Genomic DNA, 142796 nt, shown 5'->3' on the forward strand with positions numbered 1-142796 from the left:
CTGTTTTTATTTTTTATTTTATTTTGCTGTTGCGTATGTAGAAACTCTTCATCTCGAAGCCAGGCACCAACACAAAGAAAAAAACATATCAGCAGCAGTGCAAAATATGAACCAATGCCACGGTGTTGGGAATTTCACCTGTCTGCCAGCATGCTAACTCCACATTTTTTCCAGCTGAGGAGAAGACCCGCAGTTCTAAAGCCATACAGGGAAATAAGAAAGTCGTACTTTTGATTCAGTCGTCTTTTAAACATGTGATGACAGACGGCTCTGATTGTGCCAGTTAAAAAAAAGTTTGACAAAAACATTTACCCTCCAGCAACGTTAATGTTGATCCTAATCATAATGTGCCATTACTAAAATAAAGTATGTTGCAATATATTGTGTTTTATTAGTTGGCTTCAGAGATTTATCAACTCACAAACATTAGCTTTGCTGCTCTCAGTAGTTTTTTTTTCTCCAAATATCATTACTGATACAAGCAGGTCCATAGTATAGTACAAGATGGCAATCACTCCAAAATTACATGACTGTAGTTGTGGAAAATATGCAAACTGTGTTTGAAGGGCTTCATGTTAATTGTAAGATAGCCAGTGTTGAAGACTTTGATAACCTGGCTGTTATATGTTTGGTAATGACCTTCTGTTGAACTTTTCCTGAGATTTGTTTCCACTTGGCTGTGTATTTTTTTTTTAATGCTCATATTACCCATTACAAACACATCTAAATGCATAAGGAAACACCTGTATATTATATATATAAATATAAGTATATATTGTATATCCTTTTTTGTAAAAGCTGTTTTGAGCTACAAACGTATGGATGCAATGCATCATGGGTTATTGAACAAGATGTAAGAAAATACAATTTGTACCCACAGAGATATGATTGCAGGAAATCAAATAAAACTTCCTTGTCTATGCATTGTGTGTTCCGTCATTATGCAGCAACGTCATTTTTTTTCAGTTGAATTATATCTATATAGAGACAACAACAATAAACAACTGTGAGCTCTACTTTTATAGAAGGAAGCTCAACTGTTACAACGAAAAGTCGCTAACTTGACAGAGAATGTATGAAATGTGTAATTTACTCATCAAATGTTGCTCAGTTCCGGATCTATCATATCAAATGAAAATGCAGAACAGAGACACGTTGAAGTAGGTGGTTGGTACAATGTAACCCTGAGAGCGAAAAAAAAAACTGCTGATGTACAGTTTACTTCATCTTACTAAAGGGACTGGACTACAATGATTGATTAAAATGTCTGAAATGAACTAAAATGTTTAGAAATATTGCATCTAACATAAACAAAGTTATTGCCATTCAAATGGCTGTAAATGAAGGGATGGCTGAGGATGGAGATTGAACCACAACACAACACCTCACATTGACACACAACCCAAGAAAAGTTTCTGGCTAAGACTATGACACCACACGGGAGCCCAGAGACCAGAAGGAACAACAGAACGACAGCAGTTCCAACAGAAGTGTGTATGACACCAACACACACACCTTCATCTAGTATGAATCTTTTTATTCCTGCTTGATTATGGTTTCATCCTACAGACCCTGGAAGACTGTAAATTTATTCACTTGAGGCAATGGGAGGCTACAGCTGATCCCAGCACTCACACTCCATCATAAGCCCAAATTAGAGTCACTGATAACCTCAAACACCCTCAGGGAGCATATGAAAACTGAACTCAGAAAGGCTGACAGACCCAGACTAAAACCAAAAATGATCTCCCTTTGAAGGCCAAAAAGTATTCAAAAAGATATAAATCAGAGAAGAAATTAAAGTATTTAAACATGCATTTAATTATTATATAAGTGCAATGTTTAGTGTTGGAAAAGGATCTGTCTGCCAGCTGTTTATGTTTATGACCTGCTTCAATTATTTACATTATCAGACCATGGGCAGTCTTTTAAATATCCTTCGTCATCAGACACAGATAACCAGTGTCTGCTCTTAATGACCGAGACTGTGGCTTCTCGCCATAATTAAATTCGTCCCACCACAGCTTGTTGATGAGCCTTTGTCCCACTGCATCAGCAAAACATGTCTGACTCCCGGTCACGTTGCACATGAAATGAACCTCAGATGAAGGTTTTTGTGGGTAGAAGGTAAAAACAGGAGTACCTGGAGGGAAATAAAAGGGATCTTGAAGAGGAGCTTAAATCTGACAGTTATGATTTATAGATGTGGATAATGTTCCTATCACCTGAAGGCTATCAAAAAGTTTATCCTCCTTTAAAAATTACACTCATTCATCTTATATGTTACTTCATAAAACTTAATGATGCAGGACATGTTTCACCGTTAGGTCAGCCGTCCATCACAGGTCGAACACAGAGGGAAAGACAGTTCACAACTCACACTCACAACGACTCGTGATTCAGAGAAACTAATCATCTCAAAAGCATGTTTTTGGACTGTGGTAAGAAGCCCGAGGAAACACTTTGAGACCCTTGTAGTGGTAGTAAAATGCATAATTGGGCTGTTCCACCGGCCTAATTGACATTGATATGGTGAAAATGCAGGACTTAAAAACACAAAAAGCTTCCTGATCCTTTCAACAATACCAGTAAAACAATGTTTCAGACCTTGAAATCTGAGCTGAACTCAGGAGAAATTGCAAATCAATGTTGATTACAAACCTGCTGTGCTGGTGTGTATTGACCTACTGCTGGAATGTGGGATATTCCTGGCCTCACCCAGGGGATCGCCTGACAGCCCTTCACTTCCCATCAAAGAAAAACCAGTTCAGGATATTTTATCTTCTAAACTGAGGCTAATTTATCTGACCTGGGGATTTGTTTTATATAGACATCTGGCGAGTGCACAGACTATCAGTCACACTCACTGAGTAATCACTTCCTGTTTATTTATTTATTTAAGGATCCCCATTAGTCTCACCAAAATAGAGACTAATCTTCCTGGGGTCCATTCTCAGTCAAACGAAGAGCTTTACATTCATGCAGACATACAATACATTACTCAGTGACAGAATTTAAGCATATGGGGTTTAAGGCACAAGAAGAAACACATTTACAGCACCACAGTTAGTAAAAATTAATATGATATATTTGAATAAATTTAGCTTGATTTAATTATTGATTATTGCATTATTTGGGCAAACCCATTTTATCCCGTGTGAGATGGCTATCACGCTGTACAGAGTTTTTTCAACATGAACAGGATCAAATATGGTTGAACTGAGATACATCCACAAACTTTAGTACAAAAACAAACATAAAGTAACCTGCAGATTGGGATACAGCTTCACTTCCACTTTCAACAGAAAACTAACGTGATGTGTTTTCACAGCGGACTAAACCCAAAGATAAAAACACACACAAAAGGAAACGTAAAATGGATAAAGTTGCAGAGCTGCTGTCTCTCTGTTGATTGTTATTTTACACCTGTGAATATTAATAAAGCTAATAATGGCCAAGAATTACTAAAGTAACCAACAAAAAAACAACAAGTATGATCAAATGGCTAAAATAGTCAGAGTTTTCGAATTTCATAATTGCAACATGTAAATCAGTTATATTCTAATGATATAATAATAATAATAATAATAATAATAATAATAATAATAATAATAATAATAATAATAATAATAATAAATCAAAACTTTACATGGAAGTATTGTAACAATGACTTTTTTGTTTATCTTTTTGTTTTTTTCAAAGTTATTTAAAATCATTTTTAAATTGCTGTAAAGCACTTTGGGTTGTTTTTATAGACTTTATTTTACTTTATTATAAATAAAGTTTGATTAAACATATTGCATCAGGTTAAATTTAGCTTGCAGAAAGTTTTCAAGTTGTTTTATCTCTTTTGGTAATATTTGCAGACAAAATTTCCTCCTCTTGAATTGCCATATAACTCCATAAGGAAATTGTTTTTTTATTAACTTACTGATTTACCACCAGCGTCAGAAGAGCCCTGACTTTAATTGATCACCATGATAATTATGATCAACTATGTTATTTCAGCCAGAAAAGAAGCTTCACAAAATTCACTTCTGGGTAAAATGTTTATTTTACCTGTACTTCCACAACTAAGCTCACCTTGACCGGGACCAGTGCTGTCAGATCTGACTGAAAGTTTGATGCCCAATATTAAACCTGTGCAAATCATAATTCCTCTCTGGAAACTCGCTAAATGGTAATAAGATCACATCCTTATAAAGGAAAGCATTACACACAAGCTTCATCAGTCCATCAACAGGATAGAGAAAGGTCACACAAACAGATTTTTATAAATCAGCCATCGCAGATTGCCTCTCCAGCCATCCACTGTCAAAAATAATTTCAAAATCCAGCAAACACTTCTTGCTCCATGAACTTAAAACAAGAGTTCTTCTATTAAGGTGAAACAGATTGTGTTATCATTCAATTCTTGGTAAATTTTATAATTCTGCTCAACAAAGTCTCTATACAGATACAGCAATCTTTAAATTCACTCCAGACATTGGCTTTTTTTCCCAGAATTTATAATCACAATATGAACTGAAAATCACAAGTTTCCACAGTAATTTCTAATTACTGCTAACTACTTATATTAGTTTTAAATATGGCATGATAATCTCTTGTCATACAGACAGATTTTATTCTTTTTCGTTTCTTTTGTGCATTCCTTATTTATGTGATTTAGTTTGTTGTGTTACATCAGTCAGTCATCGCCAGACATTCCCAGCGGACTCTAGGCGAGACCAGGACACACTCTGGACAGGTTACCAGTTCATCCCAGGACAGACAATCACACACACACATGTGTTGGAGCAATTTAATTAACCTCACATGCATGTTTTTGGACTGTTGGAGGAAACTGAACTACTGTATGCTGCTATAGCAGAAACCCAAGCACACATGGGGAGAACATGCAAACTTCGAACAGAAAGACCCCGGATGGCATTTGAACTCATGACCCTGCCTTGACCCATGATCACATTGAGCTAAGAAACCATAGCTCCACTGTGCAGACTCCTTGTTGTTTTGTGACCCTGAGGTATAGTTTTGTCAAGTTCTGGAAAATATATTTCTTGGATGTTTTGTAGATTGTTTAACAATGTGACTTAGAAAATGTGACCAATAACAATTGGTCACAGTCTATCATTCCTGGAAACTAACAACTATTTCTAAATATTATTGTCTGTTGAGCAAAATAAATGAGCCAATGATATAAGTAAAAGGACACATCAGTTTGTTGAATTTAGCTTTTTCAACTACTTTGTGATTTGTTTTATTCAGAATAATCTTTAAAATCAGTCTGATTTTGGTAAAAAAAAAAAAAAGTCCAACGGGTTCAAAACAAGCGCAAATCTTTCAAATCTGCCAACACTGATCTGCACTGTGGGCTGTAAACAACTGGACACGTGGTAGTGGCGCCCTCACGTGGGCGCATCACACATCCAGCTTCATAATGTCCGTAAAGGCATCACTCTGTCGGGTTTCCGACAGCACGTGAACCCGGCAGAGCCGCCCTTCTCTGCACTGCCTCTTTAAGTGCAGATAAAAGAGGGTTGTGTAATGAGGGGAAACTGAAGAGTGAATGAAGGCCAGCCCGCACTGACAGACTGAAGAGAGACGGCGTGCACCTCCAGAACAGCTCAATAATCCTGACATTCCTGAAGGTAACGATCATTCACCTTCACTCGCGGCTCGTCATTACGTAACAAGCCGCGGCCCTTTGATCTGTGATGCTTTCACATGCTGTAGGAAATGTTAGCGGCGGTCACTCAGTTATGTTGCGTTTTACCGTTAACTGTTTGTTTTAAAAAGGTAAATGTTGAGTGAAACGCAGGTGTCACCCAGAAACGTTAAAAGGCGCTGTCATTCAGGTTGACTGAGGGTCGAGTTTCGGTCGTCTCTTGATATGAACTCGGTTCACTCTCTTTCCGGTTTTTCCGACACTTTAACTACACGTAACTTTATTTACTTTCAACCTAAACATGCAAACTTGAATGAGCCAGCCAGTATTTGAACGCAGAGTTATGAAGCCTAGCTACTCTGCATTGAGTATATGCATGGTTGATGGCCCCTAGTCTTTGGCAGGACTATTTATTATTTTCATTTTAAGTCGGTGGCATTAAAAAAAATCCACAGAGCATTCATACATACATAAACAAATAAATATCCCATACAAGTCATTAAAAAAAAGTATGATAAAATATGAAAGGACTTTTCTTCTTGTGTCTGTTTCTGAAACTTTTCCGTGGGTATAGCAGGCACTGAAAGAAGAATACGGTAATTCTAAAAGAGGAACTAATTTTAAATGTCAACTTGAATGACGATTTCCAGGTTAAATTAACAGGACAGTGATTAAAAAAAGAGTGTAGATCTGTCTCTCTGTTTTTGTCCTCTCATAGACTGTCCAGAGATGTGCCTCAATGCCCCAAGAAACCAAGTTTTATACAGCCCAAAAGAAGATTGATGTATTTTGGTAGATTATCTTTTTGGGGCCCTCTTAGTTATCTGTGAATCGTTTTTGAATGCTGCATGTAAAAGCCTTGGTAACCATCTGATGGTCTCAGATGTTTTGCTGAGGCATTGGGGTTAAGGTTCATTAGATAACTGGTGAAAGGAATTAGACTGTGGTGGGCCGCCACAGTGTTGCCGATTAGCAGCAAACACTGGATATTTGTGTCTCCAAAGAGCTGGTGTGGCTGACAGTGAACCAGATACCACTGATGGCTAAGTATATTTAGAGTAACACATATTCATGTTGATGGTTTCACATTATAAAACAGATCAAAAACATGAACATCTGGCATTAACATCCCATTTTAAGAGAATAATGAAACATGTATTTACATTGAATAATTTTCAAACATCTGTTTCAGTCTTATTTTAAGTCTTGACTGCATCCTTTCATGACTCTGTGAAAGCTTCGGGGCCACAAAGTGGTTTGATGGTTTAATGGGTCGCTACATTGCAAGATTATCTCCGGTTTGAGGGCCTTCCTGCACAGCAAATTTTCCAGTGTTGAATTAACTCTGAAAGTGTTAAAGAGTGGTCTTTTATATACACTTTTGTAGTGTCAAAATCTCAACACTGACCAGTGTTAATTTTCTAATGCTGACACTCTGTGGAGTTATATTAATATTCCTCTCTGTTGACCAGTGTTCCTATTTAACTCTATACAGTGTTAATTCTTAGAATGAACACTTTAAAGTGTATATTTTAACACTTACATTTAACACTACAACAGTGTATATATAAGACCACTCTTAACACTTTCAGAGTTAATTCAACACTGGAAAATTTGCTGTGTGTGTCCTTCCTGTGTGGAGTGTTCCTTTTCTCCCTCAGGGTGTTTGAGGTGCATTAGTGGTTCTAATTTGTCCTTATGTGTGGATGTGTGTGCTGGGATCAGGTGAACTTGTACACTTTTTAATAAAAACATTCATATTAGATCTTAGTAAAGGTTTGGTTTCTTGGGCTGTTGTTTTGTAAAAGTGTTGTAATAAGCAGATTAATTTGCCTAATCTTCCTGAAGCTTCAGATTGAACATCAGTTAAGAAAAGGCTCAAAGGACCCTGTCCTTGATTGAATCACAAGTGTGGAGTTGCTAAAAACGGCCACATTTATACCAGCTTAGATTCTTTGCTGTATGTAAATTGGCTGTTTAGAAGTGGGCACTTGAAGAGTTGCTATAATAATATTTTTTATCATCCCCTGGGCCACTAGATGTTGTACCTTTGGAGGCTCACGAGAATAGTGTGGCAAAAGGGGTTGATAAGGCATGGTGAAGGGCTGGGGGGTATTAATCTCAAGGAGAATCACACACAAACATCAACCAATTCCGACCAATTTGCCTTTTCAACGTTGAAGGGAAAATCTTCCTCAGCGTGATAGCACAGAGACTGTCCACATACCTAGAGAAGAACAAATGTACGCACATCCATAGAGAAGGCAGGGATTCCTGGATACCAGCAAGATCTGACATCAAATCCAAGCGGCAAAGAAGGATAAAAGAGATCTCTATGTCATCTTTCTTGACCTAGCTAATGCTTTGTTGATCAGTTATCAAATAGCTGACTTTACAACATCTTGGCGCAGTGTGGAAATGGGCTTCATGGTAGGCAGAACAATCTCACCATCTGCAGGCGAGCAAACTGACCTGATCCTCCTTCCGAGCATTCACGGATGACATGGCTACTCTGACCACATCTGCACTGTGTACCAGGTGGTCGCTTGCAAAAACTACAGGAGAGCCTCAGTCATCCTAATGCCAGGATCAGGGACAAAGACCAAGCACAGCAAGACAGGACAACATCTAAAAGCTGGAGATCATCAATAAGGCCCTGTTCTGCACTCACGTTCACACTGAACTACAGTGGTTGATCTCTGCTTTTTAATTGTTTTTGCAGTGAGCAGCGATGGAGCTGAGTGTGACGAAAATGATCTGGCTGGCAGGAAGTGTTCTGGTTGTGCCGGCGCTCGCCGTCTTCACCTCCTTCCTCCTCTGGCCCGGGGTGGTCATCAAGGCTTACAACTGGTACGACACAGACACGCGCTCAGATAGGAAGATCAGTTTGATCAGGTCACCATTAAACCAACACATGAGTTGAAGTCAGAAGACTTTCCGTTTTTGGTGTATTATATTGAAAATGTTAAAAACTTCACTCAAACATATAAAATTCATCAGATTATCTTCACATTTTCTGCACACATTACCTTCCCCTGGTGTTTGTAACTGATAGTGATCAAATATTTACAGCCTGCTGTTGTTTCCAGCTCTCTTCAAGTGAAAGCTGCCACTGTGAACTTTTTCCAGCCTGGACTTTGTCTAAGCTGTAAAAAAAAAAAAAACAAAAAGAACATGTTGCATGTTGGGAGATTGGTGGAATTTTCTTGTGACGTGACCCTCACACACACACACTGGGTGCTGACTCACCCTCATGTAACTGTTTCTGCCTGCAGCCTCGTGGTTGAAACCAGAGGCTGAGTTAGAAAACACTGAAACATGAGGTCAGGCGACAACAAACGAGTAATCCATTATCTTCACATCATCAGAAAATCTTCCACCATGGATATCAGTCATTTTGTGCTGTACAGATAATGAGCTTGTAGTTCAACATGACCCTTCTTAGGCTAAAAAGTGGATTTTTTTAAATTAAAGTATGAAAGTTCTTCATGTTATTACTTTCAAGAGGATCAATTTTGTCATAGTACAATAAATCATCTTGTAAAGTCAGGCTTGTTAAATCATCAATTGCTGCTCTATTCGTTGCCCTTTTGAATCTTGAGAAGATGCTTACTGTGACTTAGTGGTTGAGTCTTTATATCATTATTAGTCAAACAGATTTATTTCACGTTTTTAGGTTTATTTCACTAATATAGAGGATTTATTTCCAGAATATGTTTTAATAAACTACAATGATTTTTAAACCAGTATTTTAGTAAGATGTTTTAAACATCTTTAGGTTCTGTTTGCTGCTGCAAAATCCTCTTTGTAATTAAAAGTTAATACACTTGGATCGTGTTTTGAAATTTCAGTTCAAACAAGTTGAAATTACTTTGGATTTATCGACTGAGCTCCGTGACATATTTCACATTACATAAAAACACGTGGAATTATATCATATGCTATAAAGAAAACAATAAAAGATGCTGTAGAAAATGAAAGGGTGTGTGTCAAAATGAAATAAATGAAAGGGGCATAAAAGTGTAAAGCCATAAGATATTGCATTAGGAGCAGACAGTAACATATGCAGAGATTAATTCTGAGGAAACTTTTTATGTGGAACACTTTAAAGTTCCTGAATATTGACATTAGTCAGAAAATGTAATCATACATTAAAAAGGTTTTGATTTGATAATCATGTGAATATGTAATCACCACAGTGTTCTTCACATGTTCAACTCTTAGCACCACCATTTACTAAAAATTACCTTTTTTTAAATTGTATTTTTATTTGGAATGATCAGGAGAACATATTCAATAAAAAATAAAAACAAAACAAAAACAAACAACCTTCCAGTTTTTTGCAATCATCTTTTATATTGGTGAACATTTTGAAATTTTAACTTTGCCGTCAAAATCAACCCTGTATCATACTTCCTGTTTTAAATCTTGCAGAAAGAAGAAAAAATTCTCCTTTAAGCGATATAAAGGTTAATTGTTTCTCTTTCTACATTTGGTCCTCTGTTGGTGTGTTGGTTAAAAAAATATGACGTATAAATCATCAGAAAGCAGCTGAACCAGACTTCTACTTGCAACATGGTGTCAAAGCTTCTGTTTTATCCTCTCATGTTAATTTCATTTAAATAACATGATGCACAAGTTGAATGTATCCCGACGTTCAGCACCGCTTTAAATAAGTTGTCAGTATGTTTTAAAGGAAATGGTGCAGATGTTTCCATAAGGAACGATAAAGGGTTAAACCTAATGAATCAGTCACGTTCCTCTGATTTGGTTTTATTGCTGAGGCGACGCCTGAAGTCACATTTCGACATGCGTGCTGCGAGCTGATAACGGGACGTGAACCGGCTCTCTCTCGCTCGCTGTTGGCACACAGGTATTGGCGTCAGAAGCTGGGGCTGGTGGTGCGCTACGCTCACAGTGGAAGCTATCGCTTCTGCTACTACAGCCGCGGGACGCCGTCCAGCACCTTCCCGTCACTGCTGCTGCTGCACGGCTTCTCCGCCACCAAGGACATGTGGCTGCCCATCATCAACGTAACGCCACTGCTCTTAACATCAAATATTTACTTGAATAGGAGGGACAGTCTGCACATGCACTTTGCAGAAACCGTACATTTAATTTAGATTTTCTTGCATGTCTTCTCTTTTACACTCATACATGTATATTATTGTGTTTGTATATCAAAGTTGTCGTGCAACTGGAGACGGCCAGCTTAAGTCCGTATGATGAAAATAAAGCATTGGAATAAAAGAGGACACAGATTTCATGCTGTCAGAAACTGGATATGAATCACACCTCGCCTCAGAGAGTGGGGGCATTGTAGTCCCTGACAGTGAGGACAAACTGAACTTATCCACCGTCAGAGGCAGCAGGTCGTTCATCTGGGTTGGTTTGATTTCTCCTCCAGTACCTCCCCAGAAACCAGCACCTGGTGTGTGTGGACATGCCGGGACACGAGGGCACGAGTCGCACCGGGGTGGAGGATTACAGCATCCAGGGTCAGGTGGCTCGAATCCGCCAGGTCGGTGTGCGTGCGTGCGTGCGTGCGTGCGTGCGTGTGTTGCAGACACAAAGCCTCCGATATCCACTCATAAATGTAAACCTCCCTTGTTTCTAATTGAAAAAAACAGATCTTGATAGACAGCAATTCGAAAAACCAAATCTGGATTATTACAAAAAAAAGGTTTGAAAATGAGTAGAAGGCATAATGCAAAGCCGTGTATGTAACAGCCAACAGATGAAGACTTTTCATATCTTTATCGTCACTTAATGAAAACACTGAAGTGTCTGAAAGTTTCTGCACTCCCTCTCCATTTTTTTTTAATCTGGCTGTTCTTGGTCTCTGGCAGCAACATTTTTCTCAGATTTTATAACTGAGCTTCAGGATATGTTCTAAAAATAGTGGCGAGAAAACATGTTTTGAAACTCTGATTATTCAAGTCAAAATCTTCATTTTCTAACCAACTCTTGTATGTATGTAAAACAAGATCGGATTCATGACCCCAGGGCCTTCTTCAAGCTTTCCTTTGTGTTGAAACTCATAAATAGCCAACAGTCAGTTTCATGTGTGGACCAGATGCACGATGTGTTTACAGCCTGCTGCTGATCAAATTACAAATTGGACTCCTTTGTTTTACTTTTATCCTGTTTGGAGATTTTGGACCTTTACCTTTCACATGCAAATACAAAGACCTCTTCAAGGGGTGTGTGTGTGTGTGTGTGTGTGCAATATTTCTATTTTGTTTTTTTGTATGAGAGCTGATGCAAACATCGCTGTTCTCCTGAGATCAAACGTCACATCGTGTTCTGTCCCTGTCCAGTTTGTCCAGAGTGTCGGTCTGGATAAGAAACCGTTTCACCTGGTCGGCACATCGATGGGGGGGAATGTGGCGGGCGTGTACGCCGCCCGGCACCCCGCTGACCTGAGCAGCCTCACCTTGATCTGCCCGGCAGGTAAAACCAGCAGATCTCCGACTGTCAAGATGAAGATCGGCGGACTGCAGGAGACGCTGACCGTCCTCTCTGTCCTCCAGGCCTGGTTTACCCCACAGACTCCAAGTTCATCAGCCGTCTGAGGGAGCTGGAGAACAGTCTGGACCAGGAGCAGTCCATCCCGCTCATCCCCACCAACACCCAGGAGCTGGAGGAGATGCTGAGCCTCTGCTGCTACACCCCCCTCAAACTCCACCGACAGGTACTGAACCACCAGCAGCACTCAGAGATCATTTTGGACAAGTCACTGGAAATCAGCACTAGATTTCAGGATGGTGGCAACATAAATGTGGCTAAATCACTTTCCAATGGATTTATACAATGAACGCTTCCATCTCCCAGCTACATATGAAGACAGTTATTCTTGTAGAGCTGGTGTGTGAAATATTATCTGTGCAGTACAAATCGAAATAAATAACAAACAGTAGCTCTTATTAACTTTCTTTTCAGTTAGTTCAGGATTAATGAGGCACAGTTTTGCAAAATAGAAACTGTATAAAATCGATGTCTTCTGTTGATACTAGAACTAATATTTTCATTCATATTCAGGTCCTGAAAGGTCTCCTTGCCAACCGGCTCCCAAACAACGGCTTCTACAAAGAAGGTCAGTTTTCTTCTTCTTCTTCTCAGTTTTTGGTGATCTTTGGTTTGTTTTTGGTTCTGATCGCAACATTTGAGACAACGATAAAGTAGAAGCAAGAGGAATTATTCAGTCATGCTGTCTTCATCATTTTAACACAAGGATATGTCACCCCTTAAAATCAGCATTATTTTAGGTGTTAATAAAAGAAAACTACATATTTTAGATTAATGATCTTTTGCTGGATGTGCTTATTTAATTCACTTTGTGCTGTGTGTTCATATATGATTCCATTTGTGTGTGCTGTGCAGTGTTCATGGAGATTGTTGGGGAGAAATGTCGTCACTCGCTGCAGGAAAACCTTCCTCTGATCTCGACCCCCCTGCAGGTCATCTGGGGAAAAGACGACCAGGTAATTAAAACACAGCCTGACAAAGGCTTCCTTCATGTCTTCTATCCACTTTATGCACCATAAACTGGACTCCAGTCCCTCTTGGGGCCAAACAGAGGGTCAGTGAGTTCAAACCAGGATCAGTTTTGCTGTGAGGTGAATTCTTTCTCCATTTGTTTCTCAATTTTAGATGATTTCAGTGTTTCTGGAGGAATGGAAACTTCTCCTTTGTCTATTGTAGTATTCAGTTTCCCTCACAGATGCATCAGCGTTTCAGTAACACATCATCAAGAATATCTACAAAATAATCATCTCTGATATCTTATCAATATTAAAATCTCATGACAAAGTCAAACATAGTAACATTTGTGAAGATGATTACAGGACACACTCTAAAGTTGTTTCATGCCCTTTCAAAACCCTCATCGTTTTCCTCAACACAGAAATACAGCATAGTTTGTGTGGGTCAAAGGACTTAGTAAATATTCCAGAGTTCGCAAATAAATCTGAATTTGAAAGGTGAAAAATGCAATATGGCCAATGATCAATCACAAAATCAAAGTTTGACTTTCTTCACACATCTGTTTTTTTTTGTACTCGGGTTTGGAAGAGATGTTGCTCCACAGTAACATTGCTCAGCTTGAACTCTGAGGTTATAAAGCCACAAGATAAATGTTAGGATGTGTCTGTCACAGAGGACAAAGTCAAACCAGCTTATCGCCTCTGATCCTCCAATGAGCTCCGTCCGGCAGCTCATAAAACCCTCTGGGAGGTGAAGTGACCCGCCCCTCTGCTCCCTCAGGTGCTGGATGTGTCGGGGGCGTCGGTGCTGCAGGCGGCGCTGCCCCGCTGCCAGGTGGACGTGTTGGACAGCTGCGGTCACTCTGTGGTGCTGGAGCGTCCCAGAAAGACGGCCAAACTCATCTTAGACTTCCTGTCCGCTCAGGAAATCAGCGATGAAAACTCAAAGAAAGTTTCCTGAAGGAAAAAACTCTGAAGATGGAAGATGAAGAAGAGAGAAAAGAAGGTTATAATGAGATCAAGATGAGAAAGTAATTCTGGGGATGAAGTTATTTCACTGTTGGATTTTGGACGTTGCTCACTGTGAAACTTGCACAAAAGACTGTAAAGATATTCCTGTGTGGTTCTCTCACTGCAGCCTGATTTTAGTTTTTGATGTTCATATTTTATTAAGTCATTCCGTGTTCGGACTTTGCACATTTCACTGTTATCTGTTTTCAGGCTGTTGATCTGAGAGCGAAGTCTCTTGCAGTGTGAACACACTTGTCAACATTTTGAGCCTCACTGGAGCAAGTGTACTGTGAGAAATCTTTTGTCTGATTAAGGAGTCATTTCTGTATGTTGGAGAGTTTGTAAGCAGAACGATATTTTAATAAATGAGCTGATTCATTTGCTTTAATTGTTGTTCAGAGCGCCTTCTGTATGGTTTATGTTGAATAGCTTGTCATTCCAGTGAGCTGTAGTTATGTTAAGTTTAATGTTTCCCCAGAGCTTTGTTTTTCCCACGTTTTGTGATGTTGTACAATTTTCAGTGGTCACATAAAGCCCGGTAAAAAAAAAAGCATAGCAGTCTATGAATAACCACGTTTGCCCAACATTATGAAATAATATCTCTTTACAAAAATCTGGTAAAAACTTAAATTTACATTGGAGAAAAAAAAAACAATTTTAATATTCAGTAGATTAGATGATTCCTCTTTGTAAAAATAAGGGAAATATTGAAAAAGCGTTTCATTACCAACTCTGCTTCCAACTCTTTGAAGCTTTCCTCAAATGTCTACAACAACAGAATTATTTTTCAGAGCATCCATACACATTCATACTTGGCATGATGAAGGCTGTGTATTTTATATTCTATATACAAAAATATTCATCCAAATATTCTCTTTAACACAGCAACAGATAAACCAGTAATAGTACTTCTTTTGGGGGCTGCGCAGTGTAACAGAAATTCATGGTCCCTGCAATATAAACATTTGGATTATACTGAGATTAATTCAAATCAGTTATATTTGATGGAAATTTGAAATGAGATTATTCATGAAATCAATAAGTCAATAAAATGGCAAAATGAGCAGGAAACAAAGGATGAGGGATTTGGAGTCATGAAAAAATAGTTGAAAAGATCATTATAGGGCTGTGAGAACTGAGCTCTCTAATAATATGTATTTATTGTGTTTTTAAAGCTTTTTTTTACAGAGACACATTTTTAGAACAAATCTCAAACATACTGAATACAACGACGACTCGAAAATAACCACATTAATTTGTTTTCCGCTTTTTTGGAGTTTGTTCGTGTACTTGCCGATGTTGGATATGTCCCATCTTGAACCATCTTGACTGTTTCTTGACTCTTTGATACTACTTTCTGTTTTATTGGAGTAATACATCTTGATTATTTATTTACTCTTTGATGCCATTTGCTGTGCCATTGGCGTGATAAGCTTGACTGTTTATTTACTCTTTGACACCATTTGCTATGTTATCGGAGGGATTAATCTTGACTGTTTCTTTACTCTTTGGTACCATTTACTGTGTTATCGGAGGGAACCATCTTGACAGTTTCTTTAGTCTTTGCTGTCATTTGCTGTGTCATCGGAGTGATGCATCTTGGCTTTTTTCTTTACTCTTTGGTGAGTTTCGATGTGCGCGTGCGCAGCAGTTGGTTCGCTCAGTACTGCTGAGCGGCTAGCTGCACGCTGTCACGGTCTCACACTCATGTAGCTGGTAAGTACAAATCGTCCCTTTTATAGTGAAAGTCACAACATCAGACTCCCTTTCCCCGCTGCTTTACCTGCTGTTTGCTAGCATGGCAGCTAGCACCGTTAGCATAGTCGCAGCTAGCATGTGCGCCTCGCTGCTGTTTGAACTGTGAGCTGTTTTCAGGCTCCTTTACCTCTAACATTAACAAAGTTTACTTTTCAGACCTGTGAGTTGTTTTTACGCTTCTTGATAACCTTTAGACACGTATAAAGTTACTTATTCGGGCCTTTAGAATTCTAAGTTTTAGCTTTGTGGATAATTGTCACGTTGACATTGTAAACTTGTAATTATTTTAGTTTTCCTGACAAAACTGGAATGAATAGATGAATGTATCGATAATTTCTGGTCATAAATCAACCTGTGCCGTCAATGAATTCAACACAGAAAATGCAAACGCTTACAAATAGAGTTTAAACTGACCAAGAAAAGGAGCAGGCAGTGGGAGTGGCTTATTTGTGCTTTTAATTTTATGAATAACCTAGAAAATAGGCAACTTACAATCAAAATCCCAAATCAACAAAAGAATAATATTTAAAAAAATAAAAATCTAATGAGCTTAACGTAAAAGTAATATGACTATTTATTTTTCCCTTTGTCTCATCATCAGTCTGAGCTGTAACTCCTAATACATTGGTCTTTACAGCATTTAAGTTCATCACTGAGAGTTAAACTCCCAATGAATAGATTTTATTCAATAAATTAATGTCACTGACTTGTAGATTTGAGGCTGTGACCCGTTTTAGCTGCAGACTGGAGATGAACAGATCTGAAATTCCAGGTTCAGTCTCCTCCACGTTGACAGGCTGCTCATTTCAGTTGATCATCAGTCTCAACTCAGCCTTTCTGGCTTCATCTGCTCCATTTCAGCGTCAGCTGTGCTTCCAGACCTTCGCTGGTTTATTTATTTTTTTGCTTCCCGCTTGCATTCAGCTTATCTGTCTGCTGCTCACTGAGAACGAAGCCCCCCCCCGATGCTTTGATATCATGAAACACCTGGACCAAGAGGAGGAATCTGGTGTTTATCAGCGGGCTGTGCTGAAGAACGCCTCTCCGTACCACTACATGAAGGTCCGCCTGTAAGTCACGCACTGTCTCTTGATTCCCCCTCTCCCTTGGGTTTCTTGCTCGTGTGCACTCAGCCCGAGGTGTGTGTGTGTGTGTGTGTGTGTGTGTGTGTGTGTGTGTGTGTGTGTGTGTTTAGTGTCCTGGAGGATGAGACGAGCAGACTGAGCGCGGTGGAACTGAAGCAGTTCATCCTCACAGGCCTGAAGACTCTGCATGGAGAGGTGACCCGATCCAGAGCAGCTGTGTGGAAGTCACTCAGGCCTGTTGTGTTTAATGTCATTATTCAGGGATGTCTGAGCCAAAATGAGTCAAGAAAGTAGAACTTTTACTTCCAGATTTATTTTTCTCTTTCCATTTTTTGTTCTCATATTCACTGCCAAAACCAGTGTGGAACCGTTTGAAAGTACTCTGTCTGCATGGAAACTGCACCGACTTTATCCCCCTGTGGACAACAGAGACGCTGCTACCACGGCCGTGATGTGTGTGTTTGAGGTTTTCCATGAGGACGTGACGTGGGTGTGTTTGTGCTCAGGTCGGCGCTGCGATAAACTTCGACTTGTTGAAATACGATGAGGACACGCTGACCGCTCTGCTGCGGGTCTACAGCAGGTGAGCTTCTCTCAACTCCCACACTTCCTCACTGCTGCTGAAGAGCCGAGCCCAGTGCGAGTCGTGTTCTGCGTTCTTTCTCAGCGGCCTGGTGAAGCTGTGGAGCTCTCTGACTCTGCTCGGCTCCTACCAGAACCAGGACTGCGCCTTCAGAGTGCATCAGGTCAGGACGGCAGATTCTCCCTGAACCTCACCTCAAACACTTCTTCTTCCTCTGCCTCATTTAGACAACGGTCTGACTCTTTGGTTTGCTGAAAAACATGAGTTAAAATAACTGTTTTTGTAGCATCTTTCAAAGAGAAAATGCAGCTCAAAGTGTTTCTCAAGGACATAATTAAAGAAAAATATACAAAAAAAATCCAAATATTCAGCGATATTTGAAAATGGTCATCTGAAGCTTCTAGTTTCTGTTTTTCTGCCTATCAACAGTGAAAACCTTCCTGCCCCTCCCCAACACACACTTATCTTTTCAGTCACACACACAGAAAATGAACGCATGCCGTCTGAGGCTGGAATGAATGCTGTAAAAGAGCTTTGATCCTGAGTTTCACCTCCTTTTTGATGAAACTCTGGTGTGGCGTGAGATCAATCGCCGCAGATCACCAAACAAGGCTTCCTGTGTGCCACCAGGCTCCCGTAGCGTGACGAGAGAACGCAAAGCCGCTGCATGAGATGACTCTAAAAATGCACAAGAATCTCTTCCTCTCCTCATCTTTCCCCAAACCAATCAACACCTCATCTGAATAACTACATCTGTATACATATTGGAGTTTCTGTATTGTTTTTATTGATTGTGTTCAAGAGGTAACGGTCAGATCTGTGTGTGGCGATGCCTTCAGGTGTCTCCGTTCCTGCTGGCGCTGACAGGAAACAGTCGTGATCTGCAGCTGGACTGAAGCGGCGTTTCCCATCAGAATGACTCTTCCATGGAGACGATTGTTCCTGACGCCCGGCCGCCGCCTCTCCTCCGTCGGCGCGGCTCGTCCGCTCCGCCGGCTGCTCCACGTGGGCCAGCGAGCCTCGCTAACCAAAGCCTTCTCCTCCCGCGACGTGCAGCTGTTCGCCGAGCTGACGGGCGACACCAACCCCCTCCACCTGGACCCGGCCTACGCCAAGACCACCTCCTTCGAGACGCCCATCGTGCACGGCGTGCTCATCAACGGCCTGATGTCGGCCGTGCTGGGCACCAGGATGCCCGGCCGCGGCTGCGTCTTCCTGTACCAGGAGATCCGCTTCCCGGCGCCGCTCTACGTCGGGGAGGAGGTGGTGGCCGAAGCCGAGGTCCGCAAGATCAAGATGTCGTTCGCCTTCATCGCCGTGACGTGCTCCGTCAAGGACAAGGTGGTGATGGAGGGGGAGGTGATGGTGATGATGCCGGAGGACCAGCAGGAAAAGTGAGGAGGCAAAACTGAGACATCAGATGAAAAACGGCTGCAGAGCTAAGAACCTGCTCTGCAGCTCGTTTCTGCAGATGTGTAGATTTGATTTGAAAAACCTCGCTTGACACCTCAGAGGTTTGTTTTTATTTGGGTGAGTCTTCTTTTTTGGAATTTGTTCTGTTTTTGCTGTGTTTTGTTTGTGTGAAATATTTTGGTGGAATAAAATAGAATTAAAAATGCCTCAATTTTCTCACCTCTTCATAACTGATGGAATTATCCTGTTTTTTTTTTTTTGTTTTTTTATGTTTTTTTTTTAGTTATTTCAGCTGAACTTGTGGTTTTCAGTCATTTTCCTCTGTGTGGATCAGTAAGACTTGTGCTCTTTTGGTCCTAAAAGATATTTCAGTTTATGTAACAGAGATTTTGCACAGCTGAATTTGTAATGAATTAAGGATCATGAAAATATACATTTCCTGTAACCTGTGGTGAAGTGGGTTTTGCAGGAAAAGTAGTACACCATTGGAAAATTCATTTTTTCTCAAATTATTTTTAGTTGCTCTCAGTTGCTAAAAAAAGAATGCCAAAATAAAATTTGTATTATAGACGGCGATTTCGTGCTGAACCGCTCGTTGTAAAGCATTTACTTTCCTCACCAGCAGGGGGCGCGCATGTACTTTACATAAGTATCGTCAGCCCCAACGTCACGCCGCCTGGTGGTGACGTCAGACGCGCTCTGGGCTTCCTGGTACCTGGAAGCTAACAGCGTAGCACCGCTCGCTGCTCCGGGGGCAGTCCGCTTCTCCTCGTTCGGCTCACCGGGGCTCCGTCTCAGTGTCTCCCGGGCGGCTTCAGCGTGTGACAGACGAACGCCCGCATCAGGCGCGTTCCCCCGCCAACCCCCCGGGATGTCTTTCCTGGACAAGCCGGTCCCTGGCAGGCTTTTGCTGGACGACACCGTCCCCCTGACGGCGGTGATCGAAGCCAGCCAGAACCTGCAATCCCACACGGTGAGTGTTTGCCGGGGAAGAGCCGCCCGTTGACTCCTGACATCCTGGGGATTCACCTCCGAGATGTTTTTCTGGGAGGTTGTCGGATAAATCTGTGTTTGTTAAAAAAAAAACAAAAAAAAAAACAAAGTTTTGATTCACGGAGCGTTTTAAGTGGATCGCTGCGTCACTGGTTCCATTTTCGGACACGGTTTTAGAAACGTCTTTAACTAGTTGTGTGTTCATTGCCAAATTTTCATCAAAACACCCCCGAGCGGCAGAGCCAGCATGGGAGTAACAATACGGCTCCTATCCAACGCTGGCGAGTCGTTTTAACGCGAGGGCGCCTGTCAGATTTGCAGGGTGACTCCATTGTCGGACACCAGACCCTGGCTCCGTGTTTGCTGTCACCGATTAAGCAATTTCCTGGAAGCTTTTGTGCAAACTGCTGATCTAAAGAGGTCTGCAGCGGAGCACTGACACCGACTGGCTGACAGCCCGGAAGCCTAAACACATCCCAGACATCCATCCCTCAGTGTCCTGGCCCTGCCCGCAACACGCACAACGCTCACACGTCTGGAAGTTTGGACTTTTGAGGGGGATTGATTTCGATACTTTCAGACAATCTGGCGTTTTCAAGGCAACTTTTGACTTTTTAAAAAAATTCAGGGTTATCTTGTTTTTATTGTTTTATTCATACACGTTTTCTCTGCTACACCAAACAACAGATAGGTGGATTTTCAGTGGATTTCGGTGTTTTCGACTTTCACAATAACGAGTAGAAAGAAAAGCAACCCCAGCTGAATTTCTGTACACTTTGGTCTCTGTTGGTGTGTGTGTGTGGAGGAGGAAGCGATGTGAAACAGCGTGACTGTCCATAAACGTGTCCTCTTGCAGCCATCGTAAAGTGGCTCTTTGTCCGATAATGGGAGCACAGTTGGTGTTTGTTGACAGAATCAGCTGAGCTAGCCAGTTAGCTCAGGATGCTAACGCCTGGCATTCATCACCGCTGCTGCTGCTGCTGTTTCTGCAGAAAAACAGACTTTTATCCCCGATTCCCTCAGTAGAGTCAGCTTTAATGAGGTTATTGGATTTTTGTGATCGCACATTGTTGTTATTGCTTCCCTGTTAGGCCTTTACAGTACAGCTTAAGCAGAACATCATCATAAACAAAACCAAACCAAACAAAAAAGCCATCATGGCTGGAATGTGGAAAACAGTAGGACTTTAAAGATCTTTAAACATGTGAAAAGTTACAGTGCTGTGGTGTGAAGTCTGGCCTTTCTGTGTGGCGTTTGCATGTTTTCCCTCTGCATGAGTTTTCTCTGAGATACTCCTCACAGTACGAAGCCATGCATGTCAGGTTAATCAATGACTCCAAGTGGCCCTTTGGAGAGAATGCAAGTGTGTGTGGTTGTGTGTGTTTGGTCTGTGATGCCCTGCCGACCTGTCCATCCCGTGTAACCTGCTGGGGTCAGATCCGGAGTCCTGCAGCTCTGGACTGGATCAGGCTGTAGAGAAGAGCCAGTAGAACCCAAGCTGTCAAGTCCTTTATGTCACCAACTGTCAGGAAAGAAAATGTAGTAGAGGTCACCTATTCTCCAGCGTTGCCTGTGTTTGTGCAGAGATTGAATGTCGAATTTTTAAATTCATACAAATTTCACATTTAGGTTGCGAAGGTTCCGTCACTGAAACGCGTCCCTGAATCTTTATTCTTTCATTTTTTTCATAAATGGCATTTAAGAAAATAATTTGATCCTTTTTGATAAGTGATTTTTTTTTCAAATATATTGAAATTCTTGGTAAGTTTAAGTTTTAACCTCAGGATGTTATCGATTGATAGTTCAATAGTTTTTTTTTTGCTTTCATTGCTTCTAAAAATTAGTTTAAAGAAATGTAATACTTTTTATGTAATAATCATAATAATATAGCACATATATAAGCAGTGCAGTGAAAATATGTATGAGAGCAGCACAAATGCTAACAGATAAAATAACAGCAGTAATCAAATAGGATGATAAAACGGTAGTAAATGTAGTTGAAATATTCTCTAAATGAAATATCGCAGTGCTGTTACCAGATCCTACACAATACTTACTGTTCCACAATATATTTAGGTATTTCTAAAATGAAATACATGAACCATGAGTTCAGAAATGAGGGATTTTCATAATTTCAAATTGAATGCATCGTTCCAATAACCCAGCTGGGAGTGAGAGATCCGTCACCAAAGAATTTCTTGAGATCGCAGACAAGCAACTATTTGTATGTCATTTCATTGTTAAGCACAATTATTTAAACAGTCCTCGAGCTACTGTTGTTGAATTTAAAACAAAATGAGTTCAACGTCTCATCAAAGTTGTGTCTCAAAGTAAGAAGGCATTGTGTTTTCTGTCCATTTTCAATTCAGAACTGTCAAAATGGCAAAACAGAGAGAGACGGAATCAAGCTCTGCAATGTGCAGGAGCCATTCCTAACATTCACGAGAAAAAACAAACAAACAAGAGCACTGTTCCACTCCAGTGTAGATTAGTGTAAGCTGTTCGGAGAGAGGCAGGGCGTGCTTATAAGCAAAAAGCAAATCTATTAGCTCTAAATCTATTAGGTTGTTATTTCTACTGAAAATCATTTAAATTTTTGATCAATAGTTTCATCAGTTTCTTGACTTTCCCCATAAGTCACTTTGTTTTTCAAATATCAGGAAACACTTTGATCTGGGTCTCCCAAAGCTGGAGTCGCCGCCTCGGCGCCTCCCTCCGCCTTCTTCACGGCTCTGTGCCGTCCAGGCCGGCAGGGTGCTGGAGCCGATCCCAGCAGACTGTTGGTAAAGATTCCGGTCTGGGCGGGTCAGCGGTCCGGCGCAGGTCAAACAGAGAGAGACCGATGACCACATTCAGCTGAAAGACCCCGGTTAACGTGAAAGAGAAGGCTGAACATTCCCACAGACACACCCCCAACCTGGACTCGGCGTTCTGACTGCAAAAGCAACACATCTGACTAAATACACTGTTTTTCATGATGGGAGGCAATGCAGCAGTTCTGGAGAATCTGGAGACAGAATTATACAAAATATTAAAATACGATAATTTCCTTGAGAGATTTATTAATGCAAGTTTTTTTTTTCTTTTTGCCGTTTTGTAGAGATGCAGGAACCAGATGTTCTCTGTCAGACTAAAATGTTAACTATGACTCTATTATATGTCATTGACATGCAGCTTGCTGATAATTTAGATGGTGGAATAAAAATAGGATTAGAAAGAAGTGATGAACATTTTGTTATTTAGACTAACGGACCTTCTGTTTCAAGGCTTTTCAGGGACAAAACTATTCTTAGGCAGTATGCCAAAGTTAGAGAAGTTGGATTTTAGTTCCAGGACTCGGTAGTGTTAAGGATCTGGCCACAAAATAGTAGGTTTGACACATTGTCACTGAGAATTCTGTTCAATTGAAGCAACAGATGGTTCAAAAAAAACATCTTTCTGACAACTCTTGTAGGATTCAGCTTTCAGAAAATATTTTTTCACACCTTTTAATTTGATTATCTTAGAGAGAAAAAAATTACAGAAGATAGAAAAATATTATTAAAATCCAACCTGACCAGAAGGGCAGAACTGGATTAATACTGATGTGGATCAACTTGAGCAACAACATTCCGGAGCCGAACTCATCATCGGCTGCAGACGCATCTTTACCACCAGACAAATCAGGCTCAGCAGTGAATTTCACGAAGTTATACTCCTGTCTTTGAAGTGCTTTTGAAAAAAAGCTACACAGTGTGTGTATTAAATGCTTTATTATGTACGTATGAAAAGAATGCTTCATGAAGGGTGCTGTGGACGTATTGATCGAGGTTATTTATTTGGTTCCTGCATTGATTCCCTCTGATGTGAGTCCTCTCACTCACCATCCTTCAAGCTGTTTCATATAACAGGTAACATGAGGCCAGAGATTACTGTGCCACTGGAAACCCAGCAGAAGAAAAGCCACATTTATAAAGTGCATTAAATGTGGGTCACTGACAGCCGGTGCTTCGTTTTTAGGTTGAAGTTGACCAGGTGGTGAGAAGCACGTAATGTGATTCATGTTGTTATCAGCATGTTTTATGAGGTTTATCCACCAGAAGGATAAGATATGGGAAGTGGACTTGACCGATATACGCGGAGAAGTTTACCAGTGGATGAATCAGTATAATCTGACTGTGTGAGAGATCAGGTGTTCATAAAGTGTCCTACAGCAGTGATTCAAAAAGTCTCCTTCAAGTTTCAATATTTTCCGTAAATATGATTATAAGGAGAGGTGTGTTGGATGTAATCTGTTGTGATCTGAGCTGTTTACTCGGCCGCTGCTGGATTACAGCGTCATGAAACCCGAATGTCTGCGAGCTGGAATTAGTCTATAAGAGGACTGAGAGGATTATTAGAGGACGTGTTTACACCCCGCTTCTTGTTTTCCAGGGTGACTGTCGGCACCCATTCGCTGTGAAAATACTTTCTCTCTCAGCGGCTTGGCTGCAGAGATTGGAGCCTGAGCAGACAGGTTCTCACCTGATCTGCGTCCGATGAATCACCAGAATGCGAACACTCCCCAGAATATGAGAAGCCTTTCACTGAGACGCCTCTCCCTGATGATGACCTTCTCAATCTGCGTGTCAGGAGTGTTTTTTTTTAATCTCATATGACTTTCTTCTCTTATGGTTTGGTAGCATTTCCACATCCTGAAAAAGCTGCAGGAAGGAGAGTCTGATCTGTGGTTAAAGCTCTGAGCTCTCATTGCAGCTGCACCGTGGGACTAATGCATAAAAATAGAAGCTTTAAAAATAAGAAATGTCATGTTTTACAACAAAATCATCATGTTGGTTTTGAGTCAACTTTTTAGTTCACAAGATTCAATTGCAGAGAATAAATAGAATCGTTCACTTCGTGGTACATTGGAACTTTGATGCCAGTTTTGTCTGAATTGTCATTTATTTCATGTTTTAAATGCGCGCTATTGCTACACTGATTTATCGAACTCATGTGACAGACCTGGAGCCGTTCTCCTGGAGAAACACCACGTCTGCACAGGGAAAACATGCAAACCCGTCAGAGAAAGGCCCATTTTCTCAACAGATCGATCAACCTGAAATGTTTGAAATGTTGTTTGTGACCTCCTTCTTTTCTGTCTTTCAGGAATACATCATCAGAGTCCAGAGGGGCGTGTCTTCAGACAACAGCTGGCAGGTAAGTGGACCAATCACAGCCAGGATACAGGAATACAGAAGTCCAACGTCAGCTGAAAGCATCGGGAGGCGAGAAGAATGAGTGTGTGTGAGGAATGAGCTCGACGGTGCCTGAGGAATGAGCTCGACGGTGCCTCAGGGTGAAGCTTTGGCCGGAGTTTGAATCCCACTTGCAGCAGAATTGGCCAAATCAGCAGGACAAGATGCAATAACTATCTGGATCAACCTCTGTAATAAGAAACAGCTCACTAAAGTTTTATTGCTGTAAAGTCACATTATTGGAAAAAAAAAAAGATACTGAATCTCAATCTATTTGTAATCTATTACTTCAACCTCTTTATCGCCTCTTATCCTGGAAGGTCATGTTCACATGTTTGTTTTTACTGATTTGATCCAATGTTAAAGTTAAACTAAAGTATCCTAAAATGACTTTAAAGAAGTTACATTAAAACAAGGATCCAGCGCTGACAGTGACGTTTGTCTCTTTTGTTTTTGAAGGTGATCCGTCGATACAGTGACTTTGATGTTCTCAACAGCAGCCTGATGGTGAGTGTCTCACGTGTTTCAGTCCCGCTGCTTTGAATCGGTCCGGTTTTTTGATGTTTCAGAGAGCTTCAAAGTCGTTTAACATGCAAACAGTCGACAGCAGGAACATTTCCGAAGCTTTTGTCTGCTGGACAGCCTCAGTCAAGCAGATGTTCTCATTCACAGCATGACATAAGTAACTCACAGTTATTTAAACGGTCTAAACATTGTGGGAACAGCAGGATGTGTGTTTAACTCACTAGGTAGCACACACACACACACACACTTCAAGACACAAGTTTGGTAACCTGAAACATTCGTCTGTGGGTCTGACACACACACACACACGCACACACGCACACACGCACGCACACACCAGCTTCGTGTTGGTCAACGGTCTTCCTGTTTGAGGAAGCTTGATGCTGGTTTGTTACGACAGACTCGAGGTTTTGTTCTTTCAGTTTCCGAGAGGACTCGCCTGGTCGTGTCAGCAGGCAGAACACTTTACTGAAGCTCTTCTTTAATGAACTTTAATCCGTTTAATAATCTTTAAAGTCTTGCTGCTTAAAGTTTCAATTTTAGTTTGACCTAAAAGCATTTCATAACATCTTTTGATAACATCTCCTGTGGATATTCTTTCAGCTACAGACAGCATGATATGATAACAAAATGATTGAGTTTAATTGGTGCTATAAAATGTGTTAATACAAGGATATAAAAGTGTTTAGATGGTCTTTAGATTGTAAAATTTTGCAAAATTACCCTTTTTTAACACATGTTCGATAAAATACATGAAACATTTAGTTATAAAGTTTAGCATTTTGTGTTTGTTTGTGACCTCATATGTAGATTTTATCCCTTTTGTAGTCGGTTAATGCATTAAAATTGAGAATTTCAAACAGTTTTCGTACTTGTTCTTGCAAGTTTAAGTGAAGCTTTAGCAAAGAAAAAGTCTAATTGTTAACCTCATTAATCTATCTGCACAGTTTCCAGTGGTGACGTTGTTGCTCCTGGCATTGAAATGCCTCCAGAGGTATTGTGATAGAAAAAGTTGACCTGGGACATTTCCTTTTTTTTTTGTGCAACTTCACAAAGATTGGTACAAATGATAAAGATTTAAGTGGAAAACCCTGAACTTTAAGCTCACCAGTTGCATCAGATGCTGCAATAAAGTGTAAGAAAGCAGCCCTGCAGGTTTTCCTGCCACTCAGAGGTGTTAACCATTGATCAGTCACGTCCTGATGCGGTGTTAGCCGACTGGTGACTTTTCACTGGTGACTTTTCACAGAAAAGGAACTTTTAGTCTTCTAAGTGCGTCTGCAGTGACAGCTGTTAAAATCCGTGTCACAGAGTTTAATTATTATTTCAAAGTTCAAACTGGGCGAGTTTTATGGATTGTCACGTGCTCGCTGCGATGAGTCACGGAGGATGGATGGGATTCACCCCCTCCCTGGTTTAGCTATCCAGCCATCTGAGAGGGGTCAAATTCAGCTTTCACAAGATCAGAAAAAGAACATGTCATGGTTTTATTCCCTACGTCGCCACATGAGACATGGAACCCCGAAAAGCTTGACTTTGCCGAACAGCTGTCAATGAGAATGAGACTGGTTATGTAAAATGGTGGGAAAATGTGCCACGTAAGGAAACTCCAGCCAGCATCACTGTATAAATGACTCCCAGCTCTTAAGCTTTACTCAGACTCTAAACCCTCCTTCCACAGACCTCCTTGCTGATCGCAGCCTTTCAGAACCTTTACACTGAAGAGGTTTTCTTTGCTTACTCTGGTTTCCTCCCACAGTGCTTGATGTGACTAAAGTTGCCTGTGAATGTAAATATTTGTGACTGTCTCTCTGTCAACGGACTCACCAACATCCAGCAACAAGACGCCTTTAAATGAAAAACACAACGGGCAGATTTTTAGTCAACCACAGTGTAGGCAAAACCTCATGCCCCCCCAGTGGTCTCTGGGTCACCCAGGGGTCAAGGAAACCAAGTTAGGAACCAGTGATCGGCATGTGAAGAATGCTTCACATCAGATGAAGCTCCATTTTCACAAACAGGAGTGGGATAAGGGTTTTGGATGAGTCTTGAATTGTCCTGACTCATGTGTCGTGGGGGTCGTGGATAACAGGAAGCGTTCAGTGTTTCTGCTGAGGTTGTTGGTGCTTGTTTCCTCTCGGTGACCCCCGGCCTCCTGTCAGCGCCTGAGTACTGTCAGAAAGCAGCGCAAAACCTGCCCAGTCTGACTGGTTTCAGCACGACTTTAGTGATTTCTTTGTGTGAGCTTCATTGAAATATTAAAAAAACTATACACAGAAGCAAAGCAGTTTGGGTGTTTTTCTGTCTCTTCAGGTGTGCGGCATCAGTCTCCCTCTCCCTCCGAAGAAACTCATCGGAAACATGGACAGAGAGTTCATAGCAGAGAGGCAGAAAGGGCTCCAGGCGTATCTGGACACCATTACCCAGCACCCTTTGCTTTCCAGCTCCCTGACCGTCAAGAAGTTCCTGGACCCCAACAACTACTCCGCCAATTACACAGGTCCGTGCGCTCGCTCTTCCTGAAAAATGACTCCTCTCATGATTTCTGGCCTGTGTGTTTCACGAAAACATCGTGTGTGTTGGTTTGTCAGAGATCGCCCTGCAGCAGGTCTCCATGTTCTTCAGGTCAGACCCAAAGTGGGAGGTCCTGGAGCCTCTGCGAGATATGGGTAAGACTCTACTAAATTGAACTGAATTAAACTAACAATACTTTATTATAATCACCAATGAAAACATGTTGCTCGCAGACAGTACTTGAACAATCTAATGTGATTAAACATGGGAATACTTCTTCTTATGTCTGGATTCATCTGCTGATCACGAATGTAAAATGTCTGATATTTTAAGACAAATAAATTGCAAACCGCTGCTACACACACGAGCTTTTTAGGTAATCAACAATCATCACTGCAGATCCACTCTGGAAGAAAACACTGTCAATAAATGCCTTTATAGGGCAGTAACTTCACCGTACAGCCGTATCCTTGCACCGACATGTGATGTGTGCATAATCCTGCAACTTTTCCGGTTCTGCTGTTTGTTAAGAATAAAAGTCATATGAATGTGTGTCACGCTGAGCTCACATGGCAGCAGAAATGTTGTTTTGATCCATAATGAAATAATCAGTGAGCATGGGAACTGATTGAACAGCTGGTTCATCTGAGTCTAATAAAAGAAAACAACAGTGTGACACCTAGTGGTGAGGATGCAGATCACAAACAGCCGAAATAATTGTTTCTGACGGCAGTGAAGGAGATGCGCAGACCTGTTGTTTCTGTTTTCAGGCTGGAGGATCAGGAAGAAGTACTTTCTGATTAAAAACAAGGAGCAGCCTAAGGAGCGGTACCTGCTGAGCTGGGTGAGTAAAACACACTCGTGGTTCATGTGAGGTTTACTTCTGCTTATTTACTTCAAATCACTTTGAAGCTGAACACAAAGACCCAAAAACTAAACACAAGTATTTAGATTCTCATATCAGTTTCACTAAATGTACATTCAACATTTCTATAGAGGAACAAAGACTTCCTCTTTTTTTTTCCTGACGGTTTTCACTTATATGGGAACATATGAACTCGGTAACGTTCCACACTGCATAACAGGCTTGAAAAAATGGAAACTGGAATAGAATCATCACATATTCAATTAACTGAAATTTAATTACTGATTATTATAAAAATTGCATTTTTATCATTCAGTCACTTATTCAAACATCATCCAGTCACTTTAGATTTTTGCTTTAGATTTATTTTAGAGTCACTGATTTAATTTGTTCGTCTTTTTGTTGGTTTAGACTTCATCAAATGAAGCCGAGCAACAATTAAAAATCAAAACTGTCCAAAATCTACTGTGAGATCTGAGAGTATGAGACCTAATGCGGTCATGTATGACTGTTGCGCCACAGTTTTGAAGAAGTGTGTCTGCGTGTGTGTGTGTGTGTCTTTAGGTGGACCTGGGACCTGATAAGTTCCTGACAGACAAAGATCTGCAGTCAGCCATGAAGCTGCTCACCGGCCTCTCTGTAAGTTGGATCTTCACAGCCCACACACACCGCGCTGTGTTTTCTGTTTTACTCGCTCACAAAAAAGCATTTATTTATCCTAAACTGATGCAGTGTGGCCCCTCCTTCCCTTTCTGTTTGGCCTCCCAGCAGATTTCCCTCAGTCCATAAATTATTGAAAACACAAGGGAAGGAGAAGAGAAGAGAGCTGTCAACTAGAATTACTGTATTGATAAATGCATTCAAAGGTGAAGAACATTAAATGTATGCAGGTTTATTGAATGAATGTCCTTTTCAGATCTTCTTTTAATTAATCAGTAGAACACAATGTCACAATGTGGGCCTCTGTGTTCAGGGATTGATGACATTCAGTGTCTTATTTGTTTCCTGTCGGGTGCGGCGTTTTCTGATCTCATTAACAACACAAACTGCAGCGAACAAAGGTAACAAATCATTCGCTCCCCTGTGAATAAATGAGGTGTTCCTCCTCCCCAGACGCCGTACCTCTGTCCACTGTTGTTCTCCAGCACCAGCGAATCCTCAGCTCTGCTCATCCGGCCGTTCAGCGAGAGGGGCTCACTGAGAGACCACATCTGTAAGGTACGCTCCATGTGTGTGTTTATTACTTCAGAAATAAGCCTGACACACACAGTGAGACACAGCTACAGGCAATTTAAAGAAAACAATTCAACCAATAGTCTAATCCTAAATGTCAGACTGGAATACAGAAGTTATTGATCATATTCAAATAGCTTCTCTTCCGCTGTCCAGGTGAAACCCCGAGAGAGCTACCTGAAGAAATACTGCAACCCGAAGAAGAGTCAAGGCCTCGAACTGGAACACATCAAACTCTATGGTCGACAGATCCTGGAGGTACACACACACACACACAAAGGAGAGAGTGTTTATCTTTGACGATAAAGATTCTACCTCTGAACTTCTTCCTTTATTGTGTCTGTGTTTGGTGTGTGTGTGTGTGTGTGTGTGTGTGTACCGTTTCAGGGCCTGAAGCTCCTCCATGATAGCGGTATGTTTTTCGGCCACCTGCACACGTCGAACGTCATCGTGGACGACGGCGTGTGTCGACTGACGGACGTGGAGAACGGCATGCTGGGAGTTCCGTCAGCACTGCGGCCCTCATTCACTCAGCTCAGAAAGATCAACGTATGTGTGCCTATGCACAGTCAATGGTGTGCACTCACCCGGGGCCTCATTTGTCAACCGTGCGTAGAAAAGGTTCTAAATTCTGTCTTACGAAGGAAATTTAGAATGAGCGTGAGCAGAGAACAATCTATATTTATCAAACATGCGCACATCAGTAAGTCCTCAGTGTTGATAAATCATACTTGTTCTGACCCATCATGCTTGTGGTCTTTCTGGATCATTTACCTTCAGAAATGCCTCCAATCAGGCATATGTGGCTGCAGCATGTCTCTTTATAAATACGGAGGTTTTCCTCTCCTTTAGTCATTGTGGCAAAAAGATGAAGAAGACGCACTTTCCTCAAACTGAAACATTTGCCGTCAAGGCTGAAGCAAACCAGAAAAAAACAGTGTTTGGAGCTGTTGGCTCAGAGGAGAGATCGACAGAAGTCCGTTCCAGAAATCCCAGAGTGGACAGGAGCTGGATGTGCTCTTTGATGGCTTCGATTCATCTTGTCTCTGGTTCCAATACGGCACAGAAATCACGGCATAAATCCATGAATATTTGTTTTGCCAAAAAAAAAGTAAAATGTATCCGAGCTCAGAATAGAACCTGACAGGTGATAAATCTGCCGCTGGACTACCAGTAATGGTATTCAACGGTCATTCTTACAAAGGCATCGCAGAACTCGGTAGACCCACAGACAGATAAGTAAATCAGCACATCTGAGAGGATGGTGTAGGAATGCTCGTGCACACACGTCTGTGCCTACGCACGGCAGTAAATGAGGCCCATGGATCATGACATATTATTGCTTCTTCAATGCATTGAATATGAGTTAATGCCTTTATGACGTGTGTGGATGTATGTGTGTGTGTGTGTGTGTGTGTGTGTGTGTGTGTACGTTGACCTGCAGACCACAGAGAGCATCGACGTCTTCTGCTTTGGACATTTACTGTACGAGATGACGTACGGCCGGCCACCAGACAGCGTGCCGGTCGATCACTTCCCTGCCGTCCCGTACTCCGCCGTGGGTCCGTATCGCAGAGGCTTCCATGCAGATTCTCAGTACTCAGAGATCTCATGGTTTTTCATTTATTTACTCCAGACACTTGTCTGCATGATAACGTTCTCACTGTGTTTGTGATTTATTGTGTGTTTCCAGTGTCGGTGCTGCAGTCCATCCTGTCCACAGAGGCCTGTAAGGGCGGGATGCCGGCAGTGTCAGCGCTCATCCGGACACCGTGCGTTCTCCTGTTTCAGCCTCGCTCACCTGACTTTAGAGGATGCAGACAGTTTAGATTGTGCTTGTCTTATTTGTGTCGGTGCAGTGAGGAAAATGCAGAAGTTAGAAATGTACTCAGTTTGTTAAGTCCAGGATCAGTTCACTTTACACGACCTGTGTGAAAGACATATTGATAGAAGTACCAATTAAATGTCTTTTCTTGAATAAAAGTAAGAAACTGCAGGTCACTGGAAACAGCAGCTGAATTGTGAAATGTTTCAGCTTTTACCATCTTCTGAGATTCAAACAAAATTATTCATTTGACTTTTTCTAAAATACAGTTTAAATCTGAAGATGTAATAGGAAGTGTTAACATTCTGCTCTTGTTGATCACCCTGAAATGAATCACCTTATGCAGCTTCAGTGTAAATAACTGTTACCATCTGCTGCGTTGAATCATCATATAGAGGTTGAAAAAAGAAGTGAGCCAAGTGCAGATATTTATGTTTAAATATTGGCAGTATATTAAAATTGTGCCAGAAAAACGAATAAATATCTCAAAAATCTACTTAACCACCAAAATACGGTACAGATACGTTGCTACCTGCCGCCTCAGGACATGAGACTTTCAGTGATTTCCCTTCACATGTTGTTCACACGACAAGCATCATTTAAGAGTATACTACTGTGTGTAATGGAATATCTCGGCATCAACAGCGTGACATACAAGTGGAGAGAAGACGTGTGTTTTATTTAATTTTTCTGAGTCGCTGTCTGTTCCTCAGGCTCTTCAGTGACGTCCAGCTCCAGCACTCAGAAAAAGTCCACATCAAGGTCAGAGGCTCAGTGTGACGTGACTCCAGTGAGTTAATTTCGTGGAAAAGAGGAACGAAAACCTGAGTGTGTGTGAAATGTGCTGCAGGTTCCCAGCAGGCTGAAGGAGGCCCTGAAGGCAGCGAAGGAGAGTTTGGAGAAACGTCTCCAGGAGGAACAGAGACTGGTGAGTCCAGCTTCTCATTTCTGCTGTATTAATGAGTGATTCACAGTGCCTGGAAGACATCGCATTGATTTAAACATGACTGTGGGAATACTTTGGGAACACAGCAAAGGCTTCTCTCATAAGAACTGGAGAGATTTCTTTTTTTTACTTCCTAAGTTGTGCATGCTGTTTTTTCTACTTTAACATTCATATCTTAAAACCTCAGAATCTCAGGTTCTCTACATTTATTGTAATTATTCCAGATAAGCTGGATGTGAGACACTTGGCACCTGTAATTTAACGTTGCAGCTTCTCCTCAGTGCATTTTTATGTTTCAGTTTCCCACAAATAGACACACAAAGGTCAACATTTCCACAACAGATATCCTGACTTTGTTTGCATTTCAGCTGATCTCCTCTGTCTTTGCCACAGCGTAGCATGCTTGGTTTCAAACTGGGCGTCTTCACTGATGTAACCTGAGCAGTATGGGATTGAGGGGATTTTTCAGGGAGCTGCAGTCATCTGTGGTGGGAGTCTAGCAGCTCGCTTAAAAAGGAAATGAAGGGATTGCATTTATGGATTTTTGCTTTCTAATTTGGTTCCTGTGTTATGAGAGCCGAGAGACATACAAATCTCAGGCAAAAATCTAAGTAAATAGATTGGTGGAGGGTAAATCCAGAGAACAAGAGCACATGATGAGAAGACAGGCCTGCCTCCAGGGGTATTCATCATCTGTTAGTAACTAATACCCATTCTTATTAGAAAGTCCCCACAGTTTGTTTTTCCTCAAGGTTGCAGCCCCCTGTCTCTGGCCTGTGTGTATTAGCTGAACATGCAGACATGGACAGACGCCCACAGTGGCCTTAAGAAAGCAGGAGCCTGGAGACTCGTAGCCCCATCAGGGCTGATATATTGAATCAGGACTGATTATTTGTGCTGTCACATATAGATAAACCTGAAAAGAGGCAGAAGTGTAGGAAAGAAGTTTATAGATGAGATTCTCTTCCAACAGCTTTGTGAAGAAGGTGCTTTAATCTTTTCATCTGCAGCTCTGCATTATAAACAGTGAGTCCTTTCTGAAATGGATGTCTAGTTTCTCTCACACTGCTTTGACAGACGCATGATTTTGTTTTTTGAACTCATTTAATTTCTTCCTCCATTCTTCAGTGAAGTGATTGAAAAATTAAATCAAGTCTGATTAGCTTGTCAATGCCCTCAAAGAGAGATTCAGTCAGATTTAATTTGTTTTTTTTTTTCTTTTTTTCAAAAAATGTGTGTTTAAAAAAATCAATTTTGATATTAGCCTGCTTGTAGCAACACACATGTGTAGCTGTCTGAGGGCAGCAGAGCCTCACTGAACTGCAGAGTGACTGTGAGTTACGAGGAACACTGTCTGATTGCAGCTCCACCAGCACAGGAGGCTGACCAGAGCTCAGTCTCACCACGGCTCGGAGGAGGAGAGGAAGAGGAGGAAGATCCTGGCGAGGAAGGTCAGAAATCAAGTCAGAATCATACTGCCATCATCATCTGCTGTGAATGGATTTTATTCAACTTGAGGTTTTACTTCAACAATTACAAAGTCAAGATGTCAAGATTTTTATGCCAGTGTCCTTATCGTATCCCAGAAGCCTTTCATTCCCGTGTAACATGATCTCCAGCACGGATGCTGATGAGATACAAACTTCAAATTTTCAGCCTTTCCTCCTGTTATCTGTGGCTTCACAGTGTCAAGCTGCATTTTCTTCCTGTGAAGACATTTTTAATGTGTCGTTCAGCTAAAACAAAGACGTTTGTGTTTGCAGAAGTCCAGACAGTCGACGTATGAAAACGAAGAAGACGTCTCAGTTAGAAACAACAATAACTCCGGTAGGTCTCTGCCGTCACCTGAACAAACGGCCCACAGGTCTCCACTGCACCAATTCAGGCCACCGTCTCTTGAAAAGTGCTTTTGTAGCTTTTTTTCATGGCACTCTGAGCCTTTACCTGTCGCTTTAACAAAAACATGAAGTTGTCAAGTCCAGAGAAGTGACGTGCAGCGTTTGTTTGAAACTGTGTGAGAAACTTCAGCAGATGATATTTGACTCCTTGGCAGCTTTTTATAGTGCACTCCATTGAATGTACAGAAATTAAAAACTTTCACCCTAAGATACTGCTGAAGGATATTTTTGCAGTTGAAGACTCTAAAGTTACAGATAAGTATTAGTATAAACTAAAGTATAATAAGTTCAGTTAAGTATAAACTGTGTCTAAGTTAATGCCAATCAAACAATCAAATCTATGCGAAGTGGTGTAAAGCTGACCAGAATCATGAATATTTCACCATTTTAAGTTTTGCTGTCATTTAGTTCTAAACGTATGAATACATTTATTCCCTACATTACTGAGTACAATGCTCCCATAGTACAATGAAAATAATATAAATTGAATATAAGTTGAGATAAATGCATCACTCAGGTATATTAATTGGCAATAGGGAATATTTTTCTGAACCGAAGGAGTCAAACACTGTATTTTCTCCTGTTATATGAAATACCACAATAAAAAAACACCTTTTCAGTTAGCATAACTTTTTGAATCTATATTCTACTACATATTTACATCAGTAAATACTGTAAGTTTCTAAAAAGAACAAAAAAATCATGTCCAAATTCATTCATTTTACCCCCAAAATGGTGAATGTTTGATTTTCTTTAAATTCATAGTGAAACGTGAGTGAACGTGTGTGTTCCCCATCTGCAGGTTCTGGAGCCAGTTCCCCTCCGACATGTCCCTCCTCCCCCACACCTCCGTCCACCACAGGTACGTCCATCTGTCTCTCCTCCGGAGAGTCTCTCTGTCCATCATCTGTCCTCACACGACCCTCGTAGCTCCACACGGTGGCGAGAGCCGGCGCTGCATCTCAGGACGCCGCTCTCGTCCGACCTCTGAAAGTGACAGCTGAAACGTGCACGTGTGATGAATGAGGACTAATCATTAACTTGACATGTCTGCTCTGTCTCCTCACCTCGTCTGTCCTCGTGTGGTTTTCAGACAGGTATCTGTGTCTTTGACTCTGTTGTGTCTGTTTGAGCCGGTGCAGGGCGGGAAACGCCAAAGGTTTTACTTTCGAGATGAACTCTGGATAAAGGCAGCAGTTTCCCACCCTGCTGTTAGTCTCTCCTCTCCTCTCCTCTGCTCTCCTCTCCTCTCCTCTCCTCTCCTCTCCTCCGGGGCCACCAACCTTTCTCATACAAATGTATTTTTTACCATCAATGTAACATTCTCAGGTATTAAAAAGTGAAAAAAACTGAAGTAATAGAAGAAATACATTTTTATTTTCAAGCATGTCTTCTTCCTTGTAATTTTGAAGAAGAAAAAGCAATAACTAAGTTTTAGTGCAGAACAGAAAACTAAAAATGTACTAAAACATTGTTTGGAATTGTGTTTCTATGTGAAACTATTATAATAAATTCTGAAGGAACAAAATGAAAGCTACAAAAAAGATATTTAGCTAGAGTCTGATGGATGTAGGCTCTAAATAATTCAGTTTTCTTCATATTTATTGGTCATCTTGCTCTGAGTTTCTCAGTAGTATTGAGTTGGCAGCCCTCCTCTTCCTCTCCTCTTCCTCTCCCTCCTGGTTTCGTTGTGTTAAATGCTGATTGGTCCACTGAACGGATAATTGTCATTTCCCTCTCTCTCTCTCTCCTTCCTGTGCTGTCTCCACCATAGAGCATGCTCCATTCTGACCGTGTTGTTGGGTAAAGTAAAATGATTTATAATGATGATGATGATGATGAAGGTCTCCTATGGTTTTAAAAGCTGTCGTGCACCCTGGTCTCCAGGCAAGCTGCTCGGTACAAACACAACCTCATGTTTATGAACCCGAGTATCCCGTTTCTGTGGGACAGGTCTTAATGGAGCGGCAGCGCAGTGACACTTAAAGCTTTAAATAAATTAAACTGAACTAAATGGTGGCAAGAATCCAAAAGCTCCCCTTCAAACACTTCCTCACTTCACATGAGCCTCCATTATTCCATTATTTCATTAATCTATGACCAGTGATCGGGGGCTGAACAGCACCGATGGAAACCAAACCGACGGTGTTCTGAGCTTCATACTGGGATTAACATGCAGCACAGAGAGATTACATGACTCAGCATCTTCTCCTGGGAGCTTCCTGACCGATCTCACACTTCTGGATCGTCCAGCTTCCTGCTGGTGAGGACACTGCAGTGTAAGCAGAAAGATTCTCAGAAGTGTGTATAAATCACAGTCAGTTAGAAATTACGATGAATGTATGAATGACTCATGAGAAACATGTGAGATCAGATGTATCTTCTATTTTTTTAACCAGATATTAAAAATATCACATTTTCTTTAAAGTGTTTGAAGTCAAAAAGTTGACTTTTATAAGCAAACACCCAACAAAGTAATTTTTATTATATTTTTGTAAATAACAGATTGTATTGCAGGCAAATTGTTTAAAATGTGAAACTGAATTCACCCCATTTAGATTTAAAGGGATCAAAATGTTGAAATATGTGAGATTTTGGTCAGCTTAACACCACTTGATTTCATCTTTAGCATGTTGAGATGCATCTTTATACCAACTTTGAAGTTTTTAAGAATCGAGGTATTCTTCATCGACCCTTAAGTAATCTTCAAATCTTGGATGAAACACACACAATCACTGATATGATGCATGCTCTTCAAGGAAACTGCTGGACAATGGGTTGAACTTTGTCTGGGATCTTCTGGGTTCATGCTGCTGTCGGAGGCTTGATGAGACCTGAGGTGGTTCATTATATCTCTATTAAAGCTTTGCAGCTGGCGTGTAAACGGGGTGCACACACAGCTCTTTAAAAACCTTCACAATCTGCAATGATCTCTGAACGTCAGCGCCTGGTTTCAAAGCCGCTGTTTTCATTGGAGATTGTGATCCAGAGTCTGCCTGGTCGGCCTGTCCCTGCATGTCCGTCCGTCCGTCCCTGTCCTGTGTGTCTTGTCTGCTGGTGTTTCTTTATTGGGGTCAGGGTCTCTCAGTGGAGATGTGTCAGGTTATTGAGAAGTTAGGTTTCATTTGAACTTTGCTTTGCTGTTGGCGCTTAAATGTTCATTTATTTTGCGCTCAGAGCTTTTTCCGTTCTTGTCACATAAAGCTGCTCAGCAGTTGACCAAATTCTTCAATGGTGTATTTTGAAGGATTGTCATCTTTTGGTTTCATCTAATATTCAGATAATTCAGATTCAGATAATCATGCATCTGTCGATTTAAGAAGAGACATCTTTGATTTTCAGCCCGTCACCCACAGAGCAGTCTGCTGAGGTGGGAGGAAATATCTTTCTCTGCTGTTTCCTCGTCTGCTTATTCTCCATGGAGGCATAAAATACCTTTGGATGATAGAAAAACTTGTCTCATTTTTCCACAACACGAAAATCCTAATTCTAAACTTCAAATGGATTTTTCAGTCCTTTCATTTTCCAGTTGTTACTTGTACACAGCTTCACAGGATGTTGCAAACTTCTGATTATGGCGACATCAGTGTGCACAGTATATGACTGAATTGTATTTCCATGCTCTGTGCATCTCAATGTACTTGGACCCTGATGACACTAAATGCCCCAAAACACCTTTATTTGTTACATGACCTATAAAAGTGTCTGTCCTCAGCTGCACCTCTCAGTCTGCAGGATTCACACCAGGGTGACAAGATCCGTCTGTATCTCGGGTTTTGTCTGCCCTCATTCTGTACTGGCAGGCTGTGTTCCTTTGGTTAGGACCCGGCCTGACAAGAGTGAGCCTGCGGGTTCATACTGAAACAATTAAAGCCTCGCTGCAGACCAGTCTGTGTCACGATGGAAGAACAAATTCCACGTGTAAGAATCCAGCTGGCTGAGTGGCTGTGGGGGAAGTGAAGACGGATTCACATTCAGGCCCCGTCTGCACACACACATTGAAAAATATACATGCAAACCTTGATATGTAAATACAATTCTAATTAATTCTAGACTCACACAAACTTGCTGATATGTTTAATGGATCCAGTGCTCGGACAGATGAGCCAAACGCTCGGCTTTTCACCTTTTTCTCAGGTTCATTCAGTTGCTTCATAGAAATTATTTGATAAACTCTGTCGGCGAAGATGTGAAAGTGGGTTTATATTGGGTATCAGTATGCAGCCACAGATCACCGAGGTCTTCCTGGAAGAATAACTGTGGTCGTTATCCGAAGAATTATCTGAATATTTCATGAAAAATCCCTGAGAGGTCGATGTGACTGTGAAATGTAATGAAAGTCCGGTCGTCCCACAGCCGTCCTGGAGAAAACCTGCCGACGTTGAGTCAAATCTGCTCCCTTTAAATTATTAAACCTTCCATTTTTCATGTTTTTTAACGAGTTCACCACGGCTAGGAGACAAAGCTTTTCCACTCAACCAATGAAATAACAGCTTTTTTTTTTTTTTTTTTTTTTTTTTTTCTTATACGAGTGACTTTCTCCAGTTCGGCATGCCTCCCGTCAGCCTGAAGGGTGAACTTTCATTACAGGACAGATAATTGACCGTGCAGTCCCACCACGGGGGGAATCGGCCGACTGCCGCCACACCTGTCGGCCTCTGCTCCCCCCTCCCCCACACGCTGGCGTTCCCCCGGTGTTTCGCTTCCTTGCCTGTAACATCTGGGCTTCACCCAGTTTGGGGGATGCAAAAATTGCCGCACAGCTGCAAACTTTGTAACAGGTTCACACTCAATTCACCTTCAGTTCACGCTGTGGGAGTCACTGCGAGGGCTTCACTGCCAGGCACGACACGGCTCCAGATTTAGTGTTTTATTTCCAACGGATGTGAAATTTGAGGAATTTTATCCAAAAATTCTTCACCTCTGATTGCATTCAAAGAAATATCCTCTTAGGCTTGTGGGTAACAGTATTAACAGTGTTTATTACAGACATCATTCATACTAACAGAGAGGAGCAGGAAAAAAAAACATGTCACATATTTCACCCATTCACTTTACTCTCCTGAAGTACATGTTAGCTTTAATTCTTGCTCTTTTAGCTTTTAAAGTCATCAAGTTCACCACACAGTTTATATTAGACCCAAACATTGTTTCAGAGTAAGTGCTGCTGAATTTCTACATTTATTGCAACTTTACACCTGTTGCAGCACGCTGTGTCTGCACCGATGCCTTCCTGCTCTCTGCTAAAGCAGTGGAATAGTTTAAACTCTTCGTTCAGTCTTCCTGGAGGGTCTGTAACGTCACAAAGCGAGACTGCGGTGAACTGATGGTGGATTGAGTTCAACTTGACCAAACTGATCTGCAGGTGTTGCTTTCACAAAGAAACTCTCAAAACAGAGTCAATTTTTTTAATACAACTTATAGTGATGTTTTGCATTCAGTTGCATTTTCTAAAGAGTTCATAGGTAAATTGTAATACGTAATTCAAATACTGTCAGATTCAGTTTGATTGGCATGCGTTGTTAATTATAATGACTTTTATTATAACCTTTACAAAGTCATTCTGCTTCACAGAGAAGTTTCATTAACGTTTTCCTTCATCTTAGTGTTAGCTTATTTCATACACTGTAGCAACATGTCGATGTTCACTAATTCACTGAACAAAGCTTGTTAAAATTGAAAATAATGCTACTTTTATGGTTTTGATGCACAGTATTCGAATCAGTGCAATTGATTAATTTGTGTAAAGTTATATCCACAACACTTACAACCATTTAGTGCTCTAAAACTCAGACAACACAATTTTTCTTTCACTTTCAAGCAAAAATTAGGGTTTTGTTAACAGCTTATATCTAATCTACAAATTGTTACTAAAAGATGAAATGATCTGGATTTGTTTATCCTAAAATGTGAAACAGTTGCACACTTTCTTTCTTCAGATATCAAATGCAAAGTGATTACATTTCGGATCATAGTTGTTTATGAGTGAAATTCTTCGTAATGCAGACGGGAAGAAAAGAATAAAGCAAACAGAATATAGTTTCTGATCTATACAAGCAAATGTTACTTCGTGGTATAAAATTAGAAAAAAGCTCAATGCTATTTTTGTATTCTAATCATAACATCAGCCCTGTTTTTGTTGTTCTACCTTCCCAATATTTTTTACTTCTTCCAACAGATTACTTTGTTTTCAAGACTCTGTTTTTAATCTCCTGATTTAAACTTTTTTGACCTGTTTGAGAGAAAAAACCAGCAGTTTTTATCTTTGTGCGATCGACTCCTGCAGTGAGCGACTGTCACCACGAGCTGCTGCTGTTCGTCACTCACGCCTTCTCTGTTTTCACACACCCAGGAGCCCACGCCGCTCCTCCTCCACCTCCCCCTCCTCCTCCTCCTCCGCCCCCACCGCCTCCTGGTACGCTGAACTCTTCCTCCTCCTCCTCCCACGCCCCTCCTCCTCCTCCTCCTCCGCCTCCTCCCCACACGGAGTCCCCCTCTGACGGAGCGGGAGGAGGCCGCGCCGCCCTGCTGAGCTCCATCCAGTCCTTCAGTAAAGGCAGACTGAAGAAGGCCAGCACTGTGGACCACAGCCGGCCGCTCATCTGACCCTCCGTGATCAGGACCAGCCCCGAGATGTGAAAGCAAACCCAACTCCGGTTTTTAGCCTCTGTTTTTCCGCTTTGTTCTGCTTTTAAATTTTTAAAACTTTTGCAGTGGTTGGAGTAACTACAGACGAGGCGAACTACAGAGACCAGGCGGCCTCAATCTGCACTTTCAGAACACTTTAGACAATCCTGAACACCTGAAGGGTTCTTTTTTTTTTCTTCTCATTTCTTTGTCTTCGAAGAAACAGCCTAAAAAAAACTTGAAGTGGTGAGTTTTTCCTCTGGTTGACGTGCAGCTTCAGAAAGCCTCCCGCTGGCTTTGTTTTCACTCTTTCAGCTCTTGAAAGAAGCCAGGAGACTCTGTGGACTCTGAGGACGAGGCAGTTTAGGTTCCCGGACTCCGCATTGTCGGTGATTTGATCCTCAAAGTTCAGCTTTGGTTCTTCAAAGTCATCTTTGACCTTTTGACATGTAGCCCACAGGCCCTGCTGGGACTGTTTCACTGCAACAACGCTGCAAACTCTCACCGTCAGTCACTTCTGGAATCAGTTTCCAAAGCAAGTTAAAAAATATTCAGCAACATGCTTTAAAAGAAAATCTAGAATTGGTTTGTAGTTTTCCAGAAATGCGTACCTGAATATGTAGGATGAAAATGGAATTGTGGATGAAAACATTCATCCGTCCTCTATATCTGCCTTAGCCAAAGTTAGAACTACAGTGAAGCTGATCCCAGCTCAGAGAGACACATCGGTGATTCGCTCTCAGGCTGTTTTTGTACCATGCATGTGTTTGCCTGCCTTCACCTTACAATCAGGGGAGATCAGCTCCAGTGACTCCAAGATAAAGCGATACAGAAGATAGATGGATTCAGTCCTGGAAGCACACAGACCCAATTACTTTAAAATAATTCAAAAAAGAACAAAAAAAAAGGAAGTCGATCAATGCTTTTTTTGCATAAACTGCAGATTTATTTTCACTTGTTTTAAGAAAATCAAAAAAGACATTTGTTGCTGTGTGTGCTGAACTACAGTTAACAAGCTGTAAACACAGCTGAACTTCTGTCTCCTTTACATTTCATTTGCCGTTTCTCGGGACAGAGTAAGAATTAATATCTTCACCCATCGGTCCAGACTCTCTTGCACATCGGTCTAATCTGACTCTGGACGACTTGACAGCTTTTTAAGACCAAACCTGGGGGAGAATAGTTTTAAAGAGCAGCATGTGACTCCAGGAAGCAGCTGAATAGGAAGACTACAGGGAAACGAGCGTGTTTTCATTCACCTGTTTGTGCACTTTTTATTTCCACATGAAAAACGACCTGAATCTATTGCAGAAATATGTTGCAGTGAAAACAGACCTGAAGTGAGGAAGGAAACACTTTGGAGTGTTGAGGAAACTGTTGAATTTGACTTTGACAGCTTTTGATTACTTAATTTTCATGCTGTGCGCTCTCTTTTCTGCAAAAGTTTGTTTGGACTGGACAGGAGATTTGACTCCACTAAACCTTCAATGTAGACTCGCTGAGGTTGCGTTTCGTTTCTGAGTATGATAATCACTAAAAATTTGCACTTCAGGCAGATGGAGGCTACCTCCTTAAGATTTAGCCTGGACTCCTCCCTCTCTCCAGTTCTACTGAGGGCATTCAGGAGAAGCACAAAATGACCCGGGCGCTTGTTGCTGCGGTGAAATATTCTCACTCATCTACATACGACACATCTGCTGGCGCAGATCGGAGGAACATGGTGCCAATGACGAGCAGCAAACGGTCTTACTTTAATCTGAAATGACTGTGCTCTCCGTGAGCTCATAACGGTAGGAGATTCAAGATACAGTAGAAACATCCGTCTTTCCTAAATTAAAAGTACAATATGTAACATCAAGAAGTTCAAACCACTGAAAAATGTCCTGAAAGTAATGTTTATGACAGATGTAAGGTGTTGAAATGCTTTTCAGATTGCCACTGTCATGTGCCATCTACACATGATAAAATATGTTGAAATGTACCATGTTGACCTGAGTCACCCACATTTCATCATTTCCTGCTTGAAAAGTCTCTAAAACATAAATTTCTCACTGGATTTCTGTAGATGTATTCTTGCTGAATATGATTGATTTTTTTACTTTGAGACAAAAGGGAAGAAAAGTAAGTTTCCCCTCTAGATGATGCAATGAGTGACTCTGACGGGCTTCCTGCCTTCAGTTTATCAACAGAAGAAGAAGCAACACTAATCCTAGTCTTGATGAAAATATAATTACAAGCAGACTATTGAGGAACAGTGACTCACTGCTGCCACCCAGAGTGAAAACAAGGAATAACTCCGATTTTACATGCTGTACCTTTAAAACATGTCCTGCTGGTTTCAGTGAATGAACTCTTCACATCACTGCAGGTCAGGTTGTCAGTCGGTTTTAATTTGCCCTGAAATCGTCCGTTTCTTTCAGGTGAGTCGTTGAATTCAGGCCTGATATGATGTTTCTCTGATTAATATTGATGCAATTAAAAATGTGTCTCATGAGGTTCCTCTTTTGTAAAGCATTTAAAATATTGTATTACATCTGCTTCAGTCTTCTGAATGTGAATGTCTGAAAATATGAATATGAGATTAGAAATTTGATTTTACTTCCACAGCAGTGTCTCAGTAATGTGGTTTATAAAAAGAATCCTAAACACTTCAGTTTAAATAGTCACATTTTCTCTTCAGTGCTACAAACCTGGGTATTTCTGTGAAACAACAGTAACAAGAATCACGTTTACCGTCATCCATCTGCCATTTAAGGATAATGTCTGTGTTTTTTGTTTAATTCACCTGTGTTTTATTGTTTTTGTTTAGTGCTGAGATTTATCTTATTGTGCCATATTGGCCCATGTGCCTGAAACTAAAATGTTTTTTTTTTTTTTGTTTGTGAGAATATGACGCTTACAGATAATCCGTCAATGAGCTTTGATGCATCAACACACTATTTAATGGTTTGTTACCTCTGCTTCTGTTTGTTAAATCTGCTCATGTACAAATTGTCAGTGAATCAATGATTATAATGACTTTGACAAACTGAAAATTTAGTGAATTGTCAAATGCAAAATGTCTGGTTCCTTATAAAAACCTCAGATTTTAAGAAAAATAGTGACTTAAAACAGCTAAAAGTATGAGAATGCTTTAATCTTGACACTAATCTAATAAATATGCCTCATGATATAACCTAAACATGAGATCAAAAAACACATTTTGAATTATAATGGGAAACTTTGATTCTATATCTTGAATTTTTCTGCTAAAGTTGCAGCTGGTCTCTCCATCAAGGACTCTATAAAGTGGATTTTAAGCACCACAAGGCCTTCAGACGACTGTAGTGGTGGAGGCTGCAGTATAAACTGTCATGGTTTGCTTTGTTTTCTCCTGTCTCTCTCCTGTTCATCCACCCCGCCCACCTGTGATCACCTGTCAGACTGTGTGCTGAGGTGCTGGCATTCACAGCAGCTTCTGGACTTAAACTGAATCCTGCAGCTTGAATATTTCCACAGCTACAAAACAAGATCCATCACTCTGACACACCTCTACATGCTCAAAGATTTTATTCATCATGCAGTACAATCCGGTCCGATGCACACGGTCATTAGTTTGTATCAGAATGTTTCTCTGCAGCACTTTAGAGATGTGGGAGAGTCCAGGCATGAGATTGTATTTAAGAGGTTAAACTCAAAAGTACAAGAGGCAGTGCTGGATTATGTGTATTATATTTGTATCTGCACTCTCTGATCTCCAGGTCATTTATAGATGATAAATACATTTAAAGCAGCTGCAAAACGACTCTGGCCTTCATCAACATTGGGTTGTAAAAAGAAAATAAAAACTATCGAAGCTGCTGTTATGTAAGTATATATGTATCAACTGAATTATTTGATTAAAAAATGGCTGAGGAAACTTGAGTGTGAGTGTTTACTGCACATTTTGACCGCCTGAAATGATGATGCCGCATATAATCACATTTGTGATGTGAAGTTATTTTTTTGAAAGTGTCATACTATATTTTTCACAGGTATATTCAGCTATATTGGAAGTCAAATATATGATTTTAAAGCGTTTCTTGCAGTGCAACTTTATTTCTGCTGTCAGTCCAGAAATGCTACATCTAGCTTGTGATGACGCTACATTAAACACATTTATTAAGAGATGCTACTTTGTTTTACACTGTTTACAGTCATTAGAATAACTGCTTCAAGTTTTATAGTGATTAATTTCTATAACTAATTTGAATTTTATACCTTATATAATTAGTGCTTTGAATTCATACGGACTTGAAGTCTTGTAGTCTTCTATTTAGAAATATTTAAATGAGTACACTGTAAATGGTTATCACGCCAGTTATTTCTTGGTATTTTGGTATTTTTGGTATATTTATCCTCGTCAAACACTCAGTCCAGCTCGTGTCCTTGGATTTTTTGGTTCATGTTTTCCCTTAATGACGTCAGTTCTAACTGAACCGCCTGTGATTGGCTGTTCGATGTGACGCCATCAGTCCGACGTGAGTTTCGCAGTTCTGATTGGTCTAAACACCTTACCCGCTCCGGAGTCCCCGCCCTCGACTCGGCAGAGGACAGGTCAAAGATGGCGGCGTCCCTGAGGTGCTTTCTCCGCTCAGGAAAGGTACGTAACGAAACGGAAAATATTGCAATGTTACAACTTTGTCTGTCCTGTGGAGTAATGTCAGTTGTTGCATCTGTTTCTGTGGTTCTTTCTGCAGAGGTCTGTGTCGGCTGTTAGCCGGCGGCAGTTTCACAGGAGCGCTCCGGCCGCAGCGCAGGTCAGTGTTAGCAGCTAACAGGCTAACTGTATCTGCTCATAAAGTGACATCTGTTTAATTTCTGACTTAAAGTAGAGATTGACCTGTTAAACCGTTCATGTTTGGAGTTATCTTGCCCGGTTAGGTGTGCGGGTTAGTTAGCAGCTAGTTTTAGGGGTCACGGAAGAGATGCGGGCTGTCATTTCAGGTCAACCTTCCCATTAATGACTACTAGTCTATTCAAATCACTGCCCAGTTTATAACATCCATGACCCACATGCATTATGTATGTATCAGCTAAACTAATGCCATAAAGAAAAGCCATTAGGTTATAGAACAAAACAGGGTCGTCTTCTCGCTTTATATTAAAATGCGTGTTTCATTGTGATCCTTTGGCATGCATAAGCTTGTGCATGCGTATTTCAGGTGTGCATTCACATTACAAATGGTGATTAAAGTGTCATTTCATTTGTGTATCAACAAGTTCCTCAGTTGAGTCTGTTTGTAGAGAAGGGTGTGGTTCAGTTGGTAGAGCTCTTTCAACTGCAGTGTTATAGGTTGTTGAGACAGAATTTGCAATGGAAGAAGAATGCTTGAAACCTCTAAGTCTCAGCACAGATTCTTTTATTCGATTAAAGAAGATGATCAGACAGCGAAGAAGGTGTATACCAATAATAAAATCAAAATGCAGGACGCCCCGGACCCCCGCCCTGCGAGAATTGATCTCAGTCAAAACCCCAGGCGAAATGGTGCTGACCATTTCACATTCACATTCATTTTAGACATTTAAAGGTGCTGTAGGCAGGATTCCGCATCTCCGCCATCTTGCTTAGGGTTACCTAAGTAAGATGGCGATTTGACCCATCTAAGATGGTGATTTGAAACCCAGCACAGCCAGTCCTGTCCTGTTTTCTCTGACATCACGCCCTCACGCAAGTTAAGCCCCTCCCACAAGAACGTACGACGAATGCCCCTGGACCAATCACAATTAGAGCCTCGGGGCTCTTCTGATTGGTCAAAGATACCTGGAGCTGTCGAGATTCCTTTTCAGCTCAGAACAGAGACAGATGGAAACGCTGCGCCCTCGCGGTAGAGCAATTATGCTACACTCCTAAAGGATTATCAATGGATACTCTAACATTTAATCCAAAGAAAACACAGAAAAATTAGCACTGACTAGCAAAATCCTGCCTACAGCACCTTTAACATAGTTTATAGCTCACTCAAAGGTTAAACTAAACTGACCTTTCAAACATGCAGTCACAAAATAAAAGAGCAGAGTAGTGGAATCACAGTTTAGTCATATAAATGAGGTAGAAATATATAACAAGGTTCGAATACCCCCAACTTCCTAGTGTTCCTGAGCAACACTTTAAATGTACCGAGCACCATGGAAGCTGTCACATTGCTGTGTGGGTGTCCAAAAGGAAATGGCTAACAATACTGTATTTTTATAACGTAGTAGCAAAGTAGGAATACTCTCTACACTTTGAGCGATAATGATGTTATATTTGCAGCACATAATATATGTGTAAATCTCAATGCATTGATAATGAAATGTATAATCATTGAAGGAAAAAGTATTTCATAAATCCTTTTTTCAGCGATAGGATGGTACCGTTTACACTTCACATTTTGATCAGTATTTTTTTTTTTCTTGATATCAAGACTGTCTTGAGCTGTAGAAGATAGACATACATGATGTCTATGATGGCATTAATTTCATGGCTGAAAGTGAACAGATGGCATCAAGGAAGAGCAGAGCAGCAAAACACTCCACATCTGTGATCCTGTTGAAGAGAAGTTGTTTTAATTATTTAGCTGGCAGTCATTGAGATGCTTTCAATACGGAAATTCAAACAGCAGAAATACGGAATGAGGACAGAAGTACACACTATATGTCATGTATAAATGCTACAGAATCTCACAAATTCTTTAAAATGGGTTAAATTTCTCTGATTCACCACCAAAACAGTTGCAATTGTCTGTCTAAAAGGAAAAAGTTCAGATTATAGTTTTGCAGTGAGTGAGGTTTTGATGTGAATTTGTGATCATGTTTGATATGCAAACATTTGAATGTCTTTGAAGCTGTGCCAACAGATAGTTGATTTACCTGCATAACACTGAGGGCTGTTTTTTTTTTATTTCAGCAATTATTTTAATCTTTGAGATTTTCTTTGAGTGGACTTTGTGTGTCTTTGGAAAGTTTAACAGTCTTTTTCAGAAATTCAGCACATGTGGATCAATGAACTGATTGATCTGTTTGGAGTGAAAGTGGTCAGACGAGGATAAAAGAGCAGTCTGACACAGGAAAGATAAGAGGATCAGCCCCGTCCTCTGTGTGTCAGAGGTTTATCTATTCCTGTGAGGGGAAGGGCACATAAAAAGTGTTTTTTATCTTCTTTAATGAACCATAAAGGACTGAAAGGTTTCCTCTTTCACTTTGAAGATCAGTAATGTGTCCCGACTGTCTGAGTGTGACAGCACTTCATCATTTCAGTCTAAAATTTCTGCTGTGGGAATCAGTTGAACTCATAAATTTGATGCTGGTACCGAATTAGTATCACGATCGTTGTCAGCCATGTGCTCATGGCAGCGTTCAGTCCTCAAAATGACCAAAATCTGGAACAGACGACATGAACTAGGACATGGCTGTTTAATATGTTACTAGAAACACATTTATGCCTTTTACATCTCACTCAATAAGGAAACATTGAATGTGGATGTGAAGGGAGTTGTCCCTGTGGTGGCACATGGGGGTAACTCTGAACTTTCAGGCTGAGGGAACCAGATCTGACTTTCCTGCGGCTCAGAGCGCGTTTAAAAAACAAGCCAGGTCAACGGTGCAAGTCATGATCACTTCTATATCAATATGTGTCAAAACAGAAAAAGAGAGAGTGGAGCCAACAGACAATCTTCGTCATTTAGCAGAATTTACAGCTGTCACACCAATGTGTGTGTGTGTGTGTGTTTTTCAACCAAACCAGCAATCAAAGCTTCAGTTCAGTCACATCAAATTGCTGCACTGACACAAGCTGTGGAGGTTCAGTGTTGTTTTCCTGCGCTCACTCGTGGTTCGGTTGTTGTCAGGTGACGGTGCGAGATGCCCTCAACCAGGCGTTGGACGAGGAGCTGGAGCGGGATGAGCGGGTCTTCCTGATGGGAGAGGAGGTGGCTCAGTACGACGGAGCCTATAAGGTGAGCAGAACGGGAGTTGTTGATGTCGCATCACGGAGGTGCAGTGTGTTCATATTAAAAATGATCTGAGACTTGATGGGCAGCAGTGGGCTGGAGGTTTGAGAAACAAGTTGATGATACAAGTTTGTGGCCAAAAACAGATTCTCAATCATGCGAATCACACAATCTACTGCTACACTTGAGGAAAGAGAGCAGCTGAAACTCACAACCACATACGAGACATGGTCATCGTACTGAGAGAAACCGTTTAGCTGCAGGACAAAAAAATCACATTGAGTCTTCTTTCAAAGTTTTCCGAATTGTTTTAGTGTTTTGGTTTTAAATGCTGTGTGTTTGTGTGTGTGTGTGTGTGTGTGTGCAGGTGAGCAGGGGCCTGTGGAAGAAGTACGGAGACAAACGCATCATCGACACTCCAATCTCAGAGGTGAGACTCAAGCCTTTCTCCTCCCAGATGTTTGAAACTGTTTGTTCTTCACGATGTGACTCGGCGTCTCTCTGCTGCAGATGGGGTTCACTGGCATCGCAGTGGGAGCTGCTATGGTGAGCTCAGCGTTTTACACACTATAATCAGTCATTTTCAGTTTCTCCCAACTCTAAATTAAGCAGGCTTTCAGTTGATGTGTCAAATGTGGCAACAATCCAGTCAGCAATAGCATTTCAGAGTGACATTTTTCAGATATTCATTTATTTTCTTTTATCTGCATCGTATCAATGTGCCTTAAAATTGAAATGATGAACCAACATGAGCGCCATAAAAACTATGCCTGATTTATTTTTTGTTGTCAGAGGAAATCAAACCCATCCTGACGCTTGTTCAGAGTTATAGTCACAATTTTTCTAATGAATCTAGTTTACAGCCCCGACCACAAACCAACTGCTGAAACCTGTTACTGACATATTGGGGTTGTTACCATTATCATGACATGAATTTTTTATTAATAATTAAAAGCTTATCAAGCAAACTTTGACTGTTGTTCACCACATTTCAACACTCACTGCTTCAGACTGGACAACAGTAGAGTAATAAATTATTACAATTTATGAACAACAAACTGATCCACTACTATAACCTTTTTTCAGTTAATGCTTGCTTTAACTCATTTTTGTCAAAACAGATTTAAAAAATTGGTGTTTGACTTTTTCCTGCAGTTCCAGCTAAAATCCTCGTGTCGTCCCCACAGGCCGGTCTCAGACCCATCTGCGAGTTCATGACCTTTAACTTCTCCATGCAAGCCATCGACCAGGTCATCAACTCTGCAGCCAAGACCTACTACATGTCGGCCGGTCTGCAGCCCGTCCCCATCGTCTTCAGAGGACCCAACGGGGCGTCGGCGGGCGTCGCCGCGCAGCACTCGCAGTGCTTCGCTGCGTGGTGCGTCCTGGAGCTCTGTTTCTTTTAGCTCTAACCCTGACTGCATCTGCATGTGATAGAAAAGACAGCTATTGACCAGATACTCCAGCAAAAGACAAACAGGAACTATTTCCAATTAAGTGTTTTTTTTTTGTTGTTTTTTTTTAATCTGGCAGCCCAGCTGACTGAGTGAAGGCAGGGTTCAGCCTGAACTGGTTACACTCCGGTAGGAGATGCTGATGTGAAATGAGTCTTTCCCTGATGTGGTTGTCGTCCGTCTTCAGGTACGCTCACTGTCCAGGTCTGAAAGTTGTGAGTCCCTGGAACTCAGAAGATGCCAAAGGTCTGCTGAAGTCAGCCATCAGAGAAGACAACCCAGGTGAGGAATCGCGCCACACCCTCTTTAATCTCGAGTCCACATCCAGGGGTTTTATGAAGGTTTTTGTACCTTTTTACACTGATTCTTCACATGGCGGTACTTCCTCTCAGTCAGTTTAAATTTCTGAACTGGTTTATCACACAATGCTTGTAAATTGATTGCAATTAGTAGCTTCTTTTATACTGGAAATACAGTCATTGAATTCACAAATCTTAAATGCTTTAAAAAAAAAAGTTGATCTCAGTTCTATATTTTATGAAATGTTATTGCACATGTTGATCTCGCAATGATGAATATACAATATGTCATCCAGGTTGGATTTAATGTGTGTGAAGGTGTCAACATTCGATTTGCTCATGTCAGAAATCATGAGAATTTGTTTCTAATGTCTTCATGAGGCACAGTGTGTCGGCCGTGTTTGGCTTCAGTGGAAAGTTCCTGCAAAGTTGGCGGCCTTTCATCCAGACAGTCTGGGGGGGCAGCGGGAAAGGCAGCTGTGGGGGTCACCTGACTAAATTAACTATGGGAAACTGTGGTTTTCTTCATAAACATGGATCCTGAGAGTGATGTAATCTTTTCTGTTCTGATGTGCTGCAGTGGTTTTCCTGGAGAACGAGTTGATGTACGGTGTCCCCTTCGAGATGTCGGAGGAGGCACAGTCCAAAGATTTCACCATTCCCATTGGCAAGGCCAAGGTCGAGAGACAAGGTGAGAGCCACATTCACGTCCTGTCAACCTGACTGTGGACTGGAAAACCCCCTCCGACCACCGGCCTGTCTCAAAAACATCAACAGAGACTAAATCCTCTGCCGATACTTTCATATATTTATCTGCATTTACCTCTTCAGATTCTTTTTTTTCCCCCTGTCATGAGCTCCTAGCGGTGAAACGGTTCCTCTCCTTTGTGTTTCAGGCTCTCATGTGACCCTGGTCTCTCACTCTCGGCTGGTTGGTCACTGCTTGGACGCCGCGGCCGTTCTCGCCAAGGAGGGGATCGAGTGCGAGGTACAAGTTTGCAACTAAGGATCGACCGATATGACTTTTTTTTTAGGGCCGATGCCGATTATTGGTATTTACGGAAACCGATAACCGATATGTCGAACTGATATTCATTTGCAGTAAAAATGAACATTTTGCTGTCAAAATTTAGCTTTGGGTGGGACATTGTTACACAGCCCAGAGTAGTGACTTCAGGCAGAGAGAGAGACGACTGCATATATGATCCAAAGAGCACGTTTTTAAATAAATGTATTTTATCGGCTATTGGTGGAAAAAAAAAGGCCGATACCGATTATTACAAAAATGCCCAATATCGGCCGATATTATCGGCCAGACCGGTTATTGGTCTATCCTTATTTGCGACCATCGATAACCAAGACAGAGTCCCTCATCAGTCTGCTAACAGCATCCTGTTTGTGTGTGTGTGTGTGTGTGTCAGGTGATCAACCTCCGAACCATCCGTCCTATGGATGTGGAGACCATTGAGGCCAGCGTGATGAAAACCAACCACTTGGTGACGGTGGAGGGCGGATGGCCTCAGTTTGGAGTCGGGGCTGAGATCTGTGCCAGGGTGATGGAAGGTAACGGCAATCCAGACGTCTTCTAAACATGCTTCAGCGTCACGGCAAGAAGTTTAGACACGACCCGAGTCGAAGTTCTTGTTTCCATTCAGGGCCTGACATCAACCAACATCGTGTCACGTGTTCTGCAAGCAGACACTCTTATCTCCATCCAGACACTCTTTACTTTGTAGCTTCACTCACTGTTGATAGTGGAGGAATTATCAAGAGGCTATAATGTTGCTCTGGCCTGTTAGCAACGAGTCAGAGCTTCAGCTGTAGAAACTGTATCAGTTGTTGCTTCTTAATGTTGCAGCAGTGCTTCGCTGCCTTTTTCTTGAGGGACTCAAATGTTTCCCATTGTAAACCGAAGCCGCCCACCGAACCCTGAACTACTGCAGAAAATGCTGAAGCAACATCAAAGCTCACTAGATATGAAATGCAGTTTCTTTGTTATATTTAGTAGTGATGAGTTTCATTTCTCTGAGGTAAAACTCTTTGGATTTACTCACCATCTCAGGGTGTTTGCTTTTACTTCTGCTTGAACAGTTTCAAACTGTCATTCTCCGGTTTTTTGCCACAGAAGATGAATTCATCTCTCAATCTCGTGTATTCCTTTTATGTAGCTTTCTAGGTACACTCTTTTTCATTTTTCTCTTTTGACCAGTTCATGTTCTTTCTATCCTGATGTGCCACTTTTTTTCCCCTTGTGCTGCTTACTTTGAGGGTGTATCACAAACACCTTTAAGTAGTATTTTTATTGAAAAATTTGAAATGATAGATACACTTTCAGTGTAAGCACTTAAACTTTGTAGTTTTGTGACATAGATGAACTAAGTATAAAGCTGTGAACAGAAAAGGCTGAATTCCAGTTGAAGTGCAGTACAACCCTTGGGGTGATTTTGTTATTTTCTAAATAATTTGAGTTACAAACAATGTATTTCAGTCAAAGACAATTACAAATTAAAGCCATGAAGTTAAGATTTCCAAGCCCTTTATTTAAATGTGATTTTGCCAAAATGTTATGAATTAATTGGGGTAAAAAAAATGTTTTTTTTTTTTTTCAATGAAAATGTTTATAGAACTATTTGATTTTAGGGCCCCTCTGATGATTTGAAGCACATGAAATTAAAACTTTGTGGGGTGTTTTTTCTTTTTTAAGGACCCGCTTTCAACTACCTGGACTCGCCGGTTACCAGGGTAACGGGCGTCGACATCCCCATGCCGTATGCCAAGATCCTGGAGGACAACAGCGTGCCGCAGATCAAAGATATCATCTTCTCCGTCAAGAAGACCCTGAACGTCTGAAGACGCCCCCCCCCCTCACCGGCAGGACCACCCTCACCCCGAGCAGACGATGGAGAAGTCACCCGTCACTAGAAAATCTGAACCATGTGTAAATAACAGCCAAACCCTTCCTGTGAAAACACTCCCGACTGTACTTTTGCCAGACATTGGTCAACGAAGCGCACAAATGTTTAGCCGAGAGCGCCGGGATCACGCACGGCCCGCTCGGGTTCTGCCTGACCGGACTGTGCTCTGTGGCTCAGCCTGCTCTCTCTCTACTTATTCCCCCTCAAAATAAAAGCCTCTCTGTCCCGTCGGCTGTTCCGTGTTGACGTGGAAGCTCAGAAATTACTGAACGGTTGAGGGAGCGCCAAGAAAGACAGGATGTGATTCAGCTGCTTCTTACGAAAGTGTTCTGCAAGTTTTCAATACTGAGATGTGTCAAAAAAAAAGATTTCCCCATCTTGAAACATTTCCTGGTTTTAATGAGGAAATGTTTTACTTCAGATTAATTTAATTTGAATGTATTCAAATGTTTCTTCACTGTAGGAAGGAAAAAAGTGCAAAAAAACATCCTTGTCAAACTTATTTTGTTCCTGAAACCTAAATTGGAGGCAGATAGTTTTTTTTTTTCTGGCGCTCTCTACAGATTTGTTCATGAACTTCCATGTGTTTAACCACCGAAACACATCTTATTAGGACTATTAACTGTTTATTCCTCTCGCTAACTGGGGTTCGTTTCTAAAGGCAGCAGTGGAACGGAAGAGGAAGAAGGCGCCAGCTGAGAGCTGGTGTGTATTTATTGTAGCTGCAGCAGCTCTGTGGATGTTTTTGTTGCTGTAATTGACTCTGTTACAGAAATAAAAACCTATCAGTCCTTTTCTGCTGTTGGATTCATTCCTATTGCTGTCATGGACAGAATAAAATAAATGTCGATCGTGTAATCAATTTTTATTTGATAAATATGAACATTAAATTGTTAAAATTGAGCATTCCTTATGCCCCTGACTCCCCAGACTTTATCTGGAGCAGGTAATGAGCGTACAGAATGTTGGAGGAGCGGCTGGGAAGTGGCGCAGGCAGTTCCTCTATCTGGTGGTAGGGGGCGCCCGAGAGTCCTGGCGCTCTTATGCTACTGCGCAGCTGCAGAGGAAGAAACCGGCGCACCTGCTTCCCCATGGAGGATTATATTTGTAACGTAGACTTTCAATCCAAACATTTGGTCCAGAAGGACTCATGAATGAAGGTAAGATCGTAATTTCTTTTTTTTTTTCCTTCTATTAGTGAAACGCGCATGACGTTTGCCTGTTGCTCCTGTTTTCATTCAGTGTTTTTACCGCCCCGCTGTTCTGTAAATTTATCATTTGTCTTGTAAATAATGTTAACTCATTTAGTCCTTCCTTTATGACATTTTGTGATTCTGTGTGGAGCAAAGCTGTAAAGAATTTTCAGCACATTCGCCTCACAATGAGAAGTTCTGGGTTCAAATCCCGGCCAGGCCTAACAGAAGCCGTCAACTGCTGCAGATCAAATGTCGGTTGATCCCATCAGCTGGGTTGATATATTAATGAATCCGATTCTGATGGAGTCAGTCAGCCTCACCACAAACAGAACATCTACCACCGTGTAAGGAGACTGCTGCTTCCACACAATACAATCAACCTGAATATTCAGTGGCATGACATCACCTTTAAATTATTAATTATTGCTAAACTTTACCCAAACTTCTATCTTACCAGCTACAATATCAAAATAATAAGATCCTGTATTGGCCGTCACAGGTGCAGATTGTCTTGGGCAAAAAAAAAAAAAAAAAAAAAGACATCCTGCACTGTGGGCACGATGCTGAATGCTTTTTGTCACATTTATGCCATTTTCCATAAAATAACTGACACACTCAGTGGGTCAGTTGATAATGCAGCCAAAACTAAGCTCCTGCAAGAAAATAGAGCAACAACAGGCGCTGCTTTAAACATCTGGATGACAATTCGGACTGGCCATCAGGGGAAGGTTCTTGGCAGGGGACTGGGTTTTCTATCAGGCAACAAAATGGAAAATCAAGCACAGGAAGACTTAGTTATTTAAACAGTTTTAATAGTTCAGTTGTTTGTAAACCACTTTCTGACGTGTCATGTAACCGTTTCGATGCAGGATATGTTGGCATGAACACATGAAGGGCAGAGAAGCCTCCAGACTGAAGCTGTCATGGCAAGTACAAAACAGACACAAAAAGAAAAAAAAATGTTCCAGAGAAAAAACGTTCAGTCTATAAACAGAAACCGCCTCAGCAGCAGGCTGAGACATCACAGTGTTCGCCACAGGAATCGAACCGTGCTCCCACAGAAACCCAACTCACATCTGCAGTCTCTTTCAGCACAAGAGTTCAGAATCTCAATCAAGATTAGAAAGCCGATGTTTTCACCTCCCAGTGACGTCTGTATCTCGACGAGGATCAATCCATTCCATTCAGGGCATGTCGACGACCTTTCAGCCTCTGAAGACAAAACCCGAAGCTCGCGTCTCCTCGCTTTTTCCACACATCATCATAATAGCTGGGAAACCATTCGAGGTCAAGAAAGTCTCCAGATTTTTTAAAGTAACTGAGGCTGAAGTTAAACTGAGTTTGGTCAAATGTGACAGTAAGTCAGGTGTATTTTCTGTGCACTGGCATTAAACTGAATCTTTATATGCCCATTATCACAGCAAAACGACAGATTATTTCATCTGATTGTGCCTAAAATTAGCAGAAATTCAGTTTCTAAATGTAAAGCAATTTTATTTTCAATTCCAAGTCGTTTTAGTTTTCCAGATGAATGCGTTTCCCACTTTGGGAAAAAGGTAAATGATCGATAATACGATCGATTGGCGTTTCTCAACATGAATTTAGTGGTTTCTTGAAGCCACAGAGGCGAAGACTTCCTACAGTTCCCATAATGCCTCTGAACACATGAGGGGGGGGCGGGGTCTGTGTGCTGCTCTCTGATTGGAGGCTCAGTGAGTTTGAAGGCGGAGCCTGCAGCCCGTCAGGGAGCTGATAGGTCGGATCGTCCGACCTCTGAGTGTCCCTTCAGCAGGCCGAGCCTCACCACCACCACCCTCCTCTTCTTCTCCTCCGACCCTTCCTCCTCCTCCTCATCCTCCTCTTCCTCCTCCCTCTCCTTGGCCTTCCGTTTACCTCTCGCCTTCCTCTTCTCCTCTTTCCTCTGCTTCTTCGCCTTCTTCTTTCTCCTTTTCTTTTCCTCCTTCGCAGTTGCTTCCTCCTCTTCATCATCATCATCATCACCATTACCCTGCACTTCTTCCTCTTCCACCTCTTCATTCCCCACCATCGCAATGTCTTCCTCCTCCTCTTCTTCGTCATCCTCTTCCTCCTCCTCTTCTTCTTCCTCCTCCTCGTCGTCGTCCTCTTCCTCCACCTCCATGTCCACCTCCTGCACATCTGTCAGCGTCTCCCCCATCATGCCTTTCAGCTCCTCTTGTTTCATCCCCTGTTCATCATCCTGCATCGACTGAAAAGAGAAAGGAAACAAGCCATCAATATGATTCTTTTTACCACAAAAATAAAACCTGATGAGCCGACATTAACCAACCTGGACATGTTTTGTTGATATTGACTGGAAACGTATTCCAGATTATCAGGTGTAGGCAGAAGATGTTCAAGAAAGCTCCAAGATAAATGGATTTTGACAGATTTTAAAGGAAAGTCAATTATTGATCCACCTGGAACGATGTGGTGGATTTGGGTATCAGTAAAAAATTTTAAGTGATACATGAAAAGTGAAAACCACATTAGGAATATATGGGTTTCACATGTACTGGCTGCTTTTTCTTTTTTACATTTTTTTTTAACAGTTTGGCTTAAAAAAAAACAAAAAAAAACTTGCTGATTGCTTGCTTGCTGATAAGTCAAAGGATATTCATGTGTTGGAATAGACTGAATGATTTTCATCCAACTGAAAATCTCTGGCGTGACTTGAAAGTTGCTGTTCAGACGCTCTCCTTTCATTCCGAATGAATTTTTGCAATTTTGCCAAGAATTTCGGTCTCTAGAAGTGCAAAGCTGGTAGAGACAGAGCTAAAGGCTCAACTAAATACTGACTCAAGGGGGCTGAAATATAAAATCCCAAGAAATGAGACATTATTGTTATAATGTGACAAAATGTAGAACGTTCAAGGGGGTCTTATGTACAGTTTGCATGTTCTTGCTAAGCTAATCATTTCCAGGTGATTTCAGAACTGGGCTGCAGCTGATCATAAACCATGACTTCTGTTGTGTATTTTTTATTAGTTGCTTAGTCTTTAAAATAACAGAAAGTACTGAGAGAGTGTTTCTGAAACCCAAAGTTTCACAGGGAAAAACATCTTGCTTTGAGAGATTAAAATTAAATAAATTAATTAAGTGTTATTAACATTTCATGTATCATATGTTTTTTTTCCTGCTCAGCAGTCTCGATTTCTTCTCCAGTGATAATTATTAGGAGAATATTGGTAGAATTATCAAAATAATTGTATTATTAATCAGAACACAGGATCTTGGCAGACACTCACCATGTCCTTGCCGTTGCGCAGCCGGTGCAGCAGTAACCGGACCGTGTCTTTGTTCTGGCACAGTCCCATGGTGTTGAGCGTGTCCAGGGCGGAGCCGGAGCAGCCCTGCAGGCGCAGCTCGGCCCCGAGAGCCGCCTGCAGGAAGTTGTTCTTCCAGATGTTCCTGGTGAAGAGCGGGATGGAGAGCGCCACCACGGTGCGCCGCTCCAGCAGCGTGAAGGCCTGCTCCTCCGTCAGCTGACTGAAAAACACACCACAAAACACCGACTGAGCCGCACTGCTGACACACCCGTGGAGACATATCCTCCGTCTCCCTGAACCCTGTGATGGACTGATCACTTTCTGCATTAACCAGATACACTTTTACATTCAAGGACCTATATCATGCAAAATCCACTTTTTTAAGGTTTTCAGCATGCCACAAAGTTGATTTCCCTTTAAAACCACCCACAAAATGTTATTTGCCTTCATCCACGCATGCCTGAGTAATCTTTTTCAGTCTGCTGCGCTTTACAGCAGCCCCTCCCTTCGGGTAGAAAACAGCTCATTTGAAACTATTCAAACCTAAGTACGTCACAAAGTTCAACTCCTCCCCACCACTCTTCTCCCAACCCACCCCTGCGCAGACAACACGCCCACTCTCCTTTGACCAGCACGCAGCTGATTTGCATTTTCCACCAAGGAGACCCCCCCTCCTCCTGCAGGCCCTCGGCAATCAGCGTTGCCGCTTTTTGTATCTCCGATTACGGATATAAACTTTAACCATTGTCTGAAAGCAACAATCAAGCAAGAGCAAGAGTCTGAAGGGTCTGCGCCTGGTGAGTTTCTTACAGGAAAAGATGTTTTCGCGTGTCTTTGCGTGTAGAGAAGCTAAAGCTAAAGAGCTAAAGCTAACCTTTAGAGAAGCTAACGCACGACGTATTTGTTTTGAAGCTCTGATTGGTTGAAGTACGCTGTCAGTCAAAGTCAAAGTCCACAGGGGGAGAGGCGGGATTTTCAGTGAAACAGAGCGTTTTCTCTTCCGGGTTTCAGAATTAGCCCCCGAAAATATTTAATTTAACACAAAATAACTTTTCCTTAGCGTCAAAAATAAAGTATTACCATGTTAATGCCAATAATAGGGTTTGGACTAGCTAAAAAAACATGATACAGGCCCTTTCAAATCAAAACAATCAACATATCAAAAAGATCTGCTGAAAAAAACCTACTTGCCTGAAGAGAAGAAAGGAGAAAATACTTAATAAACAAACATAACGAACCTATTTGAACTAAATGTATCAAGACATAACTTGAATAATCTGCAGATCTGTTTGTCCCTCTGCTGGACGTGACTCCCTGTGATTGATCGCTCTGGAGCTCTTTGGTTTGTACGTGAAGCAGACTCAAACCTGCTTCTTAACTAGTTTCAGGCAGTTTGGTGGCGGACACTGAGACACAGATGACAGCGTTCACACACTTAAAAAACATGGCGATACTAACAACTGGTCACACTGAACCCTCAGGCCCTCGCCGAGGTCTTGAGGTTAATTAACGCTGCGTTAGGATGACCACAGTGGTCTGGACTTACTGGTTGCTTTTGAAGAGAGCGTTGAGGTCGGGGAACAGCGAGCGCAGGCAGGTGGTGACGAGCGGAGCTTTGTCCTGAGCCCAGTTCAGACACTTCCTCCAGGGGAAGGACGTCAGAGGCTTCCTGCCCGACACCTTCTGATGGAAGGGACTGTCTCCGTGCCGCGACAGCAGCTTCATCTGCACCAACACCACACCACAGTTAGAACATGATGAGTGAGGAAGAGCTAAAGCAGGAAGAGCTAAAGCAGGCCAGGCACCCCCCACCCCCCTCCTCACCTCCTCCTTCAGCTGCTTACTCCAGAACTCCATCATGGGTTTGCGGGCGCCTTTGGCTGACCACAGCATCTGGAACGCCGCCTTGTAGCTGGACTTGCTCACAAGCAGAGCTGCTTTGCTCTTCTTCCCCATCCGCCGGCCGGTCAGCTTCTTGTCTCTCGCCTGTGACTGCAGTCCAAGAAGAAACACTGAGGGTGAGCCTCGTGTGACTAGTATTAGGATTACATTTAATTAATATTTTACATGTGATCAGGGTGTTATTACTGTAATGTTTACTACCAATGAGTTACTACTGTAACTCAGTAGCTCTGTAGTTACAATCCGTTAAAATATGGTGTGTGTGTGTGTGTGTGTGTGTGTGTGTGTGTGTGTGTGTGTGTGTGTGTTCCATCAGCTGGGACTGCTGTGCTCGGGGTCCAGCATGTCCAGATGCTGATCTCCCCTGCTGGTACTCTCACCTGCTTGGCAGCTGGTGGTTTGAGCCACAGTGATCGCCTGCCGCTCTGTTTGCGCTTACACTTGCTCCGGATGGTCTGCGCGCAGGCCTCACACAGGAAGGACCTTTCGTGCACGGCGGACCCCGGGAAGGCCCACATGACGGTGTCCGGGGAGGTGAAGGTGTACACGGCCCTGCGGTTGAAGCTGCGGCCCTGCCGCTCGAACTCCATCCGGCAGCAGGCGCAGTTTTGGTCCTCCGGCCGCTTCGGACACCATCGGCCGAAGCGCTTCGGGACGCTGAAGTCTGCGAGCTCCTCGGTCTTCTGGAGCTCTGCTCCGCTCTGCACCTCCACATCGTTCCCTATCGGACAGTCCACCTCCGCGCCCACGGCCGGTTCCGGCATCTCTATGGGGAGGGCGTCACCGGGCTGCGGCTCGGCCGGCGGTACGGAGCTGAAGGTAGTCTCCACAGCGTGAGCGTAGTCGTGTTCGTTGGACTCGGATGAGGCGCAGTGCTCCTCCGCGGCCCCCGCTCCGGGCTCCGGCTGTGCGGTGGCCATGGTGAGCAGAGGAGAACCGCGCAGCCCGCCGGGTTCCGCTCTGAGCTCCACACCGCTGGACGCCTCCAGCGAAGAGCGCAGAAAGACGCTGGACGACGGGAAAAGCAGCAGATTCGAGAGAAGTTTCCTGCAGGAGTTTCTTCAGAGTGCCCGGAAAGAGAGCTGTAGCAGCCGGATGGAGAAACAAGAACCTCCGTGTGTTTGTAGCCCGTCATCCCGCTGCTGCTGTCCCCTACTGGTGGGAGGTAGGTACTACAGCTTTATCGTCAATGGAAAATAATGACCTCGGTCACTTTTTCGACTTCTTTGTTTTTGGTTTTTTTGCCTAAATCATCTCCTCATGATGCTGATCACCTCTGGTAAAGCTCACCAAAATCCCTAGTTTGAGAGATCATGTAATGCAACCTCATTGTATAATGACCTATACAGAGAGAGTGAGGCTGTATTTTTTTGTTTTCCTGAAAAACTTCAAAAAAATTACATAGGCAATTAATTTGAGATGATGATGTTCCACAAGGGGCTTCTGCTGTGGAGCCACATTAAGCCCTTTATACCCCCTGTGGTGGCTAAGGAGCCACATGTGGCCATTTGGTCCATCTGTAGTGGCTCCATGCAGCTCTCACAAAATTATATGTAAACAATCTTTCTTCCCACAGGCCAGCTAAAAAAAGTGTTAGTTTTCTTTCTTTCTTTTCTTTTTTTTTTTTAATCCTGACTTTATAGTCAGAAATCTGCGAGTAAAGTCAGACTGTGGTTGAAAGCAGGGGCAGGTTGGCCAACCATCCCAGGATAAACATAGTTACAAACGTGCACTTTCACACCCATGAACAATGCCACAAACCACTGCATGTAGAACATGCAAACTCCAAAGAGAAAGACCCCCAAACCCAACCTGGACTCAAAACAGAAACATTGTTTCTGTCCAGTGTGAGTGAAAACCACTAAACTGATGTTCAACCTGCAAATCGTAGGTTGAACTCATTAAAAAGAAAATGAAAAAAACAGCTGTCGTTGCATTTTCCAAACAATTAGAGGGTTACATGTATAAAATGGCTATAAAAAGCATTTTTGAGTCTTCCATCCAAAATACAGACTGTATTTTCCAGATTGTAAATCACATCTGTCAAAAAATGCGTCATGAGTAGAGAAAGAAAAACATATTTGGTGAACAAGACATTTTCCATGCTCAGATGTAGCCTGACCATGGATAATCAGCAGCCACTGTTCCACTGCCATCTGCCATGTTCCTCAGCTCTGGACATCGTGCTTTCAGCCCACGATTCGCCTTCATTTTCTTCATCATGTGAACAATTTCTCTTCTTTTCTGTAGTCCCTCACAAGTTTCTTCCACACTGAACTTTTTCTGCTGCTCTGGTGCTGTTTTCCTCCTGTATATTTTTGCAATCTTAATTTGGATGTGTATCCTTTTGGAAGCACTTTGTCTGTGCCTTGAGTCATTTGCGGTAGTAATCGAGACTTTTCTATGTTACTGTGACAGCGTTCTATTGTCATACAGTGGCATCTAGTGGTCACAGATGGTAAGTACCTGTATATTTGTAAGTTGTTGTAAGTCACATGGCCAGCCAAACAACAACAAAAAAGTGTGACTAAAATATAGTAGTGGGTAGACTCTTTTTCACAACTTTCTATTAGGATACTTCTTTTGTTTCTTTAATTCAGTAACTTTACCTTCCATCAAAAACTCTCGAACCTGGTATATATGACAGCATGATGAAAATACAACAGCACAGGAACAGACTGTAACTGCAATAACTTTGAGGTGATATCATAATGCAAATGAAGCTTTAGCTTTACTTACATGGCACAAATTCTGTCTATGTTTTGGTGATAGTGGAGCCAAAATGATTTGAAACAAATGTTCAGTTTAACAGAAATCTCCAAACATAAGATTATTAAATTAAAGTGTGAAGTGTAATTATGACTGGCACCTGTTTCCTAATTATCGTAATCTGCTTCTCGGTAAAGTGAAGGGATGCTTCCTTTGACGCTGAAAATGTCAGCGAAACAGAAACTCCTGAGTGCCTTTTTATCACCTGAGGACAATGGAGATGGGTGACAGCCAGAGAGGGGGATGTAGAGGAAGGTTGAGGTGATTGTTGGTACTGTGGAGCTTCCTGGCAAGAAGATAAGATGAGGAAAGCCAGTAAGGAAGTTCAAGAATTCATTGACGAAGGATGATATGGGAAGATGATTATTCACTGGAGCTAGCAAACCCGAACAGGAAAGAAGAATATAAAAGTGTAACTCCACCCAGATCAGCTCTGTTGACCTAGTGCCTATCAAGCCTTACAAAACTCACACATATTAAAATAAGCATTCCAAAACCATCAGACATTACGTTATATAATTACCAAACATTGTAAAACTCACACTGGCACCCCAGCAGTCTTGGCATACGACTCCTCCTGGGGTGGATGACCCTAGTGGTGCTGTTGTCCATGATCTTCAGTGCCATGCCATAGCTCCCTATTATAAGCTGTGTGTGGTAAAGGTGTGGTTGTGTGTGTTTTACTTTATTATGTGTTTGGACGGTGGGAGGGACAGAATTTTGTTTTTTATGTTGTTCTATGTCTTCAGTGCCATAAAGCACTTTGTGTTGTTTTTTTTAAGTCTGAAAAATGCTATTCAAATGATTGATTGATTGATTGATTGATTGATTGAAGCCCAGTGAACTTGTTACAAACCAGTTTGAAATAAATACATTTCTGGAACTTGGTGTTATCCTACTGGAAGAAGCCATTGGAAGACAGTTGACATTTACAATGGTTGCCTGCATGTTTGTAGAGTTACTGTTGCCCTCCTGCCATCTATAAAATCTCCACCCAGGTGACTGCGGCTCTCTGAACATCTTCTCCTATTATTCAAATCATTTTCTGTAAACCTCACCAATGGATTTTTGATCAGAATTTTCTAAAATACTGAGACCAGCTTGTAATACACAAAAAACACTTTGAGTCACTTAAATATCTTCTTCTGATTTCGACATTGTGATCTTCATCTAGGAATCTGAAACACGTCTGCCCGCTTGTGTGCTTTTAAATCATCCCATGTGGTTCATTGATTATGTATTTGCAATGATGTTTGTTAAAGATTACTTGTTTTGTGTTCTTCAGCTGTGAAATTGTACCTGATCCATGCACCTGTGTCCACTCCGCTGATTCGACTCATTGTTCTCTCTTTTCATTGATCAGTGACGCTTCACTACTGCAAGTGGAAAATACATGAAAAGGAACAGAATTTGCAGATGACTCTATAAATGCATCTACAACACACAGGAATAGTGACGTGAAGCTGTGTTCAGTGCACTCCATCTAACAAGGCTTCATGAAGGCTCTAAAGAAACCCAGTCTGTAAGTTTCGCTTCACTTAACTCGGTGCTGCTTTTATCGAAAGAGTAAAGTCGGCATGAAACCAACCACAACAGACTGCAGCAGCTCATTTACTATCAGGTCCTCATGAAATGCACTCCGGTCCACACTGAGTGGCGTGGAAGCCCCCCAAATGGAAGACTGTGTGCTGTGGGTGTCTGGATAGTGGTTGTGGTTAAAAGCAGTTTCCAGCAGCAACAGATGAGAAACAAAAACCACAACCACTAATTATTTCCCAAATGGCCACAGCTGCGGTTGAGTTGCAGAAGAAAAAAGCAGCACTGCCGTTGATCGTCTTGTCAATAAACTTTATTTTCTTTTATCTCTTAAACCTTCTTTATCAGAAATTAAATAAGTAAAAAATACCTACATCATTATGGCATTTCCAAATGTCCTAACATTACAAACCCAGTTTAATGTGTCATTTTACCAACAGAGTATAAAAACTAAATCATGCAATTTTAAAGAAGGAACATGGCAATATTTAGTCCATTTATTAAATGCACTTCTTGCATTGTTTGGACTGTTCCACTGTGAAGGTTTTAGGTCTCACAGTGTGAGAGATTAACAGATGGTAGTTCTTGAAGGTAATCTTTAGACATTGTTGACAAGTGTGACTTTTACGACTTACAGCTTTATACCAATAGAAATGATGCTCAGTGTCACTCTCTGTGAATCAGACACAGCAATTGCTAGAATATTCTCCAGTACACAATCAAAGCATCTGTAAATGCCACTGTAATCATTAATTGAAATGAACCAACAATTGAGCCTTTAATTCCATTATTATCTTTACCTATGGGAATTCTGTATATGGCAAATGGTGGTTCAACATACCACAAACCACTCATGAAACCCCTCTCACTGTAAGACTGAAGATTTTAAGCTGAGATCATAGATGTTCATCACAGTTGCTCATCTTTCACCTGAAACGGCCAAATCTGAACGGAGTATTCCCTCCGCGAGAGACTTAAAGCCAACGTAGTGATGGACACCTGTTTGTTAATTAGCCTCAGCATGCGCTGCAGGAAAAATAGATATCAGTATTTGTCTGAAACTAGCCGAGATATTTGTTCAGCTTCATGCCAAATGTAGGAAAGATCCTTATGCCTCTGCTCCCGCTTCACCAGTTTTTATTTTGATTTGCAGCACTAAATTTAGATTAAAAATAAAGTAGAAATTAAGAGGCTTCTAGAGATTCCCAGCCCCTAAACACAGCTGGGTCTGGTGTGTGATGTATGATTTAATCACAGCTCATTAGGATACCGTGTGAGTTTCATTAATCAGGCACCGCAAGGCTCATTCATCTGTTTGAAATCTGCATTGTTCTCTGAGATTTAGGAGACATGAGTCCGTGTCTCCTGCTCCTCCTCCTCCTCCGGCTCCTCCTGCTTCTCACTGTTCCAGCAGCATGTGGACACATCAGGGACGCGGCACTAATCAGCCACCATTAGTCTTCCAGGTCATGTTGATGTCTGGGCTGCTGCATCAGCTGGCTGCCTATCTCCATGGCAACCAGCTCACAAGCCGTTCACCCCTTCGTTGCAGGTGTTAACGGAAACAGAAATGATCTTCTCAACAGTCTGAACTGCAGAGAGGAAACAACCGACAAAGAGAATGGAAACTGTGTGTGTGTGTGTGTGTGTGTGTGTGTGTGTGTGTGTGTGTGTGTGTGTGTGTGTGTGTGTGTGTGTGTGTGCACGTGTGTTGTTTTCATTGTCACATTATGAGGACTTGACCTGCTTCTGGGGATTAAAAACCAAGCAGTCCCCACATTAGTCATTGAAGGATGATGAGCTGTTTCTCCATCCAGGAAGTGTTGGTAATGATTGAAGACAGATGAAGTCATTATCTGACCAACTCTAAAGTAGTATGTCTTTTTTTTTTCTTCCCTATACAGGTTGGGAAGTCAGCTTGATCCATAGAGACTCCTGTCATTACAAGGGACAAGAAATGAAGTCTCCAATAGTTTTCATTTTTTTTTTTTTTTTTTTTTTTTTTCAGTTAAGGCAGAGGACTGTAACTCGCAGCTCTGGAGTCACATGTTGTTCTACAGTCCCACTGTAGTTTTTCCTCTGCAGCTTTCTTAAAATGTGAAATATGTCAAATATTTTAGGGATGTACATCAAGACAGTGGTAAAATTTAAATGAATTTGATTGTTCATCAAATGAAACCTGGCATCTTCTGTCAGATGCAGTTGATTATAGCTGAGTTTGTAATTGCGCCTCTCCGAAAGCCAGGACTGCATAAAACCACAAAAAGAAAGTGCTCTGAAGAGAAATAGTTTTACTGAACAAGCAACGATTCATACTTTCACTGCTAACAATACGAGTTTGATAGGTGGAATTAAAGTAACAAGTAAAATTTTACGATGAAGACTGAAATGGCTAAGAATGCAAAAAAAAAAGAGAACGGCTAAAATTTTAGAAACTTTTAAAAGTCTTAAAATTCGCTGTAATACAGTAGCTTAAAGTTATAATTGATAAAATGGTGAAAACTTCTTTTACCAATAAAAGTTGCAGAACTGAGAGTTCAGGGAAAGACTGAACCAAAGGTGGATGCTACTGATGCTGGAGGTCAACAGGGTTGTGAGTTCATCTTAAGCCTGAGAAAGCTACTCTCCATTTTCTATTCATTTTCTCTGCAGTCCAGAACACATGTGGTGTGCCCTGGATGTAATCATCATGCATATTGTTTCTATACGTTTGATTTATTGCTGGAGCTTATTTTGCAGTTTTTAACAAAGCAAGTGTTGTTATTGGTGAATAATAGATATTTTTTAAAGCTGCACAAGCAGCTCATTGGATTTAGGATAAGGAACCAACCTCATGCACAGTTTCACTTTTGAAAGTGTTTCGCATTGATCGAAAAAAAAAAAAAACATTAAAAAGAAAACCTTGTTTTGCACGGATCAACAGATCAGTGCTTTTAAATATGAACCCATTGACACAAGATAAAAAGAGATAGTTTTGAGATGATTTACAGTACTAGCCAATTGTGCTTGCATTTCAATGAGCCAGTTTATATATATTTATATCACGTTTTTTTCCCTTCAATGCACAGAAGAAAAGCAAATACCACAGAGTTTTTAATGTTGTGTGCCGCCTCAAATAGACAGAGAGAAAGCATTGCTGAGCGGGGAAGTCAGCTGCAGAATACCTGAATGAGCATTTGGTTCGGTGTGAGCACTGGTGTTGACAGTAAATAAACATAAACTGTGCTCCGAATCCAACCTGCTACCAGATGATCCCGCCTGTTTGTTTATGTGGAGACTGGAAGCTGCAGTTTCCTTCTTGTGTAGAACTTCACAGGTCATCTTGGGCAATTCGGTATTGCTTGAAGGTGAGTGTGGGCTTGATGCTGATGACATGCTGCTGTCAACGTGTGATTTGTTTACTTGATTTGGGACATTTATTTAAGAGCTTACCTCTGTGCATTATTATACAACACCAGAGAACAGTCTTACCTCAACCTTCACAATGTGTGGTGAAGGATGCTGTCAAACACGTCAAACGTTTCTCAAAGATGTAATAGTTTTAAAGAGAACATCTTTTACTGACTGGACTGAAATTCATCAGCATATCAGACAAATTAGGAACTGAGAGCCAATTTAGTGTTGAAAGAGCAAGATTCAGTTTGAAGCGTGAACTGAATCCTTCTTGACAATGAATTGTAGAACAAGTGGCAACACTTTTTTTGATTCAGAAAATTTTTGCATTTACCCAGCAGTGTTTTCAAATGATGTCCATTTGCATGACGGCAGCAGCAGAAATATTGAAAACGATGTTTTTAGCATGCCAGGGCACAGGCTGGCCCCGTTGGTTGCGCCCGGACATTAGTATGAACAGACGACAGAGTTACATCCCTACTACAGATGACTCTTAACTGTAAAACTGGGAGTTATGCCACTCCAGAGGTGGTCATTTTTATTGTCTGTCTCATCATGCGTGTGCAGAATATCTATTTACTACGACCACAGTGTGCATGTGCTGTAGCAGCATTTCAGAAAATTTGTATTTTTCCTATTTCTAGTATGTCCCCAGTGTAGGAGCTCTGGGACACACCATGAGTTGGGCCCCTTCCACTTTTCTACAATTCTATTTAGCAGGCGCTTTTTTCCAAAGCGACGTACAACACACACACCAGTAGAGGCGGCTGCCATGCAAGGCACTCAGTCCGTCCACTGGGGGCAATTCAAGGTTCAGTGTCTTGCCACCAAAAACAACAAGGTGAAAAATCTAATAAACCAAAATCATGCAAAGGGCTGTCAGCCTACCTAACAAAAGAAAAAGGAACAAAAAGAGAACTCCTAACCACACTCCTCAATTAAAAGAAAGAAAAAAACAACATAAAAGGGGTGACAGCACCAAATAAAAGACCCTCTCACTCTTAACCAGTGGTAACCTGTTCCAGTGCTCTATTTTCAGTTATTAACCAAATACTAAAAACAAAACTGAGGGTTTCACAATTGTAAAAAGGCCCACCTCCGGTCACCAACACTCACAAAAGCACTAATACTCATGAAGAACCCAGACACGCGAGCAGTGATGCTGATAATGCTGGCATTGTTGGCAGAGTTAGGTAACCCAGGGTTTAGCTGACCCTGACCCCTGGCAGCTGGCGGCCTTTATATCCCTCATCTTCTTCCCTTGCCAGCCAATCAGAAATCTTACAACAGCTCCAGCAACATTCTCACACCTGCTCAGCATCAGCCAGTCGATTGTCCTTTCAACCAATCATTCTCTCGCTCAAACACATACACAGCCAGGGGCAGAGAAAGCACCTGAGGAGGCTGCAGCTCAGACCTCGACAAAGCATCAGCCATGTCATTATCCAAACCCTTTTGTAACGAATGAGCAGCAGGGACCAACGCATGAGACGTTGATTGTGATTCTGCGTCTGGTTTCAGAACCCCAGAGGATTTTCATTGGAGAAGACTATGGTTGACACAAGACTGGGCCTAAGATAAACATCAAAATGCTGTTAGACCGAAAGCAAGGCCAAAGCCTCTTTCTCAACAGTACTGTACTGAAGCTGGTGTTTCTTGAATTTTTTCAAAAAATAACAAACTGGATGATCAATGCCTCATTCATCCTCCTGCAGAAGAACTGGCCCTGCCCCAAGTGCACTGGCACCAAAATCCAATTTGCACGGTTGTTTGAAATTTGGTGCAACGAACACAGGGGTACTGCAGTGGACAGCTTTGGCTGCCTCAAATGCCAACATACAGTTTTCCAACCACACTGAACTGAGTTTTGGGGCTGAGTTAGCTTGTCAGTGGAGCCACCACATCAGAAAAGTTTTCACAAAAACCATGATAATAACCATCCATTTCCAGAAAACTGCAGACTTCAAGATGCGTTCGAGGAACTGGGAAATCCAGGATAATTTGTACTTGGGCAAATTCAACCTCAACCTCAACTGGGCAAACTCAACCTTGCTCCACTTTTTTACTTAAATAGGTAACAACGGCCTTCCCAAATTCGCACTTCATGAAATTGAGAGTGAGGGAAAGGGAACACAGGCAATCAAACATTTCACAGAGGGTCTTTAGATGGTCCAACCACATAGATGAGTAGGCTCTAAGGAGTCAGGTCAGTCAGGTCGGCATCAATCCAAGTCAGCCCTGACCAACTCGGCGCCGCTCCCGGGATACAGTCAAGTCGGCAACAATCCAAGTCGGCATCTAGCCAAGTCGGCCTCGCGGGGGGCTCTCAAGTGGCCGAGTTGGTCGGTGCCGACTTGACTGTAAGCTGCTTACCAACTCGGCCAAAAGCCTCTTTTTTTTTTTTTTTAATCACGATGCCAGCGCGACGATTTGTACAGTTTTTTGACGATCTGTTTGTACCGAGTAGCTTAGCTACGAGCGCGCAGCTACGAGCACGCAGCACTTAGCGGCTGTCTGGTATGTGACCGGTCCCCAAGGCATTCTGAGAATCGTAGTGCAACGATGGCGGCTGCGGTGCGACGATTAGCAGTTTCTTTCGTGCCGGCTGCGCCGCTTCTCCTCACATAGCAGGCAGGGGACTGGAGGACAAACTGTGTGATTATGGTGACTGACAGGTTAGAGGTGGATAATGTACCTGGAGCTTCATGTTTGATGTTCTGTTTGAACCGAGTAGCTTAGCTACGAGCGCGCAGCGCAAGCGGCTGTCTGGTCATGTGACCAGATCATGTGACCAGGCGGCGTTTGATCAAACCAGTCGCCTGCATTATAATTATAACTGTGCAAATCGTCGTGCCGCAGCCGGCATCGTGATTAAAAAAAAAAAAGAAAGAGGCCGTCGCGCCGCAGCTATCGTGATTAAAAAAAAAAACCTGCCAACATCCCTTAAGGAGGTCTATTTTGGTGACATATTTGGCAGATCAAACATGATCAACACAATCCTCCATGCGAGGAAGTAGAGAAAAGTCAGACTTCGTAAAGCATTAACCTTACAGAAGTCTGCAGAATCGTTAGGTTTGATCTGCTTTAGAACCAAGGGAGGCAATAAGGACTGCTGCTTGGACCAGCAAAACCGTGCTCGCGAGATAATTTACATCCAGTTACATTACAATGCACTTCGTTGGATTCACTCTCAAGGCTGTTTAACGGGTTTGTGACTTCCCACATCAATGTCTTGTCTTAAAACATTGGTCTAAATGTGAATGTCACCAAACAGACTGGTAAAAACCTCTAAGCGCAGTAACATCAGAACCAGAATCAGAAAGATGCACCAAATGAGCAGTTAGGTCTGACAATATTTCCAACTTTCAAAGGTGTGCACTTAATACTGAACTGCATCTGTCATCCAACCCGTCATCACTAGGACTCTACGAGGCCGGAGGGATAGGCACAGAGGCTACAGGAGCCACAGCAGATGCTGCACCTACATCAGTACTGCAGTCAACATACTTTTTGAGCATGTTGATTTGGCGCACACAGGTTTTTTTTTTACAGTCTTGAGTCTGGATTATGTAATCCATTTTACTCAGTTGGCGGTCCACCACATATGGACCCCAAAGTGGACCTGAATCACAACAGGCAACAATATTACAATGCGATCACCTGTTTGAAAGCGCAGATGAACAGAGTTTTTATCTCACCTGGAGCCTGATTTACAAACGTTGCTGCATTGAAAAGTGGTCCTGAAAACCACTCCCTATGCCAATGACGAGAAAAAAAAAACAAAACTAACACTAGACGTGAAAATGAGTGCACCGCTACGCTGATTGTAACCCTGGTGTATGGTGATTTTGGATTCAGGGAAAAATTCCTGCACAGATGGTGAGGTGGAGAATTGAAGCCAGATTCATCTCATACATTTAATTTCATCACTTATCAGACTTTCAAGGTTTCATGCTGATTTTATAATAATACAGCTTCATGTCTATTTTTGATTAATCTTTAATTAAGCTGCATTTACAGACAGACATCACACACTACTCATCGTGACTTTACTGATTTGTTAGAGTCTGCAGCTCAGTGTTGGTCAGCATCCGGGCACTTTAGATGCTCCAGACGCACAGCTGTGGAGAAATGCGGTGACTGGATGCAATGTGCCGCTGTCGTGATCAAGTTTCTCCGATCCCAAGTATTTCCCTGCTGCAGCACTGTGATCAGCTTTCTACCAGAGTAAAGGCTTTTGTTATATCCTGTACAGTCACTAATATCCACCAAGTCTCCAAGGTTTCGTTCCTAGGCACGGAATAGTCAATCTGAGTTAACAACAACAAAGTCAGAAACGCACACTTCCAGATTTTCTATAACCTCGGGAGACGGGAAAACTTTCCTATGAGCCAAATCTTTGTTGAGGATAAGATCCACACTGACAATCAGTAACTGGAGATGGAATGTTGTCAAAAAGTTGCATTTTGCCACGTTTCCACAGAGAGGGATTTGGATCATTTTAGAAAAGATCAAAAATTTCTGACCTCAGAGGGCATAACGCCAGGCTCATACTGGATGCGTTCCGGCTGCGTTACGTCTCAGGTACGGTATTACCGCAGCACTGTCACCCACACTACCTGTGGTGCCGCTGCAGTCTGCTGGAGGAAGTTGCCAGATCCGTCGCTCTCTCCCCCCAAACCCGTATGAAACCCCTTTAACTCAATAGAAAGCAGCCCAAAGCACCATCTCTTTTGAAATTGCAAGTTAAAACCGTAAAAACCGTATTTGTATAATAAAAAAACACATCATAAACACATAACCACTTCATCAACCTGTCTGACGTGTTTAAAAACAAAGTTTGATTCAGCAGAAACCCACCCAATCTGGCAACACACAGCCGCTTCGTTCATAGAGCTGTTTTGTACAATTTTGGTGTCATTTGACTTTCCTGCAGTGACGAAGTATAAAATAGTTGATTCTTCAAATGCGTATGATGACTACATCACGTTGTTTGTGCTATATTGTACCAGAAGAATAAAAGAAAAATGCATATCAAGGCAAAAACACGACAAAGATTTTATTTTTGAAACACGTATCGCGTTTCCTTCCAGCACCCGACATGCTTCTGTCTGGATTGACGCGGTAGGGCTACCGCATGCGGAAAAATAGGATCCTTGCGGAAAGTTACCGGGGCTCCGCAAAGGCTCCGTAGCCGGACCGCTGCCGGACCGTGGCCCGTGTGAGCCACAGCATTGATTTTAATGACTACGGATTAGCTGCGGTGTCTGCTCCGCAGCCGGAAAACATCCAGTGTGAGCAACAGCATAAATTTGTTAGTGACAGTGATGACTGACATTCTTCCAGATCTTGAAAGTCTGCGTCATCGATACATGGAATCAGTTCCTGAGTAGGTTATAGGTCCAAAGATGTGTTTCTTAGGTGAGCACAAGAACAATTAAAGTCTCTTCCGAATGAGAGCCAGTTTCATCGTACCACAAGGAAAACAGCACCACCTCTTCTCAGACGAGTTGCAACTATCACTAATTTGTGAAGTCTTTGTCTCATTTCATGCCCCAGTTTAAAAATCATTGTGGGTGACCCAGTCACCGGCATGTGTTGCATGGGAGAAGTACATGGTTACTTTTGAGCTCAAGGGAGATTCAGCTGATGTCGTCACTCCACTTTATTCAAAAAAACACAGTTGGTCGCTGTGCAATTGCAAAACACTACTCTCTGCTCGTCAAAAGCAATTGATCATGCAATTCTCAAACTCTTATCAAGCCGTAAACATTGTACATAGTATTTATACTTTTAGTAGTCTTTTATGCGCATTTTTAGTTGTAACAATCATGGAAAAAATAAGATAACATAACTTGAAAAAAAAATTATTCATCCCTCCGTGGGGCAACAGCAAAAGTGCAGCACACAAAAGAAGTCATAAGATGAGTATTAAATAAGTCAAATAACAGAGTGGTTAAATTTAACCACAATATTGTACAAATACCAAGAAGGTGATGAGTTTGAAATTATGAGGGACCTAAGCGTCGACCAGGCCATTGAAAATGTCATTTGATGCGAGTAATGGTCTTGTACTTCCCTAGGTGGCCAGCCCAGGGGCCAGAATGACTGAAGGTAAGAACCACATCTTGGACGGACCACTAGCAGCTTAGCCTGACCATGCTGATGGTAAAGAATGCCCTTCTGGAAAAAAAAAAAAAAAAAAACTTCTCTGTGTCATTTCCAAGTTCAACCTCTCTTGCTCTCAACAAAATGGCTGACAATGATAGGTTATTTTGTTGCATCCCAGTTATGTTGGAGGGGATTTTAAATCCCAGAGGAACCTCCGGATTACTTTCATCTTCTGGGTCCAGTATTTAAAAAAACTAAATCCAGATTAAATTGATCCAGATTTCCAAATCCCACTTTCCTGATCCATGGATCAGGATCTTCTGTCCCGGTATTTCAAAACTTTGCTAGATTGGGTCAGAATAATCCTGATCCTCCTAATCCTGATTGAGATTTTGTTCCTCTTGTTGATGTAGACAAAGTAAGATTTCAGAACCGCGTATTTGAGTGTATATTTCCTTGAAAGTGAAGTGCGCAATTGAGGGAGATGACTGAATTTTCCACTTCTGGGGAATCATACAGAGGCTCTGGGAGGTAATATGACTGTAAAGACACCTTTTTAAAGTGAATTTTGCATAATATGACTCCTTTAAATTATCAAGATTAAATGCTGTTTGCCCTTGTGCTTCAATCAAGATATCAGCAGCAGGATAAGGCTTTTCATTATCACACAACATATTGGGATGGTTTCTTCAGTACACACTGTATTGTTGGGTGCATGTTGCTTGTGCACCAGTACTGTCAGTGTCTATCTTTTAATTTATTCCCATTGATCTTTACCATGGTTGTTTTCATTGTAAATCTCTGAGTTATTTCTAATGAGTTTCTTGGGCACATGGGCTTAGTGTGACCGTCTTATCTACAAAGGTAGCAAACTGGAGATCTTATCTCGCTTTACTGGGTGTTTACTCACATTTGCTGCTCTCTGGTGGTATTGAGTTGGTGGTGACTTTCGGGTGTCCTAGTCATTCATGGAAGCATTACTCCATTGTTGGGCCCTCCACCTTGCAGCCACAAACACATCAGCAAGTGAGGCAGTTTCAGCCACAGATTAAGGATTATGTTTTTTTCACCCAAACCTGAATCTCAGGGGTCAACACTCTTAAATATTGTTAAAGGATTATAATTTCACTAACTTCCTCTACAGTTTTAACTTTAGGTATCCATTTCCCATACAACTCCTTTAGTCTTTCCATTATATTTTAGTCCCTCATACCAGGTACTTTCATGGTTCCCACTGGTCCCTGCTTGTCTGCGGTTCCAAGCTCGCTAAGTGGGGCTGATGTGACGTCAGCAGATGCTGTCCACTGATTGGCCAGAGGGTGATGTCAGTCTGAGACAGTGAGTGCGGTCAGATTAACAGTCTCCTGTGTGTGTGCAGACAGAGCTCTCTGATTAGCCATTGATCCTCACTTCTTTCTCCATTTGTATTTTGCTTTTGCTTGAGCATTCCTGGTCTTCAGCATCACCGCTGCTCTACTGAGGAAGAAGACGATCCAGAATACTTCCTTTAACCAACTGCTCTTTGGCGTGCTGGAGCACATGTGTGGCCAGCGTGTGTGACCCATTCCCATACTCCGTGTTTTCCTGGGGGAGGTGTAAACAGTACTGGACATACTTTTGACTGAATAAACGTTTTTGCGATTGTTGACAACTGTGTCATTTTATTTTGTCTATTAATACACTGGCGGGGAAACAGTTTTTGCTTGACGACACCACCCATGCCAAGTCGGTACTATGTATAATGGAAAACGACCAGGGCTGAGGCAGGCCCAAGTGAACCGTGCGGATTAAGGCCAAGTGGGGACGATAGGAAAAGTGCCCAAAGGAAATGCTCAATATCATCTTCCCTGGTTAACCTTTGCAGTTTTAGCTCATGATAGATAAGTGACTGACCTGAGGGAGTATTGGTCTATAGCTGTCTGGAAGGGATGAAGCTAAAGCTTGACGAGGGTCATCCTCATTTCCTTCCTGCAGGTCTGGATCAGCTGAAGTAGGCCTGGGGGAAGGAGGTGTGCTAGCTTGTACTAGCATTAATAAGCTGAAACTGTTGTTCCAAAACTTGAAAATGCTGATCTTGATATGTACATTCATGTTTCAGTTTTGCCTCCTGCTGTCCTATGAAGGCCTGCAAGTTTCTAGCCAAGTCTGTCAGAGTTGGTTTCCTGGTTTCTTCACTCTCAGTGTTTGCTGCCATTTTAGGAGCTCTGGCCTCCATTTCCTCCTCACCAGCAGTTTGATCATCAGCCATCTTGGTTTCTGGTCTGTTTTTCTTTCCATGGTGCATGGCTCAAAAGGAAAGCAATAATCCAGCACGGTAATCAAAAAGAAAGGGAAAAAAACCCAAAACTGTGTCCCAGACTGGCTGATTCCACCACTGCCATCACATGTGAGGGACCAAGCTGGTCAAGCATGAGGACACTGGTGGTTTATAAAAAGAAAATGGTTTATTGACAAAAATGATTAAACAATTTAACTTGATTTTTCAAAGAGGTCAAAAAACCTAACCAAGCTAATATTGACTTGAAGGGATACATCAACATTTTGGCAAATTGGCCCATTTAGCGCAATTCCTTAGTCATTTTGAACAGCATACTTACTGGGATTGGGCCTAAAAAATCCTGTTCAGCTGAGTGACTGATTTTTGCTGCAGAAGCTCCTCATTATGTTTTATTTAATAAAAGCCATATCTTCTGGTTTTGAGAGGAGCCAGCTGAGGTGGCTCGTGCACCTCTTTATGATGCCTCCTGGATGCCTCCCTGGGGAGGTGTTCCAGGCATGTCCCACCGGGAGGAGACCCCGGGGAAGACTTATGACACCCTGGAGAGACTATGGCCCAATCCCATTTCTCTTTCTGGCCCTCCCCCTTGGCCCTACCCCTTAGCCCTACCCCTGTGAAAGGGAGTGCTAAGGGGTAGGGCAGAAAGTAAACCCCTCCGAATTGGGACACCCCTCCGACAATCACGTACGTCATCAGTTGTCGCCGCTGCTGATGACGTAGGCAGATGCGACAATTGTTTGCCGAAGAAGAATGTTTTTCTTACATTTTAAAACTTTATTAATTGACAAAATACTGACATTTATGAACTTCTTTCGTTGCGGACGCCGCCATCTTGCCGATCTTGGAAGGCTTTGTGAGAAATCTGTCATCCAGTGGCGGCCGGTGGCGAGGGGCGCTTGTTTTGTTCGCCTGGACCGTGACTGGCGGGCGGGGTTAGTTTACTTCCGCAATGGCGGGGGCGCTCGTTTCCCGCCCGCGCATTCCAAGAGAAGAAACCAGTTTATTGAAAATAATCGTCTATCTGTTGTGTTCGGAATGCGCCTGGAATGCGCGAGTGTGGAAACGATCGCTCCCGCCAATGTGGAAGTGAATTAACCCCGCCCACCAGTCATGGTCTATGCTGACAGAACAAGCGCCCCTCGCCATCGGCCGCCACTGGATCATGCCCCTCCGTTTGAAGTGTGCCTCTCGAGAATCTCCTTTTGGAGGGGTGACTGACCCTCCCCCTTGACCCTACCCCTACGTCCCAATGACAATTGGGACACTCCTACCCCTACACATGAACCCGCAAAACGAGGGGAAGGGCAAAGGGGAAGGGCCAGTGGGTGAAATGGGATTCAGCCTATGTCTGGCCTGGGAACGCCTTGGGATCCTCCCGGAAGAGCTGAAGGAAGTGTCTGGGGATAGGGAAGTCTGGGCATCTCTGCTTAGACTGCTACCCCCGTGACCTAGTCCCGGATAAGTAGTGGAAAATGGATGGATGGATGGATCTTCTGGTGTTGTGTTTGTTTACATTGCACACACTGCATGTGCAGGTTCTAGTCTGTGCTTCGTTTCTTCCTCTGTGTTTTAATGTTTTCTATGGCAGAGTGACAGCACCATCTAAAGGCCTGACATGTGAACTACATCGTTTTGAGTCCTTGTCATGTAGTGTGAATGTAGATATTTCCTGCAGCAATGCTGAGTGAACAGGAAACCTTTTAAGAACAATAGATAGAAAAAAGATGGTTTAGTATCATCGGGACAGGGTCTTGGAGGAGGTCTGGTCTGTACAGGGTCTAGGAAGAAATTGTAAACAAACAAGTTGGGCTCATTTGTAGCTTGAGTCCAGTTCTGGTCCATTCTCAGATGATCACAACACCCCATCACACTGGAAACATCTGGAACCATGTAAGCATTAATAATTTCTCATAGTCTTCCAGCCAGCAGATTTTCCCTATCTCCCACAGAGAAGACATTTACATTTACAGTAGATTTCTGTTGGATTTTGACCTCTGTTGCTGTGAAAGTTTGGATACATAGATATGTTTTGTACCCTTATCTTGATAAGTCTAATGAAATTTCAAGAATATTGACCCCATATAATGAGAAATAAAATAATAACAATAATTTTTGCACCACCTGAGCTAAAAGTAAACAACACCCAAAGTAAATTTTCAGAAGTCTATTCAGTACAATATAAAGCTGTGATTAATACCCCCCCCCCCCCCCCCCCCCCCCCCCCGTAGTTATCGTCCCCATTTATCGTTATCGAGGTGAGTTGCTAAATATATCATGATATTGATTTGAGGCCATATCGCCCTAATTGCCATCACAGACATATTACTTGTACCCCTTTCCCACTGGCCAAAAAACCCGTTTAAACCCGCTAAGTCATGGCAGTGGGAAAAGGTTTGACCCGGGATTTCGACCCGGGTCGTTGGCCCTGCAATCGACCGTAAATTCCCGGGTCAGCTTTCTCCCGGCTTTTAGTGGGAGGGACACATCCGGGCGGGAACTTACACGATGACATCGACGCAGCGCGGCTAAGTTAGCGCGCTAGTTGTTGTTTCTGGACACAGCGTGAGATTTCCTTCGTCAACATGACCCAGCATTGGCAAGATAGCAAGACCAGAGAGCTTCCCCTGATCCGTGGGGAAGAGGAGATTCGTCTACAGGTAACAGGGACTGTGCTCCGCTGCAGTTTACTTTCGTTTTGCTCCGTTGCGCTGATGATGTCATCAACATGGGACACCATTAGTGCGGGAAAACGCAGCGACGCGGCTCACCAACAGGAGGTGAGACGCGGGTCTACAGGCGGTGGGAAAGGCGTCTAAAAAGGCGATAGTTAGCGAGTCGCAGACACGGGTCGACCCGCTAGTTGCAGTGGGAAAGGGGTATTGGTGTGATGGGAACAGTTTCATAAATGGTCATTGTGATATCTGACAACAGCAGGAAAGACTGACCTGCTGTATCCTTCCCTCACACAGCAAGGATCGATCAGTCTGTTGCTGAAGCTGCTCCTCAGAGCATACGGGACATTTCTTAGGGGTTGTGACCAGTGACTATATAAAAGATGGATGAAGCTTATGTGACGTCCCCCAGGGCTGGCTCTAGGCATAGACGAACGAGACGGCCAGCGTATGGGGGGGGGGGGGGGGCGCCCTGATGCTGCGTGTACCACGTTAGCACCGCACTGGCCGCCCCCACGCTCTGTGTGGGAGCCGCTCTGAACAAACACCCCCCCCCCCACAACGTCCAGCTCGTCTAGGGCCCGGGCCAGCTCTGACATCCCCCATAGTGTTCTGAAATCCTGTTAAGAGGGTTTAAGCGGGACGGTTAGCGTTGCTGGTCTGAGCACGAAAACACTGTCAAACAAAACAAAAGTGGCACGCGACTGCCAGCTGGAGGCAGCGCAGAGTGATATGAAGGGAGAGAAAATACTGCCAAGCGTTTACGAGGTATGACTTTTTCGTGATGAACGGTTTTGTGATGCAAATATATCACTCTTTCGAACACATATTGGTTTGAGAAGAAAAACGCTTTATTTTCGTGACCCGAGCAGACTTGCTGGACTACCTTCGTCTGGACCAAAATCAGACAGGATCTCCGCTCACTGGATGCTGTCAGGAGTAAATCTGTGTTAATGCACAACACTGCTGACGCGGATGCCATACAGATTCATATCAAAAATCCTGAACTATCCCTTTAATCTTGTCTTTTAGATATCAATAAAAAGTGACTCAGAAGAAGGTCAGATTAATCAGTCATAAATTATGAGACTAATTTAAAGTGATTATCACAAAGATGCCAGAGTACCGTTAGTAGTTATCAGTGCAGCTCATTTTATATGTATCAAACTTTTAAAAAATACGGTTACAGAGTGCAGTGTGAGGAGATAGAGAGCACAAAAAGAGTCTGAACAACACCATCAAAGGAGATCATACCGGGGTCCTCAAAGTGCTTTACAGACATGTAGGAGAGGGATTGTTACTGACAGAGAAGTGAATAGACAGAATGAAAATAGCCAGAGCTGCAATTCAGTTGAAGGCACTGGAAGCCTCCAAACAGTTCAACATCCCTGATACTGAGTTTAAAGCCAGTCTGGGCTGGTGGAGAGGATTGGTGTAATGGGCTGTCTTTATGACGAAGAACAATTGGTACAGTCTACTCAGAGAAGATTGAGAACCTGGTGTATTTTCAGACTCCTTGAATCAGAGAAGTCTAGTGTTATATAGTGATCCAATATGATGTGTGCAGGAGGTATCCATCATGAGATGGAACAATGTGGTTGTTACTCAGGGGTGAAGGTGGGCCCAGAAAATCTCCCCCAAAGCTATACATCACCAGCAGCTGTTTGCCATTAATGTGTCTTCTGAAAATTAGATGCAAAAATGTCAAATAGCAGACACTTACGTTTAGCGCAATATTCACCTTTTCAGTCGGATATATGTGATTTCATATAGTGACATTTATATTTTTTTAGAAAAAAAAATTGATAGAGCACGAATTCAAATGGCATCCTAATTCCCTGCAGTATTCTCTGATATAACAATTCATGCACCTTCTACTTCCTCTTTTTAGTGTGATTAATGGAACTAATTTATGCTTAAACTTTATCACATTTAAGTAAAATTTGGAGTCTGAGTCAAATGTTGAGTACTGTGGATGTTTCTTATTGACTTGAAAAAAGTATGAAGCAATTCTGCTGTTTAGATTCAGGCCAAACTGTGAGAAGCACATTCAGATAATAGTGACTGTATGGCTGTCTTCCCCCCCTTCCTGGTGGTGACGTATAGTAGCTCGCGCTTTGACAGCCTCAGCGGTCTGGACTGAGCTGTTCTTCCTTTCTGCTGTTTCAGCTACACCCTGAACTTCCTGCAGACATTAAAGCTGATGCTACCATACGACTTCCAGGAGACAGAGCTGCTCAGCAAGAAGGCTGACTTCTATCAGACTGAACCCCTGATCCAGTGACTGGGAGACCCCAAGCCTCTGCTGTCTAACTGCACTGACATGCATGAGGAGGTGGTGGAGCTGTCCAGCACCAGGAGGCATTCCAATTACCCAAACCAGTCACTGCCGACATCCCCCTGATCACCGAGGATCAGGCTGCATTTATTAACTGTGGCAGATGACACTGTGATCATCCATCCATCCATCCATCCATCCAGCAAGCCAGACAGCCAGCCAGTCAGCCAGCCATTCACCAGTGTCTTCCCCTCCCCAGAGTACAGAACCCTTTCCTCGTCTGTACATCTGTTGCCTGATCGTGTCAGTCCACTTGTGTCCAGACATCCGTGTTTCTCCTTGTGTTTTCTTGTGACCTTCTCATGTCTTCATGACTTTGTTCATTTTATGGCCTAATCCTCTTGGATTCCCCTCCTTATGTCTTCATCTGGTTTGTTTAACCTGAGCTTCATATAACTTTTGTCCCTGTGTGTGAGTCTACTTCTGGGTTTTGCCTGGATTCGTGACAGTTAGTAATCGAACTTCATCATCTGTCCATACGAATATCAGTGTACTCACCATAATTCGTGTTTGGTGCATGTGTGTGGTTTCATTGAAAAGACAACCAAGAGCACCAGATCATGACCTGGCACGGTAACTACAGTGTTTTCAGTATTTCTGCCATTTCCATGTAAACAAACATCATTTTTAAAACGTCGCCTTGTAAATCTCATATATTTATCAAACAATAATGCAAAAATTAACAAAGGCAATTTTCAATCTATTAGTCTCCTATAGATACGTTGGAAGGAGAAAACTTTCATTGAACATGCCCCTCTGGTTGCCGATGATGGTGTGGAGATGGTGTTTGACATCATCCATAACATCCAGCAGTTTGCCCATATCTTTCTTCTTTGCAACTTCCATGAAAGCTTCATGCCGACCACTGATCAGCTGTTCACTGTGGATATTTCCCTCCTGGATGTGCTGCTCCCTGAGCTGATCACAATCTAGAAGAGGAAACTGAAAACCACCGAAAGGTAGAGCATCCACAACAGTTTCCTGCAGATGTTGAAAGAATGCCTCCTTCTCAGGAAATACAGTCTGTACTGTACTGTACTGTACTGTACTGTACTGTACAGCTGGTCAGCATTACAGATCAAGTCCAGCTTACTATCCAGCCAGTGTCAAAGGTATATCGCAGAGCCTATCTCAAGTCTCTTGATCAGAGCAGGTGAATCATTCAAGACTTTCCAAAATTGATTACAAGCTTCTTGATAATAGGATTTCTTAGTTTATTTTATTTAGTTTGAATACTAGTTCATGATATTGTTGGACCTGACATTGATTCTTGGACCTGAGTTTGAATACTGGTACATGATATTGTTGGACCTGACAAGAGCACTGAAAGACAGCAAGAAAGAGAGAAAGAATGACAGGGAAAAAAAGGATAGCCATTCGTCCAAAACCCCACAAGACAACAGGGTGACTGAGTCCATGAATATGCAGTGCAGAGTGATTAAAGTTCAACGTGATCATGCAAAAGTGACTGTGAAAATATGACCTCTGACCTCTGAGAAGATCAGAAGCAGGCCAAAGAGGCCCTCAGGACCCAGACAATTGGCAGCAATCCCAGAGCACAGATTCCAGTCACCTTCCCAGGAAGATGTCCACGCATCAGTCCAGAAGGGGGCAGAGGCAGGCCCCAGCTTGGGGGCAGAGGCAGGCTCCAGCTGGGGGCCCTCGGCAGTCAGGCGGCCCTGGCCCCAAGAGCAGTCCCCGCCCACTCAGGCAGAGGGCCATGACCTGACCACTCAGGCAGAGGTCCTAAAGAGATGGCCCCATACCATACCCCCACAGATGGCTACCTGGCTTGTGCCAGCACCCCCCCAGCACTCGAGCTGTGTACCCGAGGAGCCAGAGCATCATAACCCCCCCTCCCCCCAGCCTACATCCCCCCTCCCCTCCCACCTTCCTCCACCCAGCCCACCCCCTCCTTCCCCTCCCACTCTTTCCACCCTCCCCCTGGCCCACTTCCCCCCTACCCTCCATGTCCTTCCACCTTACCCCGAGCCCACCTTCCTCCCCCCCCCCCCCCCCTCCAATTCACGTCCTCTCCCACGTCACACCTCCACCCTCACATTCCCGCACCACCCTCCTGCCATGTCCTGTGGGAGACCCCCCCCCCCACAGCCACTGCCCTGCCCCCACCCCACACTGATGCAAACAGCTGTGTACCCCTCGTAGCCAGCAGTCCCCCAGCCCACAGCCAACCCGGACCCCAGGCCTATGGGGAAACTACCCACCCCCACTCTTCCCCCACACCAGGCAGCACCAGGAAATGGGTGTAGAATAATCCCATTGCCCTTACCTAAAACAAATAAGTTGAGATAAATAAAGATAAATAAATAACTGTTAAATAAAATAAACGCTAAATTTAAAAAAATGTGAAGTGAGTGCAACCAGTCAAAATGTCTTCATTTTACTTAGCTAGTTTTTCTTAAGAACTGAAACAATGCAGACTGTATTCCAGACTGTGTGCACTCTCCATAGTTAAAGATTATGGTTGAAGATAGGTTGAAGCAGTCAAACACACACCTTGTCCAGACCTGCTGTCTGTCTTGTTTGAAGCTTCCTCAGCTGTCATCTGATCTGTTCCACGGTGAGTAGGCGTCCACAGTGGAGCAGTTTGTGTTGATAGACAAACTTCAGATGGCTGCAGTGAGGGTTGCAATGGGAGGAACAAAGGCTGAATACCACTGAAGTCATCATTGAGTTTGTTGGATTTTTCCAATGTCCAATCTGGCTTTGTGTTGTGGCTTGGGATAGTTTTCACACATTCCTCAACCTACCTCATGCTTTTTTTTCCTCCAATTTTCTCCTGGAGCTGTCCTTTGCTCCTCTCATTCAGCATTTCTCTGTCTGCTGTGCTACTTTCATTTCCTCCTTTTTCCTGCAGCCTTCTTCCTGTAGAGGAGAGCTTTGACTTCCTGCATAACCCATGGCCTTTTGTTATTTTCACGGAGGACAAACTTAGCTGGGAGAGAATTTTGCACAGATGTTGAGCAAGTCTGTCAGACAGAGTTAGCTCTTGCATGTCCTCACACTTTGGGCTCAGCTGCAGACCCGTCGCCAGACATTCGTCTCAGGGGGGGCATATCAAGTGTATGGGGGGGCACAAATGTGCGTTCAGCGCGTCGGAGCAAGGATGGTGCGGTGCGTGCTCGTGCTAATATATTTTAGGGGATTTAGTTTTAGGGGGCACAACATTTATTTGAGGGGGCCAGGCCCCCTCTTGCCCCTGCATAGACTCGGCCCTGCTCAGTCGTACATCCACATTAATGGTGTCAAACACGTCTCTCTGGGCGTCTTCTTGTATTTCAGGGGACCACTTCCTGATCGAGTTCTTACCAGCTACCCTTGTATCAGGAGCATGTGGTGTGGCTTTAAGTGAACCAGGTTGTGGTCAGACTTCAGAGCAGGGCCAGCCTTGGGCACAGGCAACCCAGCCTAGCGCCATATGCTGGAAGAGGTGCCAAAAGCTCATGAAAAAATTTTTATTTTATTTTTTTGGTGAGGGATGCATTAGCGCTCCATGGAAGAACAGTGAATTCAATTGTGTGTCAACACTGGGATGGTTACAGTTCCTACAAATTATTTTAAAGACCTCAAGGTTCTGTTTTCTCACATGTATTGGCAGTGTTAACTATCAGAAGGATGTAAACAAAGATGGTAAACATCTCACTAGGCCCTCAACCAAACACAGTTAATTTGTATCTGCAGAACCTTGTTATCAGACAGGTGATCTGTCCACATTAACCACCAACTTTTGAAACCAAATCTCAGAGTTGATTTGAAAATGCTCAATCAGTAACTTTGGTCTTTACGGCAAAAAAGCTAAAATACTGAAATACTGACATTATAGCATTATTTCTTCCTTCACCAACATGCAGTACCTCTGCAAATAACGAAGACTTTTATCCTTCCTCTTCTTTGTCGACCTGAATGCAGCACCAGGTGCTGATAATCACACTCTTAGGCACATGTGAAACAACAGGACCTCCAACAGTGATCAGACATGAAAAGAAGAAATCAAGGAACCTGAAACAGCATACAGTGTGTGACTTCAAAATCAAACAGGAATCAAAGAAAAAGTCCCTAAACGGCCAGTTCCCAAGTAGGTCTTGGTGGGAGAAGGTCTGGAGGCAGAGCAGGCTAAGTATCTTCGGAGTCCATGAAAAGGGATGGCCCAAATACTACAGGAAAAACCTTGGGGGGTTAAGGAGGGGGCTTAAGAAGAGGAATGGCACCAAAACAGGAAAACCTCAGAAGAGCTTCCATTGGCAGAGCCAGGATGAGGCAAGCTGTTGTGAATTCCCCAGGAGGCGCAATGAGGTGAGCCATCATGAGCCCCTTTAGAGATGGGGTGAGGGGGTGAGGTGAGTCATCATAGGCGCCCTCACAGAGACGATGAGGCATGGCATCAACTGCTCTGCTGATTGCCACTGGCTCAGCAGCATCAACAGCTTGATGAGGACTGCAGAGACTAACTGGGGGATAACAGGCACAGGACAGATCGACTCATGCCCCTTTGCCACTGGCCAAAAAACCCGTTTAAACCCGCTAACTATCGGCTCTTCACAGAGCCGGCCCATGGCATAGGCAGTATAGGCAGATACTAAGGGTGCCGTCCATTAGGGGGTGCCAGTGCCACAGCGCCAACAGCACAAATGGAAGAGAAGAAAGGCGAACTTAGGGGCTGGCTAGGGCACAGCGGACAGGAGGGGGCGCATGCGAGGTGGCGGCTTCAGTCTCCGGCCACTTCCGCCTGCCCGAAGCTACATGTGGGCACAGCATCGCGCGAACCCCGCCCCCCCCTTCTCCGACACTGCATGTTCCCCCCCGCATCTGACGCTACATGTGTGGCACCACCGTTGAATGAGGGCACTCATCTTGGGCTCGTCTGGGGTGCATAACAAGTACAGGCCAGGGCTGGCTCTTCATGGCAGTGGGAAAGGGTTTAACTGACATTTCGACCCGGGTCGTTCAACCCTGCAATCGACCCGGGAATTTACCGGGTCAGCTTTCTATCGGCTTTTAGCGGGAGGGACACATCTGGGAACTTACATGATGACGTCGATGCAGCGTGGCTACGTTAGTGCGCTAGTTGTGGTTTCTGGACACAACGTGAGATATCCTTGGTCAAAATGACCCAGCATTGGCAAGATAGTGAGACCAGAGAGGCCCCCTGATCTGTGCGGAAGAGGAGATTTTTCTACAGGTGACAGGGACTGTGTTCCACTGCATTGTTTACTTTTGTTTTGCTCCGTCGTGCTGATGATGTCATCAACGTGGGACACCACCAGCGCGGGAAAATGCAGCGACGCGGCTCGCCAGCAGGTGGCTAGACGTGGGTCTGCAGGCAGTGGGAAAGAAGTCTAAAAAGCCGATCGTTAGCAGGTCGAAGACACGGGTCGACCCGCTAGTTGCAGTGGGAAAGGGGTATTAGAAGCTTTCTGTTGGGGCAACAGACTGGAGTGGAACAGGCATGGGAGCCAGTGGAGGTGCGTTTTCTAGAGAAGTAACGGTCCAAATCTGCTTTATTAAATCTGATGGTGAGGAAGTGGCCACACAATGCAGAGAAAACATCCATTTGCTCATGGAGCTGGTATACCTCCTGTTGGCGATGATCCTCTGCAACCCACAAGGAAAACCTATCCCATGCAATGCCAGCTGAGTCCATATTAAAGCCGGTTCATTAAAGAACATGGAATGGAAACAAACAAAGAAAACTAAGAAACATAATTGGGTAGAGAATCACAGATGAACACAGTCAAAAACACAGACAAACCCCGCAACAAAACACAGAACTCAAGACCAGTGTATACTGCTGTCAAGAAGTGCAGACAATCACACATGCGAAACATCAGGGCAGTGAACAGCAGTCAGACATGAAGAGAGGAAGTCAAGGAGCCTGAAAAGAGAGACAGCATGAGACTTCAAAATAAAACAGGAAACAGACAAGACAGAAAATGTTCACTGTGACACAAGTGAGTGATTAGCAGTAATGGAAATAACATTGTGACTATTTACATCATCATACTTATTTGCTATAGTGGCCCAGTTTACATGGGTGCTTTTTCAATCCAAATGTAAACAATCATATTAAACGCGCATGTATACATGGATGGCATACAAAGCGATCCACGATGAATCCTCGTTTACAAGGACCCTGGGTGAAACGGATTATACAGCGTCCTGCGACATGCGCACAAAGTCTCTCGAGGAACTTTAAGGTCTTTAGCTCCGCAGCAGCAGTCCTCAACACTGAGCAGAGTGTTTTAATCTGCTGGATATCTGCTCAAATAATGTCCCAACATCTCCATGATACGCTGCTCAAGGAGCGGGCGCTCCGCTGGCCGGAGCACCGTCCCACCGAGTGGTACGCCTCAGTGTGTGCACCGGGGCTCCGCTCCGCATGCCGATCTTTCGAAATAACTGGTGCCCGTGTTAACTTGTGACCAATAGATGACTGAAACTTGTAGTCGTTCTAGCAAACGTTGGTTATCGACAGTTACGGTGAATATATAAATTTAAAGTCTTTTGTGAGTCTTACTTTAACAACTGCTTTAACAACTTTAACAACTGCTGTTATCACACTGAATTCCGCCATCATTCGTTAACATGGGAATCAGTTAATCCATAACACCGGCCAGGCAATCGCTTGTATTCTGCTACGGAGCTCTTTGAACAACTTGCTGTTGCGCGATTTGCTTCCATCTCGCCTCTCCAGTGTTTTTTCTCTCGGGGTTTTTTTTTTAAAAAGTGTTTTTCAACTACCGTCGAGTTCTTCAGCTTGTTTTTGACTGTTCTGCTTCCCGTTTACTGCGCACGTCATCACGTACGAGGGAACGCATGCGCGGAACAAATAATCCCCCGTTTAATCCGCTCAGCTGTCAGGCGGCGTTTGTATGAGACATAGAGCGGATTATCAATCGGTGTACACCACCTCGTACAATCGGCTCCGAAATACAATCCGCTCCTTGTGAAGCGGATCCACTCGGGCGTTTACATGACACATTAACAATCCGCTTCGCCTACAAGTCGATTATACAGGGCGCATGTAAACATGCCTAATGTTCATTATTCATTATGCTTAATTGTTGCTGCAGTGTAGTGTGTGTGGTTGATAGTGTCATGAGCTGTACACCATTAGATCCAGACGCAGAGAGGCCAGACCAAGGTAGACATTTGAACAAGTTTATTGTAATCAGGGGTGACCAAGGATGGCTGCTGCCTACAGGCAGCATCAAAGGTTAGCTCAGTCTTGTCCCGATGGGGGGGTCTCCTGAGCCCACAGGTGAAGGGGGAAGCTCAAGCACGCAGGCCAGCTCTGAAACAAGCGACAGTTGTTGGTGGGTGAGGTGGCTTACGTGCTGGAGACCATCTGAGGATCAGAGGCTTGAGTATGGACTGCAGGTGGAGTGAGCAGGACATAGGTCTTGGAGAAATGAGGCAAGGCATGAAATAATCCCTTCAGAGCTCGGCAACACAGGAGAATCCTTCGGCAGCAGCAACAAAGGTGCCTAGAGAAGATAACGATCCCACAAGGAACAGGTGGCAGAGAGGTTAATATTGGCAGGCAGAGTGGCAGTCCACAGGTGAATGCAATCAGCAATCAGATGGACCCAGGGTTCAAGGACAAGATAATTCTCTAGTTTACCGTAAAGGGAATGATTACTGATGGAGAAAAATAGAAGCAGAATGACCATAACCAGTATTGTTGACTGTTATTCAGCCAAAAGCACCAGTCTCCTAAAGAGCTCAACGTCCCTGATAATGAGATTAATGCAAATCTAGGCTTTTGGAGAGGATTCATGTGGTGTAATGGGCTGCCTTTACAGAGAACAACAACTGTGGTCCAGCCTGAAGCTAGGCTACACGCTTACATGCCACTGTCTTTTCAGGTTTATGAGATGAATCTGAAGAAAAACACACAGACCCCCTGAATCAGTGAGGAAAAAACACTCTGACACCCTGAATCGGAAAGGGAGTTCAGATGAAATGAAAAGAGTCCGTTTCTGTTGCGCTGCATGTTTCTCTGACAGAACTAAACGTCATCTGTTTGTTGTCCTGAAGCACAAAACTGCTCTGAAAGAAGATGGTATGCACCATCATCTGTGCAGGAAAAGAGCAGCATGAAGCATGTGTCCTTATCAGTACTCTGACATGTTAAAATGTTTATTTATTCACATAAGTTTAACCTCTTTCAGTAATCTGTAAAAAAATATTCCTAAAAATATTTGCTCTACAACCTTTTATTTATTTATTTTTCCAAATATGAGATGCAGTGGCGGCTGGTGGTGAAATTTGTTGGGGGGGGGGGGGGGCGCTAACAAATGCTTGCATAATACCGATTAAATAGTTAACAGAACTGCAAACGCAACATCACCTATGATACACAGTTACATCAATTACAGGTACACTATACTTTTTTAGTGTGGTCTCTCTCGCTCTCCCTCTCTCTCTGTCTCTCATGCACACACGTGCGCGCGCACGCACACACATACACATTTACGCACTACAAATGTGTTCTAATCCAACTTCAACGACTGCCCACAGATAGCCTGTTGCAACTGTCTTATTACAACTGTTTGGTGACACGTAGAGCCAAACACGCCTTCACTCAGCAAAAACAAGGTGTCACACAGGGCCGGGTCTACGCAGGGGCAAGAGGGGGCTGGGGCCCCTCAAATAAATGTTGTGCCCCCTCAAACTAAATCACCCAAAATATATTAGCACGAGCATGAGCACGGGCACGCACCGCACCATTCTCACTTCGACGCTACATGCAGGACACCCCCCACCCCCCGCCGAACGCACATTTGTGCCCCCCCCATACACTTGATATGCCCCCCTGAGACTGATGTCTGGCGACGGGTCTGGTGTCACAGTCCTTTAACAGGTCAACATGGGCCTACCTTATTTGAAAAGACGCTCACATCGACGCCTTTCTGGGATGCAAACAGGTTAATCACCATGTCGTTGAAGTCGGGTAACTTCTGGATGAAGTCCGTCTCGATAGACAGCATGAAGTGCATTCAATCACAGCAAATAACCCACCTGGTTCATGCTAACGCCCGCCATAGCTGAACTTTTTCTCCCTCCTTCCCAAATCTTTCACAAATAGCAGCCCCACTGCGTTAATTCGCTGCTGTTGGTCAAAAGTCAGTGGCCTGTGGGCTAACTGAAGTTAGCCCAAAATGCTCAGTAAACCACGGGGGGCGGGGCATAACACCTGTCAAATCACTTACAAGAACGAAATGAATGTATCAGAATCAGAAGGAGCTTTATTGCCATTGACCATGAACAAGTTCACAACCTAGGAATTTTTCCCGGTGCAAGTGCTGTGACATTGAACATAAACTAACAAAGAATAAAAGAATAAGATAATAAACATAAAAATGCCATAAAGGCATGCAGTAAGTATCAAATAGACTAATATACACTGTAGAGCAGAAACATAGCAGCTCGAGTGGAGGATCACAGCAACAGCAGGGGAGGAGTTACCCACATAGTGCCATGTAATAGTGCACGAGATTACATTAATGAGATCGATACAGGGCTGTTGGTGAGTTGTCATTGTCGTTATTTTGTGTTCATCAGTCTGACAGCAGAGGGGAAGAAGCTGTTATGAAATCGGGAAGTTCTAGTCCAGATGGACCGCAGCCTCCTGCCAGAGGGGAGAGGGACAAACAGGCTGTGTCCAGGAAGAGAGGGATGGGCTGTAATCCGACCAGCACGTCTCCGAGTCCTGGCAACGTACAGGTCCTTTAGAGGTGGAAGCGTGCAGCCGATCACCTTCTAAGCTGTTCGCACGATGCGCTGTAATCTGCCTCTGTCCTTTTCGGTGGCTCCAGCGTACCACACGGTGATGGAGGTGGTGAGGACGGACTCGATGATGGCCGTGTAAAACTGCACCAACACCTTAGTGGGCAGCTTGAGTTTCCTCAGCTGTTGCAAGAAAAACATCCTCTGTTGGGCCTTCTTGGTGAGGGAGCTGATGGTTGGCTCCCATTTGAGGTCCTGGGTGATGGTGGTGCCCAGGAAACGGAAAGAGTCCACAGTGGAGATTGGAGTGTCTGTGAGGGCAAGGGGGGCTCAGAGTGGAGGGGGACACATCATCAGGTCCGGGGGCCTTGCGCTGGTTCAGCCTGGTGAACTCTTTGTGTACGTCCAGTTCATCTGCTGCAGTTTATCTGCTGGGGCTGTAAAAAATCAGCCCATTTAGAGATATTCTATATTTTTCTTTTGACTGATTGGTGCTGTTGCTACCTTTGGTTTCACCTAAAACAATCTGTTGTAAGCTATTTAAAAATAATTTTCTTAACTTTTTTGTATTAGCTGTCTATTTGTGCTGGGAGGGCTTAGCCCTACTAGCCCATTTATACCAGCCGTCCCTGATGAGATGGCCTAAGGGCAGGTCATCTTATATTCAGACTGATATTTGTGGAGCGTGTTGATGTGCTCAATCTGGCCCTTTTCTGCTGCCCCTCATGTCCACCACCAGCTCCTTGGTCTTTGTCACAATGAGCTGCAAATAGTTCTGTTCAAGTGACAAAGTTGTCCACAGCCGCTTTATATTTCGTCTCATCACCCCAGCATTCTTAAGCACTGACGTGGGCTTCTCACCTGGCAGAGCCGGCCGAGTGATGCTGAAGACACTGGAGAAGTCAAAGAACAGGACTTTTCTTTTGTTGGTGCCAAACTGACACCCACTGATAACATGATTTTAAGGAAGGGACTTCACAACAACAATCGGCTTTTGACTCCTTTCGCATTGCCTGCAGACCCGGGTCTAACTGCCTGCTGATGAGCTGCGTCGCTGCGTTTTCCTGTGCTGGTGGTGTCCCACGCTGATGACATCATCAGCGCAACGTACCACAGCAAAAGTAAACAATGCTGCAGAACATAGTCCCTGTTACCCGCCGACGAATATCCTCTTCCCCACGAATCAAGAGAAGCTCTCTGGTCTTGCTATCTTGCCAATGCTGGGTCATCTTGACGAAGAACATCTCATGCTGTGTCCAAAAACAACAACCGCGCTAACGCAGCCATGCTACATTGACGTCATCACGTAAATTCCCGGATGTGCCCTCTCACAGAAGCCAAGCCATTTTAAACCCAGGTTGCTTGCAGGGTCAAACGACCTGGATGCCGACTAAACCCTTTCACATTGCCATGAGGAGTCGATTATTAGTGGGTTTAAACTGTTTTTTTTCGGCCAGTGGGAAAGGGGCTACAGATTGCTCTTTTCCCTTTTCACACAAACGCTTGTCAGTTTATATTACACTGTTGTTGTTTACCGTTAAACCTTTATGTCCTTTGTGATTTAAAAACAAGTCAATCATAGTGTGGCTCATTACAATAGTTTCGTCACACCTAGATATCCATAACAATGGCAGAGTAACTCAAATGACTACGTTTACATGCAGCTAAAATTCGGATTCAGGTCAATATCTGGGTTTCTGAAACAATTAGGAAAACCCCGTTTACATGCTTTAACAGACAGAGTTACCCCGTTTACAAGTCAGCGCATTCAATCGGGATCTCCCTTTCCAAACCACGGCACACGTCATGCTATTCTCATAACGAAACAGCTCTGACCGGAGCGGCTTTGTGTTGCCAGATTGGGTGGGGTTTCCGCCAAAGCAAGCTTCTTTTTTGAACACGTTGGATGGGTTGATTAAATGATTATGTGTTCATGACGTTCATGTTTTTGTATCATACAAATACGGTTTTAACGTGCATTTTCAACCGAGATGGAGGTTTGGGCTGCTTTCTAAGAGTTTCTGATGTTTTTACGGGTTCGATCGACAGATCTGGCAACCTCCTCCACTGGACTGCAGAGACAGACTGCTGCGGTTTCTCTGTTCTGTAGACGGAACACAGACAGAACGGTTGTTCTGTTGTACATGATTTTTCTGCAGGCCGTACAAATCGTCGCGCGCTCAGAATAACAGTTCGTATCGTGCATTACGGAAGCCTCACACGGACAAAAGTGTGGTGAGTTTCGCGCCTACTCGTTGCTGGACTCAAAAGACCATGATTCATTGCGGATGGGAGCGTGCGCAGAAATAAAAACAATATCCCTTAACTCGTTATCTGTTTACACGGCGGCGCTTTCGAGTTTGAAAAGGAGTAACCCAGCGGCCTTTATCGGGTTTTACAAATCTCGAAAATGAGCTTTTCCGGGTTTTGGCGGGTGTTTACATGGCCACACGCTATTGGGTTATTGCCAACATTCGAGTTTGAAAAGGGTTTGAAAAGGGTTATTGGCTGCATGTAAACGTAGTAAATTTACTAGTAAATTTGCTTTACCTAAGAAAAAACACTGCTTCATACATGTGTATGTATGTGCTAAGTTTTAGTTAATTCAATACATGGCCCAATGTTTGGAACAATGTCCTGAAATGTCATTTGAACAAGATGCATTTTTTTTTCTTCTAATTCTTGTAAACCCATAATTAATCCACAAGAGAATTATTTAAAATGAGATCTTGTCCATCCCTAAGGGTATAAAGTCCATCCATCCATCTTCTATACCTATGCTAAACCCAACTATGTGCGAGGGCAGAATACACCCAAAGTATCAACACGACAAGAGGTAAAATCATCATTCTGCCACAACTTCACCTAACAGCATGCATGTTTGCTTCCTGAGGTTCGAGTTATGCTCAGATATTGGCTCACATACACACTTTGTCACTGTTATTTACATTTTCACCTTCAGCAAAGAGGTAAAGGTGGCTATGTAGTTGTTCAAAGGAATTATTTGATGATTCACACAACCGTGTCATGGAGAATGACAACATTTTATTTCTAAATACTGTCTGATGTTTACTTGAGTCTAAATTTCATATCAGTTGCATTAGTGAGATGTTTTTATTTTAGGAAAATATCAGATGATTTGGCTCTTGGAGCAGGTAATGTTTGAGTAAATTAGGTTATAAATTCGTTGTAATTAAAGACATTGTGTTGTTTTTAAAATAAAAAAAACAGTTCTTGCAGCAAAACAGATCAAAACTAAGACCTCACTTACTGTAGGTTAAGGATTACCCCAACACACCACCGGTGGGATTACTATTACTAAAAAAAATTTAAACGCACACAAAACAAAACTAAATCATTTCAGGCATGAAAGGCAAAGCCAACATCACACTTTTTAATCCCAAGGGTAAATTACTTTATTTTTTTAGGATGCAGATTTCTTGATTAATGTGTCACAAGAAAGCATACTATTAGAAGGTGCCTAACTCACCAGTGACTTACTACATGCCAATCTGGCCAAAGTCAACAGACCACTGGAGGTCAGTTATGTAATGATGTTAAAACCAGTGGTCTGACTTTCCCCATGAAGCCAGTAATACCACTGTCTATGTGATAGCCTTCAAACAGCTAATGTTGGAGCTGTGGTTTCATCTGAAAGATGGGATCACCTTTTTAAGTTTACTTTTGCAAGTTTGAGCTTTTCAGCACCTTTGTGTTTTTTTTCCCACCCTTTTAAAACGAGGGTCTGCTAGAAAGCTCTACAACACAACAAGCACCCACAATAATCCCCTGTAAACATGTGAAAACAATGAGTGTACATGGAATTTTAATTTCGAATAAAAATTAATTTGTCTTTAAAATGACCATCTTTATTTGTAAATTCCGAATAAACTGGCAGGCTTACTCTCATTCAGGAGCAGAATTATAAGTACATTAGGCATGACATTATTCTGGTCATTGCTTGTTTCTTCACAATGATGCAGTATTCCAAGGTGTCAGTGATTTATGCAAGGAGCCTTTCGAAGAAATGGATATCATGAAAAGAACGGGTAGACAGATGCCTAACAATGCAGATCTTTTTAAAGCTGTAGCATCAGAGTTAATTGACAAAGACAGATTGACGCAGACAGCGCTGAAGGCTGATAGGGCCGTGCGGGGGCCCCCAAGGGGCTTTGCTACGTCATCGTTTCATATTTGCATCATAAATGTCAATTGTTGTCGTTTCTGTGCAGTACATGTATTAGCACTTGGGGTACCCGGTCTCTCAGGGACCTCCTTGTGGGGGCCCCCCTAAAAGCCAGGGCCCCAGGCAATTGCCTGGTTTGCCAGTTGGCACGCCCCGCCTCTGCCTCTATTCAATTATTCCCGAACAAAGTATTGAATCAACCAAACCCAAATGAAAGCAACTTATTATATCTAAGAATATAGACATGGCCAAGATGGCCTGTTTCAGTTGGTACCAAGACTGGCTAGTCTGACCTGGGCTGCCTTAACCATTGGACTAGGAGGGACTCAAGTCCAGGGGCCTCGGTCTGCCAGTGGCCAATTAGATGGGCCAAATATAATGTTTGAAAAATGCTATTTATGGATATCGCTGTCAATCACCAAACATTGCTTTTTCCAGCATGGCGCACCGCAGCCAGCCGTAACGGCAAGTCGAAGAAAGGGCCAATCAACTTGTTAAAATTTCTGTCAATCATATATCAAACCAGGCCCCCACACTCAGGGGCCTACCTATTGACCAAAAGGCGAATCAATCACGCAGAGAATATCACGTGGATCTTATTCCTACATTCCCGCAGTTTGTTTGTTTTCCTGTCAGTCAATCCATTGTAGCCAATCACAATCCAAGGATTTAGGCCCACGTGTTGTTGTTGCTGTGTATGTCAGTGCTTATACTGAATGGCGATCTTGAGACAAAAATGTCAGGAAAGAAAAAGTTCGAGAGCGGAGCACAGAAGTACGGAGCCCCGGACATGACATGGTAAAAAAAACCCATTAAATCGTGCGCACGAATTACTAATTCGTTCCCTCGAAATAATTAAATCGTGCGCACGAATTACTAATTCGTTCCCACGAATTAGTTATATCATTCATATACTGAACAGTCCAGTAAAGTTGGCAGCATATTGACAGATACGGACTTTCAGTCTCAATAACTCTTTAACAAAATGTCAGTAGCATACAAAGGGCGCTGCATCCCATCGTTGTGAGGTGGACGATATGCTACAAGCTCATTTTTATTAAAATGATCTGTTTATCAAGCAGCAGAAAGTACTGCGGGGTTAAGGGACCGTCTACAATTTACAAGACACTGCAACAGTGAAGATAAATACCATATCCAATAAATTTGATAGGAGACAAATGAAGGTTGTAGCGATTATGGTGACACTGTAGGAAATCCCAGTGGTGGTATTACGTTTTTTGTTGTTGTTGTTGTTGTTGTTGTTGTTGATTTTGTTTCTGAGCTATTTGTCTTCACTGTTGCTGCGTCTTGTAAGTTGTAGACCAGGGGTGGGGAACCCTGGTCCTGGAGGGCCGCAAACCTGCATGTTTTCCATGTCTCCCTGCTTCAACACAGCTGATTGCAATGAGGCTCATTATCTGGCTTTCTGCTGGACTTGGCCATGAATCTTGATTCGATTCAGGTGTGTTGAAGCAGGGAGACATGGGCTGTGTTCGAAACCGCATACTGTCTACTACATCCTTACATACTCATACTATCCATCCTGCATCCTGCTTACTCAGTCCATCAAACAGTATGCGAAGCGTTTACACTACAGCATACTACATAATAACCCACAATGCATTGCACTTCTTCCATGAGCAGAAATCGATCTGCTAAAGCTGATTTCACTTTAGCTCTAAACTCGTCAAATGTATAACTTCATCGAGATTTTTTTTAAAATTAGGCGACAAAGTGGTGGTTTAGAGCCCGAGTGTGTCGTTTATTTGTCCGAATACCAGCTGTTTATGATTTTGTTCGGACGAATTCGGAGAAATTCAAGCCAGCCGCAGTGAGCAACGCACTTCCGGTTATTTTCACCAAAATAAACCACCCCTTTCCCTTTCTCATGCAAAACAACCTCAGTGATAAATCTGTGCTTTTACTTTGAAAACAAGAAGGCAACCTTTCAGCAATATATCTCGCTTAACATCGCCGTTTGGACCGGTGTCCCGTTAACGGACCACTTATTATGCCAATTATGATGCTTTACCGACGGAGAGTTTTTTCGGCTCTTCAACAAAGATCGGCTCGCCGTCTTCGGTACATCATGGTCGCTTTCAGCATGGACTTGTTCTCAGATGTAAGGTTTTTTTTTTTGTTTTTTTGTTTTTTGTTTTTACTATTTTTAATCATTGTCAATGCAATCAAAAATCTCGCAACATAACATACCTACGAGCACAAACAATGGAGGGAAGATTAAATCTAGAACCATACTCAGCTTGCTAAATGTACATCATGAAGAAACAGTCATTGTGAACTGAATAAAGTTTATTCAAATGTCCGTCGCGTTGCATCTTGGGCAATTTCAGTATGAGTAGTGAACACACGATGTATACTCAACATTTCTGGCGAATGCAGTATGCATCCGGGAACTTCTCGCATACTCAAAATCGCATACTGCCAGTGTAAACACACTGCATACTCAATAAGTTAGTATGAGTAGTACGTAAGTATGCGGTTTCGAACACAGCCACGGAAAATATGCAGGTTTGCGGCCCTCCAGGACCAGGGTTCCCCACCCCTGTTGTAGAAGGTCCCTGAACCCCGCAGCACTACCGGGTGCTGATTGAAATCAATATTGTTTCTGCTGCTTGATAGACAGATACTTTTAATAAAAATGAGCTTGTAGCATATTGTCCACCTCACAACAATGGGATGCAGCGCCCTTTGTATGTTACTGATGTTTTGTTAAAGAGTTATTGAGACCGAAAGTCCGTATCTGTCAATATGCTTCCAACTTCACTGAACTGTTCAGTATATGAATGATACAACTAATTCGTGGGAACGAATTAGTAATTCGTGCGCACGATTTAATATTTCGAGGGAACGAATTAGTAATTCGTGCGCACGATTTAATTATTTCGAGGGAACGAATTAGTAATTTGTGGCCACAATTAAATTTTTTTTTTTACCATGTCATGTCCGGGGCTCCGTACAGAAGAGAGAAGCCCAAAAGGAGAAAGAGATTCGTGACAAACGATTATTGAGCACCATAACAAAGCTCACGGGATTTTTTTAAGAAGAAAACTGACGAACAGGAAAGCGGAGATGTGGAAAGTGAAGTCACGCAAAGCTTGGCCGACTATCTAAATATTTATAGTAAGGTAATTTAAAAGTGTGCTGTTTTGTGCCTGTTCAACATTTAAAGTTTTGGTATAATTTGTGCAATATTATTTAAATATTTATAATATGGTAGGTCAAAAGTGTGCTGTTGTCGTACCTGTTTTAATTTGAAAGTTTTGGTGTTATGTGTGCTATTATTTCAATATTCATAGTTAGTTTGAATGTGCACTATTTTTACCTGTTTGAAGTTGATTATTTAATCCCTGAAATGTTATGTTTTATATTTGTTTACATATATATTTGTTTTACATTTGTTTGGTCGTTCATATTTAGAGTTCACTGAGAATGGTCTAAAAAAGAGAAAAAAAACCTCCAGGAAACACTATTTTTCTAGATCATAATGCCTTGCTGATGTTAGAGGTCAGAAGAAATTGGACAGATGTTTTAGCATCAATGTATGCAGATCATCTTTGACACGGTGAACCTTGAAGCTGATGGTCTACAGCAGAACACCACACTGGGTGTCACTCCTCTTAGCTAGTACTGTGACTGATGGTAGTATAATGGTGTGGTTGATATTTTCTTACACTTTAAGACTGCTTATCACACCAGGATAGGACTTGACTCAGTTCAAGAGTTGATGCAGACTCAATAACAGAGATCAGACTGTTTCAAACATTTTATTTGAATCAGCTATCATACAAAAAAATTTGCCTGCAAGGCAAAGCTACAAAAATCCACCAGCCAAAATCATAAAACCAAGAATCCACAAAAGAAAATGCTGGAATGACTTCAAACAAATGTGAAGACCCTCTGAAAAACAACTGGTGACTGAGTGTATTGACTCGTAATGGGATACTAGTACGGTTAGTTTGAAAACAGGAAGTGAAGCATGAGACGACATAAACACTGTCAGGCAACAAACTAAAACAGGAAATGACCTAGAACATAGACATTACAACAAATATTACAGCAGTGAATCCCAACCGGGGGACCAGATCCCCACAGGGAGGCTCCAAAGATTCATGGGGAGTTGTGAAGTCCTCTTGGCTTTAAAGGGTATAACATTTTTTTTCTGAAAGCACTTGGGCTGCCTCTCCATGTAGATGGCTGAAATGCTACTACTGTGCATGTACACCGTGGCCATACTAAATAGTTCTTCTGCACATGTGTGAGTAGATGGGCTATAACAATAACGGCTGCCTTCAGAGTGGAATGACTCCCTCTCCTTATTCTGCTGGGAATTGATAGTTTAATTGGTGGTAAAATTATTGTGTTTCTCATTATTTTTGGTCACAATCAACAAAGAGACTGATCTTCCCTTGAGCATGTCAACTTTTAAATTCCACATTTGTGAGTGTTTTTCGATGTGAAACTGTCAATTAAAATGCACACTCCACTTAAAATACTCAAAAATAAACCATTTTTTTGCATTAAATTGGTGATTTTGTGTGTTGATTACAAGTTCACAAAGTATGTGATAAACTGTGATTACTTACAGCAGTTAATTTCACAATTAATTACTTAATTTTCTTTAACTGATTGAAACCACTCGTACTTTTATGATTGAGAGCCGCCCGTAATAACAATCCAACTTTGCGATCTGTCCATACCAAGTGCCAACCTCCGCTCATAAAACGGAAGTGCGGAAGTGCAAAAGAGCTGTAATTCTGGAGAAATTCCAGCAGGGGGCAATAATGCTGGTTTCAAAAAAAGCCCCGGTCTCATTGGAACCCATTCAAAAATGCAGATTTTTAGAGTGCAAATAAACAAATAAAGTGCCCGGTTTCAGAATGCATTTTGGTCTCTATCACTAATTTCTATAACCGTGCTGGCTTCACCAGACTCTGATTTTCACATAAATCATCTGTTGATTTTATTTAACGAGTTAAAGTTTTGCATAAATCGCCCTATCACAGTGCCTCCTCTGGCCACGTGATACGGTCATGTGACGCCCTGGACCAATCACATTTACACCCGGTTTCAAACATTCAATGTGGAGATGTCCTGCTGGACTCCCTGAAGTCTTCAGAACGGCGGTTGGGAATGCTATGGGTGACATCAAGAAATGTCTATCCTTTTATTTACAATCTATGGTCCATACCAATGCCCGTGTGCTCACTTTTTTTAATGTCTATAGTGCATTGTTCTCTGATCACTGTGTGGTTTATTCATGAAAACAAACACCACCCACTGGTGGTCCGTAAAAAGTACATGTTTAGTAGCGTTTTTGCTGAATGATCAATCAATCATTCAATCAATATCTATAGAACCCAGTTCACAAATTGAATAACATTTGAAGCTACCACTTCAGTTTTTGTTCACTAAAAAAAAAAAAAAAAATCAATTACGCCATATGGTTGAAGAGATATGCTCTTTTTTTGGTGTTTTGAAGAGGTGCCTATGGACATCTATGAGTACCTTAAATAGCACTACATATTTAGTGATTATTATATAACAATAGGTTTGGTTTCAAATTGTTAAAATGTTTGAACCATATAAGTATGGGGTTCATGTTCTATGTATAGAAGCTGGAGTAAATGCATTGCTAGCATAGATAATATAGTTTCCTTTTTTGTTTGTTTGTTAAGACTTTGAGCCACAAAAACAAAAATAACCATAGGCCCCGCCCCCGTCGTGACGTCACTATGCGCGCGCCTGCGGAGCTTCGGAAATGTACTTTCAAAACAATTTTCACAGAGAGGAAATAAAGTCATTGCAGTGATTTCTAGTTTTCTGGTGAAGTTCTGGTAAAAACTAACACTGTTTTTCCAGTCACTTTTGCTCGCTCCCCACCCCCACCCCTCGGAGGAGAAAACAGAGCCCGCCTATTCTCCTCGCTCCCCGGCAGCCTCCGCCTCTCTTCCCTGGTCTGTCATCCACACCGCTGTTGCAGCCATTTTACCGTGGAGCGTCGGCGCAGCAGCGACCAGGGGATGCCGAGCCAGCACCGCTGAAAGGTAATTCCGCCGCCTGCCTGTTCGCTTTCACTCCCGCAGCTCGCCTTCACGTTTCCGACCCACAAAAGCCTCGTGCCTGCGTGCTGCGAGCGGAGGCCGGGCCGGTCCGGAGAGGGCTGAGGGAGCCTCAACTCCTCGTAGCTGGTCTCAGACAGAGGAAAGATTGCTTGGAGAGTGTTTGCCGAGCCGAAGCTTATTCGCGGCAGCTCACAAGACCATGTGAAAAATGCCGACGTCTTCCATTAAACTGTCCTAAAGTTGTAAATGAGCTTGCATGCGACGTCCCGGTTTAAGTGCGCTGTTCTTTCATATGGAGTCACAGTGGCGTGTCCGATAGGGGGCACTACAGAGCGGCGCGACGCGCAGGTTCGAGATGGCATTGTTGCTTAATCCCTCCTTGGCTAGCTTGTTTTTAACCTTTACTCTCACGACTCTTGTCAACGAGGAACACATTCTTCAGTCTTTTTTGTTCTTCCACGCACAATATACCCATTTGATTTGATTCTTACTTGCACATTACCTGTAAAGAAAAACAAAAATTGTCTTGTTTTTTTTTAAATGATTTTGATGCAGTAACAAACTGCTACCATGGCGAAATACACTGTGATTAATATTTGTTTTTGCAAAAGGTGCTAGCTTGTTTGTGTGAAATTTTTGGCCGTTTTTGTTGCTAATTTCTGACTGATTCTGAATTGCGCTTATGCTGTGTTTTGTAGATGAGTGAGGTAGAATTTGTAATGTGGGATGTCTTAAAACACATGACAGATTTTGTCTTTAAAGTCCCACTCCAATCCTCTTTTCTAGCCCTTTTAAAGTGTTTTCAGTAGTGTTTAAAATTGTGATTATGAAGTTTTTAGCCAAAATCAAAAAGCCTGTGTAATTTTCCGGGACTCTGCATCTGCAGAGCTTCAGTAGCTCATTAGCAATTTGCCTCTGGGTTGTGGGCGGAGTCAGCGCTGCTCTGCACCCTGCCCTGTTTGTGCCGGAGACCCGCCCCCCCGGCCCCCACTCCCCTCTACTCTTGCTGAAGGCGAGCTCTTCCCACTAGCTTGTGGCCACATCCCTCTTTTTATACAGTCAATAATGCAACATCCCCCTGCAACCTCGGGACCCCCGTTACTACCAGGTGGCACAAGTTTGGTAAGGCTGTCAGTGGACTGGCCCACAGTGTCCGGACTGAAAGCACTATGTGTGTTTCTTACCCGCTAACAGCAGTGACTTCGCAGTGTCCGAATTCTGTCCGGAGGAACAGGGCTCAGTGGGGAGAAGCCCTGCCTGCGGCTGCTGGCCAGACTGCTCCTCTGGGGAGAAGCCCCCGTGGGTGACATGGCCAGCAGCAAGGCTGGGGAGAAGCCCTACTTGCAACATGGCTGTGGCCGCAGCCGCGGCTGCTGGCAGGCCTGTGCCACTGGGGGGGGAGCTGTCAAGCCTGGGGGGTGGGCTCTCAAGCCTGTGAATCTTCTAAACAGAGCACAGACACTACGTGCTTGGCCACCTTAGCGGGCGAGGCCCTGATCCCCCAAGTGTCTGTCGGAGAGGGCAGGGCGGAGCTTGCTTGGCACAAGCTCATGGCCTGCCCAGTGACTTTATAATATATGAAATCCAATCTGCCCGATTTAGCATTTTATAGACGAATTAATGTTCATAGCAAGTTCCAGAAATGCTCAGAATTGCCTTTTTGATCATTTGATCACCACCACCCCTCTCCCCCTCCCCCACTTTCTGTCTGAGTTTCTTTAAAGGTGCATTAAGGAGTTTGCTCGTTTCTTGCAAAACAATGCCTCCTGCAGGCCTTGGGCGCAACTGCAGCTTAGTGAAACGCTCGTGTCTGTGGCTGTGTTCGAAACTGCGTACTTACCTACTACTCATACTAACTTATTGAGTATGCAGTGTGTTTACACTGGCAGTATGCGATTTTGAGTATGCGAGAAGTTCCCAGATGCATACTGCATTCGCCAGAAATGTTGAGTAGACATCGTTTGTTCACTACTTATACTGAAATTGCCCAAGATGCAATGCAACAGACAGCGGTCGTGCCAGACAGAGCTTGCGCCGCCTGGCGGCCGGCGGGTGTGGTGGGGGGGCTGGCCCCGCGATCTGGGTCCGGCCCCGGAGGGTGTGAGAAACTCTGCGCTCGCCGGCGGGCCCGCCGCTGGGGTGCTGCGCCGCACCGGGGGGCCTGGGGGTCCGCCACCGGACCTCCGGAACCGACTCAGTACGACGCCCAGGGCGGGCCTGCTCCGTAGGACCGCTGGGCAGACCGCGCGTCTCAATCCCGCTGCCGAGCGGGTCGGCGGGGAGCCGGCTGGAGTGGCGGGGGCGGCCGGCGGCGTGATCCATGGTCGCCCGCCTCCAAAGCCCGACCGGGCCTGGAGGCTGGGCCGCCGGGTTGGGGGACCCGACTGCCACGGCCAAGGCGCTGAGCCCCGTGCCGGGCAGGGGGCCCCCGTGGCGGGTCCAGGGTTTGTGTGTGCTCTGCTTCTCTCCTGCTTCTCTGCTTCTCTGACTCCTCCGTGCTGGAGCCGCTCACTGCGGCTGGCTCACATTTCACCGAATCCGTCCGAACAAAATCATAAACGGCTGGTATTTGGACAAATAAACGACATAGTCGGCCTCTGAACGACCACTTTGTCGCCTAATTTTAAAAAAAATCTCGAAGTTGTACATTTGAAGAGTTTAGAGCTAAAGTGAAATCAGCTTTAGCAGGTCGATTTCGGCTCGGGGAGGAGTGCAATGCATTGTGGGTTATTATGTAGTATGCTGTAGTGTAAACGCTGTGCATACTGTTTGATGGACTGAGTAAGCAGGATGCAGGATGGATAGTATGAGTATGGAAGGATGTAGTAGGCAGTGTGCGGTTTCGAACACAGCCTGTGGCTTGTGCCCATGTTCGTGCACAGAAGAGAGGAACTCCTTCCTCGCTCTTTTAGTAGCGCTCGAGTAAAATTTAAGTTTCTTTTGCCTGGTGGGGTCTGTGCTGGAGTTTTGGCAGTGCTAGAAGCCGGTCTTTTCTTACTTTCTGGAAGCTCCATCCTCAGTACTGCTCCGTTGTTGCTCGCTAAGCATCTGCCGGAGTAATGGGGGACAAAACGAAACTTAAGGATATCAGGCCAGCGGGAGCGCGCATTACGTCACATCGTCTCAAATTCTCAGCAAAAAAAAATGCTGGTGCCAGAGCGGCACTGCAACTTTCAAGTGACAATTTAGCGCTGTTAGCGGTACTTGCAATGAATATGTCAGGGCACATTGTACACATTATTGAATATTTGTAACATATTTATGGTGGAAAATAAGTATTTTTAAAGTTGGAAAAACTCCTCAATGCACCTTTAACACTGTTTCTTTTTCAAGACGTAGCGCCGTAATTCGCTGCCTGGGCGTCATTACAACCCAAGCAATTTCAAGCAAATATGCAACTGGAAAATAATCACTACTGAGCTTTATGTGGTTTTTTGCAACCAATTTTTCTACCCCTCCAGCAATATGGTGGAAACAACTTTGCAGCACATACAACCTTGACTTCATGGGTGAACGGGCTGTGTAGAGGCTACGCCTTGCAATATGCATACTACTGAAACAGTAGTATATATATCAGTCTTCAGCTATGCAAAATTGCTTGATACTTGACTGATTAAAAATCCATTTGGAATTTTAACGATAATGTTGTTTACCAAACGGCCATGGCTATAAGTAATGAATAAGTCTTTACACCGAGTAACAGTTACATGCTGACAAGAGGCGCTAGAGCTGCACAATGACATGAAAGTTTGTGCTAGCATTGTTGTCTAATAATTAATTGGCCAGCCCATTCTTGAACTTGCTCAAATAATTTTTATAATCTAGTATCTTGGTTTGGCTGATGCATCACAAAATTTCTATTTGAAATATGCATACAACTAAAGACTGACTGACTGAATTGCACTGTTTAATGGTTGACTTGGACATTCATGATCTAAATGTCAATCAATATGTTTGGCCAATCAGATAGAGACCTACTACCCTAGATTGTGTTAACAAGGGATTGTAATTACCTCTGTTTTGACATAATATCATACCAGATGGCATCAGACCTGAAGCACAAAACAGAAGGAAAAAATTACCAAAAAAATCCCAATGGGAATAGTGGACAATGACATTTTTGACACATTTTTGATAAAGTAACCTCTGTCCACCTTCAGTAAAAAAAATGCAGCCAGCGTTATTTTCACAGTTCAGTAACTTTTTTCATTGTCATTTCACAGTGTCCGAGCATTTCAGAAAAACAGTGGTATCGTGACTTGCTTTTTAGATTTTTCTGAATAAGATTTTGAAATGTCATGCATCAAATGGCCCTGTTTCCGCCTGGCATTAAAATGTGTCTCGGGTGATCCGAGCACAAGTGACGAGCCCTAAGGACAAGTGGGAAAAGGCACTGATACGTATTCATGTGTATTAGTTCAAACCACTTCTCTATGTGGTCTGCATATGAAACAATATATGGAGCAATATGCCTCTTGAATGCACTCTGGGACAGGGGCAATTCTGTAAAATATGTCACAATACAGTGGCGGCTGGTGGTGAATTTCAAGGGTGGGGCACTTCATCATTCTTCAATTTCAGCCAATATTCTGAGTGTTAACTTAAGTACAGTGCGTTTATAAACAGGGGTGCACATAAGCGGTGCGCTGGTGGGTGCACATGCGCTACCAAATTAAAAAATGCGTACCTGATGAAATATTGTAATGCTCATTTGCGTACCAAGATTTGGGGATAGCAAGGTGCGCATCTGTGTGTCGAATAGGCCAGTGTTTACCCGTACTGTCAGACCGGGGGGGACGGTGCTCACTCAGAGCTTCTTTTCAGGCGTAATGTTCTGCTGTTGTGATTAAAATGACGCCCATAATACTTCAGACTGCTCTGTTTAGTACCTGCGCTGGGGGTACGGCAGTGGCACAGGGACAAAAAGCTCGCCGCGCCTCCAATGAAGCCCTCTGGCGCCCCCCAGAGGAGGCGCGCCTCACACTTGGTCACCGCTGGTTTAAGTGATAAAAAGCAGATACTGTACGAGCACTTTTTTTTTTCAGAACTTTAAACACCATTATATTATGTGAAAGTTACAAGGTTTCAGACATTATGCTGCACTGCTTCTCTTCATTTTCAGTTGAAGTTAAAGCAGGCTATGTAACATTGTCCACGCATCTCTCTATTTTGTTCTTCCTGTAGGTAGGCATGGGAAAAAAATGTATTTAAAAATATGACGACCAAGCAACAACCCAAGGTTCTCCCCTGAGAACAAGACAAAAAATATTATGTGCACCCCTGTTTATAAACCAGATAGTGACGGGCGGTATAAAATTCACCTCTGAGTGGCAGCCATGAAACGCATGAAACTGATTGGTATAATGTTATTTCATTCATTTCTATTGTTCTTCAGTGGTTGGTGGAGGTGCTAGTAAAATCCACCTCTCCTAGGTCATTTTTTTCTGGCCATCCAAGCTGTTTACCTAGTCTTTCATTTCAGATTATTTATAGGAAATGAAGCACAGACATGGTGAGGTTGTTATCATTTATTAGGGATGGGACGGGATCTCGTGTCACGAGATCTCGCGAAATCGAAATGCCGTGAGATTTCTCGTCCATGTGTTGAACGATATTGAGTACGTTTACATGCAGGCAATAACCCCTTCTTAACTGGAATATTGACGGAATCATACATTACATGGCGCACAGCCATGCAAGCACGTGCAAAACCCCGAATATGCTTATGTTCATATTTAAAAACCCGGTCGAAAGGGACATGAAATACTGTTATGCACATGTTCTATCCGCAAGGAATCTTGGTCTTTTGAGTACACAAACTACTTGTGATACAGTTTAATTACTATGACGTAAATAAAATGTACGGAAACGATTGTTCAGTTCTTCTCTTTTATTGAAAAAACGATGCATCGAATCATTGATCATATTACCACGTCTTGCCAGCTCACACTCTTTTTCTAACAACATGCAGAGAGAGCCTGCAGCGCCCTTCTTCTTCTGTGGTGTCTGTGTGGTGTCTGTGTAAAATAAGGTTGAACATGCAAACGGCGCACCTAGTGGCATGAAGTGCAAATGCAGCCATGGTGTCGTCTGTGCGCCGTGGTTTCGATGGGGATATCGCTGATCATGTAAACCAGAGGTGCTCAACCAGTCACCAACCGCGAGGTGCAGGGGAAAAAAAAAAAGTTCCTGCAGTGAAAAAAAAGAAGAGAGCAACGTGTGCGCGAGCGAGTGAGTGTGTGTGTGCACGCAGCGCTTCATGCATGGCAAACAACGGTGCGGCTGCGGGGGTGGCGGATCCCCCCCGCTGATCGGTGGACGACGGGGGCGGCACCACCGCCGGCCCGGCCCGACACTGTACCTCGTACAGTGTCAGACCTGGTACTTGTATCGATGTCGGTGCATCTGTAGTGATGAAAGTAATTAAAAATAAGTAATCAAAAATAAATAAATCTGCACAAAAGAGAAGTGCGCATTGCTTGTTGTGCACAGATGGAGTTATGCATCACATTGACTGTATTCTTTTCTACAGTGAACCATGTGTTTGGTTTGACTGAACAAAATGAAATTTGATTCACTGCTCAGGTCAGATTTTGGTGTGTTTGTGTTGGATCAGGGCGATGGTGCCAGAATGGAGGGAGGCTGGATTTTTTTTTTTGTTCGATTGATGATTGGAAAATGAATCATCCATTCAGCCACCCATCTTCTTTCCTGCTTCGTCTGTGTGATGTAGCAGTAGCAACTTCATGCAGTTCTTCTGGTGGGACCCCAAGGTGTTCAAGATCAAACCAAAGATTAACTTTCCATCAGGGGATGCCTCCCTGTCCAACGTACCTGGCATATCTCTACTGGGAGGCGACCGGGGACATCCTAATCGAATGTCAGAACCACCTCAACTGGCTCTTCTCAATGTGGTGGCGACCGGCTCAAATTTGAGTATCTCCTCGGATGGCTGAATTTCTTATTCCGTCGCAGGGTGACGCCCGCCACCCTGCAGAGAAAACTCATTTCAGAATGTTCTGTTTGCCATCTCATTCTTTCGGTCGTGACTTGGCTGATCAGCACTCCTTATTTTTTTTTCGTCAACTTCCATAATCTAAGCAAAGCTTTTGACATGCTGTAAACCGAAACGTGACAACACCATTGCTAAATCAGCAACACAGTTGGTAAAATAACAGTGGTGTTGATGTATTTTGAAATAGAGAGCGAAACCGATCCAGTGCCCTCTTCAAATATCTGCACTACCCTTGTTTCAGGAAGTGGAAGCATCAAAGCGACACCTAAAAAGTAAATGTGTAGGGGACACAGAAAGCCGCCACCTCCGAGCCTGGTTCTGCAAAGGTTTCCTCTTTTTTTTCCTCTTGGGGCGACAGTAGCTCAGTTGGTAGAGCAGGTCGTCTTATAACCGGAAGGTTGGCGGTTCGATCCCCGCTCCCGCAGGTGTGAAACTGTCGTTGTGTCCTTGGGCAAGACACTTCACCCACCTTGCCTAGTGTGAAAGTTGTGAGACTGAATGGTTGGTGGTGGTCGGAGGGGCCGATGGCGCAGATTGGCAGCCTCGCTTCCGTCAGTCTGCCCCAGGGCAGCTGTGGCTACAGTAGTAGCTTACCACCACCCAGTATGGTGTGAATGAATAATGCAATGTAAAGCGTCTTTGAGTGTCCTGAAAAGCGCTATATAAAACCAATGCATTATTATTATTATTATTTTTAAAGGGAGTTTTTCCTTTCCATAGTTTCTTATGCTAGCTCATGTGGTACTGTTGGGTTTTCTCTGTAAAAGAGTCTAGAAATGACTGTGTTGTAATTTGTGCTATATAAATAAAGCTGAATTGGAACTGAATTGATGAATATTCACATCTCAAAATAAATCTCGGGATAACGGCAAATATTCGGGTCCAGCCCTAAGTAGAAATTGCCTTACGTTTTCAACTTTGCTAGTGAAGGTTTTCATAATCTCTTTACACAACTCATCTGAAGCTTCTTTGTCCTGATAATCCAGTTGAAGTGATGTTCATGTTCACATGCACATCCACATGCTATATCCTAAGAGGGGTTATTGCTTCCGTTTTCCTTCACACGAGCTATGCTGCACAACATTGCCCCCACAGGTCTTCAGTGGTATAACTCAATTTGCTACGCATCAGAAAGCTCCCTGTAAAGATACTAAATCACGCATGTAATGAACAGACAAGACTGAAATCAGGCTCCCTTTGTATTTAGAGTGGAGCCGATTTTAGCCTTAACAGTGATTCTTCAGAGACTGTTTGCTCAAGGCCCTGTGCAGTAAAAGCTAGGCTGCAAGATAGTTATCATTGCCACTGCATTTATGGGGATGCTTCTGAGTCCTTCAGAAAGGTGAGCAGGCCCTCTGGAAAAAGTGTGCCATTTGAGTCCAGGAGGATAGGGCCGTCCTGGGGACAGTTCTGGAAGAATGTGGTGGGTCCTGTGATGGTGGGTTTTGTTGATCAGTATGGTGGTGTTCTAAGGGATTAGGTTTACTGCTTCACTGATTGGACTCAGGATCTTCATGTAGCCAGTTTGGGGAACTTTAAAATAAAAGACACCTTCTTAAAGAATTCTGTAGTTTCCCCATACGTGAGTGAATACAACCAAGTGCGGTAATGATTAGAGTGGAAGTTGGTCTCAGCCCCAACAGGAGTTTAGAACTCCTTTAGACCTTAGGCGTTGAATCAGCAAGGCGCTGGAAACATTTTGATCCTTATTGGGTGGATTTACATCACACCATCACAACACCAGTAGCCGCTGAACTGTTCATACAATCACAGTGGAGCCCTGTGTTTTTGTTTGATGCCAAATTGTGATCTGATCTTTTGAATGTGGCAGCAAAAAATCAGCACTCATCAGACCAGGCAACGTTTTTCTGCCTTCTTTTGTCCAGTTTCGATGAGTGTGTGTGGATTGTAGCCTCAGTTTCCTGTACTTAGCTGAGAGGAGTGACGACCAGTGTGGTTTTCTGCTGCTGTAGACCATCAGTTTCAAGGTTCACCATGATGTGTGGTCAGAGATGGTCTTCTGCATACTTCAGTTGTAATGAATGTTTTTTTTTTTCTTTTGAAGTTACGGTTGCATTTTTAATCTCCAGCCAGTCTGTCCAGTTTCCTCTGACCTCTGGCATCAGTAATGCATTTTTTAGTTTTGCATTTTCATTTTACAGATAGCTGTACATGAAAATTCTAGAAGATTAGCAGTTTCTGAAATTCTTCGACCAGCCTGTCTGGCCACAAGAGCCATGCCATGTTCAAAGTCCCTTACATCATATTTTCTCACTGTTCTCATGTATCTTGGTTTGAACTTCAGCAGGTTATCTTCACCATGTCTGTATGTCTGAAGTTGCATCCATGTGATTGGCCAATTTAGTATTGTGTTAGCGAACAGTTCTACCAAGTATAATCCCCAGGAATTGTATGAAACACATTGAGCATGCAAGAAAATCCACACATTTTGACCATTTTGACCACCATGATTTTTTTTTTTTTTTTTTGGCTTTGTATTACCTGTTCTAAGTCTGCTCCGATACTCCGACTCTGAACAGAGTCAGGGAGCATCGCTACACACTAGTTCTGAGAGGTCTGCACTGGCCAGATAGGTGCTAGCTAGCGGATATATATCGGCTCCTATCGGAGCAGCCAGGTGTGAGGCTATACGGATGGAGCAGGATTTCACCCCCACCCGGAGTGTCTGGCCCATGAGTGGTGTCATTTAAATCCTGCAGGGCTTCTTTAGAGTGTGATAAACACACTTCAGAGCGAAAACACTGTCATGCCAGTGAATTACTGGAACTTTTTTAAGGGCCGTTTTCTCTTCCTCTCCTTGCTGCAACATCGTTTGCACATTCTCTCTGCTGTGGTTTGAGGGAGGTATTGCTTGGTGACGGAGTGTGCCTCGATTTGCGTTTGTGATTGGTTGCGAGGAAGCAATGATTGGTGTTAAAGTAGTGGTATTACGTGTCAAAAACAACTTAAATCAAATGTTCCTCTGAATCAGGCTGCCTGAAATGACTGGAAATGGGTCCCTGTCTCTTTAAGAATCTCCTCAGCTTAGTGACACGCCCCCCTCAGAGCGTCCATCTCAGCTAGTTGCTACGTATTTCCCCCGCCCCTGAGAGGGGAGGGGGAGCATGAGCTGTGCAGACTACATCATAGCTGGGGCGGAGCTGTGCAGAACTGAGCCTTTCAGCCTCAACATGGCTGCCAGGGGGTTATTCAGGGATTGCTCAAATATGCATGAATGGTTCAGGAAACAACTCCATGCGTCTTTTTAATGAGGAAATGACACTATAGCATTATACAAAGCTCAAAAAAGTGGATTTTGCGTGATAACCCCCCCCCCCCCCCAACCTTCATGATAGGCTATCATGAAAAAGAAAGGGAAACTGTTTTTTCTATCAATCGAACTTTATCGATCCTGTTTTTCTTTTGCACAGAATTTCTATCTATCAATATATATTGTTTTTGAATTATTGTTCATTTATACAGCAATGTATTTTGACTATCTCAACCCTTTATGCTAAAATAAAGTAGCATTGCAAAGCCAGCCACTGCACTTGCATGGACAAATTGAGGAGTCCAGTGTTGCTGTGTGGGCTTCTGCATGGCATGAACGTTTTTGTATAGAGGGTTACATGTGAGCAGTGACATAATGATGCTTTATGGTGGTGCAGTGACGTGGCCTTGGTTCTTAGGAGCTGTGAGATTTAAACCAACTAAGCACTGATGCCAGCACCTAGTTGTTCTTGGTGGAAAAGGGGTATCTGCTGAAAGCTTTGGCTGATAAATCTAAGACTTACATAGGATTTTCTGACCTGTGTATACTATATCACATTAAGAAGATGTGTGACCTTGGAGTCATAGTACCTTTTTTTTCAAAAACCCTGTTTAATCAGGAAAGTGAGACAGAGTCCCGTTCTCCTGGCATATATTAGCTAAGTTTCGAGTGAGGTGGAGTGCCATGTTGAAGATATTCTCCATACGTTGAGTGAGTGAGTGGTTCTGCCACTAGTTTGACCATTTTCATATAAATTCAAAACAGGACCTATTTGTCCCTGCTGATTTATACTATCCAAGACTTAATCCTGTTACCAGCACTGCTATGGCATTCTGAAGGGGGATAGATTTTGTTACAACTGTTTCATGAGGTTAATCATAGGTTCAGTTTTCAAAATAAGTTACAAATGTTTTATCCTTGAGTGACAGGATCACATTAGGATCAGTCTTACCTTACACTGCGATTTTTGTCAGTCCCATACAATTGCGAGAAAATCGTGGCGATATCTTTATCTCTGTAAATCCGTGGTCCTACGTCACAATGTGAGACCTGGTCAAGGTTGACTGATATCATCTGTGACCAAACATAAGCAGTGATAAAATTCTGACAGCATCAGAAATTTGGGGCGATCACCTCACTGATGTGTGGAGCCACCAGCTGAAGCACATACGTCCATACGTAGTAAATTTGAAGAGGTCCGCTTCCCGCTCTCCACTCCTGACTCCCCTCTTCATATCCACGTCGACTCACACGTAGGTTGCGATTCAGATTGCGTCTTCATCGTGCAGTCTGCACAGAGCAAACTTCACGTCGTGGCAAAAGATTTTTATATTCATGTCGTATAGTGTCACAAATTGTGACATTATAAGATTGTTAAAATCACACAATGTGTGGCCATTAGTCAGACAGGCTGCTTTGTTAGCCAAACCCTCTCTCCAAAGCTGAAATTTGTGATTTGAGTTGTTTATATGCTGTTGCGAATCGATTATTTTATGTGTATTGTAGGGCTGAAACTATTATTCGAGTAACTCGAGTACAAAAAATGATGGAGGCAAATTTCATACCTCAAGGCTTCGTTTAATTAACCTCATGTGGCAATGAGGTGGCACGCACGTTTATGTGTGAGGGAGAGAGAGAGATTTGGTGTGCGTGTGTCACCCGGATTGTTGTGATTGGCTGACATATACAAGCGATGCCGGACCGGGTACTGACACCTGTCCCGTCATGAATACCTTTATGCTGGGGTCCGCCCGCAGCCCTGCGCGTGGCCGCGTTGCATGTATGTGCCGGTATACACTTGCGCCAGAGCACCACAGCAAACAAACCATGCAGTAAAGTGACTCTGAAGCTATCAGGCTGTTGCTTCCAGACAATGGAAAACTGGTGGACGGAGAGAGCAGACTGTCGGGAGGGATGAGAAGGTCTGCTGACATCAGTGAAAGTGAAAGTAATCCATCGCGTGCCGCCCCGCGATTCAGAAACAGAAAAGGCTAAATAAACTCTAATACTAAATGATAATAGACTAACAATGTATGTGCTTCATTTTCTATAAATAATCTGTAATAAAAGAGCAGATAAACAGTCTGGAGCAACAGAAAAGCTCCCCGAGGATGCGTGGATCAGTTTGCATGCATGGAACTTGCACCACGTGAGCCTTAAATCTAGAGTACTTGATTACTCGAAGACAAAATCAACAGAGTACTCGATTACCAAAATACTTGATGGTTGCAGCGTTGATTGATATTTAAATCAGTTGAACCGATTTTAAACCGATTCTTGAAACATTGTTACATCCCCAGTATCCAAGCTCATCTATGAAACATTGCATTGCAGTTATGTGGTAGAAGGTTTATCATGAAGCAAGACAGTTGGGTATAAAGGTACTCCCAACACAATGAGGGCTGGGACCTTATCTCAGGGAAAAGTGGAAGAGAAGTGGCCAAGGCAATGCTTTTATAAAAGCCGGTTTTCACCTCCTGCTGAGCAAACTGAAGACAATTTCCGAAAATAAGCCACATAGAAAATATGTGACAGTAAAACCCTAACAGTTTACCAAAGTGGGAAACTGTACTGACTAAAATCACATACGTGGTTAGTGCTCGTAAGTGGTTTTTTATTTATTAATTTTTTTTTTTGTTTAGCGTGGTATCCATAGAAGTGTTATTTATGGAAAATGAATTAAACAATTAAACTAATAAAAAAAAAAATGTAATGTGAATTCAACATTTCAAAAGATGGGTTTGAAATTTGGTCGAGATGCTGAATCCATTTGTACCATAAGTTTCCTTTCTTGAGCCCTCATTGACATCAACTCATAGTTAAAAGCCTAAATCATATAGAAGTTATTGAGTCATAATGTTGTGAAACATTGTTAGTCTATTTCAAGCGGCTCCTTCAGTTGAAGGCATTTAGATGTTCGATGAATACCCTGGATTGTTTACCAGCAAGTAGCAAACCTACAGCCTGTCATTCTAGATTCATCTTATTTTCTGAAAATTCACAGTGGAAGGTAACTTTTAGCTGTCCACTGTCCAAACAATGTTATGATCATTGTTGTAGGTATCTCTTGATGCATAAACCTGCAAGTGACGACATGCATAGACATTATGGAAGTTAAACTCGGAGGACTTACTGCTGGTAAGTCTTATACAACTTGCACTTTTTAGCCTCAAAACAATACAGTGCACATGCTGTATGTCTGCAGGGTGAAAGTGGCCGAACCATGCTACTGCATGTAATGGCTCCGCATCTGCATGGCATCTCAATTAGTGAACAGTTTTTCTTATTTACTTTACACTAAATGACAGATGCAAAAATAGCCTCATTTACACCTGAATTCTTGGAAAAAACTGCTTTTCTTTTTGTTTCATCCACAACTGAAAATGGAAGCATAAAACTGTTTTTTTACATGGATGTCTTTTCCTTCTCGGAATCAAAAGGATTAACACAACAACACCCGCATTTATTTAGGGGTTACACTTTTACACAGGTTCTGTTTCACCTCTGTTACTAACCTTGGAAGCCATCACAACAGCGGTATGACACCCGCCCTCCTGCCACCGCCGCGTCTTTCATGTACAACTGTGAGGTGCGATTAAGGTGCTGCCTCAAACCGCCATTGTAAAAGAGGCTTTTGTCACTTTGAGTGAACCAGAGTTTTCAAACTGCACATTCAGTCAAAAGGTAACCATGCTGGTACTTTCTCTCTCAGCACTTTTTGAAAACACAACACAGGATTCTGGAGTCAGACACTGGAAGCTACTGGCAGATTGTTTTTCTGTCGGTCGTGTTATGGCTGTAGTTGAACTTATTAAGTCTATTTGTGTTAAGAGTTAAAATGTTCAGCCTTACTGCTCATTCTACAAATATGGAAAAGGGAAACAAAAGGTTTTCCAGTAGTATAAGACTTATTGTCAATAAGTGTTATTACAACAAGGCTACCTTCCTTTTGTGTGTAGAGCAAAGCCAATGTTTCTTGCAGCACTGTTGACATTACATACCTGGATATGTAGATTAATGATTTCATAACGGGTCCATCAGCTGCATAATGGCTAGCGTTGCACATTTCTTAGTTCAAACAGCAAACGCAATGATGTCTGCAGTAGGAATGAACATGGTTAACCGTTTAACCGTTAACCGATAACAGGAACTATGACCAGTTAATACTATCGGTTAATTTTTTTTTTTAAGCTCCAGCTGGAGCGGAGCTCTCCACAGAGCCGTGCGTCTTCATGCACGCTGGCATTATATTACCGATATCAATGACTGCGCTGCAGATGACTCCTTAATTCACTGATTAATTCCAGCTGCCTTCATGTTGTACAGTCGGGGAGGGTGCGTATCTTTGTGCGCATTGACGCATGTGGCACAAAACCGGCGTTACATTGAATATTATTTTTTTATCTCCAGACACCGCAGGTCCAGATTTACAGTGAAATGGTCCAGTGTGAAGCCGCATCATCCAGATAAACATTAAGCTTCATCAGAACTGTTTAAAAATCGGATTTCAGAAGCTAAAACTTTATTTAGGAAATTAATCAGAACACACAAAAAAAAAAATCACCAGCGCGCTCACTCTCAACATAATTTAAAAAACAATAGGAGATGATTGCTGTTAATTATATCTAAATCTTGTAGCTTTTTTTACATTTTAGATGAGAATTTGCTGTCATTGTAAATCCGCAGTTAAGCACTGGACAGCGCCAAGTCAGTCACTCACTCGGAGCGCACATTTCCGTGTCGGAATGGTGGGACGTTTGTGTGTCGGAATAGCGGTATTTCGGATGGTGATCTGTCTAAATGGTGGTGCGTCGGAATGTCGGAGCGGCAGCATGGAACCACTCAGCAGGGCGTTTAAAGGTCGTCCATGCTTCGCGTCGCTTTGGAACCTCGGCGCTCCACCGATGCGCACGCTGTGCGCGTTCAGGCGCACTGTTCCACACATCCTCCAGAAGCTTTTCCGGCACTACAGACTGTTTCTCTGCTCCTTTATTACAGATTATTTAGAGAAAATTAAGCACATATATTGTCAGTGCGTTATCATTTAATTTTAAAGTTTATTTAGCTTTTTTTTTTTTCCCTTTTTTCTGAATCGCGGGGGCGGCGCCGGAGCGATTCCCTCGGCAGACCTTCTCCTCCCTCCAGACAGTCTGCTGTCTCCATCCACGAGATGCCGTCACTTTTACTGTCATATTTTGTTTTCTGTGGCGCTCTGGCGATGCGTATACCGGCGCGACCTGCACGCAGCGCGGTCACAAATTCTGGCTGCTGCGCGGACGTCCGCAGATCGGTCCGCGCAGACCAATGCACACCCACGCAGACATGTGAAGCATGGACGGGTTTTAAATCTTATCGGTTAACAGTTATTAACCGGTTAAAGGGCGTCGGTTAACGGTCATAAAAAATATATAAAATGTGCATCCAAAGGCAGATGAGTGTAGCATGGCCTCTTGTTGGAAGATCAGTTGAAGACTAACCAACTTTTGTCATAGACTTGGAACAAATTTACTGTTATGACTTAATATCTTAATTACTTAATATTATGTCCTGGTCTGATGAATTTTGTTAATTTTTTATTTTTGTCATCACGCATATGAGAGGAACTCACATTAGGGTCAATACTACTTTGTACATGTTCATGGAAATGGTATTCCTTTATGGATGTGGCCTCTTTAAAGCTCGTATCCGGAGTTTTGAAAGATAGAGGTTTTTATAATCTAACGTCTTGAGGTTCCGCCCTCCCTCTGCTTTCATGAGCGACCAAGCCACGCCCCTTTAATTGTGCACGCGCATTATCTGTCGGGTGAAAATGAGAGCCTCCGAGTCCTACAGCATCCTACATGTTTAGCTGTTTACGGTGGATGTTCAGCAGACAGTGGATATATCCGAGGTAAGCGCGGCGGCTGCTGCGTAGCTAACTCACCCCTGCCTTGGCGAGTGCGCGTGCTCTCTGGCTGTGTGCACATGCTGACTGACAGCACGACAAGGCGGAAGCTCGAAATCTATTGGCTGACGCTGACCGGCACTTTTTCGCATAACATGGGGCCTATGAGACGAAGGCGGGGCTCATAAATAATTTTTTTTATTGCTTTATGCTAACATTATTTTATTGTATCGAACCAGACTGACACATTTAAACTCTGTTAAAAAATGATACGTACTCTGGAAACGAACAGAAACTCCGGGCATGAGCTTTAAGCACAAGAAATGTATTCGATTTTGCAAATATGCTTCTTGTACAGGTGGATGCTTCAGATGTTGGAAAGAGGGCTGTGCTCAGTCGAAAAGAACCAGGCCAAGAGAGGCCCATCCTATTTTTAAGTTGAGAACTTTATTGGCAGGAAATGGTATTCTCCTGTTGGGAAAGAGGTTGGGCTATTCACTCTTGATTCTATTATGTCCTTGGATGAGAATTCCAGCTCCAGACAGATCATCATGCCTTGAAGTGGATGCATTCAATGCAATACTGGAATGCTGTAACTCTCCAGCCAGACCAGTTCACTGTTGAGCATTGTCCTGGTCAAAAAACCTAATTGGTGACTATTTGTCAAGGGCAAAAGAGATGCCTGAGCAAAAAAAGAGAGGGTGCTGAGCAGTTTAATGGAACCGCCGATCTCCACTGGCACAGGATTGTTTTGCTTCAGATCAGTGTTGATACTGAGTGAGAGAAAGGTACACATTCCTCCCACCATCACAGCACAGTTGATGTATGAGTTTGTTTAAATAAGGGTTTGCAAGGTTGGTGTATGTGTTTTTATGTTTTCCTCTATGTACATATAATTCAATCATGTTTAATTTGGATGAAAAAAAAAAAAAAGGATTTTGATGGAACATTTTGATTAGGGCTGTCACGGTTAATTCTCCATCCGGGTGGCTCAACAGCGCAGTATGTGGTATTATCACACCACCCCACTTTCATTTTTTTAATAATTTATTGAGCAAATCACGTCATCCACCTCGGCTGCCATATCAGTGCATTATTGTGTTGTTTTTCCTTCATCCCGCTTCTGGTTTTGTCCAGTGGGCGTGTCGAGGTATGTTCCGTAAGCTGTGCATGCTAACTCGGCAGTAATCGGCTGATGAATTTCACCTGCAGCGGAGAGCAACTTGATATCTTCCGCCTGTTCAGCACCTGGCTGGTGACACCACTTGTCGCCGGACCATTCTGTGGGATGTACTGGACTAGCAAATCTGATTACCACCTCACAATTCACTGGACTTACTACCATCAGCTCAATACCAGTTATCTTGGTACCAAAGCACACCTTCAGAAGTTCCAGTGGAGTCTATCACTATGATTACATGCAGTCAATATTCGGGTTAAAGGTGCATTAAAGAGTTTTTCAACTTTAAAAATACTTACGTTACAAATATTCAATGATGTGTACAATGTGCCCTGACATATTCATTGCAAGCACCTCTAACAACGCTAAATTTTCACTTGAAAGTTGCAGTGCTGGTCCGGCACCAGAATTTTTTGGGGGGAGAATTTGAGATGATGTGACGTAATGTTAAGTTTCGTTTTGTCCACCATTACTCCGCCAGATGCTTAGCGAGCAACAACTGAGTAGTATGAGGATGGATCTTCCAGAAAGTAAGAAAAGACCGGCTTCTAGCACTGCCACAGCTCCAGCACAGACCCCACCAGGCAAAAGAAACTTAAATTTTATTCGAGCGCTACTAAAAGAGCGAGGAAGGAGTTCCCCTCTTCAAGCAACAGGCACGACTGTTTCACTATGCTGCAGGTACGTCCAAGGCCTGCAGGGGCCGTTGTTTCTCATGAAACATGCAAACTCCTTGATGCACCTTTAAGGTCAATATTCCGGTTTCTGAAACATTTGGAATAACCCGTTTACGTGCTTAAACACACAGTTACTGCTGTTTACATGATCAGGGATCTCCCCATTCAAACCACGGCGCACAGACGTCATAATGACTGCATTTGCACTTCATGCCACTAGGTGTGCTGTTTGAATGTTCAACCATATTTTACAGAGACACCACAGAAGAGGAAGGGCCCCACAAGCTCTCTCTGCATGTTGTTAGAAAAAGAGTGTTTAGCCGGCAAGACGTGGTAATATGTTTAATGATGCGATGGACCGATTTTTCATTAAAAAAGAAGAACTGAACGATCATTTCCGCACATTTGATTTACTTAGTAGCAGTTAAACTGTATCACAAGTAGTTCCTGTACTCAAAAGAACAAGATTCGTTGCAGATAGAACATGTGCAGAACAGTATTCCATGTCCCTTTCAACCAGAATATTCCGATGCGCGTTTATATGAACAGAAATTCGGGTTAGAAAAGGAGTAACCTATGGGTAATATTCGGGTTTTTAAAAACCGGAATATGCACATATTCAGGTTTTTGCACGTATTTACATGGCTGTGCGCAACCGGGTTATTGCAAATATTCTGCTTAAGAAAGGGTTATTGCCTCCTTGTAAATGTACTGTATGCATTGATAGCCCAGGGAGGCCTTGGCAACAAAAGGAAGATCTGCACAATACTAGGCAGGTGGTCATAATGAAGTGGCTGACTGGTGTAAATCATGATCCAAGTCACTGTATCCCCTTGTGAGTCTTTTGAATGTTGGAACTGTCTTGGTGAATTGGTTTTGAGTCTTGCACAAATGCTGCATTTTCAAGGTCCTTGTCATCTCTACATTAATGACATAGAGACAGTAACTTATAATTTGTTTATATCATTACTAGAGATAGAATAAATTTATTCCTATCAATCAAATCTATTGGCTTAAGTACATTTTCATCCCAATGGCTCAGCTTGTGCCTGCCTCAACTGAGAGTCTCCGTTCTATCACATTAATAATTTACATCCAGAATATAAAATGCTGGCAGAAATGATCATTTATTAGATGAAATATTGGGTGACGTGCCTTTGGTGTCTGAACGATTATTGTACCAGCTGTTGTTTGATGGATCTGTTCACAATATAAAGAGGTAGTACAGGTGTTTAATGACTGTCCAGATGCTTGCCAACGTGTTTATGTTCAGGGAAATATTCCAAGATATTTCACTCTGACTTTGTCATTTTGGAGGGCATCGCTACAAATTAAAACATTAACTTCGTGTCCTTATTTTCTGGACACATCATAAACAAAGTGTGCTGATACGAAGTCCAAAACAACGCTGTCCATAGCAGCTGACATCTGATGCACAACTGCCAACAAAAATTACATTTCAGCCTAGATCTTTTTATGTGAAAGAACTATTTCAGTATTTATTTAAATACTTTTCAGTTTTATTTCTAAATAGATATGTTAATTTGTAATGGTGGAAAGGCAAACAAACATTTGGGTAAGTAAGAATCACCTAGCATGTTTTTGAAAATATTTTAAAGCTCGTCATGACTAGGGCTGGGTACCGTTTAACGCAGGGGTGTCCAAAGTTGGTCCTGCTTCAACACAGCTGATTGCAGTGTGGCTCGTTATCTGGCTTTCTGATGAACCTGGTGATGGAACCTTCATGAGATTCAGGTGTGTTTAACCAGGGAGACATGAAAAACATGCAGGGCTGCGGTCCTCCAGGACCGACTTTGGACACACCTGGTTTAACGGTACCTCAGTGGTACCGACCGAAAAAGTTTGGTATAAACTGGTACCGAACAAGAGACGTGCGTACGGGTATCGGTTTCAGTTCTTAAAGTAGCTGTACGGTCAATAAACATGCTGGGAGCCTGGGGTCGGTTTTTTTCCCCCCAACTATTTGTCCCAATCCCAGTGCAGAAACAATCGTTCAGCTCTTCTCTTTTCCTGAAAAAAAATGGTGCATCGCATCATTGAACATTTTACCACGTCTTGCCTGCTCACACTCATTTTTTAGCAACATGCAGAGAGAGCCTGCAGCGCCCTTCTTCCTCTGTGGTGTCTGTGTAAAATAACGTTGAACATGCAAACAGCACGCCTAGTGGAATGAAGTGCAAATGCAGTCATGGCATCGTCTGTGCGCCGTGAAGGCATTTACCGAAAAAAGTACCTTTCAGGAACCGGTACCGTACGAGAGGTATTGAGAAAGTACTTGTACTCGAAAAATATCTAATGGTACCCAGCCCTAGTCAGGACAAAGCTAGTTGTTCTGCACATGAGTAGGGCAGTCACAGTTATTACCATATTCGTAGAGCAGGATCACTATTGCAACAACACGTCATCAGTAGGGTAAAAGTAACCTGTCTCACGATGGTCTTAACCCAGCTCACGTTCTATATTAGTGGGTGAACAATCCAACGCTTGGTGAATTGTGATTCACAATGATAGGAAGAGAAGAGGATAAAGATTTACATAATATTATTTTTCATATTTGTGATTACCGTGAATTGTTTATTTTATCCACAAAGTTGCATAAAACTCAGAATTTGACGTCATCGTGGTGCACCAGCAGCAACAGCCGCATGCAGCGTCGCAGCCTCACCCACTCTGTTTCCCTCTCGTCTTGGTTGGATGGTTAGCGAGGCTAGACTAATAACATGGAGGGTGAGGAGGTCCTGGTTCTGAAGGCACGTACCAGGGCACCGCTGTGGATGCATTTTGTTTTTAATCCCAACGATAAGTGAGAGCCGAGTGACGTGGAGAAAGCGATGTGTGAACTTTGCCGTAAAAAAAGTGCCAGTCAAAAGCGCTAACACGACAAATCTGAGGCAACATCTACAGACCCACCATCCACAGCAATACGCCGAACTTGGAAAGACCACACCAGCACAATTACCAGGCGGTGCAACAGCAGCTGGTGCATCCCGTCAACTGGCTGTTGGCGAATCTTTCGGACGACACTGCTCAAAACATTATTAATCGCTCTTATTTCTGAAAGTGTACAGCACAGCACAGAATGTGTACTATTAAAGCTAATTAAATATAATTGTACAGAGGTGGGCATTTCTGGTCCTGGAGGGCCGCAGCCCTGGATGTTTTCCATGTCACCCTGCTTCAACACACCTGAATCTCATGAAGCTATTGATAATAATTCATAGTTTTCAAAGATAGTTATTAACTATTCAAAGAATGGGATTTGATATACATCCAGTGACTGAGTGCACCACCTGTTTAACAGAAAATGATTCGTTGATATCAGTCTTAAAATACTCTGAACTAGTAATTTGCAATTTAGATTGATTAAATTCATGATTACCAAAGTTAAAGTTAAAACCTGAAGAATTTCAGAGTTCATGATGCAGGAAAGGTTGACAATACACTCGCCTTCGTGCAACATCATTAAGACAGCGCGTGATGATTCCAAAAATTCTGTTTATTCAACAGAGAAAGCAATCAAAAAACAAATTCTCACAAGGAAGGACAATCTCTGTTAGCATCGGGAGGCTTGTTTCAGAGGCTGTAGCTGTTCTCCAATGATGCCACCTTCATGAACTGGAGCACTGTTTTCCTTGAAGGTAAAATTAGGCCTGTGTTGTTTATGCAGGGGCACAATGACTGGACTAGCGATGTTCTTCAGGTAGTGTTTTTTTGTCACTGTACCATTCACAAAGTGTAGTACAGTTCCGTATTGACTACACATGCCTGCCCGTACTGTAAGACCGCCAACAAAGGCGGCTGATGTATAGTGCCTCATTGACATCTCCAACATCATTTGCAGTCATCATTTCTGCTCAGTATGAATGGGCTTTCATCAGACAACAGTACTAAGGACCACTGGTCCCTCATCCAGCCTGAATGCCCCCTGGTCCATGTCCTGTGCCTGGTGGTGGTGTGGTCAGGTGTCCTTGCAGTTTGTCCCGCACTGCTGTTGTAAACAGTTTTCAGTGGTCTGTCGTGACACTTGGTACCTCTCACCTCCTGTAAATGTCTCTGGAGTTGAGAGGCATTATTTCTGGTTCTACAGTGCTCTGTTCACAATGATGCAATTATCTGTGTGGGATGTAGCCAAAGGACGTCCACTTCTATACGTTCCTGTGACTCTTGCATTCTCTGTGTCTCTGTTCAACCTGCTGTTGACACTGATGCTCTAAGCTCAGTGACCACTTCCCCTGAAAACATCCTGTGTGACCCCTTGCTGCAGAGAGGTACCGTTAATCAATTGTTGCTTTGCTGTCATGTCAAAATGTGAACAGCATAATGAGGAGGACCAATTAGATACCATTTCTATTAGGACCAGTAAATTCATTGTTCACCTGCAGTGAAGTTCCTTGTTAGAGAACAGCAAATTGTACAAAAAGCACTGGAAAGTTGCTTTTTGTACAACTTATTTTTGAACTTAATGCTGAAGTTCAAAGAAGGTCACATTAGGTTCACCTCACCTGTAAAGGTAGGGAGTGTATGTCTAAAAGCAGCAGGATGCTCTCACGGCACAACAGGTTGTGTGGCTGCTTCAATATTTGAGTCATCCTCCGTTCTCCTCAGGGTCTCTTTCCCTTCTTGTGGATGGGTGAAGTCACGTGACTCCACACGCTGTCAGTGTCTTTAAAGGACATGAACCTAAACAGCCAGTAAAAACTTTTATTTTCTTTTTTTGAAAAATCCAAATGTGTCGCCATGGGAAAAATGACGCCAGTTGTCGGCGTAAATTTCGATATCTGTAAATTTTCACTTTATCACCCATGTGCCAAATCCTGTCAATTTAAGGGTCAAACGCCATTGACAACAGTTTAACCATAATTCCACTGCACAGAACTGACAAGTTAGAGAACATAACAAGCCATCATTAACAGTATAAATTTAACAAAATCAAACATTGGGTAGTGGTGCGATGATGACTTAGCAGTTGTTTTGGTCGCATTCTTCTTGTAGGAAAATCGACTATTAAATTTATAATGCTTGTGAAGAGCACAGCTGGCCATGGCAGCTGTTTCTAAGTTCAAATTCATCTGATGGCCATGAAGCCAAACTGTTTTTGTCGCCAGCCGTGCTCAGTATGCTTCAGGATGATTAATGTGCCTGATTTAAAATGAATATGTCATTATAACAGTACAGAGGTTCGTTGGCGGTCTTGATGAGTTGTACAATACAATCAAATTGATTGCAATTTTAGGACGAGTTTCAGTTTATTTGTCCTTGTTGGATCTGACAACTTGAGAAAACCCAGTGTTCTAAGATACTTTTAATCTCCATCTTTTGGCTCCTGTGACACTTCAAAAGCAACTTATGCTGGGTTGTCATATTCTGTTGCCTCCATGTTTTTCCCATACAGCCTCCATTCGGCCTTTGAACAGGTTTCTCCTGCTGCCTTTCTCAATGATCACAAACTGTTTTGAACCGTCAGATGAGCAAACACTTGTTTTTACACATTTCTTTCTTACACCTGGTAAAACCACCCGCTAGTAGACATCACAGCGGCTGCTGTCATTAATCTGTCTGTTCCTACGGCAGTGACACTGCTTTTAGTGTCCCACTCGTGGTCAAACAAAAACTGTCCAAACTGTTTGAGAATCTGTGGTGGTGTCACCTACTGTGCAATCCACTGAAAACTTAAAAGCCAAACAAATCTCTTAAAATGTCTCTTTCATGGAAAAAAACACCTTCTGTTCTTGGATGATGATGATGCTTGCTGATGTGAAAGTGGCTGTTTTTTTTGTTTTTTTTAACAAGCTCCTCTGAGGACTCCTTTGAAAGGACCTTCCCATTAAGAAGCTCCCCAAGGAAGTGTACAATTTTCAACAGTGATTAATCCATCTATGTGGGCAAGATCTGGAGATGTTATTTTGATCTGTTTATCCAGCTAGTCTCATTGACACAGTGTCTCTGAATGACACGGGAAAAAGTCTTCTCGTTTTCCTTAAATGCTCACTTTTATACAAGATTAAACTGATTTAGATTTCAGTGGTCAGAGGTTCTTGGTCACGCACGACCCATTGACACCAACTCATGGGTGCTTCTGACTGGAACAGTTCACAGACAAGTGTGGCTCATTTGGTAGTAAGATCAACAGTCTGGGTGCTTCATTCTTTCAAGGGTAATGGTTGCATATCATCTTAAGGTGGTGGTGGTTGGGGGGTAGGGTGCACTAGGTGGTGAACTTTAAAGTATCGTTATTTGTTGTTGATTACTGATAGATGATACCATGAAGTCAAATCTGGGATAAGCAAGGGCAGTTATGTACGTCACTTCCGGGCCATAAGTCACATCTGTCAACAAATTAGTCATGTAGGGGAGAAAAAGTCCCATCTCCCTGGTGTATAAGTTGTGGTTATTTTTGCATGCCCATACTGAACTGCACCATTGATAATGCTGTTCCAGAACCGTCTGTGAATCAGTTCCTTGGGTCTGGCCTTTGCACTTTTAGCCCACAAATAGCCTTCTATGCATCATGGAAGCAGTTTTTCTGCTTTTCTGCAGTTTCTCTCAACATTCTCACACACTGTGAGGTCTTTCTGCTGCTATGTTTCTGTTTCTGTTGCTTCAAATTTGATCTTTTTTTTTTCTTTCTGGAGTTATATACTGTATAGGTTCATTTTGTTTTTTTTTCTCTCTCTCTAGGTGAAATTTTGCTGGCACACATTGAAGGTTTTTTTGTTTTTGTTTGTTTTTTGTTTTTGTTTTTGGGTGGAATGGTGGGGACATTCTGTTGTAGCATTACATTTTCCCATATGCTCTACACTGATGTAGTGATGAAGTCACTTGTTATAAATAAGTAATTTTACATCACATAAGGCAACAATGAAGTGATTTTGTTGACACCCGCCTTTTTTTCATGACAACAACAAGATGGTTACCAGCTAAACATTGCTCTTTGGTGACAAAAACACGAGACATGTGAAAGTTTTCGTTGAGACAAAAAAGTGGGTGATCCGTCTGACGCACAAGTTGCATTACATTTATGCCTGCTATCAGCAATGCTGCTGCTTCCTATCCTTGCTTGGCCACGCCCACCACCTGGCATGCAGCCACGAGTCACCACTGGTGGGCAATGGCGACAGCGTCAATAAAAGGGCTTAATTGTCGTAAACGACGAGATGATCTATGGTCATTCTGTAACATCCCTGCTGTTATTATAATATTAAGTTTGGGGGGAAAAAAGAAATTAATAACATAAATTCCTCCCCGCCAGGGTTACCTGAACTCCCTATTAGATTGAGTTAGCAGGTGACTGGCTGGACCAGGAAGTGTGGAGTCAGCCTAAATGCTAGTCCAGAGAATGAATAAAGTAGCAGTCTGTTGATTTTACACTTCTACATTGCATTTTTCCTTTTTTTTTGTAGTGTTTGTGTGCTTATGGTCCACAGTAAATACAGTTCAGTGGGTCAGTAAAGTGGCATTACAGACAAGATGCCCTGCTAGATGCTACAGTACTTTCTAATCCATTAGGAATATATAAGAAGAAATGTGTTGCAATCTGTTGAATTTGTAGATCTGCTATTTTTACAGCTTTTGTGTGACATTGTTTTATGTTGAAATAGACCATCAATTCATTAAAAAGCATGAGTTGAAAAATAGAGAAAAAAGGTTTCTACCCAGTGAAGTCCAACATGACAGCATCAAATCACCATCGATGGGAATGTCTAGACCAGAATTATCAATCTGAAAAGTAATCTGGTTATTATACAAAGGCATTAAAGGTGTCTGGTATTTTAGAAATTGCAACACTTGATACAACCTGCCAACTTGACTGTATTTTAAATTGTTTTTTTGTTATTTTTTACTGTGGTGAATTTCACCCTTGTGAGACAGTGAGGTGCTCCAGAGTTCCACTCACTCTGAAAGGCAGAACTTGTATTCCTCCACATTAAGAGAAGCCTGTGTTGTAGGGATGAGCGAGTACACCACTATCTGTATCTGTTAACCCATCCAAATTATCTGTATTCGTAGCTGTACTCGGAGGGGGCGTGGCCTAAACCGGAAGCAGAAATTGGTGCACTATTTTAAGTCTGAAATTGATATGGATTGCTCAGAAGTTGCTGTTTTTATTGTTTATTTGACAACTATATACAGAACAGTCTCAATGATACAATGTACAAGTTGTTTTTTTTTTTATTTTAGTCAGAACATGAACATTTTTAAAGTTATATAAATGATTTTTTATTCACACAACAGCCTCAGAATAAAGATTTTAATATTTTTGGTCACAAGAGTAAAGGAACTATTTACAGAACAAGTATTTTTATTGAGACAGAACATTAAAGGTCTAATACACGATTTTCTCGAAAAGACGAAGCCCCAAGTCTGTTACTCACTTTTTGAACAACGCGCATGCGCCAGACCATCCGCCCGGCTCTCCTGCTTCTCCCAGGAAACGCGGAAGTGTACGAGCGTGATCTCCTCTTCTCCGGCGTGCACGGTTCTGTTTACAGTTTCTGCAATCGGCCTCGTACATAAATAAAGCTTTTTTTCCGAAACAGTTACAGTTTCATTGTGTCAGACTCGCCATCGGTAAGTACTAGCTCAGAAGCTCACCGGCTACATAAACACTCTGAATGCGCATGTGCAAAAGGGAGAAGCTGATTGCGCGCAAGCACGTAGAACCGCCTTACGAAAGCAGCTCGTCAGAATGATTGACAAACAGACCCACCAATTATTTAGGTGATCCACCCGGAAATCAAAATTGTGTATTATACCTTTAATATTTTTAAGTGTATGAATGAATTCACATAACAGCTTCTCCTTAATTGTTGTCTGGACTCCAGCCGGAGTCCAAGGAAAGGAACGGGCCTTCCTGGGTTGGGACTGCCTCCCACCACGATCCCCACCGGAATCTCCCCGGTGTCCCGGGAAATCTCTCCTCCGCCCCTGCTGAGCTTCCTGGTCATGTCCGCGGCTGCAGCACTGATCATAGTGGACCTCGGTCCAGTCATCGTCTCTCTCCCACAGATCACACCCTCCCGGTGGAGCACAAGCCCAAATTATTATGAAAAAGAAGAGAAAAAAGGAAAAGAAAAAAAAAAACGCGACGGAAAACGAAACTTAAACACCCCCCCACAAAAACAAACAAAAAAAACCGAGTGTGCACAGTCGTGCGACGTTTCAACTTTAAAAGATTTTCCTCAGACGCAATGCACGCCACAAAGAAATTAAATACCGAACTTTTAATTTACCAGCACTGATTGGCTTCTCTCACAAGGATCCTGTCGTCTCACTCGAGCACGGAGCAGAATCAAAGACCAATGAGGATCTCCCATACGAATAATGACGGACAATGCTCGGACTATACTCAGATTCGGAAAAAAATGCATTATCCGTAACGAGTACTCTGCTCACCCCTACTATGTAGGCAGTTGGGACTGTTGATTAGGATGTGTTCTGGTTGCCTCCAATTGGAGGTCTTTCAGGCACAGCCTGCTGAAACGAGACTCCAAGGTCAGACCAGCACCCACCAAAGATTGTATCTCTTAGTTAGCATGGGAATGTGGCCCACATCCCCCTGAAAAGAGTGAAGAGTTTATGAGGATGGGAATGTCTGTGTTTTCGTGCAGCCTCACATGGACTAGATAGAAAGTGAGCTTGAATGACAAAAGGATTATTATTTGTGATAATAATGATAATGAAAAGATGCACTTTAGGAGAATTAAATCAGTAGTATTACATCTACAAAAGAAAATTGAGATTCTCAGAGTTTCAAGCAAGACCATACAGTACATGCCTCTTGTGCTCTTATGATAATATTGAGTATTATAGAGAAAATTGATGTGGTCTGTTCCACAAAAAAGTGGAACCTGAAAAGGCCTTTTGTTCCTGTATCTGGTTTTCTGTTGATCAATGATGAATTGGTCTAATTGTGGTGGTGAGAAGTTTCTGCAATCCTTGGTTGGTATTTTTAAGAATCAGTAAAGCTGCATTATATTGGTTTTGTGATAATGTTAAATATTGCAGTTGTGATGTGACTAATGATGTTTGTTATGTTTGTTTTTGTATTACTGCATCAACACAATATTGGGCTTTTTATCTTCTTGGTACAATTACCAAGTAACAGGTGCACTTCTGTGGCTTTAGTTCATACGTACAGCATTTCAGAAGCAGAACAGTTTGTGGATTTGTTCTTAATTTTCATTCAGTTTTTGCGCTTTTAACTTCAGCTCTGTTGCCAACAAGTCTCATGTAATACTGAAATAATCAAGTGAAAGGTGACCTGTTGTCAACAGAATCTAGGGTAGTAGAGCTTCATCTGACTGACCAAATATGTTGACATGAAGAGCATTTAATGTCCTGTGCTTGAAACAATTGCTTGATTTATTCTTATGTTTTACCTTTCTGAGACATTTTTCTGAGACAAGCTAAGCTTTTTAGATATGACTGAAGGGCAGCTTTTAAGTTTGACTACTGTTCTACCTACCACAATCTTTTCTTTACTTAATAGAACACGAATGAAGCCAAAACGTAGATGGGTGAATGTTATGAGATCACTGAACGGCTGTGCAGGTCAAATCAGGGTGAAATTCCTTTTTCTTTTTATATAAAGCCCAAGAAAGAAGGTTCAGAAAGACCTTGAGTGTTGACTCTTGTGTATGGATCAAATCAGTTTTCTTTTCTTGTTTTTGAAATGGAAAGAGGCAGGATCCAGTAGAAGAGTATCAATTTGCTCACTTTTTGCAGTATATAAGGGTTGTGTGCATGAACAGCTGTACATAGATTGAAACACATATAAAACATTGTGCTTTAGTGTTATCGTCATAGTGATCACAATCCTTGGTATGCCATGTGGATGAATTGCTACAGTGGGGAAAATAAGTATTTGACTCACTGCTGCTTTTGCAACCACTTACAAAGAATGGAGAGATCTGTCTTTTTGATCACAGGAACACTACAGCTGTGACAGACAGAATTTCAAAACAAAACCCCAAAGTTTGATATATATTTATATATATATTGATATATCAACATGGTATATAAACCGAACTTGATATTTGGAAAACAAATCCTTTGCTGACAATTACAGAGTTCAGACATTTCGGCCCACTCCTCCACACAGAACCTTTCCAGATCTTTTCAGTTTGGGGGTTGTTGCTGGGCAACACAGTTTCAACTCCATATAAAAACATTTTGTTTTGGTTTAATGTCTGTGTGACTGGCTAGGCTACTCCAGAACCATGAAATGCTTCTTATGGAGCTTCTCCTCAGTTGCCCTGGCAGTGTGTTTTTAGGTCATTGTAATGCTGGAAGACCCAGCCATATCTTTTGGGCTTTTACTAAGGAAAGAAAATCGTTGCCCAAAATCTTGCTATACATGATTCCGTCCATCCTCTCCTCAATATGTTGCAGTCATCCTTTCCTCTTCGCAGAAAAGCAAACCCCAAGGATTTTTCCACCACCATGTTTGGGATGGTGTTCTTTGGGTTCATTCTTCTAACATGTCAAGTGGAGTTTATACCAAAAAACTCTGTTTTGGTGTCGTCTGACCATATGATCTTTTCCTATGTCACCTCTGGATCATCCAGATAGCTACTGGCAAACTTCTGACAGGCCAGGCCTTGTACACACTTGAGCAGGGGATTGTTTTCACACTCCAGTAATTTTAATCCATGACAATATAGTGCTTTTATAATCTGTAGGACTACGATCCAAGCTCTCTTTAGGTCATTGACCAGGTCCTTATATGTAGTTGTGGGCTGATGCCTCACTTTTCTCATGGTCATTGATATGCCACGAGGCAAGATCCTACCTGGAGCCTCAGGCTGAGGGAGATCTTGACTTTCCCACTGTTTGCACCAACAGTTGTTGTATTCTTACCAGACTGACTGCCAACTGTCCCATAGCCCATCCCAGCCTTGTGCAGGTCTATAATGTCCCTGGCGTTGTCTTTGGTTTTACCCATAGTGGAGGGAGGTGTTGGAGTCTGATTGTGTAGGCAAGACTCTTTTATGCAACTGACAAGTTCAATTCTTGTTAAAGGTGCAACAAGTAAGAAATGTACTACAAAAACAATAAATGGAATTCCCATTTTTCATCTGTCATTAAAAAAAACAATCCCTTTAAACAATCTCCAACGTCAGCGTCTTGGTCAAGTTTTTGTTATTTCATACTGAGAGGTACGAGCAGGAATAACTTCAATGGGCGCGGCTAGACCATCAATACTTCCGGGTTCCAGAGCTAATCTTATGCAAGTTCCCTAGGTTGCCAAACAAGAAGCACATCATTCCATATTTCATTACCCCATCATCTGCCGTGTGCCTCCAGAGCAACACGCCTGAACTGTCTAAAGTCGCTTATGGGAATTACATTATGTGATGTAACATTACTTGCTGCCAGGGCCGGCTCTAGGCATAGGCGAACTAGACGGCCGTCTAGGGCGCCACGTCCCGGAGGGGGCGCTGCGGTCGTACAAGGGGCGGCACGATGCTCCGTTTTCTGTGTGGCCTGGTCTGTGCTGCCCCGCTCTGCAGCGGGTCTGACGCACCGCGCTCCTCGGCGCTCCTCGGCACTGATCGGTATTGTTCGGCATCGCTCCTCAGCGCGCCCCCCGCCCCCCCCCCCCCCCGCTCGAAAAACACGCTCCCAAGGGGCGCTCGTCTCGGGCTCGCCTAGGGCGCCTCCGAAGCCCGGGCCGGCCCTGCTTGCTGCACCTTTAAAGTGCTTCCTAAATGAAACCCAACAGGTCTGTGAAAGCCAAAATTCTTGCCGGCTGTTGGGTGATCACGTATTCATTCCATGCAATGAAATGCAATTCATTATTTAAAAGTCAGCCAATACGATTTTCAGTTGTGTATTCTCTGTCAGCAGAAGTATACACCTATGATTGAAAAAAGAAGGAAGAATTACAGACCTCTCTGTTCTTTCTAAATGGAAAAACTTAAAAAAAAAATCAGCAGTGCATCAAATACTTTCCTCACTGTTGCTAACTTTTACCAGGTTGTGCTTTGTATCTCTGGTGCATGAAATGAAGTTCTGCCTATTCACCTGAACACTGACCAATCAGAAGCGCTTGTCGGCTCGCTTTGATTAACTGGTTTGTAACCACATGACTGTACAGCTGCCATGAATACAACCTGCAAAGGAAACAAAACTGGAGACTTTTGCTTTTGATTAGTTTTGTTTAGTTTTGTTTTCTTTTGATTTGGTTTCATTCTCTGTTCCACCTCAGCTGATCTCCCAATTTGTTACAAATAGATTAAAAGTGTGTGTTCTTTCTGTTTTAAATTGATAATTTAATTATATTTCCTAGAGAAAAAGACCATATTAAGATGTATTTAAAATAACTTTTCAACTTCAAGTCAAATGAAAATGGCAAAAACTTTTGCATTATGTGAAAATAAGTGTAAGAAGCAAAATGGTTTTGCAGAGCTGAATGACAAAAGACACGCTCACCTAACAGTCAGTTAGGTCTGCTTGACATTGTGATGAGATGTTATGCAAAGCACTGCAGTTTAATTTTCCCCAATTACTAACTTGAGTCTCTGAGGCGTTGTGATGCTCATTGAGCCGCAGGATTAGCAGAGAAGCAGCGGAAAATGCTTCTTTATTGTGTTTGAAAGTTCTTAGATGATGAGTAAAGCCATTTGGATAGCGCACAAACAAACAGACCTAAAGCTGAAAGAATGTGATTGAGCCTGCAACTCCAGCCTGTGTAAAAACCTGAAGAGTTTTATAAATGTAAGATGGACATTTTTTTCCTGGAAAATTTCAATCTTTAAAAAGGCTCCTGGTAAATGCTCCATGAATTGGATTCCATGGATTCTGTCAGTAACCCTAAGAGGGTTTTGTCTTGAACCCATGTCCTTTATACCAAGCCGTCTGGGACAATACACACAAAGCATGATGAACTGGGTCTTTAACTGTCGTCAAAAAACTGTCAAACGCTTTCCAAAAATCTTAGACTGCTGCTTTGTTTCTCTTGATCCTGTTCCCCAACCTTTCCTGCAGCTGGATTCACTCATCTCTTCACTGAAATGTTTTTCATTGGTTGTATACACCTTTACGGAAACGTGGATGTTGCAGTAGCTTGTCAACTTCTGTGAAGCTCAGTTTCACTGTTTTTTTTTTTTTTTTAGAATCGGCTATATAGATTCTTGCAGAGTTTGAAAGTAGCCTGTGCTTAATCTAATTAGCATAATCTATCATTTGTTCTGTTGCATACTGTTTTCAAAGCTCACTCGGATTCACTTTGTGTCTCATTTCATTACAGATAAGAGCTCAGAGAATCTGTTGTGTCCCAGTTTTCAGTTGATTAGTGTTGACTAGTCCACCAGCTTTGCCTGTCTAATTTGCTGCTGAGAACCAATTGCAGTGTGGTCTTGGCTGCTTATGAAACCATTATTGATACCAGGTGTACATGGCGCAGCTGTAATCAAACGTAATTTTACAGATAAAAATCTGTAGTATTTGATGAGGAACAAAGTCCTTCAGTCTGAGTGTCCAAAAGCTTTAAAGCAGCTTCGTGCATTGGTGATTGTGATTATTGACCCTGCATTTTAACTACAGGAGAGCAGATACCTCCATCATTCCATGACCTGCCTAAAACTGTTAATTGAAGAAATAAGCTGTTTTGGCAAATGATAGCGATACCAACTCATCCATGTCAGCACTTTTGATGAAAGCCTGAAATAACATGAATGGTGATATAATATCTCAGGTGGAAAATTACCAGCAGGCACAGTCAGGAGCTGTGATCGCGTAGCTGAAGACTGAGCACCCAATTACCATCTTCACATTTACACTCATGGGAGATTTCACGCAGACTGAAGGCTTTTTCATGTTTTTTTTTTTTTTTCACTCTGCCATCGTAGGTGCCTCAGCAGATTCATTACGCTTGGTGTTTGTTGTGGACAGCTGTTTTCCTGGTGGGCAAAATGCTCAACCAATCACATTTGTTGCTTGGGTTAGTTTAAAGCTACATCCATGAAATGGCGGTGGAATGGAAATGGCAAGTGTGACTGAGATTGATGAAGCAGTACATGTGGCTGTAACTAGAGTAGGCTGCGGGTTTGACCTGTACTGAGGCTCGTTGGTCCTGACCAAAGCAGAAAAATAGGAAAAATCATACATTGGTGCTGTTTTTTTTTTTTTTTTTTTTTTGTTAGTTACACCATAATTTTGTAATACTAAATCACAAAATGTCAACAGATAGCATATTGACTGCATCTCTGTCACATAACAGAACTTGTTCCATTGTTGTTAGGCAAAAATAATGAGTGGTATTGTTGTGAGGATATTGCCAACATTGGAGAACTTGGGAAAATTCTTGGTTTAAACCAGTGAGGGTGACAATTTTCACATCTTTATTTGATCTGGCTTTCACTCTGCATTTCGAGAGTGGACTTAAGCACCTGGAAAACGTTATGCAGTTATGAAAGCTGCTCATTTGGAAGCGCTGTCACTTGAAACAAACGCCGACAAGAGAGACAGTAAAGCCAGACAAAGAAGCCCAGCTCATTGATTGGACTGGAGCCAAAGTGGAAGACCCCGCCCTCGTGGCCAGCTAGCAGGTAGCCACTTGTAACTGTGATATGTAGTCTTCTGCAAGCACCTGCACTTCCTCTCAACTGTCCAACTTTCTTTGTGCATCTGCTTCTACTGATTTGCACCGTCGGCTTCATTTGTTTTACTGCTCAAATGCATTGCACCCCAGGTCACGTCCTCTCACCACAGCTGCTGGAAATTGTGCTTGCTCGGGAACCAAGATGCACAGCTTCAAGGGGACCAGCATTTGCTTGTTTGATCCAAATCTGGGTCCAGGGGAGTTTTCACACATGGTCAAACGAAGTGGACTTTCCCAGGAAGTCCCTGAAGTAAACCTGGGTCCAGATCAAACAGGGCTGGTGTGTAAGAGATGAAAGTTTATCATCATGGCTTGTAATTTTTATATTTTGGCAATGATTGCCAAAGAAAAAATATTCATTTTTAGAAAAGAATGTGATCGTTCTTTGGTCTCATTATACCTGGCTTTGGGATGAATATGATTTTAAAATAGTGTTTGCTCTAATCAAGACACCTTTTATATAGAAATTTCTGTTACCAAAACCTCCAACAAAGGGCAGCTGACTTTTGATTGTTGGCAAAGCACAATCCTAAGAGATAAGACTGTAGTATACATAATCTGTGCCATATCAAGAAAACGGATTACATTACATCGACCATGCTTTGCATGTAAATTCTTTATTCCGGTGTGGCAGTACTTCAGAAAATTATTAACTCCCAGCCCATGCTAATGTTGGTATGAAAGGCAGGGTTCAAGACAACCACAGCTAACGTTGGGTTGGGGCTGATTAAAGTGCTGCTGGCAGCTTGGTAAGACTTGTTGCTATGAAACGGGATCCTTCACAAGCCTGATGTGTGGAGCCAGGAAATGTCCCAACAACGATCAGGTTGCAAGCAGTGGCAAGTCTTAACCAAAGCACCAGTGTTTGCCAAGGAAGTGGAATTGAGCTGGTGTCTGATTCAACATGTGGTTTGGTGGATTATTGGAGGAATGACTCCTTATTTTTCCCAAGAATGATGTTGAGACAGTTGTGTAAAACTCTGGTGAGAAACCAGTGAGAGCTAATACCAAATCGAGAAAGGTTAATTTCAAATTCGTGACCAGTAAGTTTGATCCTCTGGTCTTGCTGAAGCAGCATTCTCACCTCGTGGGAAAATGGAAGAGGAGACAGTAGACACTCCTCCATCACACAAGTCTGTGGTGTGGACTCAAGATGTTTGCTCATTTGAACAACAAAAAAAAAAAAACAATTTTTATTTATTTTCTTTTTTTTGAGGGGGGGTGGGCTGACTTAATTTGAACCAAATGTATATAAGCACTAAGAAGACCAAAATCTGTATGACACTGTCATTTATCTCTAGGAAATTACCTTTTTTTTTTTTTTAAATAACCAATGAGATTGGTAAATGCATCAGATTTCAAACTGCTTTTCATCAATTTGGTTTTCTTTATTGGGGGATTTTGTTGAATTTTTATTTCTTGTGGTGAGTTCTAACATTTCGCATCGTTTTGTGAGTTTAGCATCGCGGTGTGCATGTGAACGATTCTGTATCGAATCGATACATAATTTACCTGAATATTTGACGGAATTATTTTAATTTTCAGTTGTACAGTTGTATTACAAAGCTGGTGTCTTGCCAAACCAGTTTTTGAACATGACAATGCAGTCACTGTTCTTAAATTAATAGGCTTCGCTGCAAGAAACATGTAATTGAGTACAAGACACAGTGTTTACTCTGCTACTCAGAAATTGTAGTCACCGATTTCTCTTATTTTTTTAATTGTCAAAAACATGCCTGTGTGTGTGTGTGTGTGTGTGTGTGTGTGTGTGTGTGTGTGTGTGTGTGTGTGTGTGTGTGTGTGTGTGTGTGTGTGTGTGTGTGTGTGTGTGTGTGTGTGTGTGTGTGTGTGTGTGTGTGTGTGTGTGTGTGTGTGTGTGTGTGTGTGTGTGTGTGTGTGTGTGTGTGTGTGCAACTTTAGTTACTTGTGAGAGCGCGGCCTTGAAAGTGCCATGGCATCCAGCACCAGGTCAGAGAGCCAGGAGCGCCATCTTGGAAAATAGGGTAGCGATGTACTGGAGAAAAGGTTGACTTATTAGCTTAAGATAAATCAAAATAGATTTTAAAAGTTGAATAGACAATTTGAACTGACCAGACGAAAAATAGGTTGTGAAAGTATATTCTGTAATCAAGTATCATTTGTTTATGCCGCCATGGCTAACCGGAGACCGGAGCCTGCCCCCGCTGCTAAATAATATCGTGGAGGAGACACTGCTGACATGGTACACATGAATCACATGACGTTTGCTAAGCTTTGCTGTTGGTGCTGTTAAAAGATGACGCACCACAGCCCAACTCCAACTCTGTGTGTGTCTGTTGTGGTCAAAATCTGATTTCAACAACCTTTAAAATTTAATGTAGATCTCGGAACTTGTCTGATGCTGTTAAGCTTCACTCTATTGTTTTATGAGATCAGGAAGTGTTCCTACAGCTTTTGTTGGAAGTTAAAGCTCCGAGACTTCATGGAGTGAAGTTTAATAGCCACAGAGGAGGTAACAGACACAGACCTGTGTTTGTGGTGATAATGTTTCTTGGTAGGAACTCCTTTACCATTGGAAATTTTAAGTCTTATTTTTTTACATGATGTCATATATGTGAAGATCATGCATTTGCAGAATAAATAGCCAAATTCAGCACACAAGCTGTACACAAAAAATTTGCTGTAGCTTTGAATAAGAGCTCGGCCATCACTTTCAAGCTTGAGTTAATAGTCATTTTGTTTGGATAATTCGAAATTTTGCATTGAGAGACACTAAACAAAAAGCTGACCTTTCTTTTTTCTTTCTGGTGAATCTTCGTTTAAGCTTCAAATCGAGATGGTGAATTGCAACATTTGGCTGTTTTCTCTGTCCTTGAGACTCTTAAAGTGTGAAAGAGGAGAACATGGTGTGTTTTTCCTCTGGGAGACGATAACATGGTGCTGGGTTTGTCTCTCCCACTGGACCTGGTCGCCACAGCTGCTAATGAGGCTCGTTTGGAGGAAGTTGGTGAAGGTGGAGGCACTGAGCAGAGTGAAGGTCGCCGTGGCCTCTGCTCATCAGCTTCCAGTCGTGGGCCAGCTGGGGTCGTTCTCTCGGCAGATGCTGCAGCTTTAGATTCTTTTATATTTTCCGTGTGGCTGTCTGCTGGTCCGACTTTGCGAGGTGTCTGATTACATTGCTGCCACTGACAGTAAACTTGCCTCTCCCCCCGAGTATTAATCTACCTATTAAACATCTCCAGCCTGTGTGTTCACAGCTGCAGCAGTGCACGTTCTCATTAACATTTTATTTTCAAGTAACTCTTATCATAACATCTCACAGTGAGCTCAGCTGCATAGCATGCTCCTCTGGATCCAGTTTAACGAGACCAAAGATCACAGCATCCTCACCCAACACAAGCAACCACAATAGTGGAACACATGGACCAAATGTCTGCAACAATGTGAAAGGATCATTTTTACAATCTCATCTGCAGAAAGCTATGGAAATTGTGTAAAATGTTCATGTACAGACAGACAGATATTCAGATGTACTGGTTTTGTACAGGTGTGTATAGGTATACAGATGTTGAGATTTGAGCTAGGGCTGTCGTGGTTTAGAAATTCCCTGTGCGATGAGTCAGGGTGGCTCAACAGCGCTGTGTGCGGGATTATTGCACCCGCCTCGCTTTTTTTTTTTTTTTTTTTTAAGCTAATACCCTTCTCCGCTGCCTCTGCTACATCGGGGCAGTGTTGCATCATTTTTCCTTCTTTCCCCCTCCCCTCTGTTTGCCTCAGATGGGTGTGTCGAGGTGTGTTCACGGAAACTGCTCGGTAGTAATCAGCTGATGAATTTCACCTGCAGCGGAGATCGCTGCTCAAGCCGCTTCTTCGGAGCCAGTTTTCTGGCGCTCCGCTGTGCGCCGGAGTGGTGAGCTTCACCATTGAACTGCAGCTCCACAAACTTCACAATCTTAATAAAACATGTCTTAACGTCCAAATTGTATCGGCTTGCTTCCTGCAGCTGAGCCTCTGTCCATAACAAACTCATTCAACGTGAAAAATGGAGACGTCAGGTCATGTGCGGTGCTGACTATGGACCACAATGCACCGTGGCAGGCTTGTCAGTATTGCAATAATTCATTTTTGCAGTTACTGCGACTTATAGGAGCATATTTTTTTCTTTTATTTATCTATAAATACTTTAAAGCACTGGTAATGGCCTTCCAGATGTATTAAATGTCTTTGCCATCTGCAATAATTGAAAAAAAACAGGCTGAATAATCCTCCTCTTCCCTAGTGCAAAGGACTCAATGTCCATGAATATTTCTTAGAAAAGAATAAATATATTTGATTTATTGAAGTAACCAATCTGGTATTGTTTCATTATGTTCTTTTCATGCCACTGTGCATGGCACAGCTTTTGCTCATCTATGTGGATTTCACAGTGAACTGTGTTCCCAAAAAGACGAGAGTGTTGCTGAGCCCATGCAGTGGTTTTGCTGTACGGGATCATGTCTGCTCTTGATGACTTAAGGTCTCTATGTTAGTTTTGCAAGATGACATTGCTTTGTTTTTTTGACAGCATTGTTGGACGACTTCTGATCGCACTGTAGCTACAACTAGTGGCAGGTGACTCCCTAACATAAGAATAATGGAGACACGGTTGCATTAAATTTAATTCTGAAGCTGATCAGTTAACTTCATCTGTTGAAATGACTGCTTCCTGTTTTTCCTCAACAGAAACAAGAGGATGGCTGACACGCCACGAGGTGCCGTGGTCGGCCGGCCACTGATGTTTGCCAACGAGGAGCGGAGGGCTGTTCATTCCTGGTCACGGATTTCGTCGGCAGGGCACAATGTCCTCCTGGATGCTCTGAAGATCCTCAGCCCAATGTCCCGTGACCTTTCAAGCACCGAGGACCTCGTCACCTTCCTGCAGGACCTCAGCGAGGAAGGCCACAAGGCCACCGTACTACGGAGCAAGGATGTGTATGGCTACCGCTCCTGCACAAACCAGCCTATGACTGAAGACATGCTGAAGCCACCCAACAAGAGCATCCGGCCCACAGCTAAGAGGAGGGGGAAGAGAGGTTTTACCAAGAAGAGGGAGGTGCACCCGTCCTGGTACAACTCTGAGAGGAACAACCCCAGGATCCAAGGGATTCGTCCTCCAGATGTGTCGATGGATTATCGCACCATCATCTGCAGCAGGACCTCCATTCGAACTGTCGAGATTCCCACGGTGGACGTGAAGCCGTGCCTCAGACTGACCAACATTGAGGGTTTGTCTGGCTGCCATACGGCCAGACTTCAGATCCAAGCTACCTGGGACTCGTCTTCTGAGAAGCCCTCTGTTGCCTTTTTGCAACAACAGCACCCTCCAGTGCTTTCAGGAATACCCTCTCAGCCTTCTCAGAATGGTGGTGGGACGCCCACCAAAGCCGTGGCCTTGCTCAGCCAGAAGAACCAGTCGTGCCCCATTCGGCTGGACGGTGCTCTGATTGGGGACTCTGCACCTGTCTTCTATGCGAACGGCCGGGCGTTCCCACAGACTCACACAGAACTGACCAGCAATGGCTGGAGGAGCAATGGCCTCCACAGGGTTGTTCGGCACCGCAAGGAAGTGAGCAGCACGACCAACCAGCAGAGAAACGGCTTGAAGGAAAAGAACAGTCTTAGATGGAAAGTGATAAAAGTGGACGAGTCTCGCTCTGTGGACGAGGCCTGCAGGAAGGCACAGAAGATCCTGCAGGTCAACCTTTCCCCCGTGATTCAGATCCAACCGCTCGACCACGTGCTGAACAACTTCAGATATCAGAACAAATAAAAATTCCTCCCCGCACCAAACTCACACATTGTTTTCTTTAGCAGATGTTAGTATTTTTCATTCATTAGCTTCCACCTGGCTGAGAGGCTTCCCTCTCTCTTTTTCTGTTAACGCCGCCGGGTGTTGGAGTTACAAGAGAAATCTGAGTGTCTTTGTGGAAGTTTTTGTTCCTGACAGGGGCGCCTGGAATTTAAAGGCATTTGAAGTAAGGTGATGCTTTTCCTAGCAGGCTGGGAAATAACTGGTCGATTTTTACTGTCAATATTCGTTCACGCCAGACAGTAATCAACCAATCGTCGCTCTTTGAGCTGCCGAGCTGCAAGCCAGTCCTCTCGATCGGGACGTAGCATCCACTGTGGCTGTTATGTGAATCAGGTGAATTTTCTACCCTCCGTGTGCTGGGTGGGTGTTACAGTTGTTTCAATAGTATTTAAGTCCCATTCAAAGTATAGCAGCCTTTTCGAAACATACAAGTATTTCATACCACAAGCTGTACCGTCATCTGCAGCACCGTTTTTTTTTTTCTTCTTCTTCTTTTTCACCAGAACACAGGAAAAAATGGTGTTTAGAGACGGCAGCGTCCCATCAGAGGTTCAGTTGAGCGGGTTTCCAGACTCGAGCAGACGTTTCTTGGTTGTTTGCTATGACTTAGCAAAACAAAGTAATGAAAGGAGAGGGAAGGGTTTAGTTTAGTTGGTCTTCCTTTTTATAGTTTTTGTTATTCCAGTAGAAATCCGAGAAGACTTCTGGGGCGAGCGATGTTGGAAATCAGACATGAATCTGGGAATTTTGTCCGTCACAAAGGTTGCAACAAGAAGTGTTGAACACAATGTGTAGAAAAGGCTTTGGCCTTCTGGAACCATTTTCAGCTCCAAGTTTACATTTAAATCCCAAAGTATAATTTAATCTAACAGCGCATTTCACTCCTGCTCAGTTGTATTGAGTCAAAACTCCCCAGAAAGTCTTTACTTTTTCTATTTCCTCGGCTGTGGTTTCACTTTCACAGCTTAAATTCAAACTGAAGAAATGCACTTTTACAGCAGTTCACTGTCGTTCCTCAGCATAAATGTTGTCAGTCGTTCTTGCCCGTGTAGTTTCAGCACCGACATTCTCAAACATTTGGTTTCATGGAGTTCAGTTTTTCATCACGGGTGCTAACTTTCCAATGACGGTGCTGAGCGAAAAAGTTGGGCGCAAGAATGTCAAGTTCTTCTTCTCATTCAGATTGTGCAGTAGTTTGCTCTGAGGGAACGATAGCAGCAGCCGCTGCCTTCTGCAGGTTGGGATGAGCATGCAGAGCCGCCTTCTGTGCTTTCCAAAGTGGTTATTACTGTGAGGAACCACCTGGGTCCATTTTTTCATGTGATCATCCGTGTCAAACTTTAATGTAGTTTTGCAAAAAGATGTCTTAACTCGCAGTCTACTGAGGATCTTTTTTTATTATTATTTTTGGTGCATTTACCTATCTCATTTACATTAAATACAGATGAAAGCACCAGATGAAGAGTGGACCGTGAGTTATTTATTTTGAAATGAAAATATTTTTTTATTTTGTGCCCCACCCCCCTTAAAAATTTTTAAAAAGACACTGGTTTTT

At 42.7% G+C, this 142796-nt stretch overlaps 7 protein-coding genes across 11 annotated transcripts in view; 6 read left to right on the top strand and 1 right to left on the bottom strand.

Moving 5' to 3' along the window:
- The first annotated feature begins 5471 nt into the window (after positions 1–5471).
- On the top strand, positions 5472–14578 carry LOC115387969 (abhydrolase domain containing 6, acylglycerol lipase). Its single transcript, XM_030090878.1, has 9 exons — positions 5472–5648; positions 8388–8515; positions 10539–10698; positions 11073–11186; positions 11986–12118; positions 12199–12359; positions 12707–12761; positions 13049–13149; positions 13931–14578. Exons 2-9 carry the CDS (start codon positions 8397–8399, stop codon positions 14108–14110), a joined length of 1023 nt encoding a protein of 340 aa, XP_029946738.1. The 5' UTR covers positions 5472–5648; positions 8388–8396; the 3' UTR covers positions 14111–14578.
- Positions 14579–15746: 1168 nt separating this feature from the next.
- Positions 15747–18560, top strand: rpp14 (ribonuclease P/MRP 14 subunit). Its single transcript, XM_030090881.1, has 6 exons — positions 15747–15876; positions 16843–16988; positions 17114–17198; positions 17510–17586; positions 17671–17749; positions 18426–18560. The coding sequence occupies exons 2-6, from the start codon at positions 16897–16899 to the stop codon at positions 18480–18482; spliced, it is 390 nt and encodes a 129-aa protein (XP_029946741.1). The 5' UTR covers positions 15747–15876; positions 16843–16896; the 3' UTR covers positions 18483–18560.
- Positions 18475–19224, top strand: LOC115387970 (hydroxyacyl-thioester dehydratase type 2, mitochondrial). Its single transcript, XM_030090880.1, has one exon. The coding sequence runs from the start codon at positions 18502–18504 to the stop codon at positions 18982–18984; it is 483 nt and encodes a 160-aa protein (XP_029946740.1). The 5' UTR covers positions 18475–18501; the 3' UTR covers positions 18985–19224.
- A 496-nt stretch (positions 19225–19720) lies between these two features.
- Positions 19721–45544, top strand: pxk (PX domain containing serine/threonine kinase). 3 transcript variants are annotated; one of them, XM_030090876.1, is made up of 19 exons: positions 19721–19972; positions 25120–25170; positions 25668–25715; positions 28047–28233; positions 28325–28402; positions 29018–29091; positions 29677–29751; positions 30226–30330; positions 30502–30603; positions 30733–30894; positions 31790–31907; positions 32039–32117; positions 32884–32932; positions 33021–33098; positions 34481–34567; positions 34880–34943; positions 35817–35876; positions 36789–36817; positions 41367–41421. In XM_030090876.1, the coding sequence occupies exons 1-18, from the start codon at positions 19871–19873 to the stop codon at positions 36803–36805; spliced, it is 1536 nt and encodes a 511-aa protein (XP_029946736.1). In that variant the 5' UTR covers positions 19721–19870; the 3' UTR covers positions 36806–36817; positions 41367–41421. The 3 variants fall into 3 exon arrangements, with proteins under 3 accessions (XP_029946736.1, XP_029946734.1, XP_029946735.1); XM_030090874.1 differs by lacking the exon at positions 36789–36817 and having other exon boundaries at positions 41367–45544; XM_030090875.1 differs by having other exon boundaries at positions 36789–41441.
- Positions 45545–46151: 607 nt separating this feature from the next.
- pdhb (pyruvate dehydrogenase E1 subunit beta) lies at positions 46152–55055 on the top strand. Of its 2 annotated transcripts, XM_030092484.1 has the most exons (12): positions 46152–46262; positions 46360–46419; positions 49489–49596; positions 49958–50020; positions 50101–50136; positions 50778–50968; positions 51232–51326; positions 51924–52034; positions 52240–52331; positions 52765–52906; positions 54048–54214; positions 54245–55055. In XM_030092484.1, the coding sequence occupies exons 1-11, from the start codon at positions 46224–46226 to the stop codon at positions 54191–54193; spliced, it is 1083 nt and encodes a 360-aa protein (XP_029948344.1). In that variant the 5' UTR covers positions 46152–46223; the 3' UTR covers positions 54194–54214; positions 54245–55055. The 2 variants fall into 2 exon arrangements, with proteins under 2 accessions (XP_029948344.1, XP_029948343.1); XM_030092483.1 differs by having other exon boundaries at positions 54048–55055.
- Positions 55056–56245: 1190 nt separating this feature from the next.
- On the bottom strand, positions 56246–61754 carry LOC115389280 (uncharacterized). The gene is made up of 5 exons (XM_030092784.1): positions 61024–61754; positions 60566–60733; positions 60288–60466; positions 58721–58961; positions 56246–57681 (listed from the first exon to the last, which is right to left on the bottom strand). Exons 1-5 carry the CDS (start codon positions 61561–61563, stop codon positions 57196–57198), a joined length of 1614 nt encoding a protein of 537 aa, XP_029948644.1. The 5' UTR covers positions 61564–61754; the 3' UTR covers positions 56246–57195.
- A 39879-nt stretch (positions 61755–101633) lies between these two features.
- The window catches only part of ccdc71 (coiled-coil domain containing 71), a 41613-nt gene continuing 450 nt past the window's right edge, over positions 101634–142796 (top strand). The window contains exons 1-2 of one of the 2 annotated variants that reach the window (XM_030092701.1): positions 101634–101741; positions 140113–142796. The exon at positions 140113–142796 is cut by the window's right edge and continues 450 nt beyond it. In XM_030092701.1, the coding sequence (XP_029948561.1) occupies positions 140123–141199 (1077 nt within the window). In that variant the 5' untranslated portion in view covers positions 101634–101741; positions 140113–140122 and the 3' untranslated portion in view covers positions 141200–142796. Of the gene's footprint in view, positions 101742–139980; positions 140002–140112 lie in introns of those variants that run through there. The other variant, XM_030092702.1, reaches the window with a different exon arrangement.

Source organism: Salarias fasciatus, chromosome 5, assembly GCF_902148845.1.
Source record: "Salarias fasciatus chromosome 5, fSalaFa1.1, whole genome shotgun sequence".
NCBI lineage: Eukaryota > Metazoa > Chordata > Actinopteri > Blenniiformes > Blenniidae > Salarias > Salarias fasciatus.

Bases quoted from the DNA above. Each gene is read 5' to 3' on its own strand.
- LOC115387969 (XM_030090878.1), top strand. From the start codon at position 8,397: ATGGAGCTGAGTGTGACGAAAATGATCTGGCTGGCAGGAAGTGTTCTG. The intron at 8,516-10,538 runs GTACGACACAGA...GTTGGCACACAG, and splicing joins GTCATCAAGGCTTACAACTG to GTATTGGCGTCAGAAGCTGG. The intron at 13,150-13,930 runs GTAATTAAAACA...CTGCTCCCTCAG, and splicing joins TCTGGGGAAAAGACGACCAG to GTGCTGGATGTGTCGGGGGC.
- rpp14 (XM_030090881.1), top strand. From the start codon at position 16,897: ATGAAACACCTGGACCAAGAGGAGGAATCTGGTGTTTATCAGCGGGCT. The intron at 17,199-17,509 runs GTGACCCGATCC...GTTTGTGCTCAG, and splicing joins TGAAGACTCTGCATGGAGAG to GTCGGCGCTGCGATAAACTT. The intron at 17,587-17,670 runs GTGAGCTTCTCT...GTTCTTTCTCAG, and splicing joins CTGCTGCGGGTCTACAGCAG to CGGCCTGGTGAAGCTGTGGA.
- LOC115387970 (XM_030090880.1), top strand. From the start codon at position 18,502: ATGACTCTTCCATGGAGACGATTGTTCCTGACGCCCGGCCGCCGCCTC.
- pxk (XM_030090874.1), top strand. From the start codon at position 19,871: ATGTCTTTCCTGGACAAGCCGGTCCCTGGCAGGCTTTTGCTGGACGAC. The intron at 29,752-30,225 runs GTAAGTTGGATC...CCTCCTCCCCAG, and splicing joins AGCTGCTCACCGGCCTCTCT to ACGCCGTACCTCTGTCCACT. The intron at 30,895-31,789 runs GTATGTGTGCCT...GTTGACCTGCAG, and splicing joins CTCAGCTCAGAAAGATCAAC to ACCACAGAGAGCATCGACGT.
- pdhb (XM_030092483.1), top strand. From the start codon at position 46,224: ATGGCGGCGTCCCTGAGGTGCTTTCTCCGCTCAGGAAAG. The intron at 50,969-51,231 runs GTGCGTCCTGGA...GTCCGTCTTCAG, and splicing joins TCGCAGTGCTTCGCTGCGTG to GTACGCTCACTGTCCAGGTC. The intron at 52,907-54,047 runs GTAACGGCAATC...TTCTTTTTTAAG, and splicing joins CTGTGCCAGGGTGATGGAAG to GACCCGCTTTCAACTACCTG.
- LOC115389280 (XM_030092784.1), bottom strand. From the start codon at position 61,563: ATGGCCACCGCACAGCCGGAGCCCGGAGCGGGGGCCGCGGAGGAGCAC. The intron at 60,467-60,565 runs GTGAGGAGGGGG...GTGTTGGTGCAG, and splicing joins GTAAGCAGCTGAAGGAGGAG to ATGAAGCTGCTGTCGCGGCA. The intron at 57,682-58,720 runs GTGAGTGTCTGC...TTCTCTTTTCAG, and splicing joins TGCGCAACGGCAAGGACATG to TCGATGCAGGATGATGAACA.